This window comes from Jaculus jaculus, chromosome 1 (genome assembly GCF_020740685.1).
Source record: "Jaculus jaculus isolate mJacJac1 chromosome 1, mJacJac1.mat.Y.cur, whole genome shotgun sequence".
Lineage (NCBI taxonomy): Eukaryota > Metazoa > Chordata > Mammalia > Rodentia > Dipodidae > Jaculus > Jaculus jaculus.
The window spans coordinates 173,090,391-173,226,830 of NC_059102.1; the positions used below are offsets into that span (position 1 = coordinate 173,090,391).

The window sequence follows — 136,440 nt, forward strand, 5'->3', positions numbered from 1 at the left end:
ATTTTAAATATTATTATCATTGCTCACAAATCAAGGATATCTGGTTATTTCATAGGACTCAATATCCTAAACCCAAAATATTATTACAGTAAACTCTAAAATAATAGAAGAGATGATGCTTCTGGTGTTGTATCTCACATTTGTCATAACAATATTTCTTATCACAAGTCAGAAATACCAGAAAACTACCAATCCTCAGTTGATTACCAAAATACAAGACAGTGTTCATTGGCTTACCTTTAATCAGACCAGATTTTATTTTCTCATATCATTCACACTTCTTTTGGAGTAGGGAGAATTTATAGCCTTATTCCCTTTTCCCTAAGGAAATAACATCTATCTATTTTATGGAGATCATTATGCTCAAATCTTCTGAGAGACATAGAGTAAAGTCTCCATATTCCCCAGGCCTGCAGGTTTAGCAAGCAAGAGTCTATGTACCATCTCCCCAGCCCTGTGTGGATTTGGGTTATGGAGTGAGAAACATGATGAGTGATGTCTGCTTATTGAATATTAATGGTCAGGTAGTAGCCAATAGTGACTGCTGAGTCCTTAGTGCTGTATGCATCTCCTATTTTAGTGATGGGTGGATGGATGATATTCTTTCCTCAGTGAAACACTCCTCCTTGTCCTTGTCCCCAAAATCCTCAAGTGAAGGCTCTCCTGAGAAGCAATCTCCACACTTGAAAGAACCCAGACTTTGTCCTGATGTTACAGAAATGAAGTAGTTGCCACTCTTATCCTTAAGGATTCTTTCATTTGCTTCTCTTGGTATCCTGTCTGGCACTTAGGATGTCTCCCAGACAGATGGGCAGAAGAGGTGTGGAGCCCTAGAGCCTCAACTGGGCCGTGCTCAATACAGCAAAGCCTGGGATGTAGAAGGCATGCATGGGACATGGAATCCAGTGGTCTGCTTTTGAATCCCAAGTCAAATTCTCCAGTTCAGCTAAGTCAAAGTCACTTCACCCTCCCAAATGACTTTTTAAAAAATTAAATCATTATATTTATTACAATACAGAACCAGGAGAAAGAAAATGAGTATACCCACATGGCTTGAGAGCCCATGTGGTGGACCTGGAAAAACTGTTGAAAGGACAGAAAAACTAAAAAGAGCTCCTGCAGTGTGAATAGCAGGAGGGAGTAAAGAGCCCATGTGGAAAGCAGGGGTTAGGGGTCTCTCCCCTCTGCTTGGTCCAGCTAAGAGGAACTCAAAAAAAGCTTGAGGCTTGGGCTGGAGAGGTGGTTTAGTGGTTAAGCACTTGCCTGTGAAGCCTAACGACCCTGGTTCGAGGCTTGATTCCCCAGGACCCACATTAGCCAGATGCACAAGGGGGCGCACACCTCTGGAGTTCGTTTGCAGTGGCTGGAGGCCTTGGCGCCCCATTCGTTCTCTCTCTCCCCCTCTTTCTCTCTCTGTCACTCTCAAATAAAAATAAACAAAAAATAAAAAATAATTTAAAAAATGCTTGAGGCTCACAAGTGCTCAGGCTGCCCAGAGAGTATGATGCTTTCTTTGAGATAGAAACATTTCAGGAAGAGAAACAAAAGACTAGTTTGTCAGTTGGAGACTAAGGACAGCAGCATCCATTTTTATTAGAGCAGGGAAAATGGCTGAGCAAGATTGAGTAGGTACATTATTTTGTTTTTTTTTTTTAAATCCTGCTACTTTACTGAAAGTATATATCAGGCATAAAGGTCATCTGATGGAGTTTCTATAAGGATATATCATCTGTTGGGCTGGAGAGATGGCTTAGCGGTTTAAGCGCTTGCCTGTGAAGCCTGAGGACCCACGTTAGCCAGATGCACATGGGGGCGCACGCGATTGGAGTTCGGTTTGCAGTGGCTGGAGGCCCTCGTGCGCCCATTCTCTCTCTCTATCTGCCTCTTTCTCTCTCTTTCTGTCTATTTCAAATATGTAAAAATAAACAAAAAAATTTTAAAGAATATATCATCTGAAAATATGATAAATTATTTTTTTTTCTTTCCTACTTGAATCCCTTTTATTTGCTTCTCTTGTGTCATTACACTGGCTAACATTTTATTCATTGTATTTGACCCATTATTTTTTGACCAAGTATTTTTTAAAATATATATTTGTTTATTTATTTTTTTGACAGTAACAGAAAGAGAGAGAGAGAGAGAGAGGGAGAGAGAGAGAGAGGGAGAGAGAGAGAGAGAATGGGTGCATCAGGGCCTCCAGCTACTACAAATGAACTCCAGATGCATGTACCACCTTGTGCATCTGGCTTATGTGGGTTCTGGGGGATCGAGTCTCAAACTGGGGTCTTTAAGCTTCACAGGCAAGCACTTAGCTGCTAAGCCATCTCTCCAGCCCCTAATTATTTTGATAGCTCCTTTATTTTTAGTATGCATTCTAATGCCTGATGTTTCATTATTAAATATTACTTAGATGGACAATACAATGATAGATGAAGCAGGAGGTGGATAACATAGAAACTGGTGTGCAGGAGATGGCAAGCATGCCACTTCAGCATCAGGAGGAATGGAGCTCTGAAGAGCTGCTTGACACAGTTCCAGCCCAGCTGTCTCTTCCTTGAAGTACAATGTGGCCCCTCTATAGAAAAATCTTTGGCTCTCTATGCCACAGAAATCTGTGGTTTTCTGTATGTTTGTCTTTCTCTGTCTTTCACTTGGTGTCCCAATCTCTAAGTTTACTTTTCCAGTAAAAATTGGTGTTGGTGAAGTATTGGTCAATGTATCTGAAAGAGGTTCTGGCATAGAATTGGAAAAATAAGAAAATGGGTCAGTGATAATTGTTTTCCTTAAAGGCCTTAGAGAAAGTCAGGCATGGAGTACAGTACACTTAGGAGGAAACAATGAACCTCCTGGAACAATGTAAAAATTATTCTATGACTAATTTTTCTAAATGGTGGCAATTGCAACAAACTACGACTCTTTACCAAGAATCCTTAAGAAAAACAAAAAAGAGTCAAAAAGAGTTCAATCAGGGGGACCAAAGTCTAAGTATTGGAGGGATGTGAAAAGGAAAATTCAAAATAGATGATTAAAGGATAAGTGGATCTACTGGATCAGTGATTAATGATGGGAAGCCCCATTTGTGGTTGTTTTGCCTCTCACCTTTAATATAGTAATTGAAAGTAGAAGTTCAGGAAATCACAAGTGCTTGACCACACATACATGGGGAAAATGTGAAAACAATCATTATAGGGGCCTATTTTACTTGAGGTGAATAATTATGGGATTGTTTGATAAAAATGAATAACACAATGTTTCTATGAATTCTGTGAAATTGTACCTTTCTTGAAGTTTGTTCTTGCATGACGTGATCATAAAATAAAAGACTGAGGCTCAGAGCTGCGGCAGCAGAGAAATATAGAAGTATGGAAGCATAGAAACAGGGAAAAACAGAGAACAGAGAAAAAAGCAGAAAAAAATAGAAAAAGAAAAAAAAACAAGAATAAAAAACAGAAAAATAGAAAAAGAAGAAGAAAAAAAAAGAAGCAGAGAAGGAGGCAGAGAGAGAAAGATTAAAAAAAAAAAAAAAAAAACCAAAAAAAACCCAAAACTCAGCAGTCTTCAGCATTAGCCTGTCCTCTTGCACCAGAACTTGACTTCGAGTCGTTATTTCACTGCTCCCTTTCACACCTCTGTTCCGTGACCCTCCTTCAAGCCAGGGCTGGACCCCGGCACTGGAGATTCATTTATGTTCTCAGTGACACTCTATACCTGTTGTACATACGGCTTTTAAAGAAATTTTAATGCTAATGACAATTTTTCACATATTTATCTTCTGCATGGACATAAAATTTAACTCTTACATATTCTAGTAACATCCAACCACTTTACATTTAAGCGATGGATATTTAGGATTTAATTGATTTCAATTATTGTTTCAATAACATTTTATTGAATTCAAAAATGCCCCATATTTTGTTTGATATTATTTCAAGCCTTCATGTACTTTATCTAATTATGCTCTTTGGGGGTATATGAGTCATGGAAAATTACAATGTCCCTTAGGAAAGAGTGTTTACTAAGGTACCATTTGAGAATCATGCTATTCACTGGCACTTCAAAGAAATATATATATGTTTTTCCCTTCTTGAGGAAAAAACTCAAACTTTATTTATTTGTTTCTGTATTTTCTGTATATCCATGATCATTATTTTTCTGTAACTATTTTACCTGTGCTTATCTTCAGCTACATGCACACTGAACTATGTGAGAGTGCTCCATACTGTATCATCATTAACTTAGTTTCTATTAAAGAGTAAGAAACAATGAAGAATTGCTTGGTGTTTTAAAATTTTCACTTTTAAAATATTTTCATTTGGTAAGTTATATATATATATTAAAAATACATTTTTCTCTTAATTAAATTTATTTTATATTTGGTAGAATATATATATATATATAATGTTATCTGATACAATTATGTGATGACTGACAATATTAGAAGTCATTTAAATGACTTTTGAATGCTTTAATTCAATTCTATCTACAAGGACACCGTAAATTTTACAAGATTACTGTATCCCAAATATAAGCAATAAAATGAAATTTCTAAATTTTACTTGGAAAATGTTTTCTTAAATCTGAATTCTGAATTTGGAAATCAAAACTGATTATAGCGGATAAGCTTTTGTCTTCAGAAAATATTTAAGTGGCACTGTAAAAAATGAGGCAGATGACTAGAGACATCTCCAACTATATGACATTCCATTCCTCTGTTGTTGAAGAGAGTGTTCACTTGTTGCCTTTGTCTATTGATGTTGTTGACTACTACTTCCTCAATCAATGAACAATTAGTGTTGGTTCATCTCTACTTCTATTTAAGTATGTACATACAGCTATTAGGCATTATCTTAGATTGTTTAGATTTGATTTTCATGGTTGAATATTATTTGTTGATGGTCATTTGTATTTGAATAAATAATCTGGTAGTTTCTAAGAATATGGAAAATCATGAAATGAATATAATTTGTTGAATGAATATTTTTCCAGGATTTTCATTTATTTGCAACAGTATCCTTCTCACAAAAATGTAAACCAAACTCAAATATACTCATAGAGCTTTTGTCTATGAAATATTGCTCACTTCCCTATCTGTGTAACTTACCATCCTCATGTAATTTAGCTACATATTACACACATAAAATAACATCTATCATTTTTAAACATATTGCCTAGTTTCTATTATATCTCTTGCATTGAGGGTATAATGATATCAAATCTGAGGAAGGGTAAACAAAATCCCCAAAGTCACATAATTAATGAGAGACAGCAACATGTTGTAATCCAAGATTTAGGATAATGTCAACCACTTTCATATTGTTGCACTTGAAAATTTCATCTAAGTTGAATTAGTAAATATGATTTAATCAATTTTTTATACAGATTGCAGCATTTTTTCTAAATATATGTCTTGTGGTAACTAAATATATGATATTATTGGGTAGAGGTAGAAAGAAATAAGGGAAGAAAGGCACATTATAAGTACAATGATACAAATATACACATTGGAATTGAGTGTTAAGTAATTAAATTTTCTGATGGAAACAAAATTCAGATAATCAAAATGGCCATAAATATTTGTCATTTTATGAATACAGGAAATATTGGTAGCCCATAGCTGAGGCTGTTTGCCACATTTAAACTTTTTATTTTTCATGCATATGGAGATAATGTATAACATACACATTTGGAATATAATGACATATTTTGGGTGCTGTTGGTGTGTGCATATTAATGTGTGTGATTGTGGGAGCACACAGACTGACTTGCATGTGCGAATCAGAGTAGAACTTTGGCTGCCAGTTCTTACCTTCCACCTTACTTGAGGAAGGGCATTTTGTTCACCGTTGTGTTCATCAAGTTAGCTGGACCATGAACTTCTGGGCAATACTGTCTCTACCTCCCTTATCCCCCTAAGCATGCTACAGATGGTATCACCAAAGTATAAAGCTTTTAGTGAGTTCTGAGCATCTGATCTCAGATACTCAGGCTTGTGTGGCAAATACTTTATCCATTGAGCCATGTTCCCAGCCAGACCTTATGTATTATATATGCTAGCATTTAAATAATGAAAATGAACACCGAATAAAGGCATAATGTATATTTATTTCAAATGTCATGTAACCTCTGAAGTCTCCTAAAGGTGTTCCTCTGAAACAAGACATTATTTGTTCTTATACCTGGGTGATATTCCTAAGTATCTGTTTCTAGTAGAAGAAGATACTAGACAAGGATTAGGTTAGATATACTTCAGAAAGGGTCATGCCATTATCTTTACCAGCCAATCCACTTACTGATCCTCTGCCTGGATTATCATACATCTACAGCTTGATTATATAGTCACTAATAAGCTAATCTTAGATTTTTGTCCCTATTCTACATTCAACATCAAGTTTAAAAAGAAGGCTTGAAATAATTATGCAACTTCCTTTCAATCCATGTCTTTACTGAGTATATCAACTTCATTAAGGGGCTGTAACTTTATAAACACTTTGAAAGATTTGTTAGGCAATAAACTTTTCATATATTATCTTATGAAACTGAATCACAATTACATTATTGAAAAAGAAACACATGCTATATTCAAGTTATGATATATTAAAATGAGGAGATTTCAGTCCATCAAAAGAATGTTCAGAAAGGCATGGTGGCACACACCTTTAATCCCAGCCATTGGGAGGTAGGGGTAGAAGGATCAACATGAGTTTGAGGTCACCCTGAGACTACATAGTGAATTCCAGGTCAGCCTGAGCTAGAGAGAGAGACCTCTACCTTGAAAAACCAATAATATCATAAAATCAAGTAAAGTAAAATAAAGCAAAATGGGATACAAGTTTGTTTCTCTAAGCCCACAAGAATATGGATGCTTCTATTTGAATTAATAACCACTGAATCTCCATGTATTCACTCTGATCCTGACCTTTGCTTCCTTGGGTTTACAGAAGCAGAATGGCTGAAGAAAACTGCACAGTGATTACGGAGTTTATTCTTCTGGGACTCACAGATCGTGCAGGTCTGAAGATGATACTGTTCGCTTTGTTTTTGCTTATATATGCTGTCACCATAGTGGGGAACCTTGGCATGGTCATCTTAATCCATATCACCCCAAAGCTACACACACCCATGTATTTTTTCCTCAGCTGCCTTTCATTTGTGGATGCCTGTTACTCATCAGTCATTGCCCCGAAAATGCTGAGTGGTTTCTTGGTGGTGAAAGAAACCATTTCTTTCACTGCTTGCATTGTGCAGCATTTGTTTTTTGGGATCTTTATTACCACAGAAGGCTTCTTGTTGTCTGTGATGGCTTATGACCGATATGTGGCAATTGTCAACCCTTTGCTGTACACTGTGGCTATGTCTAACAAAAAGTGTGCAGTGCTTGTCATTGGGTCATGCATTGGTGGAACAGTTAACTCATTGACACATACTATTAGCTTGGGCAAGCTATCCTTTTGTGGGCCTAAAGTGGTGGGCCACTTCTTCTGTGATGTCCCACCACTGCTGAGGCTCTCTTGTTCTGATACCTCCATGAATGAATTTTTGCTCTTACTGTTCTCTGGAGTGATTGCCATGAGCACTTTCTTGATTGTGATCGTATCTTACATATTCATTGCTGTGGCTATTTTGAAAATCCACTCAAGTTCTGGTCGTCAGAAAGCTTTCTCTACCTGTGCCTCTCACCTGACTGCCGTGACCATATTCTATGGCACCTTAAGTTTTAATTACATCCAGCCAAGCTCCCAGTATTCCTCAGAACAAGAGAAAGTTGTCTCTGTGTTCTACACACTTGTGATTCCCATGTTAAACCCAGTGATTTACAGTCTCAGGAACAAAGAAGTAAAAGAAGCTGTGAAAAGAGCCCTAGAAATGAAATATTTCACATGTTAATTTTAAATCCTTATGAATTTTTCCTCCTTTTATCAGCCCATCTTCCCTTACTAATGAGGCTAATGAATACTAGTTTTTGTTTACATCAATCATTCATTATGCACATGAAGAAACAGTCCAGATTATTGAGTGACTTAGTGCTTAATTGAACATAATATGAAGTAACATATCTGATTTATGAGACATTAAGTCATTTCTATTTTTTGCAACAGATAACCAATCTAAAAATTCAATATATGCTTTAATATCTAAGAACTGAATGAATATATGAGTTCATATTGCCATTTATACATTAGAACTAGAACTATTCTAAAGAATGATAATTTTTTCTATGAAGTTTTAAAAATCATTAATTTAGAATATTAAGAACTTCATATACCTGAAAGTTGATTTGATGTTTAAAATGGATATTAGATTTTTAATGTTGGTGGCTTATCTATGTAATTAAATAGGAGATTTGTTATCAATTAAAGTTTTCCCCTTGTGGTTACCTTCTTACTTTTCCTTTTATTTGACATTCATGAACTAGCTGCAGAAATTAAGTTCTATAAAACCATACATATTATTTTCAGAAAAGAATGTATTCTTCCTAATAGTCTGTTAAAAGTAGATTTATGGGGCTGGAGAGATGGCTTACTGGTTAAGGCATATGCCTGCAAAGCCTAAGGATCCAGGTTAGATTCTTCAGGTCCCATGTAAACCAGATACATATGATGGTGCATGCATCTGGAGTTTGTTTGCAGTGGCTGAACACCCTGGCGCGCCCATTTTCACTCTCTCTATCTCTCTTTCCCTCTATTTGTCTCATATAAATAAATAAATAAAATAGATAAAAAAAATTTTAAGTTGATTTATGTAAGGAAAGACAAAAGCTTTGTGTTGACAAAATGTTTCATATTTCTCTTCTACTTTTACTTGCAATAATACCCTTCACATTTTCCCTATGCTATGCACATACATATTAGAATGATACCTTTATGGATATATATTCAAGGGTGTTCAAATGATTTGATAGATTTAAAATATGAGTACAGGCTCAAGTCTGTTATCATGGATTACTTGATTGTATCACTACATAAATTTTCCTCATTGAAGAACACTTTTCTATTACTAACAAGTGCAATGAATAATATCACAATGTAATTTACAAATTAAAACAAATTAATTTATCTCTTGTTTCCTGTATTTCAGGGCCCTTATCAACTAATAGTATAAACAAGAAATTCAGGTGTTTAAAACTAATGCACAATTTTGTGCACTTCAAAAGTTGCATTTGTTACCCTATCCACACAGCACAGTGTGGGTGTGAGAAAGAGCCACAGACTTTCAAAAATGTATAGCAGCCTGTCATCTCCCGTTTCTGCAATAGCACTGAAATGTATTATAAAAGCAGTTGCTGTTTCATATACATGTTTTAGCATAGGGTACCATGATAGTAGGTGGCTTTAACATAATTGTGATGTTAATTTACAAGCAAAAGCCAAATTTTAGCACAGTAATCCTAACAGTAGTTAGAGCATAATGTGGTCAATATGAATAAAAATATTTGACTAACAAAGATTGATTCTTATTAATACACATAAGTGACTATAGAGAAGTTTTACAGTAAGTTTTAAGGATAATTAGTGGAAGAAATCAAACTTGCTCTAGCACTTTTCAGATAATCTTGATTAAAATTTCTGGTTTTGCCATGATCTGTCTTCAGTTATTTTTTTCAACTACACACCAATAAATGTAGTTAACATACACAAAATACCCCAAAATCTTATGAACTCAAATTCCTGTAATCAAATACAGTTTTAAAAATATTTCTATTTACTTGCAAGGAGAGAGAGGAAGAGAAAGAAAGAGAAAGAAAGACATAGAGAAAGAGTACACACTATGGCCTTAAGCCACTGCAGACGAAGTCCAGATACATGATACATCTGAACCAGGGACTCGAACTTGAGTTGTTAGGCATTGCAAGCAAGTCGCTGAAGCCCTGAGCCATCTCTCCAGACCTCAAATACATATTTTTGGTGAGTAACTTTTACAATTTTTCCATAGAAATGATTTCCTGAGAAAACTCATGAAGTTTGTTATGCTTAAATAGCATGATAGAACATTTCATAAATATGCACATACATACACAAACACACATATGCACAATAATGTGCAAATGATTGTGTTTAGTAAACTCTGACTTAGTAAGACTAGGAAATACAAACTTTATATTTTAAATCGAAATTGAAAGCCTTGGAAAAATAAGTTTAGAAAATGAATTTCATTCTGGCTTGGGGCTACCTTGACCCTGAAAGCTTCCTGCAGAAGCAGACTTCTTGCTCCACCTTCCTGATTGAAGGGCCCTTGTGTTCCCAATTCTCAGATCCCCTGCTCCAGAGGGTACTTGCCCAGAGTGAGTAGGCCAGTACTCCCTGTTCCTCCTCAGATCCCTGGTCACAGTTGGTTCCCCTGCTGCTGATTTGGGGTTGCCTGGATCCTGCAAACTTGCTGCAAAAGCAGGTCCCATGCTCTACGTTCCTGATTGAATGGCCCCAGGGACACCACTTCTCAGGTTCACTACTCAGGAGGGTGCATGGGCAGATTGAGTTGGACAGAGCTTCCTGGTCCCCCCCTCCCAGTTCCCTGGTCCCAGTAGGTATGGGTACTGGGATCCTCAGGGCCACAGTTCCTTGAAAGGCATCCAGGCAACCTATGAGAGCAGGGTCATGAGTGCAATGAAAGAACCACTTTCAGGATGCAATCTGAGAGAATGGTTCAGTTTATTTGTTAGGAAAATGGGTTTATAAGCAGTTGAGAGTGGGAAGGGGGTCATAAGGGGATTGATGGGTTCAAAGTTTGCTTTCCTATGCCTAGGGACTTGCATTCTAGCATGTTGGGAGAGAGTCAGGTGACCTAATAGAGGGTCACAGGGGGATGGGCTGTGTGAAGGCTGATGGCTGATAAGAAGTTTCCTAGGCAACTTTCCAAAAGTCACAGGGATATGGGGAAAGCCTAAGTCTTTTTGGAATGTATAGGTATCCCATCCTAGGATAGGGAGTGGCCTTACTTCCTGCCAATCTCAGGGTCCTAGATTTTGTCATCACAGGTTCCAGGCTCACTGCAACTCCCTTGAATGCGGAGGAGGAGCGTGGCTCACTGAAAGCCCTGAGAATGGGGAAAGGAGCTTCCCTGCAGGTCTGGTCCCAGAGATATGATTGGCTTTTCAGGCTGCTGTGACCTCTCCACAGCTGGGGCCTTTGTGTCAGACAGGTTAGGTTTGCTTTAAACCAAGGCCCTGATGATGTAAGACAAGTAAGTTCCCCTGCTTTGGGCTTGGGGTTGCCTGGTCACTGAAAGATTACTGCAGAAGAAGGCCCCTTTCACTGCCTTTTTTTTTTTTTTTAATTTTAATTTAATTTTATTTTAAAATTTAATTTATTAGTTTTCTTTTCAGCAAATACAGGCAGTTTGGTACCATTGTTTAGGCTTATCCATGATCTACTCCCTCCCAATGAACCCTCCTTGATGATGTAAATGGGTCGTGCATTGTGGAGTTAGCCCACAGTTATTGGCATGATAAATGTCTCTGCATATCATGACCCAACATGTGACTCTGACATTCTTTCCACTCCCTCTTCCATAAAATTTCCCTGAGCCATGTTGGGTTCATTTTTGGTCTGCTTCAGTGAGGTGTTGGTGGCCTCTGGGGCTCTGGTTCTCTGATTTGGTAGGAGTTGATTTTTCTCTGTGTTGGTCTCCTTCCCCTTTGTGCTGGTATCTGTTTCATCAGGAAAACAGCACCCTTGCTTGTTTCGCCAATTATCCTTAGTTTCATTTGGGCCCCTTTTGAGGTATGTTGGGGCAGCTCTCTCCTTAGGATCTGCATCTATCTGAAAAGGAGAAGCAGATTCTCCAACGGAGTGTAAGTTAGCACCTGGAAAATTGAGATAACACTTACTTTTTTGATAGAGAGTTTAATAGGTGTAGGCCCTCTTGTACCCCATGATTGATGGTAGTTTGATATTGGAGAGTGGGCTTATGTTTGGGTATGGTTCTGACTTGTTTCCCAGCTCCAGCTATGGGTCTCATACCACTGAGGGGATCAGTTAGCCAAATCAAGAGCAGTTGGTTCCCCACCATGGCTTTGTACCACTATTGCACTTGTGTGGGCATCACATCAGGTTATTTGTTGCTAATTAGGTTAGACAATGAGTTGCTTGGACAGATCTTGGTCATTTCCCCCAGTCTCCCATGTAGCACATTCTGGCACTAGACACGCTGACTGTCTGGGGACTGACTCTCTCCTAGCTTCCAGCCATGCCATTCCATTTTATGTGTCAGCTGCGTATGGAGTCTTCAGCAATAGGGTCTTACCACTGACCTTTGGTGGGTCATCAAGTACTCTGACTAAAGTCTGTCGTTGTTTTGGGAAACCTTTTAGGTTTCTCTGATCAAAAGCTCATTGTGGATGATAGCCCTAAGCTGGTAGTTGGGGTTACAGGTCAGTGCCCACTAAGAAATTAAGGAAAAACATAACTAATATACAAGAGTTAGAAAGGAGAGAGAGACAGAGGGGAGAGGAGGAGAGGAAGGGAGTGAAGATGTAGAAGATTTAGGTTAGTGTTGATCCTACCCTCTCCAGTGTCTTGTGGCTCAGGTGTTTCCTGTAAGGGTCTAGTGAAGGTTCAGCCATTTGTTCTGCCTCTTAGGAAGTATAATTTTATGGTACCATTGCCGTTTGGGTCCAGATTAGTGTTTCCCACCCCTTCAATGCCCTCCCCTCCCTCCCCATATATCCTATGGTCTAATCCATGAGGTGTTTGCTGGGTTTGTAAGGTATCTTGGGTAGATTCAGGTTAGGTGTTGTAGATGAGTGAGACTATGTGCCAATTTTTTTTTTTTTTTCTGTGATTGGGTAAATTCATTGAGAATGACATACAAATGGCAAACACACACTTAAGAAAATGTTCATCATCCCTAATCATCAGAGAAATGCAAATTAAAACAACTATGAGATTCCACCTTACCCCAGTAAGGATACCCAACATCAAAAAATCAAATGAAAATAGCTGCTGGCGAGGATGTGGAGAAGCAGGAACACTCATTCACTGTTGGTGGGAATGTAGGATGGTACAACCACTTTGGAAAGCAATATGGAGACTCCTGAAAAAGCTGACTATAGAAATACCAACAGACCCAGTTATACCCTTACTGGGCATCTACCCTAAAACCTTCAAACCACAGGCCAGAGAGATTTGCTCAACCATGTTTGTAGCAACTCAATTCATAATAGCTAAAAGCTGGAATCAGCCCAGATGTCCATTATTAGAAGAATGGATAACTAAGATGTGGTATATCTACACAATGAAATTCTATACAGCAGTAAGAAAAAACGACACAAAGAAACTTGAGGAAAAAATGGTTGAACCTGGAACAGATCATTCTCTGCCCTTCTTATTGACTGACCCTTGGGTTCCCAACTCCCAGATCTCTTGGTCCTGAGGGTGTACACTCAGTGTGTGTAGGTCAGAGCTTCTAGTTGGTTCCCCACCTACCTGGTGCCTGCATGTGAGTGGTAAAAGCAGGCCTTTTTCTCTGGTTTCCTCATTGATTGGCCCCTGGGTACCTAAATCCCTATTCCCCTGAGACAGAGGTTACACAGACCATTGTATAAACTGCCCTCTGTCTCCTGACTTTCCAGATTCCTGGCTACTTGTTTCCCAATCCCATATCCCCATGTGCTGAAGAGTACATGCCAGTGGATTGAGTATACCAGAACTCCCAGTTCCCCACATCCCAGTTCCCTAGCACCTTTGATGTACTTGATTCTCCACAATCTGTGCATCTGTGATTATAACTCCATTGTACACCAATCTAGTTTGCATTTAAAACAAAACTCAGGGAGGATCCTACAAGGACAAATACTTGTTTCCCTATTAATAGAATAAAATATTACCCCAAGATGGGTAGCCTACTACACATGCACACACACACACACACACACACAAAGAAAACTGAAATATCTCAACCAAGGATGCTTAGTCCCACAATGGAAGCCTCCAATGAAATTATAGAAAAATCAAAATAAATTTTACCCCAAAATGAAAGCACAGAAACCATTGTCATCCTGTTCAAAAGAATTGTTTAACTGGAAGCAAATATTCAAAAGACCAATGATCACATCAGTGAAATTGAGCAGAATTGTCTCTTAAAGCACTCAGCTTCTGACAGTAGGCTTAATTTAATTGAAGAAAATATTCTAAGTCTCAAAAGAAATAAAAATGATTTGAAGGTGAGTCAATAAATGGAAGATCTCAATAACAAGTTGATTAAGCTTAATAGAGACTTGATCAAATTCAAGAATGAATTGAAGGAAGCATCAAGAAAATCAGACCTAAAACTGAAATTGTACCTCCAAAAAGAGATGGGCAGGTGCTGTAGATGAGTGAGACTATGTGGCAATCATATATATATATGTGTGTGTGTGTGTGTGTGTGTGTGTGTGTGTGTGTGTGTACGTAGTCATACATAGAACAATGGTCTATAAACTATGCATATGAATATGTGTTGAGTGACTATCCATGACCATTAAGTGATAAAATGAAATTCCAGAAGAATATGTGTTATGATGGCATTGTATGACATTCTGAACCCAGACAATCCAATAAATACAAGCACTTATGGCAAACAGAGAGAAAGAGAGAAAGAGAGAGGGGCGGGGCATGCTGTAAAATAGTACAAAAGAAAACAAAAATCTATAAACATGGTAGCTCAATTTATAATAACTAAGAGCTGGAACCAACTCAGAAGTCTATCATTACACAAATGGATAACTAAGATGCGGCATATCTACATGATGAAATTCTACACAGTAGTAAGGAAAAAAGATGCAATGAAATTGGAAGAAAAATGGTCAAACCTGAAACAGATCATTCTCAGTGAACTCACCCAATCACAGAATCTCACTCATTTACAGCTCCTAACCTGAACCTACCCAAGATACCAACATATCTAGCAAGCATCTTGAGGACCAGAAAATAAGGGGTGTGGGAAGGGAACGGAGAGCAAGGGAGGGAGTGGGCAACACAAAACTGGACTTAAATAGCAATGGTAACATAAAACTCTCCATCCTAAAAGACAGGCCAAATGGTTGGACCTTCACCAGGCCCTTAGAGGGAACACCTGAATCATAAGGCCCTGGAGAGGGTATGATGCATACTGACCTTATTCTCCTGTTTCTCTCTCTCTTCTCTCTCTCTCATATCTCTATCTCTTTTATATTACTTATCTTTTTCTCCTTTACTTCTTGGGTGTTGACCTGGAACTCCCAGTACCAGCAGGTGGCTATCATCCATAATGAGTTTTTGATCAGAGAGACCTACAAGGTTTTCCAAAAGAAGACAGATTTCTGTCAGAGTACTCAATGACCCACCAAAGGTTAGTGGTAGGACCCAATTGCTAAAGACACCATATGATGTTGGCACATAACACAGAGTGACATGGCTGGAAGCTTGAAGAGAGTCAGCCCCCAGACAGTTAGAGCATCTAGTGCCAGAAGGTGACTGTGACATGAGTGACTGTGGGAAAATGACCAATATCTGTCCAAGTAACTCATGGTCTAACCTACTTAGCAGCAAACAAACTGAAGTGAAGCTCACACAAGTGCAATAGTGGCACACAGCTATGGCGGGAAACCAACTGCTTTTGATTTGGCTAACTGATCTGCTCCGTGGAATGGAACCCATAGCTGGAGCTGGGAAACAAATTGGAACCATGTCCAAAAATGAGCCTGCTCTCCACCATCAAGCTCTCACCAATTGTGGGCAACAAGTAGGGCTACGTCTATTAAATTCTCTGTAAAAAATTATGGTTATCCCATTTATCTGGTGCTACCTTTATTCTCCATCAGTGAATCTGCTTCTCTTTTCAGGTAGATGCAGAAACTAGGAGAGAACCACCCCATCATACCTCAAAAGGGTCTCAGATGAAATTAAGAATAATTGGAGAAACAAGCAAGAGTGTTGTTTTCTTTGTGAACCCGGTACCAGCACAAGAGTGAAGGAGATAGACACAGAGAACAATCAACTCCTATCAAACCAGATATCTAGAGACACAGAGGTTCCCAAGACCTCATCACTGAAGCAGAAAATGAACCCAACATGGCTCAGGGAAATTTGTGGAAGAGGGAGTGGAAAGAATGTCAGAGCCACACATGGGTCATGATACAGAAAGACAATTCCTCCTACCCATAACTCATGGCTAGCTCCACAATGCAATACCCATATACTCCAACAAGGAGGGTCCCATAGAGTGGGGGAGGACAGGGAAGAGGCTGACAATGGTACTAACTTGACTTCATTCACTACATAACTAATTTTAAAAATAGAAAAAAATGATTAATCTATCATACTGAATCATCTTTTATTCCAAAATTCCAAATTTTATTTTTTATCAGAACTGTAAGCTAAATATTTCTAACTGAAACTATTTGAGTTCTGTTATGCTATTCCATGTGGTGGATAATAGAAACAACTTTTTATTTGCCACTTCAAATGCTCTTAGCATTAATGAGTGGTGAGTAAAAATGAAACTTAAGTAGCCACATGTGATTAGGAGTGTCCATAACTGACAGTTCAGTTTTAGACATTAAAAATAATTGGAAAATATTCTGCTCTTGGATGTCTTTCCTCTAAGAATCTCAAATGTAATATTCATTCGAGTCAAGGAACTTGATCTTCAAGTCCATTTGCTAAAAGCATTTCAATCTCTGTTCTCTATAAAATTTGTCATGGCTAAAGTTTAAGTGCTTACTGCATGTTGTATTACTCTGCATTTTATTTGATTGTAATTTTTCTTGTATGAGTAAATGAATAAATGCATATTTAAAGGAAAAAATAAAATAAAAATCAGTTAGCACTTTCAAAAAAACCTCTCTAGAACCCCTCACTAACAGAGCTACTCATGTGGAAGACAGAACCTCTCAGCTGGAAAGCACAACTGAAGAAATTGATCAGGAGACCAGAAAGTTTGCTAAATTAAAAAAAAAATGTGAATAGAATACAAGAGAACTGTGGGATACCCTAAAATGAACAACCATCTGGATCATGGGTATGCCAGAAGGAAAGGAAATCCAGAGCAGAGGCATAGAGACCATATTCAACAAAATTGTTGAAAATTTTCCTAATTTCTCCAAAGAGAGGTCCATCCACATACAAGAAGCCCACTGAAAACCAAACAGACAAGACCAAAGAAGAAACTATCCAAGACATATTATAGTTAACTCTCTTAAAAATGAAAACAAAGAGAAAGTGCTAAAATCAGCAAGAGAGAAATAATTCACTACATACAAAGGTAGTCCATCACAATTGCCTCAGATTTCTCACTGGAAACCCTGAAATGGAACACTTCAAAATCTAAAAAAACTATGGCTTTCAACCCAAGATACTGTATTCTGGGAAAGTATCCCTCATAACAGATGGTGAAAGGAAAACTTTCCATGCAAAAATCAACTCTATGATTGTATGAACACAAAGGTAAACCTATAGAGAATACTTCACACAGAAGAGTCAAACAATCTCAAGAGCCTACAAGTAGATCACAATAACTGAAAGTTGACCAGGCTGAAAAACATACAAAGCAGATGGTATCCGCCTAACTGTGCTGCACCTTCGGGGTAAGGAAAGGGAAGATGTTTAGGGTTCATTGGGTCTTCTAGGGGTGATCAGACTCAAATACACCACCAGTGGAAGGGCACAGAGTACCAGAGCAGGGAATTTGCTGATTCCCATGCTCTCAGGTAGCCCACCAGTCCCCCAATCCCTTCAGGCAGTGGTCCTAGCCACAGTCCCAGCATCAGGTTCCTCCTGCACTAACTGAAGGCAAGGGGACCCAGGCCATCAGGCTAGAGGAGATCCACGTGTGACTTCATACTCTCATATGCTGTCCTACTAGCCGCCACCCCTATCCCTGTGTGTGGACCCAGGCCCACAGGCTAGTGTTTCCCCAGGGAGTTTCCACGTGCAAAAGCTGTCCCACTTGCCACCACCCTCAACCCATGGGCCTTAACCCATGCCAGCAGACTAATATTACCCCAGGAATCTCCATGCACAAAAGCCATTAAACTTGCAGCTGACCCTACCCCTGGCATGGACCCAGGCCAACTGGCTAGAATCCCCTCCTGTGGAGAGCTGCGATGTGCCATGCCATAAAGATGGCGTCGGCTTCCGCCTTCTGCTAGCCCGATAGTGAGTGCTCTCTGGGATAATCAAGTCCTTATTTGGCTGAGGCTGCTTAACTAATTCTGCTTCCTTAATCATGGACCTATCTGCATGGGCCACATGGCTCACTAGGGTTGGCTAGCGCAGGACTACTTAATGTGTGGGTCAGCTCTCCCCGGGGTCAGAAGATTGTTCAAGGTTCCTGAATAAACGGCTTAAAGAAGAGCTCTCGGGTCTCGTCATTCTTGCTGGTCGAGGTGGTTGCGACAAGTGGTGGCCCGTACGGGGAACCTCTCTCTCGAAGGAGGCTCAGAACATTTTGCAGTCAGGGCAGCACTGGTAAGTTCCCTAAGGTAAGGTGGGACAATAAAGATCGTGGGGAAGTGACAACTTGTGCTCTACTCTGTAGATAAAGAGAGAGCGAAGAAGAGTTCGCAGTGATAGCGAACCAAAAGTAAAGTCACTGCAGACCAGTGAGCAGAGCTAAAGGTAAAAGTAACTATGGGCACTTCTCATTCGCACCCAATTTTTTTGGCTCTTCAGGAGCTGCTTTTGTCAAAGAATTTAAAAGTTAAGAAAAGTACCCTAGAGAGATTTTTGAATGAGTGCGATACTGTTGCTCCCTGGTTTGCAATGTCGGGTAACCTAACGGTCGCATGCTGAGATAAGTTAGGAAGGGATCTGGACTTTGCTTGGGATCAGGGAACTTTAAAGGCAGGAGTTAGACCAATCTGGAAGCTGATTAGACGCTGTCTCGAGGATCAGAGGTACTGCAGAGCAGTGGAGGAAGGACAAACATCTTTAGAAATGTTAAAGGAAGAAAGATCAGAGAAGTCAGGAGAAAGGGAAACAACAGACACGGACTGCTCTGATACAGATGAGGAGCTGCAAGCTTTGGTAGAGAGGATGGAAAAACATTCTTTGAAGGATAAGAAGAAGGAAAAAGAAAAGTCAGGGCCTGATAGTACGGCGGGACAGCTGAACAGGATCCCCTCTGCTCTGCCATTGTATGATGAGTCTGGCAACCCAGCTCCCTCGGGAGGTTCAGGACGTTCCTTTTGCCTGGAAGTGTGGCGAGCTGTAAGATCAGAGCTACAACTTGCTTGTCCAGTTTTTTAAGAGGAGTGATAGATAATCATTATCCAAAACATCCTTTATTATCATTTTTCAAGGAACATCCTGTAATCTTTCCTAAAATCACCTCCATATCTCCCCTTAAGGGAGCACCAAATGTATTTACTGATGGTTCAAAGACAGGTTGTGGGGCTTATATGGTAGAGAAGCAGGAACCTGTGTTATGCCAGTTTCAACCAGGCTCTCCTCAAATTGTGGAATTGAAAATCGTGTTAGAAGTGTTTAAAAATTGTCAATTTGCATTTAATTTGATTTCAGATTCAGCATATGTAGTTAATGCAGTAAAAAATTTTAGAAATAGCAGGCCCTATAGAGAATAACAGTACTGTATATGCCTTATTACAAGAGTTACAAAATTTGATTTGGCATACAAAACATTGCTTTTATATCCAACATATTAGAGTGCATACAGGATTGCCTGGACCATTAAGTAAAGGAAATGATGTTGTTGACCAATGGACCAGGAATGTATTTTTTTGAGTTCGTCTTTAGATCAAGCCAAATAATTTCATCAGACTTTCCATGTCAACGCTAAGACCTTACAAATTAAATTTATCTGTCTTGAGCGGATGCCAGACAGGTAGTTCTAGATTGCCCTCAATGTGTGATTCACCATCATCCTCCCAGTGTAGGGGTAAATCATAGAGGGTTGATGCCGCTTAAGATCTGGCAGATGGATGTAACACATATTTCAGAATTTGGAACTTTAAGATATGTTCATGTTTCTGTGGACACCCGTTCAGGTGTCATTTATGCTACCCCCTTGAGTGGAGAAAAAGCTCACAATGTCATAGAACATTGCTTGGGAGCTTGGGTGGCATGGGGGAAGCCACAACAACTAAAAACAGATAATGGACCAGCCTACACGGCTCAGACTTTTACCTCCTTCTGCAAACAGATGGAGGTACAGCTTAATCATGGATTACCCTATAATCCTCAAGGACAAGGAATTGTGGAATGTGCTCATCGCACCCTAATAGAATGCTTACAAATACAAAAAGGGGGAATAGGCCAAGGCTGCACCCCCAAGGAAAGAATATCTCTAGCTCTTTTTACTCTTAATTTTTTAAATTTGGATGTGGATGGCCTTTCCGCGGCAGATCATCATCAACGTCAAGGTGGATCCCTGAAAGGATATGTTAAATGGAAAGATGTGCTCATGGGAATGTGGCATGGCCCTGATCCTGTATTGACGTGGACAAGAGGGTCTGTTTGTGTTTTTCCGCAAGATCGTCAGGATCCAGTGTGGGTGCCCGAGAGACTGACCAGAAAAGTTCAACATGAAGATCCTTCCGCTATGGATGCTGATGGGCCTGGGGTAGAGTCTGACTCAGGCGGAACCTCGATGGGGGAGCGTGTCAGTGTTTCCAAAGCCTCTTCTGGTTCAATATAATGCCCAAGTTTTCCCTCGCTTTTTTGCTAGCAATAAAAGTTTAGGTCTCTCCTATTTGCCCTTGGATGGGGAAATTAGTCCCATTGAAGGTAATGTTAGTGTACCACTAGTGGGAAGTTTGTGCTTTTTGCTGGTAAGCAATATTAGTCAAATAAGTCCATGTGTGATGCTTTATAATCAGTCCGCTGCCTGGATGGAAGCCCCTTGGAGCCCAGGCCAATTTTCAATTGTTGCCTCCTAGATTAGTGGTTGATGGCCTCGGAGTTATGGAGATGGCATGGATGTTCCCCCTCAGCCTAGGTGGGCTCCCTTTTGTCATGGTGCTATTGGGAGCGATGACTGGTCTCCTGGTGCTGGCCTTCTTGGTGGGCCTGTGGTGTCTATGCAAGATGAGGTCACACAGCAAAGGAATGCAGCTATGATTATTCAGGCCTTTACAGCCATTGAGGCAGGACAGTCCCCTTATGCATGGCTTGCTGTCATGAAGAGCTAGAATACTCAGCACGTTCAGGTTGCGAGGCAAAGCACTGCACTCTAGGTATGCCGCCTGCAGTTAGCAGCCTAGAGGAGAGCATGTCTGAGAGAAAGCAGGTTAGTACCGTCCTTTCCCCATAATATCCATCCTTACTCCCGCCTCTGGAAAAATCGGTACTGGATTTCACTACAGAGCTCAGACCTCTACTCTCACCTGTTTCGTTTAAAACAAAAAGGGGGAACTGTGGAGAGCTGTGATGTGCCGCACCCTAAAGATGGCGTCGGCTTCCGCCTTCTGCTAGCCCAATAGCGAGCACTCTCTGGGATAAATAAGTCCTTATTTGGCTGAGGCTGCTTAAGTAATTCTGCTTCCTTAATCGTGGACCTGTCTGCATGGGCCACGTGGCTCACAAGGTTGGCTAGCGCAGGACTACTTCGTGTGTGGGTCGGCTCTCCCCGGGGTCAGAAGATTGTTTAAGATTCCTGAATAAACGGCTTAAAGAAGAGCTCTCCGGTCACGTCATTCTTGCCGGTCGAGGTGGTTGTGACACCCTCCCTCAGGCATTACTGCCACAGAGCTTCACACAAGAACTCTACCACCTCCCCCCCCCACCTCCATGTGCAGACCTTGGCCTAGCATGCTAGCATTCCCCCAGCGGACCTCCACATGGGAACACCATCCTATTCAAAACTGCCCCTCTCCCCAGGGTGCCAACCCAGGCCAGCAAGCTAGTGTCCCCCCAGGGTACCTCCATGCACAAATGCCTTCCCACTAACCCCCACCCTAAAACCCAGGTCAGCAGGTTAGCACTCTCACTGCAGCCACTAGGGACCTCTACATCCCCGCCACCCCCCCCTCCCTGTGTGCAGACTCAGGCTAGCAGGCTAGAGTTCTGCCCTTCTCTAGGAGGTCCCACCACAGGGGACCTGCATGTGCCCTCAATATGTCACCTGACCCACAGCAGTCTCATATCCCAACCCTGCCCTGTCACAGGACACAGCAGTTCCATCCACCCCTGCTACAGGGTAAGGGACCTGCTGTCCCATCCTTTTACCCTTCAGCATTGTGGAACCACCATATATTCCCATCCTCCCGTCCAATGCAGCCCAGGCACACCACCAGTCTTCATTGCCCCATTCTCCCCTAACCCCCGCCCTCTATGGCTACAAGACCACAGAGTATCATAACCCTAATCATGGAACAATAAGCCTCTTCATCAGGTACCCAGGCCCCTACCAGAGTTTCATGGCTCCTTCCCTCTGAGCAGGCAGGCCCCATTGCCATCAAAAGCCTAGTGAAAGCAAACATAAAAGGAAATCACTGAAGACACTTCAAGATTACACTACAGCTTCCTCCTAAATTAAATAAGATTCCTACACTGTGATGGGCAGATGATAGTGCAAAAGGAATAACATGAAAAATCAAATGCAAGTAAATCCCATAAGCTTGTCCAGTCCCACATTGATGTCACTAATGAAAACACAGAAGAGATATTAGGATCAGAACCCCAAGATGAAGATACATGCTATGCAACCCTGACCAAGGAAATTGCAGAACTAACAGAAAAGCAACAAAGGGCCAATAATCATATGAATGGTGTCCTTGCTACAATAGACCTAATAGATAAGAACCAGGAAGGGTTCCAAAGACAGTTAAAAGATCTGAAGGAGAGTGAAAAAATTTAAAAAAGAGGACATCATAATCAGCTGGCTAAGCTCAATTAAGTCATAAATAAATACAAGGATGAATTCCAAGAAGCATTAAGAAAATCACAAAATGATGTGAAAAGGGAACTCAATAGAAGATTGGAAACTACACATAAAAAGTTAGTAGAAAATACAAACCAAATTGAACAAGCCCAAAACTCTGGAAGCTAAAAAGAATAGAGTCAGCCAGGTGGAGGATAGAAACTCTGAACTGGAAAACAAAACAGAACAAACAGTTTATGCATCCAAAATTTTCAACAAGTTCAAAAATTTTGTGAACAGAACAAGAGGGAACTGGGGGATACCCTTAAATGTCTCAATATTCAGATCATGGGAATACCAGAAGGGGGGAAAATTCAGGCCAAAACCTATTCAACAAAAGTATCGAGGAAAATGTTCCCACTTTCTCAAATGAAAGTCCCATCAAGTTACAAGAAGCTAACAGAACTCCAAACAGACTAGACCAATGGAGAAATTCTCCAAAACATATTAACAATAAGACTCTAAACATTGATACCAAAGAGAAAGTCCTAAAAGCAGCTAGAGAGAAACAACACATTACATACAAAGGTAAACCCATCAGAATTACTTCAGACTTCTTGGTGGAAACCCTGAAAGCCAGAAGGGTCTGATATAGAACACTGAAAAGTCTAAGAACATATGGTTTCCAACCCAAACTACTCTACCTACAAAAGGTATCCCTCAAAATAGATGGTGAAAGAAAAACTTTCCACAATAAAACTGAGATTTACAAGCCAAACCTGCAGAGAGTACTTCGGGAAATTCTCCACACAGAAGAATCAAATAACCAACCTCAAATGCCTATAACAAGCAGATCACAACAACCAACCTCACAGAAGGCACAAAAAACTATAAAGTCCAAGAGAACACCAAACTACATAAACCACCACATTATGTTAGGGATTAAATCAAACCGCATAGTAGTTACCATAAATATAAATGGCTTTAATTAAGAGACAAGAGACATAAGCTAACAGGGTGGATCAGAAAATTAGACCCCTCTATCTACTATCTTCAAGAAACCCACCTGACTACTAAAGACAGACACCTCCTCAGGGTAAAAAGGTGGACAATGATATTTCAAGCAAATGGAAATAAGAAGAAATCAGGTGTAGCTATTCTAATACCAGATAAAATAGACTTCAAACCAAAAGTAATCAAAAAAGGCAAAGAAGGTTACTTATCAAGGGAATGATCCAACAAGAGAACATAACAAAACAAAATCTACTTGACAACAATGCAGAAATAAACACCAATAATATCATAGTCGGGGACTTCAACTCTCCACTATCATCAATAGACAGGAAAATAATAAAGCTCAACAACACCATAGGTTAAATTGACCTAACTTATATCTATACAACTTTCCACCACATTTCTAAAGAATACACAGTCTTCTCAACAGACCATGGAACCGTCTCCAAAATTGATCATATATTACACCACAAAGCACGCCTTCATAAATTTAAGAAAAATTTAAGTAACTTCCTGCATCATATCACACCACAGTGTTTTAAGGCTAGAAATTAACAATAAGAGACATATCAGGAATTCCACCAGCTTTTGGAAACATAACAACACACTTTTAAACAATGAATGAGTTGTGGAAGAAATCAAAAAGAAATTACAAAAACCCTAGAATTGAATGATAATGAAAGCACAACTGACCAAAACTTATGGGACACAATGAAGGCAGTCCTTCAGGGAATGGGGAAAATTCATAGTGCTAAATGCCTTCATAGAAAAGACAGAGAGATCCCAAATTAATAACCTAACCATCCACCTAAAAGCATTGGTAGAACAATAAGAATACAATCCTAAGAGCTCCAGATGGAAAGAAATGATCAATATTGGAGCAGAAATTAATAAATTGGAAACTGAGAAAACAATTTGAAAAATCAATGAAATGAAGAGCTGGTCCTTTGAAAAAATAAACAACATTGATCAACCCCTGGCCAGTTTGATTAAAAAAAGAAACAGAAATAAGCAAATACAAAATAAAACAAACAAACAAACAAAAAACCCAGAAGTCTCAAATTAACAAAATTAGAAATGCAAAAGGACAGGTCACAACAGACCTCAATGAAATTGGAAGATTTATCAAAGCATACTTCCAAAACCTCTACTCCAAAAAAACTGGATAGTCTGGAAAAAAATGGATGAATTCCTAGCTGCATTCTGCCTATCAAATCTAAACTCAGAGCAGATTAATCTCCTAAATACACATATGACATCCATGGAGATTATCAAGGTTATCAAAACCTTGTAATACAGTACCCAAATAAATTTAATCATAAGAACAACATCATCATCTCAATTGATGCAGAGGAGCCCTTTGGCAAAATACAACACGACTTCATGATTCAAACACTGGAGAGAACAGGCGTAGGCAGTTTATATCTCAACACAATTAATGTTATATATAAAACACCTAAAGCCCAAATCGTACTTAACATTGAAAGACTCAAGTAATTCCCACTGAGATCAGGGACAAGACAGGGGTTCCCACTATCACCAATGCTCTTCAACATAGTACTAGATGTCTTGGCCCAAGTAATAACTTAGGAAAAAGAAATAAAATGTTAAAAATTGGAAAGGAAGAAGTAAAGTTGCCTTATTTGAAGATGAAATGATCCTATACATAAGTGATTCGAGAGTCTCCATCTAAAAACTTGTAAAGGTGATGAATGCCTGTCTTCAGGAAAGTGGCAGGATACAAAATCAACAAAGAAATATCAGTAGCCTATCTATATTCAAAGGACAATATACACAGAAAGAAATCAGTGTGTTCCATTTTCATTAGCAAAACAATGAGAAAAAATACACCAGAATAACAATAATCAAAGATGTGAAAGACCTATATAATGAAAACATAAAAAAACAAAACCCTCAAGAAAGAAATCAGGAAGGACTTGAGAATATGGAAAGACCTCCCATGCCACTGGTTAGGTAGAATTAATATTGTGAAAATGGCAATTCTACTAAAAGCAATATACAGATTTAATGCAATACCAATAAAACCTCCAGCATCAACCATTTTTATGGCTGATCAGATTATAGCTATTAACTGGAATCAATCCAGGTGCCCATCATTGAATGAACGGATAATAAAGTTATGGTACATTTACATAATAAAATTCTACTTAGCCATAAGAAAAACATGGTATAATGCAATTTGTAGAAAAATGGACGAACTTGAAACAGATCATACTCAGCAAGTTTACACAATCACAGAATGACAAACACCACATGGTCTCACTTATCTGCAGTTTCTAACCTGTGCCAGCTCCAGTTGCTCACATACCTGATAAGCAACTCAAGGCCCAGACAATAGGGATAGAAGGTTTTTGGGGGAAAAGAAGGGAGGGTGTTGAAAAACAAAAACCAAACTAAATGCATAATGAACTTGTACCATAGAAGCCTTTATCCTTGGAGAAATACTAAAAAAATACAGCCCTCAAAAGAAGTAAGGGAGTGTACCTGGAAAGAAGGGCCCTGGAGAGGGTGGGATGAAGCCTAAGCTTAATTAACTAATTAAATTCTTTTTTTGGTCTCTGGTCTGTAACTCCCAGTACCAGAAATTGGTTGATACCCACAGTGAGCTGTTGATCAGAGAGAACTACAAGGTCCCCAAATAAACACAGTTTTCTGTCAAAGCATTTTACTACCCACCTAAGGCAAAACATAAGACCTTACTGAAGACCATATTTTGCCAACAAGAGATCCAATGCCCAGACAGCCCATCTAGTGCTGTAAAATGCTACATAACCTACTGGGGGAAAGTGGCCAATAATGGTCTGAGCAACCAGCAGTCTAAGAAACTCAGAATTAAACACCCTTACAGGATGTACATGGCAGTGCAATACTGGCACACAGCCTTGATGGGCAACAATAGCTTTCTGATTGGCTAAGAGATCTGCTCATTGTAGAATCCTATGGAGACAAAGATTATATTCTCCAGTGTCAAGCTCTCACAAGTCTTTGGCTAAAAGAGAGGTTATATACATCAAATTGTCCCTAAATTGATAATGCTTATCTCATTTAAGCTATGCTGATTTTAATAAATATAAATTAATAAATATTTAATAAACAAATATTTTTAAAAGAAAATTAAAATCTGATATTTTTGAAAGAAGGTAAATCAACTGGGAAACCATTAACTAGGATTCAAAAGTAAAAGATATGTGGCTGTAGAGATGACTCAGTGGGTAAAGTGCTTGCTGAGTGGATTCTGATCTTGAGCACCAAGCAAAATGTCAGGTGTAGTGATGTATACCTGCAATTCTGGCACTGGGAGGGACACAGAAGGAATTCCTGGGGCTCACCCATTAGTCTAGCCTAACTGATGATTTCCAGGTGTAGTGAAATTCTCCATCTCAAAGCATAAGGTGAAGAGGGACTGAGGAATACACTCAGTGTTGACCTCTATCCTCCACATATGTGCATATGCACACACATGCACATCAGTAAGCATGCACACACATACAAACCCGCACATACAAATATGCATAAGCACATGCATACACACACACACATGCACACATGCACATGTACAAAATAAACCTTAGAAGAGATAATACTCAAATGAGTTAGAAATAAAAATGGAGAAATTGCAATGGAAGGTTTAAGTAAAAGCGAGTGTAAGGGAACATTATAGACAACACTAAGTCAGATGATTATATAACAAATAAGATATGAATAAGCTCCAGGAAATATATTATCTATATAAATTTAAGCAATAAATTTAAAAGCGTGGGGTTAGAGAATTAGTAAAGTGTTTGTATTGCAGCATGAAGACATGAATTGGATTTCCAGAATCCACATATAATTGCTGGGTACAGTGGTATGTGTTTGTGATATTCATACCAAGCTAGAGGTGGAAACAGGCAGATCAAGGGATCACTGACCAGCCAATGTAGCCTACTTTGTGAGCTCCAGACCAATGAGGTAACTTGCATCAAAAAAGGAGATTGACACCTGAAAAAAATGATACCTGAAGTTCTCCTTAGTACATCAGATACACAAGTACAATCATACACAAATATGTAAAACCCCCACACAAAGAGTTAGTACAAAGCCTCAACAGCTCCATAAAAATAGAATAAAATTAAACATGGACAAAAACAAAATTAAATATCAGTACAAATTTAAAACTAACTCTAATCATAACTAAAATTCCCCAATACAGAAAATGACAGAAATAGCTACTCAGCTGAATTCTACAAAAAGGTCAAAAATTGAGTAAATCAAATCCTTTAAAAGCAGAAAAGATAAATTATCTCTAAATACATATTATGAGGTCATAATCCCCCTGCTGCCAAAATGAGACAAAGACATTGCCAGAAAATGTAAATACAGGGCAATATTTCTGATGAATATAGAAAGAAAAGTCATCAATAAAACATTTAGCAAATTAAATTCAACAACTCACCCAAAATTTTATAGATATAGGTATCTTTGCCCTCAAGATAAATACTAAGAAGGGTGAGTACAAAGAGACTGTTTCTATGCTCTGTTTTAGGGAAATCAGATAGGGGCGACTATTGTTGAAAACAAAGCAGAAGTACCTTAAGATATTAGACACGAGGATAAATGACCTAGCATCCCCCACTCTGAATATGCTTGCCAAAAATGAAGTAAAAATCTCAAAAGATAGTTTCACTTTTATGTTAATTTCAGCTTTAGAGTAGCCAAGATTCAATATAAAATATTTAGTAATGTATTAGTAAACTGTATGTGCTATGTGTATATATACACACAAATAATTACTATTACTGCATAACAAAGAAATGTACTCAGGGCTGGGAAGATAGCTCAGTGGTTAAATGTGCTTGTTTGTAAACCCTGTTGAGTAGGTTTCAATTCCCCAATACTCCTATAAAGCCAGATGCACAAAGTGGCACATATATCTGATATTTGTTATGGTAGCAAAAATATCAGGTACACCCATTCTTTCTTTCTCTCTCTCTCTCTCTCTCTCTCTCTCTCTCTCTCTCTCTCTCTCTCTCTGTGTGTGTGTGTGTGTGTGTGTGTGTGTGTGTGTGTGCCTGTCTCTCTCCTTGTAGATAAGTAAAATATAAAAAAAAAATAACAGAAGTATACCCAAATTCCTATGCAACATGGATAAGCCTAGGGGATGATACTAATCAAATAAGATGCAGAATGAAAAATATTGCATATCCAAAAGAACAATAAATATGTAATGTATTGAGACAGAAAAGAATGATGGCTACCAGAAATGTAAAGGGATAAATAGAAAGGCAATCATCAAAAGGCATATAGTGTCAATTTAGTAGCGATTCTAGAGAAATTAACATGCAGCCTGAGAACTAGAGGTAATAATATATAATAGTACATTAGAAGTTTTCTGAGAAATAGTTCATTTATCATTATCTCAAAGAAAGAAGGGAGCAATAAAATGAAAACTAGAATGATATCAAAGAAAAGTATAGGAGAAAACATCAAGTTGTCTAAGTTATACAATAAAATGGCATGTGCCTTAATTGAAGTTTATTAAGACTGAATTCCATAGTGAGCACTAAGTAATAAACTTGCATAAATTCTTAAATACCCTGAAGAAGGCATTTTTTACCTCTTTGTTCCTTAAGCTGTAGATCAAGGGGTTGAGCATGGGGATCACTAAAGTGTAAAACACAGAAGCTATTTTATCACTCTCAAATGAATGAGTAGACTTGGGCTGAAGGTACATGAAAAGGAGGGAACCATAGAAGACTACCACCACTGTCAAATGGGAAGCACACGTAGAGAAAGCTTTCTTCCTTCCTTCTGCAGAGTGCATTTGGCATATGGCTAACAGAATCAGAATGTAGGTTCCCAGGACTACCAGGAGGGAGGAGATCAAATTAAGTGCTGAAAATAGTATGATCCGTAGTTGTATTTCCTGGGCATTAGAGCACAGCAAAGGTAACAAAGGGACATCATCACAGTAGAAATGGCTGATGACTTTAGAGCCACAGAAGGTCAAGGTGAAAATCTTACTCGTGAACAGCAGAGCCTGGAATGTACTGTAGAGGTATGGAATGCCCACTAACAAGTGACATTTTCTCTGAGACATGAGCACGTTGTAGATGAGAGGCTTGCAGATGGCCACATAGCGATCATAGGCCATGGCTGACAAGATAAAAAATTCACTGATGATGAACATAAGGAAGAAAGCCAGTTGTGTGGCACATGCATAAAATGAAATGGTGTTTCGATCCACAACAAAATTAACCAGCATCTTGGGACAAATAACAGTGGAGTTGCCCAAATCAATGAAAGCCAGATGTCTGATAAAAAAAATACATTGGTGTGAATAGACGGGAGTCCAGCTTGGTCAAAATGATCATGCCCAGGTTGCCCACTACAGTGACCATGTAGATGATGAGAAAGACCCCAAAAAGTGGGAGCTGTAGCTCAGGCCTCTGTGTGACTCCCAACAGAATGAATTCAGGCAGCACTGTTCTGTTCTGTTTGTCCATTTCACCCAGTTATCTTTTCAGGAAAGAAACAGAGATACTGTTTAAGATTTTCATCTAGTTTCACATAAATTCATATTTGTAGAGTGAATGGCTACTTCGTTTATAATAGATTGTTCAAGAAAAGCAAATGCCTCATCTGATTTTGAAACTAAATTAATGTATAGACTATTAAACTTTATGGAGGAGCAATTCTTCCAGATGTCATGCATTTATAAATTATAGATAAAGGTTACATAATGTCATCAATATTTAAATCATACCCATCTATAAAATGTAGAAATATCAATAATAAAACTTTAGAATTCATTTTATCTATACAAAGACTTCAAAATTTGTTGAAATACATGTTTACTTTTGTCTGGGTATTCTACTGGATTATTTTTGTATTATTGCAAAGACAAAGAAAGAGAGGAAGTGAAAGAAAGAAAAGAGGATAGAGATACAGAGAGAAAGGGCTGTATATTTGTGTGCATATATATGTATATGTGTATATATATATATATATATATATATGAGAGAGGGAGGGAGGGAGGGAGGGAGAGAGAACATGAAATTAAATAATCTTATGTTTAGATTGCCTTATATGTATCCTTCCAAGTACTGAGTGACATCTTAAAATTGACTTACAGATGCATAGGGAAGTTTGACACTTAACACAGAATACTGAAATGTGTCTGAAATATTACAAATATAAGTTTTATGCTTATAAATTTTATGATTGTATAATTTCATGATAATTGAATATTACTTATGTCTCTGCATACATATTTGTTTCCATTTTATAAAGTATTCACTTATCATGAGCATCTCAACATAACATCTGAATATATTTTTCTAAACATGAGTATTCAGAGAATTTCATATTTTAAGTTTATATACTCACCCTGTAACACAAAATATAAAGATGATAGTGTCTGCAAAGCTATATTCATTTGAGCATGTTTGCATCCTATATTACTAACAATTTACTAGTGAAATCAGACAATGGAGTATTTATAAATATAGCACTAAGGTTTCAAACACATAAATTTCCTTTTCATTTAATCAATAAATACAAGAATTTGAAAAACAAACTGCAAATTTCTCTGACTGGAGAGAAGCTGCTTTAGCCTTATCCACGTTTTTATGACCCTGCAGTGCTAGTCAGGGGAAACCTGCCTCTGTCAGCATGGTTTTCAACTGAAGTTAGGAGTTCTTTGCTTGTTCAGGTAAAATTCACTTAGGCTTACCATCAAGCAATGAAATGCTAATGCTAGCTAGTGTAACAGCCAAGCATGTTATATCAATAAATATACATTATATGCTATTGACAGAATATTTCATTGGCTATTCTTATATTAAAACTTTTTTGGGGGCTGGAGAGATGGCTTAGCAGTTAAGCGCTTGCCTGTGAAGCCTAAGGACCCCGGTTTGAGGCTCGGTTCCCCAGGTCCCAGTTAGCCAGATGCACAAGGGGGTGCACGCGTCTGGAGTTCGTTTGCAGAGGCTGGAAGCTCTGGCACGCCCATTCTCTCTCTTCCTCTATCTGTCTTTCTCTCTGTGTCTGTCGCTCTCAAATAAATAAATTAAAAAAAAAAAAACTTTTTTTTTCAGTTTCAACACTGTTTATTTATCTTCAAATCAAGCCAGTAAAACTGATTTGGTGAAAGAGCAGTAGCAACCACCATAGAACTGCTGCAGGACACCATGAACAGGCTATTTTTGTTGTTGTTTTTTTACCTTTGAAATATTGTTTAGATATATTAAAAGAAAATAATACTTTTATTACAAAACATTTGTGAGACGTGTTCCAAAGCTTAAATATTATCTATATGAAGATCAAATATAATGACACAACCCAGCTTGTTCCTGGAAATATTATGATTCATATATTCTAATTTGTAAGACTGTTGAAAAATTTTTGATATGTGTCTATCTTTTCCTTATTTAACTCAGAAGTTTAATATCTCTTGCAGATTTGTTCAATTCCTAGGATTTAGTTATCTACAAACACTAACTGCAGGACACCTTAGTAAACATATAGACATTTTGTGGTATGTTTTTAGGAATCTACAGACAACTTTAGGGTGCCTGCAGTCAGAAAGAAGCCCTGCATAGTGTGAAATTACCTCTACCCTGGATTTGATCAGCTGGAAATACACTTACCTTTTAGGAGGATCTAAATTTTCTTACAAATGGGTCTGACATTTTCTGGGGGTAAGAAGAATTTATGGTTTTCCTTGTGCATCAGGATGTTCCCTGAGGAAGAAACACATATTTCATTTAGATTATTATTATGTCTAACTCACCTTAGAGACCCAGAGATTTGCCTTGAATTCCCTGCTAATTGGCCAAGAAACTATGGATACCCCACTGGGTAATATAGAGGCAAATCAAGGAAAGGAAAAAAAAAAAGGAAATGAGTATATCCTATGTAGACAAAATAACTTAAAGATACTTCTTCATTCACTTATACAACATACATAAATTGTTAGTTAAAGTTACAAAGGAAATATTTTTGTCTTTGCTTTATTACAGTAAAATGAGAATGCATCCAAAGCCATCAGATTTATAGACAGTACTGAAGTTACTACATTTTTTTCTCTTAGATTATTACTCTGGTAAAGTATGTGTCTCACAATTTATGCTTTGACTTTCAATTATGAGATAAATTACTATTCCCACTTTTGTAAGACATCACGTTTGTATATTTACTAACGTCGCATAACTCATACCTACAGCACATGGAGTAAGCACACTGTCTCTGTGAGTTGCATCAGGTGCCTGTTCTTTCCCAGAAATCCCCTTAAACACTACTGCAGCATAGTTTGTGACTATAGTGCCTACCCAAGTATAGGACATTTCCTGAGAAAAGGTTTGACCTATTTGATGTAATGTCCAGTACTAACTCTTAATAAAATCTACAATGATTTCCATGGTTATAATAATCAAGGGAAATCTACATATAAAGGGGTATAGATCTAAATTGTAAAAATAGGCATTGTTTTAAAACTTCTATTTGTAAATATTTTATTTTAATAATATTTCACTTATTAACACAAATTAGTATGAAAAGTGATTTGTTCAACCTCAGTGAGAATTTTCTGCAAGCACTTATGCCTCAAGCAAATGTCTAGGTCTAAGTTCTAAGGGACAGAGAAAGAGGACAGGGAAGCAGCCTCCATGTTTCACCAAGCTCTAATTTTTCTGCATACCACTGTAGCAAGAAATGCTAAGTCCTACCTTGTATACTAGGATATCATGCTCTGAAGATGACTGTATTTTGTGCCATATTTGTCTTACAAACCATGTTAGAAAGAAATTAACATGTGTTGACTTAGTATGCCAACTATCTTCTGGGTACTAAGATGAATAGCTTTTGATATTTTTTAGCAATTTAGGTGAGAACAGTCTGCCTCATATTAGCTTCATGGCTCATAGCCACTGAATTGGACAAAGTTGTACAAAGAATATGTTTTTCTTTTTGCTTTTAAGCATTGATTCTTAATTTTTCTAGGATTCAATTTGTCATAAGATCTGGTTTCTTGGTCATTTTATTTGAAAGTCTAAGGACTTTATCTGAGATTTGAAATACCCTCACACTAAAAAGCTGTAAAAATGGGAAATAGTGACATTTTTCATAGTAAAAATGTTATATTAAACACACTGAGTTGTACTTTGGCTGAAAGATTATTTATTTGAAAGTCAGCTTATGTTTTTGAGTATCATTGTTGAGCTGTTAGACTATGGTACTGTGCTTTATATCCTTCTGCATGGGATCATTTCACTTTATCTCTTTGTTTGTGGTAGTTTTTAGATCCACTAATATGAACCTCGTATGAAACCTGTGTGAACTGTTTCCCCTCCCCCCCCCCAGCACACAGATTCCTGGAAATTGCTCCTTCATTGATAGCTATTCCATGTATTTGCGGATTGGGTATTAACTATAGAATGAGCAGTTAGGAACCATCCACAGCCTCATACTTCATTCTGATTCCTTTTTAAAAATTATATTTATTTATTTATTTATTTACTTATTTGACAGATAAAGAGGGAGACAGAGAGAGAGAATGGGGTGACACAGCCTCCAGCCACTGCAGAAGAACTCCAGATGCATGTGCCCCTTTGCACATCTGGATAATGCGGATCCTGGGGAATCAAACCTGGGTCCTTTGGCTTTGCAGGCAAATGCCTTAACTACTAAGCCATCCCTCCAGCCCTCATTCTGATTCTTAATACTATCTCTGCATCCCCTACAAGAACAACTCCATATATTCCAGTCTCCTCAGCCCAGATTGTATGTCCTCAACTAAACATAAGTTTTGATTTCTATTTGAGACCTGTGTCTATCAGTGTGAGACTAGTTAAAGCACCCCTTCTCCCATATACCATATCCTATACCACAAATGAGTTAATATCTGAAACTGTATATTATGTAGCAATACTCCAGTTTTCCTTGTGTTTTCAGTAATACTTATAAAATCCAAGATTCCAGGCAAAGACACTTACAAAACCTTTAAGGAATACAAAATGCCTATATTGACTTTTCTGCATAATTTTACCATTTCCTTATACTGCTAATCTATTTTGGCTGTGGGTTATAATGATAGCAAATATGTATGTGTGTATATATGTAGATAGATAGATAGATAGATAGATAGATAGATAGATAGATAGATAGATAGATAACAGATGACAGAATGACAGATGCCTATGTACTCTGATATATGTGTTTGGGAAATCAATTCATAGTATACTACTTCTAAAATGAGTTTTTAGTATTTTTGGTAGTTCTTTTTTATTTATTTTTAAGTTTTTCATACAAGTACATATTACTATGTTGAGTATTTCTCCTATACTCCTGTAGTCTTTCTTTTCTCACCCCTCTTCTCATCAGTTTCATTTGTTCCCCCATGAAGATTAATTTCTCCATTCATGTCACACATACACATAACATTATGTATCCATATAGAATCTGCAACATTTCTTTTTCTTTCTAGCGTAACAGAATCCCTAGAGTCTATCATCCAATTGTTAATGCTAGTATGGTTAATATTAAAAATTCATCTAAACTGTATTTCCAAAATGGTTCTTCAAACTATATTATTCACGTTAAACTAAAAATGAAGAATTTGTGGAGCTTATGTTACAGTAAGCATCTAGGAATGAATAAATGTAGAATTTATTTAATCAAAGAATCAGATAACTTGAAGCCTTTTAAAATATTTATGTATAGCTAGAGAGATGGCTCAGTTGTTAAGGCATTTGTCTTCAAAGCCTAATGACCCAGATTTGGTTCCCCAGTACCCGCATAAAGCCACATGCACAAAGCAATGTACATGCATTTGGAGTTCATTTGCCATGGCTAGAGGCCCTGGCCAGCTCTTTCTCTCTCTCTCTCTCTCTCTCTCTCTCTCTCTCTCTCTCTCTCTCTCTACTTGCAAATACATAAATAATTTAAAGAAAGAAAAAAAATATGTATTTATGAGAGAGAGAGAAAAAAATGGGTACATAAGGGCTTTTTGCTTCAGTATAAATAAACACCAGGTACTTATGCATCTTTTTGCATCTGGGTTACCTGGGCAGTTTGGAAATTGAATCTGAGTCTGTCAGGCTTTGCAAAAAAGTGCTTTTAACTGGTAAACCATCCTCTCAGCCCTTATTATTAACTTTTAAATGTTTTCAATAGTCATTACTTCATTCTTAAGAATGAATGTTTTGATATAGTAGAAAAAGTTGGCATTTGAAATAAGATACTTAAGTTTTGTTCTCTAAAAGGAAGGCAATTTAAATCAATATGCTTTACCATGCCCATGTGTAATATACACAACTTATGAAAAATGCAAAAGCTTGCTAAAATATGGGCTCTATTTTTATTTTTTATAATAGTAGAACCGGATTTTGTTTCTTGGCATGGATACATTTTTATTATTTTTGTTTATTTTTATTTATTTATTTGAAAGCAACAGACAGAGAGAGACAGAGGCAGATAGAGAGAGAGAGAAGGGGTGAGAGAGAGAGAGAGAGAGAGAGAGAGAGAGAGAGAATGGGCGTGCCAGGGCCTCCAGCCACTGCAAATGAACTCCAGACACTTGCACCCCCTTGTGTATCTGGCTAACATGGGTCCTAGGGAATTGAGCCTTGAACCATGGTCCTTAGGCTTCACAGCCAAGCACTTAACCACTAAGCCATCTCTCCAGCTCTGGCATGGATATTTTGATTTATGTCTACATGCAATGTGTTCTTTAGTAGACTTAATTATTCAAGGGATTGCTAGAATTTACAAGGAAAATTATTCCTACAATGTTTGAACATCATGCTTCTGTCAATAAGCTATTTATACAGAAGAAATCTCAATCTTTTAGTTTTTTAAACTAAACTGTCTTAAAACTTTCCAATTAACATCAAAATAAATTGCAGCAAACAATGATATCTCTCATAATGTTCTTAGTCATCAGAAAATTAAAAATTAATCAGAAGAGTAGGAAATTTTCTTTTTATTCCTGGATGGTGGCTGCCACTGTGATTATCCTTGCAAAGCACAACAGGGGATCATTGCAAAACTCTTTTTGACAATACACTCCTGAAGTGTAAATATCTGCAGCAAGTTTTAACTACAACTACACCACAATTTCCTCAGAACTTTGTCATTTACTATAATAAAAAAGTTGAGGACTGGACAAATATCTTTGCAGTCAAGTTCTGCAAAACCTACCAATCTGTTTGATTCCCATTTGCCCATATAAAGCCAGATACACAAAGTGGCACATACATTTGGAGTTCATTTGCAGTGGCAGAAAACTCTGGCGTGCCCATTCTCTACCTCTTTGTGTGTCTTCTCTCTATCTCTCTCTGCTCACAAATAAATTAAAAAAAATAAATAAAGAAGAAAAGTTGAGGGCTGTAGAGATTGCTCAAGGTTAAGCATGCTGTCTGTACAAGTGCCTAAAGAGCTATAAAGGTGCCTGGGTGAAAATCTTCAGAACCCAAGTAAACAGTTCATCATGGCAACAGAAGCCTGTATGCCTGGTCTCATGGGGAGCAAGCAGATCTGGAAAATAACTGGTGTTCAGGAACACCAAGCTCTGGAATCAGTAAGAAGAATCTATTGCAAATAAAAGCAAGAGCATACATATACCACACACCATAGCACAGAAAAAAACACAATAACAAGAATGGAAGATGAAACTGGTCAAAATAAATTACTTTGAAGTGGAAACTCAAATTATTCTGATATCTCATATATGCATAAATAATGCCCAATATGTATGAACTCAGACATTTTGGCATTGCTTTAGTGTGAAAACTGTTTATCTCTGTGTAATTAACTTTCTTGCATCAAAAGATCTTACCAGAAACTAATGACTTTAAGGTAATTTTTTTTTTTCAAATTAGAATCTGTGACAAATGTGGATACAGGGCTGAAATATTTTAGTGTCATTATCTATAATCACATACATAAATAGTTACTTTAATCCATGTACACATTCACATAGGCAAAACCATCTAAGATACTCAAAAATAAATAAATAAATAAACTCCACAAGCTGGCAGTAAAGCAGAAAATGGCAATGCAAGAAAATATAGGGAAGCAGTTAGGGGCATCCAATATGGAGACAGGTCACCTGGTTTTGAAAAGTGGTTCTGACATGTAAATAAACTGATGAACTCTAAGGATTTACTCAACTTCACAAGTCTAGGTTCTATCATTAGAAAATGAAACTTTTAATACAGTATACCTAAGATGTTGTAATTACTAAATTGATACATAAATAAAGCCCATTGTTCCAGACTCAGGTAATATTATTTATTATTATTAATTTTAGCTGTCTAAAATTATATTAGTTTTTATTCTCTGCCGATACAGTATGTACTTTTTAAATGTTAGTCAAATAAAATGTATTTATTCAGCTTTTGTAGGCATACAGAGAAATACATTTTGTTATAGCGAAATGAGACAATATTGCAGATTCCAGTCACTTCACTAGGATAATAGGCACAGTAAACAGGATAAAGTAAGGAAAATGTGTATGAAGATATATCAGGAGAAACATAACAAATATGTCTGGAAGATAAGATAACTATATCCTTTCTTCTGTAGCAGAATATGCTTATATTAGAATTATTGCATGGTTTCCTACTTGAAATTATTTCCTCTGTTTTGCTGTAAGTAGAATGATTACCTGACAAAATAATGAAAATCAATACAAATATCTTGCATAAATTCTCATAAAATGAAGAAACACTAACCAAATGAAAGGAAAACAATACAATTACTTGATCACACAGTCATTCTTTGACCTTAAATTATAAAGTGACAAGTGTACCCCATTAAAAAAGGTTAATTTGTTTGCTTTTGAGAAACAAGAAAATACAGCAACCCAAAAAAAAACAAATATTCACTAACTAGATGCTATCAGTTAGAAAAGAAGTTAAAAAGACCTGAGTTTCTAAAAATAGTTAGAAGATCTTATTAATTAATAAACGCACTAATGTCAACCAAATGGACTCATTTAGACAATTTTAAATGTTGGTAAGGACCTATGAATCACTGAATAACAACAGTTATTCATTAAATAGATTTATATATAAAGTCAATACATTCATATGAAGTTGGACTCCATAGTTTGGGATAGGATCACTTCAAGTATTCACACATCAAGTGAACAATTCATACCAAATACTATTTGCGAACATACCAGTGAAAGGGCAAAGGCTGAAGCTAAAGAAAACATGCTCACAAAAACACACACTGACAGAAACACTGGGAATTTAATACTATCGGAAAACACCCTCAAGAACATCTGCAACTTCTCTCTACTGCTGCTTGACCTCTAAGCACAGAAAGTAGTGCATACTTTCTTTGGTTTATACTCACATAAAAGTTCTTGTGTACTCTAAAATTTAGCCATCAACCAATATCAAGGGAAACAAAAATTTCTGTTGATTTGATTAAATTACTTTATTTAGAGCAATCAAGTGCCTCAAAAACTTAACACAACAGACAAACACATTTTAAAGGAACTTGCATGTGTCCCTTGCACCACTATATGGACAGAGAAAGACTAAAGCCTGTGTTCTACTTTACACAGACCATGTTACCAGCTATCATTCAGAAAAGACTGATCACTATTTTCCACAACCTGTCAAGGGCATGTTTTACATCCTTGTTCCTCAAGCTATAAATCAATGGATTTAACATTGGGATAACAAGGGTATAAAAGATAGAAGCCACCTTATCAGAGTCAAAAGAGTGACTGGACTTAGGCTGCACATACATGAATATTAAAGTCCCATAGAAGACAATGACTACTGTCAGGTGAGACCCACAGGTAGATAAAGCTTTCTGCCTGCCTTCAGCTGAATTCATCCTGAAAATAGATATAAGGATGAATAGGAAAGAAAACAGGAGGATCACAAGAGATGAAATTAAGTTAAATCCTGCTGAAATCAAAATTATAATTTCAATTTCATTTGTATTTGAGCAGAGCAAAGATATTAAAGGAAGACTGTCACAGAAATGACTAATGATCTTGTAGCCACAAAAGGGCAAAGCAAAAATTTTTAGGGTAATTAGTAGGGAAATTATGATACTATATATATAGGGAATTGCCACTAATATTTGACATACTTTCTGTGACATAATGATAGTATAGAGAAGAGGGTTACAGATGGCCACATAGCGGTCATAGGACATGGCAGACAAAATAAACAGCTCACAAATGATGAACACAAGAAAGAATGCTAGCTGTGTAGCACAGAGACAATAGGAGATTTTATTTTTTTCCACAACAAAATTTACCAACATTTTAGGTCCCACAGCTGTAGAATAGCCCAGATCTGTAATGGCCAGGTGTCTGAGGAAGAAGTACATGGGTGTTTGCAGCCGGGGGTCCATGATAGTGAGGATGATCATGCCTGTGTTGCCCACCAGTGAGATCAGGTAGATGACCAGGAACAGCCCAAACAAAGGGGCCTGCAGCTCAGGGCGGTCTGTGATGCCCATCAGAATGAATTCTGTCAGCAGTGTGTGGTTGTGCTTCTCCATCCAGGTGTATCAAAAAATCTGTTCTGGACAGAGACAGCAGCATACTCAAGAGCTTATCTATATTATCACCCAAGAGAATGTGTAATATGTAAAACAAGCATAAGTTAGGTTGATCTACACCTTGAATCAGTGATCTTTACAAATATACCCACCAAAGACATACGTAACTGGAATTGGAAATGGTGACAGAGCTGCACTAGTGATTTTCAGTTTAGTTTGCTCCTATTCACTGAAGGTGAAGAACGGTTTGCCAACTGAACTAGTGACATGAGGTCAGCACTTCAAGACTTATTCTCCAAGTGACACTTTTCACACTGGATGTGAGGAATTCCATTTACTTTAAATGTGAAAGCAGAATATTTATATAAAACAATCATCGTAGGGAAATTATATAACTAAATATTTGTAAAGACATACATATGAGAGCCTGAATCCTGGCAAAATTCTAATATTTATATTAAAAATGTTTATCCATGCTTCACTCAGTTTAAGTTTTGCCTTTGCTACAGAAAAAAGTCACATAAAACAGTTTTAAGTAATATTATTATGGCATTTCAAAGATTCATAGGGGACTATATCTATCAAAACACATAATAACATTAAAATGTTTATATAATAATGATAGGTAAGTGCCAATTTCTGCCCAGGCATAATTAAGTGACAAAACATAATCCCCCCAAAATCCTGATCATCACTAACATATGACATCCCATAACATTTTTTCTTTAGTACCTCTTATGAAGTCTTTCCCTTGGTTCTGGAATAAAGTGCTTACATGACAATGTGAGAAAAATTTATGCATACATTTTCTTAATCTTCAGAGACTTATTCTATCCTGGAAAATGAAATGCAATTAATTGATATTCCTAAGGCACTTGACAGCACAACAGTGTCTAGAATTTCCCCATTAATTGTCAGTTAGGAATAACTTTATTCACAGGTGTTTCAATCAAAAATATTTGGCAAATAGAATCGGTAGCTCTCCCCCTCCGCAATATGTTTGTGTGAGTCACACAATTAATGTAGCTGAGAAAGTCCTTATGGAGGAATCTGGAGGGGTCTGAGAAACTCTATTCCACCTGTAATCTTGAGAATCAATACTAGAGAATGAGTCTAAAAGGCCTGAGAATCTTAAGTACCAAAGTTTAATAGCAACTTAAGATGAAGGCCCCACCTTATGTAGAGAACAAATGTTTCCTTACTATTAAATGGTAGTATAGTCTAGCAACAGGCCCATGTGGACACACCCAGAAATAACATTTATCCACTATTGAGTCATCCTTTATTCCAGTCAAATTGGCATAAAATTAACCATAGAAATCCCAACTATTAGCAACATGATACTATCAGCATTTACTTAAACCACATTTAAGTTCCAAATAAGGGCAGCAGCAGAGACAAAATTCCATCAAACACAATTTACCCATCCTACATAATATCCTAACATAATATACCTATATTATGTAAGACCTAAACACACTAATTCCTCCCCCTGAGAAGAAAATGTAAAGGCAGTAAGTATTGTTTAGTCAGTATGGAGACTCCTCAAAATGCTAAAAATAGACTCACCATTAGATCCAGCTCTATCTCTTTTCTTTATATACCCAAAAGTTCTTCTATATGCTACAAAGACACATGAGCCACCATTTTTATCACTTCTATATTCAATATAGCCAGAAACTGGAAGCAGCCCAGATGCCCATTTTCAAATGAATGGTTAATGACGATGTAGTACCTATACACAATAGAATTGTTTCTACTCAGGTAGGGAAAAAAATGAAATAATCAAATTTACAGGAAAATAAAAGGATTTGGATTAGCATGTGGATTTAGATGGATGGATTTGCTAAGTGAGGTCACACAGCCTCAGAAAGGCAAACAATTGCATGTTTTCTCTCATATGCAGTACCTAACCTGGATCAGCTTCAGTTGATTATAAGCCCATAATAAGTATCAACAATATTGACTAGAATAAAGCTAGGAAAAAGGGAAAATAGGGAGGAAAGTGAGAAAGGACTACTCGACAACAAGCTGATGGTCAGTAAAAAGAAAGTAAGAAAAGAAAAAAGAAACAAAGAAACAGCAAAATAAAGAGGTATAAAGTTCTCAGAGTTAAGATAAGTGGGAATGGGTAAATTCACAAACTAATGGCAACATGAATCAACTATTTCTTCCTTGACACAATTATGAGTCATTTGGTGAAGGGAGCCATGAACAAGAGTCCAGAGAAGGTAGAGAAATTTTAACTGTAAAACTGGCTTTGGCCAGTTAATCACAGGGCCCCCACAGTGAGTTGTTTGTTAGAGAGAGAAATAAGGTCCCCAAAATAACACAGGTCATTGCAAAAGCACATGACTACCTGGAAGAGCTAAAAGTTAAGACCCTATTGCTGAAGACACTACAGGCTGAGGCAAAAGGATATCAAGTGATCATGCTGGAATTGAGAGGGAATTCAGTCTCTCTTCCTCCGTACCTGGCTAGCCCACATAGTGCTGGAAATGCTGCAAGAGCTACTGGAGAATAATGGTTGCCAACAGAGTGAATAACCAGAAGATCATTCCTGACATCAAATTAGCCAGTCAGGCAAGAAGGACATTCCTGTGCAATAATAGCATATAGCTGGTTCAGGTAATCAACTGCTCATAGATTGAACATGCAACCCACTCAGTGAAGGAAAACTCACAAATATCTTTGTACTGAAGCATAGAAAATTTAGGATAAATGACTAGTAAGTGAAGACCTGGGTCTGTTGGTAACTCTATATTCATCATTTTTAGGAATCTCCTTATTGATTTCCATAGTAGTTGGACAAGTTTACATTCCCACCAACAGTGGATAAGGGTTCCTTTTGCCAAAAATTCTTACCAACATTTGTTTTTGTTTGATTTTTTTTTTTAATTTACTGGAGTAAGGTGGAATGTCATAGTTGTTTTAACTCATATTTCCCTAATGGTTAGGTATGTTGAACATTTTCTTAAGTGTGTGTTATCCATTTGCATTTTTTTCCTCTGAGAACTGCCTATTCAGTTCTCTGCTCTAAGGTATTTATTTATTTTTGTATCTATAGAAAATGGAACAGTCTCACTGATTTCTTTCTCTTTATATTTGTCCTTTGCATATAGAAAGCTATTGATTTGTGTGTGTTGGTTTTGTGTACTTACATTTTACAGAGGGAATTAATCACCTTTAGAAGTTTTGAGATGGAGAATTTTGAGTCATTTATGTATAGCATCATGTCATCTACAAATGTGGAAACTTGACTTCTTTCTTTCCAATTTGAATCCCTTTTATTTATTTCTCCTGACTTATTGCTTGGGTAGGACTTGTAGTACTATGTTAATGAGTACAGGTGAGAGTGGAGACCCCTGTCATGCTCCAGATCTCAACGGGCTCTTCTTGAGTCTTTCCCTATTGAGTATTATTTGGGCAGAGAACTGAATAGGGAATTGTCAAAGGAAGAAATATGCTTCTTTTTTTTTTAACATTTTTTAATTTTTTTTTATAAGTTATGGACATACTTAGTATGGAAACAGCACACATTGGTACCATCTGTTTCCTCATCCCTGCCCATTTTCTGAAGGGGTCCTCCTCATTGGGGTCACAGGTTATATCCTTGGAGATTGTGGGTTGTGCATTGTGGGGATAACAGCCAATTATTGGGGAGAGGTAATTCCTCTGGGTATAATGATGCAACTTGTGGCTATAACAATCTTTCTACTCCTCCTTTGCAAAACCCCTGAGCCACACTAGGAGTGTTTTAAATCTACTTCAGTGATAGGCTCCTAGAGGCCTCTGTATCTCTGCTTTGGTAGGTGTTGAGTATCCTCAGTGTGTATCTCTCTCACCCTCCACTGATTATCAGGTTTCAGCTGGGGTCAGGCTGAAGTTTATCTCCTCAGGTCCTGCTCTTGTCTGAAAAAGAGAAGTAGATTCTCCAAAAGACAGTGCAGTCAGCACAGGTTAAATGGACTAAGCATCATTAATTTAGAGAGAATTTAATGGGCATAGTCCCTCTTTTAACCCAAGATTAGTGGGATCATGATATTGGAGACCAAAATCATTGTCTGAAGATGATTCTGACTTGGTTCATACTTCCAGATACAGGTTGCTTTCCACTGAGTGGATCTCTTAGCCAGCCAGAAAAAGCCACTAAGTGGTTAACCACTAAGGATGTGTGCCATTATTGCAGTTGAGTGGGAATCATGTCAGATTCTACGTCTCTGAGTAGCTTAGACCCCAGATTATTCAGACAGATGATGGCCATTTTCCCCCAATAGCTCATGTAGCACCATATAGCACCAGACAGGCTAACTATATGGCTCCTGGCTCTCTTCTGAATTCCAGTCAGGTTTTCCAGTGTTCTGTGCCAACATGGTGTCTTCATCAGCAGGGTCTTACCATTAACCTCAGGCTTGCAATCAAGGACTTTAACAGAAGTCTGTCTTGTTTTGGCAAACATTGCAGTCCTCTCTGATCAACAGCTCATTGTGGGTATTAACCATATTCTGGTACTGGGAAAGAAGATTAAAAACAAGAAGTAGAAAAAAAGAAACAAAAATTTAAGGTTAGGCTTCATCACACCCTCTCCAGGGCTCTTCTTTTTAGGTGCTCCTCTCATGCTCCTGTTAAGGGTTCAACCTTTTAGTCTATCTTCAAACAAAAGGTTTCTCTGGTACCAGTTTATTTTGGGTTCAGTTATGTGTTTCCCCACCTCCAGGCCCTACACTACCTATTGCCCAAGCCTAGTGTTGCTTATCAGGTATGTCAGCAGCTTGGGCTGATCCAGGATAGAAACCACAGATAAGTGAGAAAATGTGATGATTGTCTTTCTGTGATTGTGTGAGATCACTGGGTATGATCTTTCCAAATTCAACCATTTTTTAAACAAATTTCATTGTGTCATTTTTTAAATTTCTGTTGAGCAGAATTCCATCATGTAGATGTACCACATCTTGGCTATCCATTCATCCAATGAATGGCAACTGGGTGGATCCCAGTTCTTAGCTAGTGTGAATTGAGCAGCTATAAATATGGTTGAGTAAACATCTCTGTAAGGAAGCATGAGACATTTATGGTAAGTTCCTACTAAGGGAATAACTTGGTCTTTTGGTAGCTCTTTATTCAGCCTTTTCAGGAGGCTACATATTGATTTCCATAGTGGTTGACCAGTTTACGGTCCTATCAACAGTGAATGAGGGTTCCCATTCCTCCACGTCACCAACATTTGTTGTCATTTTTTTTTTTTTTATGTTTGCTATCCTTACTGGAGTAAGGTGGAATATCATAGATGTTTTAATTTGCATTTCCCTGGTGGTTAGGGATATTGAACATCTTCCTCTGAGAAAAACTATTCAGTTCTTTGCCCCATTTTTGGAGTAGGTTGTTTGATTTTGTTGTTGTTGTTTGAGGTTGGGTCTTGCTCTAGCCCAGGCTGACCTGAGATTCATTATGTAGTCTCAGGGTAGCCTTGAACTCATGTGATCCTCCTACCTCTGCCTCCCAAGTGCTGGGATTTAAGGAGTGTGCCACCATGCCAGGCTTAGTTGTTTGATTTTTTTGTTGTTTAGTTTTTTGAGTTCTTTGTAGAGTCTAGGTATTAGGCTTCTTCTTTATTTGTCTGTGCAAAAGCTTGAGTGAATGATTGTTTAATTTCCTGGGTTACTGTTTTTTTTTTTTTTTTTGTTTGTTTGTTTTCAGGAAGTCTTTCCCCACTCTTATGTTGTGGAGAGTGCCTCCTACTTTTTTCCAGTAGTAGAAGAGGTTCAGGGATTATATTGAGGTCTTGAAACCACTTCTAGTAGACAGCTTCAGGTTCGCTGAAATGAACTTCCAGACCAGACACAGTTATGGAGGAAGGGATAATTATTGAAGCTTACAGATCCAGAGGAAGTTCCATAAATGGCAGAAGAATCTGGCCTGCCTTCACAGGTCCAAGCAGAGGGCGAGATGTACAAGCCTACAGGTCAAAAGCCATAGCACACTTTAGGACCTCCAGCTAGGCACACTTTGCATAGCTTTAGATTGAAATCTGAAACCCACGACCACACCTTAAGATCCACCCAGTGATGTTGCCTCCAGCCAAGTGGCTGCAGATGCAAACTACAAACAAAAAACTGAATATATTGGGGTCCATCTATTCTGTTCAAACCACCACATGACTTGTACTTGATTTTTGTGTATGGTGAGATGAGTTAGTCTCAATTTATTTTTCTGCATATGGTTATGAAGTTTGTCTAGAACCCTTTCTTGAAGCTACTGTCTTTTCTCCATTCTATTTTTGGGGGGCATTTGTCAACAATTCAAGTACCTATAGTTAGTTGACCTGAAGTCTGGGTCTTCAATTATGTTCCATTGGTCTATATTTCTGTTTCTGTGCCAGTACCATGTGTTTTGTTACTATGACTTTGTAATATATCTTTAGATCGGGTATGGTGATACCTCCAGAAGTGTTTCTATTGCTGAGGATATTCTTGGATATCTGAGGCCTGCTGCCATTACATATGAATTTTGAGATCAATTTACCTACCTCTGTGAAGAATGATGCTGAATTCTTTTGTTAGCATTACATAAAATCTGTATATTGATTTTGGTAAAATTATCCTACCTATCTAGAAGCATGGGTTGACTTTCCTTATTAAGTCCTCCTCAATTTCTTTCTTAAGTTTTTTTTTATGAAAAAAGATATAGTTGTACTATTGATGTTGTTCATATTAGGAAAGTTTCTTGTCATGACTTTTTCATACTGGTTATTGTATAAATACATCACTTCTTGTATGATTTTTTCTTTATTAATTATGAACATTCTCTGTGTATAAACAGCACATATTGGTACCATCCTTAACTTCATCCCTGTCCTCCCAACTCTGAAGGGACCCTCCTCACTGGGGATGACAGTAATCCTCATAGGGATTGTGGGTCATGTATTATGGGGGTAGCCATTAGTTATGGGGAAGAGGCAATATCTCTGTGCATAATGTCCCAACTTGTACTTCTAACAATCTTTCTGCCCCCTCTTCCACAAATTTACCTGAGCCCTGTTGGGCTCATTTTAGGTTTACTTCTGTGATGAGGCCTTGGGAGCCTCTGTGTTTCTGGATCTCTGGTTTGGTAGGAGTAGAGTGTTCTCTGTGTCTATCTCCTTCACCCATGTGTTCATATAAGGTTCACCAAGAAAGCAGCACTCTTTCTCATTTCCCTAATTACTCTATGGTTTCAACTGGAGCCCTGGTGAGGTACAATGAGCTGATTGTCTCCTCAGTTTCTGTATCCATCTGAAACAAGAGAAGCAAATTCACCAGTGGAGAGTGAAGTCAGCACTGGATAAATGAGATAACCGTTATTATTTTAGAGGGAATTTAATAGGTATAGACCAAGATTGGTGAGAGCTTGATATTGGAGAGCAAACCTGTTTTCTGGATATTATTTGACTTGTTTCCCAGACCATATATGGGTTCCTCTCACTGAGCAGATCTGTTAGCCAATACAAGGGCAGTTGGTTACCCATCATTGCTGTGTGCCACTATTGCACTTGAGTGAGCATCACATCAGCTTGTTTGCTGCTGAGTAGCATAGACCATGAATTGCTAGGATAGATGTTGGCGATTTTCCCCCAGTTGCTCATGTAGCACATTCTGGCACTACACAAGCTAACTGGCTGGGGACTGACTCTCTTCCAGATTCCAGCCAGGTCTGTCCATGTTCTGTACTGACAGCATATGATGGCTTCATCAGTAAGGTATTACAATTAACCTTTGGTGGGTAATAAAGTACTCTGACAGAATCTGTCTTCTTTGGGTAAACTTGTAGGTCTCTCTGATAAACAGCTCATTGTGGATGTTAACTGCATCCTTGTACTGGGAATTACATGTCAGTGCCAAGGGAGAAGGAGGAAGAAAAAAGATAGTTAATAAAAAAAGAAAGAGAAAAGAGATAGAGATAGAGAGATGAGATGAGCAAATTAAGGTTATTATTCATCGTACCCTCTGCAAGCCCCTTTAATTCAGGTAATCCTTCTAAGGACCCAATGAAAGTTTAACCTTTTAGGTTGCCTTTCAGGATATAGGATTTTATGGTACCAGTTCCATTTGGGTCCAGTTTTGTGCCCGCCCCCCAAGCTTCACCCTCACTTTCAGCCCCACCCTCTTTATTGTCTGGTCTTCAAGATACCTATTTGGTATGTCAGTATCTCAGGCAGATACAGGTTAGGAGCCACAGATGAGTGAAACATGAAGGTTTGATAGAATTCGGCTGAAAAGCCATCTGGTCCTGGACTCTCCTTTTTGGGGAGGTTTTTGATTACCTTTTCAATCTCAATTGGTGTGATAGGTTTGTTTAGGAGATTAATCTGCTCTTAGTTTAGCTTTGGTAGGTTGTATGTGTCCAGGATTAATCCATTTCCTCCATATGATCCAGTTTTTGGAGTAGACATCTTGAAATAAGTCCTGATGATTCCTCCAATTTCAATTATGTCTGTTGTGGTCTCTCCTTTTTCATTTCTCATTTTGTTAATTTGAAGCATCTCTTTTTCTTTTTTGCTTGATCAAATTGGCCAGGGACTTACCAATCTTGTTTATTTTTTTCCAAAGAACCAGCTCTTTGTTTCATCAATTTTCTTAATTGTTTTCTTACTTTCCAGTTCATTAATTTTTGCGCTGATGTTGATTATTTCTTTCCATCTGGAGCTTTTTGAGTGGATTCTTCTTATTTTTCCAATGCCTTTAGGTGGATGGTTAGTTTAATGATTTGAAATCTATCTGTCTTTGTTATGAAGGCATTTAGTGTTCTGAATTTCCCATAAGGACTACCGTCATTGTGTCCCATAAGTTTTGGTTTGATGTGTTCTCATTGTCATTTAATTCTAGAAATTTTGCAATTTCATTTTTTTTTTAATTTTTTATTTATTTATTTGAGAGCAACAGACACAGAGAGAAAGACAGATAGAGGGAGAGAGAGAGAATGGGCACGCCAGGGCTTCCAGCCTCTGCAAACGAACTCCAGACACGTGCGCCCCCTTGTGCATCTGGCTAACGTGGGACCTGGGGAACCGAGCCTCGAACCGGGGTCCTTAGGCTTCACAGGCAAGCGCTTAACCGCTAAGCCATCTCTCCAGCCCTGCAATTTCATTTTTAATTGCATCTCCTATCCATTTATTGTTTAAAAGTATTTTGTTCAATTTCCAGAAGCTGGTGGGATTCCTGGTGCATCTTTTGTTGTTAATTTCTAGTAATACAGCACTGTGATCTGATATCATGCAGGAAATTATGTCAGGCTTTATGGCCCAGTATATGATCTATTTTAGAAAAGTTTCCATGCGCTGCTGAGAAGAATGCATATTTTGTAGATTTGGGGTAGAATGTTCTGTAGATGTATGTTAGGTCTAATTGATACATGGCACTGTTGAGTTCTCTTACTTCCCTGTTAATTTTCTCTTTGCATGATCTATCTATTGCTGATATTGCAGTATTTAAGTCCTTGACTATGATGGTGTTGTTGTTTATTTTTGTTTTGTTGTCAAGTAGTTTTTGTTTTATGAATTGTGGTACACCTGTGTTCAATGCATAAAGATTATTGATTGTGGTATCTTCTTTTTGAATCAGTTCCTTGATGAGTAAGGAGTGGGGCAGCAACTGGACCTCTTTCTTGAGTTGTTTTTTTTTTTTTAATGTTTTCATTATATAGGTTTTCAGCATCTTTGAATAGTGTTATTCAAAGTTATTTTTTGTTGTTGCTGCTATTGAAAATGGGACTGACTCATTGATTTCGTTCTCTGCATATTTTCTTTTGCATATATAAAAGCCACTTATTTTTATGTGTTGATTTTGCATCCTGCCACTTTACTGAGGAATTAGTCGCCTTTAGAACTTTTGAGATGGAGTCTTTCAGTTCACTTATGTATAGGATCATGTCATCTGCAAGTAGGGCAACTTGACTTCTTCTTTTCTAGTTTGTATTGCTTTTATTTTTGTCTCCTCCCTTATTGCTTGTGCTAGAACTTCTAGTACTATGTTGAAGATCAGTGGTGAGTGTGGGCACCCATGTCTTGTCCCAGATCTCAGTGAGAATTCCTTGGGTGTTTTCCCATTAAGTATTATTTGGGCTTCAGGTGCTTTATATATAGCCTTTATTTTGTTGAGATTTAAACTATTCATGCCTATTTTTCCAACATTTTGATCATGAAGTGATGTTGTATTTTGTCGAAGGCTTTTTCTGCATCTATTGAAATGATAATGTGATTTTTGTGGTTAATTTTATTTATGTGGTATATTACACTGACCAGTTTCCATATGTTGAACCATCACAGTGTCCCTTGGATGAAGCCTACTTATCAAGGTTCATAATACTTTTGATTTGTTGTTGAATTTGGTTTGCAAGGATTTTATTTTGGATCTTTGCATCTAAGTTCATCAGGGATGTAGGCCTATTTTTTTCTTTTCTTGTTGCATTTCTGAATGTTTTTGGTGTTAGTGTGATACTAGCTTCATTGAAGGAGTTATGGAGGATTCCCTTTTTTCCAAATTTGTGGAACAGTTCAAGAAAATTGGTTTCAATCCTTCCATGGAGGTTTGATAGAATTCAGATGAGAAGCCCTCTAGTCCTAGACTCTTCGTTTTTGAGCAGGTTTTTGATTACCTTTTCAATATCTATGGGTGTCACCGGTTTGTTTAGGAGATTGATCTACTCTGAGTTTAGTTTTAGTAGGTGTTCTCTGTCCAGGAATTAAACCATTTTTCCCAGATTATCCAATTTCATGGAGTAAGAATTTTGGAAATAGTTCCTGGTGATTCTTCAAATATCATTTATGCCCATTGTTACATCTCCTTTTTCATTTCTTTGTTAATTTGAGACTTCTTTTTTTTTGCTTCTTCAAATTGGCCAGGGGTTTAAGAATCTTGTTTATTTTTTCAAAGAATCAGCTCCTTTTACATCAATTTTCTTAACTGTTTTCTTAGTAACCAATTCATTAATTTCTGCTGTGATCTTGATTATTCCTGTGTGGAGCTCTTTGGGTTGTATTCTTATTTTTCCATTGCCTTTAAGTGTATGGTTAGGTTAATAATTTGGGATCTCTCTGTCTTTGTTATGAAGGTCTTTAGTGCTATGAATTTTCCCCTAAGGACTGCCTTCATTGTGTCCCATAAATTTTGGTATTTTCTGTTCTCATTTTCATTCAATTCTAGAAATGTTACAATTTCTTTTTTATTTCTTCCACTAAATATTTATTATTTAAAAATGCATTGTTTAGTCTCTAGGTGCAGATGGAGTACCTGTCACATCTCTTGTTGTTAATTTCTTGCTTTACATCATTGTGATCTGATATCATGCAGGAAATCATGCCAATTTTCCTGAATATATATAGGCCAGCTTTATAGCCTAATATATGATCTGTTTACATTACCTTGAGCTGCTACAGGGAGGGCCTGTGGCTAGCAGCACTAAATGGTGACCTGCTCGTCATGACTCCAGCTCAGTTCACACAACCTGTTACAGAATTTTAAAAGTAAGCAACAATGTCATTTCAGATGGCTTTATTGGAGTTTTTCCTGTAGTACAAAGGCATTATCCAGCAGGAGCATTCATTTGTTCTCTGTAGTTTTTCCACCTACTTGTCTCTGTATTAACCACTGCCCATTAAAATAGAATATTTCTCTGATTAATGCTTCAGGCCGTACTCATGTATGCAAAGAAACACAGATATTTAGAAGACAGTTTGACATGGTGTCCAGTTCTTAGTAGGTTCCCAATAGTACCTATGTGTCTACACATAGGCTTTTGACCATATTTTCAATAGTAGTCATGAAATTGCTCCTACAGAGTAAGCCTAAAATCCATTCAGAAAGCAGTTGCTTACTGCCATAACATTCATGCCATTATTGCACTAGTGGGTATATCTGGCCTTGCAGGACAGTTGTGAAATACACAGGATTCAAAGTAGGTTGGGAATAATTATGGATTTTTCTCCTCAGTGTGTACATATCACCTTCTGGTATAAAGAAAGTCAAGTGACATGGAGGAAGCTTCCAGCTCAATTCCAGTTTAGTTTCTCAAATCTGTAACTAATATGTGTAGTTTCTTCAACAATAGGAACTTACCATGAAGTTTTGATGGGTGACCCAGAGCATAAGCACTAATTTGTATTGTTTCTGTGGCCCCACTAACCAACAACCCGTTTGGAAGCATCTCTTCCCTGGAACTGAAATTTACAATTAATAAACTATGGCTCTGGGAGCATCTTTATAGGTGACATTCATTCAAATACTTTAAAACAATATTTTATTTTACTTACCAAATAGTAGGCTTCCATATGGTTTATTCATTTATATTTACTTTTGATTCAAACTCTTGCCACCCCCTTCTATCACTCATCTTCCCACCCCATCCCTGATTCACAGTTCTCTTCCATAGTTGCTCCATCTACTTCCATTCCCTATGTGTTCTATTTCCACACAAAACCTCCTCCATAAAATTGTAGTACTTTTATATTGTAATGAGCTCTAACCATGCAAGCACTACATTTGGGTACCCCATTTCAGTTTAATAGAAAATGTAGAAGGTATTTTTAAATTGCTCTTTTATTTATTTGGCCTAATATGTAGCAAAATAATTGCTTAGAAAATTATACCTAAACTTTTTATTTTATAATCTCTTTGGCCATTTAAGGATCATTTATACATTGTGAAATAAGCAACTGCCTAGACTTGGATTTTTGGTTCTTCAAAGACATAAACGGAACAACTGTGTGTGTGTGTGTGTGTGTGTGTGTGTGTGTGTGTGTGTGCGCATGTGTGTGCGTGTTGGGCTGGGGACATGACTTAGTAGTGCTTAAGCGCTTGCCTGTGAAGCCTAAGGATCCTGGCTCAAGACTTGATTCTCCAGTAGCCATGTAAGCCGGATACACAAGGGGACACATGTTTCTGGAGTTTGCTTGCTGTGGCTGGAGGCTCTGATGTGCCCATTCTCTCTATATCTCTCTGCCTCTTTCTCCCTCTGTCTGTCTGTCATTCATATATATATGTGTGTGTGTGTGTGTGTGTGTATATATATATATATATATATATATATATATATAATGGTAAATACTCATCTCAAGGGAGGTATTTTATTTTTATTTATCTCTATTAGTGTGTAGTAAGTGTACAAAACAATGTGATGCATTGTGATAGTTTAACACATCTATGAGGTTCTGTGAAGTTATTTTTTGCCAACCCTTATGATTCCCTCTCTCCCACTGTACTTTTCACTAGTTCCCTTCCTATACCGCGATAGTCCTTCACCTTTTATGTATTTTGATTTATTCCATATATAGGAAAATAATATGCAATAGTTGTCTGAATTTGACTTATTTTATTAAGAACAATAATTTCCAGTACTGTTCATATCCTTAAATGTCATTTACTTCTTAATGGCTAAATAATATGCCATTGTGTATACTCACCAAATTTTATTAATCCATTCAGCTTCTGATAGGCACCAAAGCTGATTTCTTGTCTTGGCTGAATATTGAGAATATTCCAGAATAAACATGAATGTGCAAATACCTCCACACTATGCTTCCTTTGATTGCCTCATGCATATCTTCAGGCAAGGCAGAGCTGGCTTGCATGGTAGTTCTACTTTTAATTTTTGAGGATTGTTTTTGCAGTGTATATGTGCAGGAACAGTATGCTATGTACCCTCTGAATTAACTGATATATACGAAACACATAAAATATGTACATTTAAAAAATCAAGGTCATCTTCATCATTCAACAGGAGATTTATACATGAGGAGTTCCTTCACTTTTAGCATAAGAATCTGGTAATGTTAGAATAGTGGCACAGATCTTGGGCTTTCACACACAGCTTGGTGATAAACAAAGGTGCATACCACAGGACAATCAATATTTTGATATTGGCAGGTTGGATATGAGGAAAACCATTCCAGTTCCCTAATACTTTAAGCACAATGATTTTGTTTTAGTTGTATGCATTGGTGTCATGTGTATGCATGCATGTAGACATGTCTGCATGTGTATGTGCATATGGAGGTAAGAGGTTGATATCTGGTGTCTTCCTCAATTGCATTTCATCTGATTTTTATTTTATTTATTTATTTATTTGGTTTTTCAAGGTAGGGTCTCACTCTAGCCCAGGCTGACCTGGAATTTACTATGTAGTCTCAGGGTGTCCTTGAACTCATAGTGATCCTCCTACCTCTGCCTCATGAGTGCTGGGATTAAAGGCGTGTGCCACCATTCCCTGCTAAAAGGACACATTTTGTTGTTGTTTCAAGGTAGGGTCTCACTATAGCCCTGGATGACCTGGAATTCACTACAATGTCTCAGGGTGGCCTTGACCTCACGGCCATCCTCCCAACTCTGCCTCCCGCGTGCTGGGATTAAAAGCATGTGTGGCCATGCCTGGCTCTTCATCTTATTTTTTTGAGAGAGGGTCTTCCACTAAAGCTAGACAGAAAGTTCCAGGGATCTCTCTGTATCTATCTACCCAGCACTGGATTATAGGAACATGACACCATGCCTGGAAATTTATGAAAGTACTGGAGACATGAACACAATCCCTCATGTTTAGGTAGCAATCACTTTACCCATTGAATTACACTCACAGACACCTACATACAAAATGCTTTGTAATAGCATAGTATATATAACAAATGCCCATTTATAACCTGATCTATTATATTCATGTGATATGTTAAAATTTATATACTTATTTCTTGTTATACTATGGAATAAACCTAGCATCTTGCACATACTGGAAAGGTTTCTGCCACCAAGGTATTTCTCCTGTGTATTTACATTTAAATGTGAAGTTTATATTGTTTTCCATAATTTGTGAACCACATCCTTTACTTCTTTGTTTCTAAAGCTATAGATCATAGGATTGAGCATGGGTATTATAAGAGTATAGAATAGAGAGGCCATTTTATCAGTCTCAAAGGAATGACTGGACTTGGGTTGAACATACATAAAAATCAGAGTCCCATATAATACAACTACCACTGTCAGGTGAGGAGCACAGGTGGAGAAAGCCTTTTGCCTGCCCTCTGCAGAATTAATCCTGAGGATGGACATCAAGATCATTAGGTAGGACACAAGAATTATGAAAAGAGATGAAAGTAAGTTAAAGGCTGAAAAGATCAATATTATCAACTCAACATCACGTGTGCCTGAGCAAATAATTGTTAACAAGGGCAGACTGTCACAGTAGAAATGGCTGATGATGTTATTGCTACAGAAGGATGAAAGGAAGATTTTGATGGTTGTGATCAGAGAGAGAAAGGCACTGTAGAGATAAGGGAGTGCCACAAGCACCCAGCACACTCTCTTTGACATGATGACAGTGTAGAGCAGAGGGTTGCAGATGGCTACATAGCGATCGTAGGCCATGGCTGCCAGAACAAAAAGCTCACTAATGATGAAGAAGATGAAGAGAGCCTGCTGGGTTGCACACCAATTGTAGGGAATGGTATTTTGCTCTGCTAAAAGGTTTACCAGCATTTTTGGTGCCACAGCAGTTGAGTAACCAAAATCAATGAAAGACAGATGCTGGAGGAAAAAGTACATAGGGGTTTGTAGCCTGCTGTCCATCTTAGTGAGGAGGATCATGCTCAGATTTCCCACCACTGCTGTTACATAGATGATGAAGAACAGCCCAAAGAAGAGAGCCTGAAGTTCCAGGTGGTCTGTGATGCCCATGAGAATGAATTCACTTATGACAGTAAAGTTTTGTTTCTCCATTTAGCCCTTTATGGAGACCTACTCTGGAAGGAAACATTTAAATTCCATAGATTTCAGGAATCATGACCTATTCAGATTTAGTGTCCAAGCCTTATCTTTAAGGAAAACCCATGTATTTTTTTTTTTCTTTTTCAAAGTAGGGTCTCACTCTGGCTCAGGCTGACCTGGAATTCACTATGTAGTCTCAGGGTGGCCTCGAACTCATGGTGATCCTCCTACCTCTGCCTCCCGAGTGCTGGGATTAAAGGCGTGCGCCACCACGCCCGGCTCCATGTATTTTTTTTGACATGAAGTAATTTACAGCTCGTCTCATCACTGGGCCTAGAACCAAGTTTAGAAGTCATTACTACATGTATACTGCATACTGTAGCCCTTGCACATTTGCCTCATTTACGTAGTGCAAATACAAAGTGTTCTTTTGTGATTTTGTCTATAGTATATCATTACAAGAAAAATGTGACTCAGAAAAGGAATAGCTACCATTTTAACTTAAAATACATATAATTTTTGAAACATATAATTTTACAAGAAAATATAATAAAGTAAATTGTGCATCTATTTATCATCCTTAAAACTTTAATATTAATCCATAAAACATTATGTAATCTGTTGGGAGCTATGAATCAGACCTAGGCCATGTTAACACAGACTGCCATATAGCAAGTTAAAGTTTCTACTTCCTCACCTAATATTCAACTACCAGAAACAATGGGATTGTACACCTGGCCAAACACTCCCGCATCCTGCCGGTAGCTAATGAAGAAACAAAGGCACTGTGGTTTAACCAGTAACTCTGTGATCTTTGCCCTAACTGTGTCCCCTTCCCCCTACAACTCCTTACCCTGACCATGTCTCTTCCCCCTACAACTCCTTGCCCTGACCATGTCCCCTTCCCCCTACAACTCCTTGCCCTGACCACGTCCCCTTCCCCCTACAACTCTATGTAAACCTACATGCAAGAATAAACTCTCGAGGCTGTGACAAACACCTAGCATGGTCTCCTTCTTGAGTCTGTTTGTCTTTCACCAGGTTAGCTTCTCCTTGAGTCCTTGTTCAACTCCCCACTGGCCAGGGCAGTAATCACTTAACAGATTCTTTTTCCTTAATATATTGAGAAACTTAAGTTTAGAAATCATAACTTATCAATCAGCTGCATTGAATTAAGAAAATGATTGACATTTGAGTACATGAGTGAATGACATCAGAAAATCCAAGAAAAATACAAATTTAGAATAGATACAAAGAAATGATTGATAAAATATATTATAAAAACTAGATTATAGGCTTATTTAGATATTATTTGTAGCTTTATAAAAATTTGATTTATAATTATGGGGAAATTGTATAATATAACTTTTATACTTCCTTAAACTTCTAATGCACAGTTAAATAATGTTAAGAATATTGCTAAGGGCTAGGGAAATGGCTTAGCAGTTAAGGCATTTGACTAGAAAGCCTAAGGACCCTGGTTCAATTTCCCAGGACCCCTGTAAGCCAGATGGACAAGGGAGTGCATGCATTTGGAGTTCGTTTGCAGTGGCTGGAGGCCCTGGAGTGCCCATTCTCTTTTTCACTCTATCTGCCTCTTTCTCTTGCTCTCTCTCTCTCTCTCAATAAATAAATAAAATCTTTAAAAAGAATGATTTTTTTAAAAAGAATATTACTATGTAAACATATTTTAATAAATTAATTTTCCTAATGTATTTGTCATTTTGCCATAAACATTATTTAAATTTAAGTTTTTCTTAACAAGATAATTATTTTAAATCTATATTTATTTGTTATAATATTTATCAATTTTGAAGATTTTCAAATCCAAGGGTAAATTTTTACAAGGTGAGAGGTTTGTTCCAGGCATAAGGCTGGGACTCTAATTCTCTTCTGTGCCTTCAATTATATATTTCCAAATTCACTTGTGGTGTGTACATCAGTTTATAACATATCAGGAAGAAAACTCTCATGCATGCAGGCATGTCATATGAGAGAAATGATGCCTGGGCATAGAACCAGGAAGTGGCTGAGACACCAGGTATGTGAGAGCACTCATGTGGTTTCTGCTTCTGGTTCCTGACATAGATTAGTGAAACCCCTGATTTCTTGCCTGCTGGTGGTTGAACACAATGCAGGGATCCTAAATCCCCTAGTAAGAAACAGCTCAGGATGGATTCTCCTAATGCAGTTAGTTGCATCATAGGAAGAAAGGGCACACCTTACGTCGAGAATTATGCATATCTGAAGTTTGGCAAGATTATCAAAACTGAAAAATAGGAAACTCATATTGGATTTATAATTCTCTGATGTGTAACCCTCTCTTATCCGTCAGTTGTTTTTATTAGTAAATTCTGTTTTATCTCCATTACAAATAATTTAGGAGATCCACAAGCAAATGCAAATTTAATACAAATATAGCAGAGGAAGAAACATTGCATTATTCTAGCGTGGATTTCCCTGAAGGAAAACGTGCAGTTACGTCTGAGTTTCAGTGTCATTTGCTACCTGTGTTCCCCTCTCTCATCACTTCGGGGTACGCTGCAACTAGTGTACAGGCAAGATAGACATTTGAGTATTTTTTTAAAGCAAAGATGTACAAAGCACTCAGAGAGAGTCTATTATTTCAAGTGTTAAGGAATCGCATGCAAGCAAGGATGGACAGGGACTGGTGGGCCAATCATTTTGCTTCGATACTTTTACTGGAATTACTTGTACAAGTCATCTTCAGAACATCTCAAAGCAATTTATGAGTGAATCCCAGTTGTTTATAGCAATATCCTCTTTTGGGGTATTCTTTTCTAGTCTTTTTGCTCTTTTAAAAAAATCTCATATTTTCCATTATCTTATCTGTGCTTTCTGGGATCACATATCAAAAGAATTATAGGCAATTGTTTTCTCCAGGGTCTGTTCTTATGGAAAGTCCACTGCGATAGTATTGTAACATATTCGTAACAGAAAACTATAAGTAGTCAGAGCAAAAACATTCAATTAGGGATGTGTAAAACTGAAGTATGCCTTTGTATTGGGAGTGTTTATGCTCATTTCACATTCTCCATCCCTAACTGAACAGCTACATCATTGTGTACATGGTACATTCCTCTGACTTGTCCATGTTTATAATCCCAGTATGAAGCCCATTACTTGCTAACTTAAAAATAGTTTATACAAATAAAATGGAGCAAGGCCCCTTATTGCCCTCAAAGAATACATTAATAGTGTGAAAACACTATTATTCTATTAGCTGTGGTATATTAGACCAACTCTGTATCTGGTGACTAGCTGTGTCTTAAGTTTAGTTGAAGAAATGATTCAGGTACATATGGTGGAACTACTGTGAAAACAGAGTTTTCCAGTAGTCACCTGGATTCCAGTTACTCACCTGGAGTGAGAACAGGGTCCTGTGCTGTGAAGAGCACCTCACTGCAGTCAGAAGATGATGCCTCTTTTTTATGAAGCATGCATCCGGGAGCTTGTGTACAGTTTCCTGCTCATTCCCAAAGCATCTGAGAGCAACCAACATTGTCACTGGGTATTTGATAATTATCCAGGGATCCTTTGATTTCCCTGTGGCAAACTTTTTTATACACAATTCAATTTATCCCCTTGGTTGTTAATATTAATAAGACACTCAAACACTCAAGTAGATTGAAACATGTGGATTAAAGCACATTTTTAAATATTGACAAATATCTTATTAACCAGTTAATTAATGAGGTAATTCAATAAATTAAAAGTTCTTCAAAAGAGAATTTCAAATAAACAACACACATTTGTAACAAATATTACTAAAGTGAATTTTTAGGATAAATAATGGACAATGATTTAATTTTTAATTTTAAGTTATACTCTCCTTTTTTAGTTTTAAAATTTATTTTGTTATTTGAATATTTTGACAATTTCTTGAATGGATACAATGCATTATTGCCACTCTCTCTACTTACTCTTTCTCCCTCCTCCTTCCACTAAGAAACCTTCTTTGTCTCATTTGATTTCCCTCCTATTTCTATGCCTACTTTATTTTATTTCTTTGATCCATTCATTTTAATGAGGATCACTTGCATAATCATGGATGGTAGGTTAGTTATTAGAGAATGGACAGTCCTCTAGTGGCTACCCTATAATAGACATGGCTTCCTTTCTGAAAAAGTTATGAGTTTCCACATTTATTATGGGAAATGTGGAGTCTCATGGACTCCTTCTGATCAACGATAAGAAGTCGCCATGCTTAATCCAATTTAAGATAACTGATCTACTGTGAGCCCATGTATGTAGCAGATTTGCAGTCTCCAAAAGAAGTCTTCCATCTACCTCTTCCCATCCTCCTGCTCTTACATTCTTTGGCAGAATAAGTTGGCCTGCTTTCACAGGTCTAGCAGAGAGAGAAAAAGCCACAAGCCAAAAGAACCCAGAAGCTACACCACATAGCACACTTCAGGAACTCCAGGAGGAACTGAGGCATTTTTCATATTTTTAGATTAAAATTTCAAATTCACCTCCACACCTTAGAGCTAGACCCTAAGATCTGCCCAGTGACACCTTCTCCAGCCAGGTGGCTGGAAATCAAAGTTGTAACAAACTCCTGAATCTATTGGGGACATTTATTCAAACTACTACAGGCAGGCAGTAAGCTTCCAGCTCAGTTCTAATTTGTTTCTTTACTTCCTGCAACTAAAGAGTGCTGTCTTCAGCAATAAGGAGTTAGTGTCTAGTTTAGGTGGGAATCCAAGAGCAATGACATTTGACAATATTATTTCAGGGCCCCTGTAGCCTCACTGACCAACAACTTTTTTAAAAAACAGATTTATATGCATATTTTTTTAATCCAAAGTGATATTGAATTATTATGCAAATTATTCTCTGATGTGACTTTCCAGTTACTTCCTCAAATTAAAACATGGTGCAGTGGATGACATTTGGACAGATCACGTTATCATCCACAAATAAGCATTAAAAATTGTAGACATTAAAGATAAACTTTTCTTAAAGTTGGAACTAATAATTCCACATAAGGTTATAGCTTTGAAAATCAAACTGACAAGAAGGAACACTGAAAATAGAGAAAAATAAATTATTTCAAATAATTCAAATGTTAAATAAAATATATCATAGAGTACAAATAACTACTGGTACAAGGAAAATATATTACCAATCTTCTTGCCAGTATGGCTTTTGGATGGTTAAAATGTCTTTTTATTCATCTGCTGCCTTTACTTTGTTAAGTCATTACTAGGTGTCAATTATTTTAACTTTTTAACACATCTATTACATAGTAGAATTAAGCAAATTATGTATTTTTATTAATTAGTTTTGTACTCAGTGAATACAGTCAAGTGGGTACCATTGTTATCCTCTTCCCTGTCCTCTCCACTCCCCCTGGCTCCTCCTTGTTGAGGTATATGAGTCATGCATTGTGGAGTTGGCCCTCAGTTATGGGTAGGAGGAAACGTCTCTGTGTATCATGAACCAACATGTGGCTCTGATATTCTTTCTGCCTCCTCTTCCACATATTCTCCTGAGCCCTGTTGGGTTCATTTTAGGTCTGCTTTAGTGATGAGGTCTTGGGAGCCTTTGTGTCTCTGGGTATCTTGTTTGGTAGGAGTTGATTGTTCTCTGTGTAGAGCTCCTTCACCCTCATGCTGGTACCAGGTTCACCAAGAAAACAGCACCCTTGCCTGTTTTGCCAATTATTCTTAGTTTTATCTGGGGCCCTTTTGAGATATGATGGGGTGGTTCTCTCCTGAGGATCTGCATCAATCTGAAAAAAGAGAAGCAGATTCTCTGATGGAGAGTAAAGTTAGCACCAGATACATGGGATAATCCTTATGTTTGTTTGTTTTTTTAATTTAATAGGTGTAGGCCTTCTTGTAGCCCATGATTGGTGGCAACTTGATGATGGAGAGTGGGCTCATGTCTGGAGAGAGTCAGTCCCCAGACAGTCAGCGTGTCTAGTGCCAGAAGGTGCTACATGGGCGACTGGGGGAAATGACCAACATCTGTCCAAGCAACTCATGGTATAACTTACTTAGCAACAAATAACATGCTGTGATGCCCACACAAGTGCAATAGTGGCACACAGCCATGGTGTGGAACCAGCTGCTCTTAATTTGGCTAACTGATCCCCTCAGTTTTATGGGACCCATAGCTGGAGCTGGGAAACAAGTCAGAACCATATCCAAACATAAGCCCACTCTCCAATATCAAGCTACCATCAATCATGGGGTACAGAGGGCCTACACCTATTAAACCCCTTATTTAAAAAGTAAGGGTTATCTCATTTGTCCTGGTGTTAACTTACTCTCCATTGGAGATTCTGCTTCTCTTTTTCAGATAGATGCAGATCCTAAGGAGAGAGCTGCCCCAACATACCTCAAAAGGGGCCCAAATGAAACTAAGGACAATTGGCGAAACAAGCAAGGGTGCTGTTTTCCTAATTAACCAGATACCAGCACAAGGGGGAAGGAGACCAACTCAGAGAAAAGCAACTCCTATCAAATCAGAGAGCCAGAGCCTCAGAGGCCCCCAACACCTCAACACTGAAGCAGACCAAATATGAACCCAACATAGCTCAGGGAAATTTTGTGGAAGAGGGGGCAGAAAGAACATGTTGGGTCATGATATGCAGAGACATTTATCATACCTATAACTGTGGGCTAACTCCACAATACACGAGCCATATACATCAAGAAGGAGGGGCCATTGGGTATGGGGTAGGTCACAGATGAACCTAATAATGGTACCAAACTGCCTGTATTTGATGAATAGAAAACCAATAAAAAATTTTTTTTTAAAGAGCAGTTGGTTTCCCACCATGGCTGTGTACCATTATTGCACTTGTGTGAACATCATGACAGGTTATTTGTTGCTACTTAAGTTAGACCATAAGTTTCTTGGACAGATATTGGTCATTTTCCCCCAGTTGACCATGTAGCACCTTCTGGCTTGAGAGGTGCTGACTGTCTGGGGACTGACTCTCTTCCAGTTTCAAGCCATGTCGCCCACGTTATGTGTCAACTGCAAATGGTAACTTCAGCAGTATGGTCTTAACACTAACCTATGGAGGGTCATCAAGTGCTCTGACACAAATCTGTCTTTTTTGGGGGGAAAACTTGTAGGTCTCTCTGATAGAAATCTCATTGTGGATGATAGCCACCTGCTGGTACTGGGAGTTCCAGGTTAGTGCCCAAGAAGAGAAGGAAGAAAAAGATAAGTGATATAAAAGAGATAGAATGATGAGAGAGAAGAGAGAGAGAGAGAGAGGGGGGAGGCTGTAGAAGTTTAAGGTCAGTCTTCATCATAACCTCTCCAGTGCCTTGTGATTCAGGTGTTCCATCTAAGGGCCTGGTGAAGGTTCAACCATTTGGTCTGTCTTTTTGATGTAGAATTTTATGGTACTATTGCTGTTTGGGTCCAGATTTGTGTCCCCCACCCCCTCCCTTGCCCTCCCATACCTCCCCACCCACCCTATTGTCCAGTCCTCAAGGTGCTTGCTGGGTATGTCAGCATCTTGGGTAGATTTAGGTTAGGTGCTGGAGATGAGTGAGACTATGCGACGATTATCTTTCTGTGGTTGGTTAAGTTCACTGAGAATGAAATGTTCTAGGTTCAACCATTTTTTCTTCAAATTTCATTGTGTTGTGTTTTATTTACTGCTGTGTAGTATTCCATCGTGTAGATATACCCCATCTTAGTTATTCATTCTAGTGATGGACATCTGGGTGGATTACAGCTCTTAGATATTATGAATTGAGCCACTATAAACATGGTTGAGTAAATATCTCTTGACTGAGGTTAGAAAGTTTTGGGATTTCTGGTCAAGGTAGTGACTGTCTAACTGCACTTAACCTCCCTGGGAAAGAAAGGCAAGTAATTAAGGGTTCACTGGGTGTGGTGGTTTGATTCAGGTGTCCCCCATAAACTTAGGTGTTCTGAATGCTAGGTTCCCAGCTAATGGAGATTGGGGAATTAATGCCTCCTGGAGGGGGGGTATTTTGAGGGGCGGATTTATGGGCTTTATAGCCAGTTTCCCCATGCCAGTGTTTGGCACACTCTCCTGTTACTGTGGTCCACCTTATGTTGTCCACCTTCTTCTCATGCCATCATTTTCCCCTGCCATCGTGGAGCTTCCCCTCGAGCCTGTAAGCCAAAATAAATCTCTTTTTCCCAGAAGCTGCTCTTGGTTGGGTGATTTCTACCACCAATGTCAATTGGACTGCAACACTGGGCCTTTTATGGGAGAGAATTCTCTAATATATCACCAGTGGGAGGGAGCAGAGGGACAAAAAAGGAAATAAGCTGATTCCCTGGCTCTCAGGTATCCCATCAGTCCCCCAACTACCCCCGGCTGCTACCCTAGCTATATTCCTGGCTACAGGTTACTCCCACAGTCATGATAGGAAAGGGAACCCAGGCAAACATAGTTACACTTGCCTCACTGTACAGGGGCAATCACCCTGCTACCCCTACCCATGCGTGACCTCAGGCATGCTCTGCCCACTGGTCCATGTGAGCTCAGGCTTGATCCATCCATTTGCCCACCACACCCCTTCTGCCTGTGAAGCTCAGCCTGCCCTGCTCAGTTGCCCACTTGCTGAGTGAAAGCATCTTATTTTTGATCCATTGATAAATGGATATTCCACAAATGTAGACACCAAGTAGTCAGCATTTCACAATATGGCTTACACCACATTTTACGTTTAAGGACAAATAACTTTTAAATATGACTCAGTGATTTTTAAAATATAGAATGGCAGAAATTGTAAATATGTGTATACACATTAAGTAAAATGTAATGATATATTAATTCCCTATTATAGCTGTCACCAGTCCTCATTTCCCATAAATTCCATATGAATTCCCAAAATTCCATATCTATAATTATCACCATTTCCCATTTCACATACATTCTTTTCTACATAGATGTCTTTACCATTACAGTTGAAATTCTTAAACAAAAAGTGTGACCTATAACAAAAGCTAAGTGCATACTAATAAATAATGTTGCACATATACAAATCTGATACCCAAGGATTTTAATCAGGTATAGTTTATAAACTACCTTCATTTTAATACATAAGCATGACACCACTATTTATCTGAATTTCATTGAATAAACTTCCTATGGTCTGCATCAACTCTCATTTCAGTATGTTAATTCTATTATATCAAGTATTTATTTAGGCATTCATCTGTTGCACACATCGCTCAAAATTAGCAAGACTGTTTATGTCTCCACATTTGCTCAGAAGTAAATATTTCTGTGACTTCTCTCCAAGAATAATTTCTCAATTTGGGGAAAAATAATCAAATTCAGTTTATGTGAACAAGGTGGATTTATTTTAAGTTTATCATTGTCAATATGTATTCCACCATTGGTAAATCTGAAATTCTACTCCTAATATCCAACTTATGAATACATACTGATATTGCAAGTTATTAGGGATTTTAACAAGTAACTCTCAGCACAAACTTTACTAAGAGAAGAGTATTTTATTTGTTTTGATATATTATTTTTAAAAATTACTTAATATTGGCTTCATAGGATACAGAATACTATATTAATCAAAATATTTGTCCACCACAAATTCAGGATTGAAAGCACAGAGAGGTAAGCAAATATTTAAAATTTAGTATTATTTTAGTATTTGAATGTGTATCAAATAATGAGATAGGCAATTTTTTTGATAATCTGAAAAGTAGTTGTTGACATAAAACAAAATAATGTAATGTATCTTATGACAGAAACGAACTAAGTAATTATAAATTTAGCCCCCTTTTCTCCAGGGACACATAGCTAGATCTAGCTGTACAGTTAATACTAGCAAAATTGTTGTGTTCCAGCCTAAGTCATATATGGTTACACACCTTCAGATTCCCACTCTATAAATAATGGCTCTCCTCTGTGACTTTCTGTATTAGAGCTTGGCATTTCCAGTTGTTGATAAAATGTTGGAAAATCCCAGGACAAAAGAGAATCCATCAGAAAAGTAACTTCAACAGAATAAGTGTGATTACTGGAGTTAATAAACTATTCTGACCACCATATTGATTACCTGAGACCCAGGAAGAACAATCTTAAACCTTAACCTCCCATCTGTCTAGCCCTCTGTGGTGGTTTGATTCAGATGTCTCCCATAAACTTAGGTGGTCTGAATTTTAGGTTCCCAGCTGATGGAGATTTGGGAATTAATGACTCCTGTAGGGAGTGTATTGTTGGGGACAGGGTTATAGGTATTATGGCCAGTGTCCCCTTGCCAATGTTTGGCACACTCTCCTGTTGCTGTTGTCTACCTGATGTTGGCCAGGGGTGATGTCCACCCTCTGCTCATGCCATTATTTTCCTTGCTATCATGGATATTCCCCTTTGAGCCTGTATGACAACATAAACCTCTTTTTTTTTCCACAAGCTGTTCTTGGTTGGGTGTTTTCTACCAGCAATGTCAACCTGACTGCAACACCCTCATAGTTCTGGGAAGCCCTGTTGGAGCTGTCTGAGGACAACAATCACCAACAGCAGGGATAAGCTGGAGACCCTGCAGAATATGAAAGCAACTATCCAGACAAGAAGTAGATCCTTGTACAATAGTGGCATGCATACTCTTCACATAACCACCTGTTCTCTGATTGAACATGAGGCTCACCCAGTGGGAAGGAACTTATATCTGGCACTGAAAACCAAGGTAGACTTTCAGAGTCAGAAAAGAGTGGGCTACCACACCAAAAATCTTCCAAACAACTATGTATACCCCCTTGAACCCAAATTACTCTCACACTTGGATTGAGAATCTGTCATTTTATAGATAGTCCATAAAAAGGAGAAGAGCCCAGATCTATTGATAAGCAGGAATATAGCCAATTGCCCACCATTAGACTTTCCAACTCCACCATATCTGCCAGGGCCCAGGAGACATTGCAGAGGAAGTGATTTCCTGAATACTGCTCTTATTTCTAGCCTGAAAACCAAGTGCTCCCCCACCACAGGATGATGGTGACAGACACTTAGAATAATTATAACCTGGGACCGGAGACTTCTGGTTAAGATGGCAGCATAGGTACCACGTCAGAGCAACCTAGGTGAGGGGCTTTCCAAAGGGAAAAAAAAAAAAAAAAAAAAAAACAGCAAAATACACACTTTTACTAAAAAGTGAGGTATATAGGAAATTGAAATGGCAGCAGAGAAGTAGGAGAGATCCAGAGCATCCAGAGCCCACACAGGCAGGCAGAAGTGGCTCTGGCAGGTCTGAGGGACCCCAGCAGTGGTGGGCCAGCCAGCCATCAGGCTCGGCCTGAGCAGAAAGGAAAAGCCAGGTGAGGGGATTTTCCACTCACACCAGAGCTCTTGGCTAACTCAAGAAACATGAAGGGAAAATGGCAGTGAACAACAGAGGAGCAGATCACAAGGTAGAGGAACACGTGGAACATCAAGAGAACTTGAGCAGCATTGACAGCCTCCCCTCCCCCACTGGCAGTGCCTAGCTCCAGCGAAAAGAGCAGCAGTCCAGGGACCTGGACAAACCTACTTGAACTGACAGTGGGACTCAAGCAGGAACACAGTATAACTGAGATCAAAATCATCCCAAAAGGTAACTGGGATTACACAAGGTCAGAATCTGCCTACAAAACCTGGTATGTAGGCCTGAACTAGAAATGCTAATTGTACCTTCCATATCAGGATAAATATGTTAAATCTGATGGGTGGTCAGATTCACCATTGTTAAATAAGCTGTATTTTGGGCTTGTTATTTGTTGTTTCTTGATTTATAGTGGCTTTGTTTCCTCTTCTTTTATACATTAGGGAAGGGTCTCACCTGGCCACAAGCTGACTTGGAACCCTCAGCAGACCAGAAATCTTAACCTCTGTATTTTCAGGATTAAGGGAGTGGGTGAGGCACCACACATCCTAAGGGACAGACACAGGATCTTGTTATCATAATACCTACTGTGGGATAAATAACCTGTGATGTTTTTCATTGAAAATGTACACTGTTTAGTTAGATTTTAGAAACTTTCTGTATTTGGTTCCACTCAGCCTACTTGAATACTCTCAAAGCAGGCAAACCCAACACCTAGGGTCACTTTTGTAGATACTCTGAGAGTCTTGAGAGCCACACCTAGCGCCTTAAGCTCTTACCTTGAAGATATATAACATCAAATTTAATGGTACATCTAATAATACCCAGCTAACTAGAAAATCCACTCATTAAATAATCCAAGACATGAAACATATATACATTATAACACAAGAATCACCAAAAATCAAGACAATATAAATCCATCAAAAAGTATTAATGCAACAGAAGTGACCTCCAGTGAGAACGAGTTAGAGGAAATGCCTGAGAAAGATTTCAAAAGAATGATTATATGTTCAAAGAACTCAAAGAAGAAATCAAAGAAAGCAAAGAAGACATAGGATGCCAATTTAATGAAATAAAGAGGTCAATACTAGACATAAATAAGGAAATAGAAATAATAAAGGAAAACAAGTTAGAATTACTAGCAATAAAGAACACAGTTAATGAAATAAAAAATCTCTGTAGAAAATCTCACCAGTAGAATGGATGAAGGAGAGGACAGAATATCTAAGCTAGAAGACGAGGTGGCAGATATAACACAGTCCAACAAAGAGAAAGACAAACTTATAGAAAAGTATGAGTGGGAATTTCAAGATATTCAGAACACTATAAAAAGATCAAACATAAGAATTCAGGGCATAGTAAAAGGAGAAAAATTTTACTCCAAAGGCATAGTAGGATTCTTCAACAAAATCATAGAAGTAAACTTCCCCCAAATAGGGAAAGAGGTATCAATGCAGATACAAGAATGCTTTAGAACCCCAGCCAGACAAAACCAGGAAAGAACCTCTCCTCACCATATTATAATCAAACTACCAAACACACAAACCAAAGAAAAAATATGGAAAGCAGTCAGTGAGGAAAAATCAAGTTACCTACAAAGGCAAGCCTATCAGGGTTACAGCAGATTACTCAACACAAACATTAAAAGCCAGAAGGGTGTGGGGTGATGTATTCCAAGTTCTGAAAGATAACAACTGTCAACCAAAGTTACTTTATCCTGCAAAGCTATACATTCAAATAGACAGAGAAATAAGGACATTCCATGTCAAAAGCAAGCTAAAGGAGTATTTGAAGACAAAAGCAGCTCTACAGAAAATACTTGAAAGAATCCTCCATGCTGAAGAAAAAGAAAAGCACACATATAAGGAACCTGGAAAAGAGAAACAATACTCAAATACTAGTTAACACATGAGAGCAAAGGTAAAACCGGAAGAACTACAAAAAAGGCCAAAAATGAATGAAAACTGGGTATGTATCTGTAGAAAGATGAAAATAGATTCTTGTCTTGCTCCATGCACAATAATTAAGTCCAGATGGATTAAAGACCTTAACATCACACCAGAAACTCTGAAACTGCTACAGGAAAAAGTAGGGGACACCCTTCAACATATTGGTCTTGGCAAAGACTTTCTGAATATAACCCGATTGCTCAGGCAATAAAACCACAGATTAACCAATGGGAACTCATGAAATTTCAAAGATTTTGTACTGCAAAGGACACTGTGAATAAAGCAAAGAGGCAAGCTACAGTATGGAAAAAGTCTTTGGCAGCTATATATCTGATAGAGGATTAATATCTATGAGATACAAAGAACTCAAAAAGTTAAATAATAAGAAATCAAACATGCCAATTAAAAAATGGGCTATGGAGCTAAATAGAGAGTTCTCAAAAGAAGAAATATGGATGGTGTATCAGCATCTAAAAAATGTTCTACATCCCTAGTCATCAGGGAAATAAAGATTAAAATTACTTTGAGATTTCATCTCACTCCTGTCAGATTGGCTACCATCATGAAAACAAATGATCATAAATACTGGCTGGGATGTGGAAAAACAGGAATACTTCTACAGTGTTGGTGGGAATGCAATCTGGTCCAGCCATTGTGGAAATAAGTGTGGAGGTTCCTAAAACAGCTAAATATTGATCTACCATATGACCCAGCTATAGCACTCCTAGGCACATATCCTAAGGACTCATCTCATTTCCTTAGAAGTACATGCTCAACCATGTTTATTGCCACTCAATTTATAATAGCAGGGAAATGGAACCAGCCTAGATATCCCTCAATTGATGAGTGGATAATGAAGATATGGCACATTTATACAAGGAGTTCTACTCAGTGGTAAAGAAAAATGAGGTAATGACATTTGCAGGAAAATGGATGGATCTGGAAAGGATTATATTATGTGAGGTAACCCAGGCCCAGAAAGCCAAGCACTGCATGTTCTCCTCTAAAATGTGGATCCTAGCTACAGATGATTGGGCTTCTGTGTGAGAAGGAAAAAAGCTCAGTAGCAGAGGCCAGTAAGCTAAAAAAGAGATATAAGGGAAGAGAAAGGAAGGGAGGAGGGCACTTAATAGGTTGGTATTATATATATGTAAATAGAAAAATAGATTAACGGGGGAGAAAAGGCCCAAAGCAAGGTCAGGGCAAGAGACTGAGTAAAGGAAATGTGGAGGGAGGGCTAATCAAAATCTAAGAGGATATAAATAAATCATATGGAATCCTCTGGTTTTGGACAATGGAATGCTCAGGAGCCGTAGATTGTTGCCAGAAAATTGTCAATGCCCAGTAAGGGTATAACTGGGTCTGTTGGTATTTCTATAGCCAGCTTTTTCAGGAGTCTCCATATTGCTTTCCAAAGTGGTTGTACCATCCTGCATTCCCACCAACTGTGAATGAGTGTCTCTGCTTCTCCACATCCTCACCAGCATTTATTTTCATTTGACGTTTTGATGTTGGCTATCCTTATGGGGGTAAGGTGGAATCTCATAGTTGTTTTAATTTGCATTTCTCTGATGATTAGGGATGATGAACATTTTCTTAAGTGTGTGTTTGCCATTTGTATATCTTCCTCTGTTAATTGCCTGTTCAACTCTGTGCCCCATTTTGTGAGTGAGGTATTTGTCTTCTTATTGTTTAGACTTTTAAGTTCTTTGTAAATTCTAGAGATAAGGCCTCTATCAGTTGGATAACCTGCAAATATTTTCTCCCATTCTGTGTTACTAGACCCATAGCTGGAGCTGGGCAACAAGTCAGAACCATACCCAAACACAAGCCCACTCTACAATATCAAGATACCATCAATTATGGGGTACAAGAGGGACTACACCTATCAAACTGTCTATCAAAAAAGTAAGTGTCATCTCAATTTTCTGGGTGCTAACTTACTCTCCGTTGTAGAATCTGCTTCTCTTTTTCAGATAGATGCAGATCCTAAGGAGAGAGCTGCCCCAACATACCTCAAAAGGGGCCCAACTGAAACTAAGGACAATTGGCGAAACAAGCAAGGGTGATGTTTTCCTGTGAAGTGGATACCAACACAAAGGGGAAGGAGACCAACGCAGAGAAAAATCAACTCCTACCAAATCAGAGAGCCAGAGCCTCAGAGGCCCCCAACACCTCAGCACTGAAGCAGACCAAAAATGAACCCAACATGGCTCAGAGAAATTTTGTGGAAGAGTGGGCAGAGAGAATGTCAGAGTCACATGTTGGGTCATGATTTGCAGAGACATTTATCATACCAATAACTGGGGGCTAATTCCACAATAAATGACCCATTTACATCAACAAGGAGGGTCCAATGGGAGGGGGTAGATCATAGATGAGCCTAAACAATGGTACCAAACTGCCTGTATTTGCTGAAAAGAAAGCTAATAAATTAAATTTAAAAAAAAAAAAAAAGAAAGAAAGAAAATTTTCAATGCTAGGGATGGGATACCTTCCAGTGAGTTGTTGGTCAGGGAGGTCCCTGATGCCCCCAAAACATTACAGGCCATTGACAAGGCCCTTGGTTTCCCACTAGGAATAAATGGTAAGACCCTATTGCTGAAGAGTGCGCATACTTGGGCTGCAAGGCTACTGAGAAATCCTGCTGGAACTGAGGTAATAACCTCTTCCATGTAGACAAGCTGACAGAAAGCTGGAAGAAGCCATTCTACATGCAGTTCATTGGGAGAAAGAGATACTACCAGTGAAGATACTCAACAGTGGATACTGCAAGCCTTATATTTGGCCAGCCAGTCCAAATGAGTAACAAGTGCAATAATGGTACATCTGTCATGATGGAAACCAACTGCCCTCCAATTGGACTGGAGGCCCACTCCATGGGAGGGAATACATCCCTGATACTGAAAACAGGGGTAGTCATGAGCCCTATGGGTGTAACATCTGCTCAAGTCTGGTTAAATGTATATACTATGCTTATCAAACTGCCTAGTAAGCACTTCTCTTAATATTCATACCCTTATATTAATGCTACTCTCATGTTGGGTAGAGAATCTTCCTTTTTCAGATGGCAGTGACCTTGGAATGACTGAGAAGGTATCATACTGTTGGAAAGAAGTGTCAGGAATACTGAGTAACATCTCAATCACACCTTCCAAGGCTCAGAGTCTTATGCAGAAGAGGTGGCAGAAAGAATGTTAGAGCCAAAGGAAGGGTAGGACTCCTTACAACGTGCTCCCTCCAGACATAAAATGACCTGGATATCCATGACCTCATAGTGCCTGACACTACCTACACAAGACCATCATAAGAGGAGGAAAAGATCATGACATCAAAATAAAAGAGAGACTGATTGAGATGGGGAGGGGATATGATGGAGAATGGAATTTCAAAGAGGAAAGTGTGGGGGGAAGGGAGAGTATTACCATGGGAATTTTTTTTATAATTATGGAAAATGCAAATAAAAATTGAGAAAAATAAACCTGGATCTGGAGAGATGGCTTAGCAGTTAAGACATTGCCTATAAGGCCAAAGTTCCCAGGTTTGATTCCCCAGTATCCATGTAAGCCAGATGCACAGAGTGTCACATGTGTCTGGAGTTCATTTGCAGTGGAAGAAGGCTCTGGCTCACCTGTTCCCTCTCTCTCTTTCTCGTCCTCCTATATCTATTGCTGTGTATGAAATGAAAGAAAATGAAATAACATAAAATAAAATATTTTTAATAGTCTCTTAGAAAAGAATAATCAGAATCTATGAAAGAAGAAATTTAGAATCTACAATGAGCTCAACACTGAATCACACTGACAGGAGGCCTACCACAGTTTGCAGAACTTTGTGGAAGAGGGCACAGAAAGATTGTAAGCTCCACACAGTGGGTAGGAGTACTCTGAAGCACAGTTCCCCGCTACCTATAGAGACAGAGTGAGGCTTTCGTGACTCCACAAAAACTACCATAACCCCACTGAGGATGGCCCCAGGGTAATAGGAGTTGAGGTAAGAGGACAATTATAGCCTGTTATAATAACACACACACACACACACACACACACACACACATTTTTAAAATGTTTCTTTTCTTCTGTAAGTCAAATCATTTTCACTACAATATTATATAGCTCCCTGAGTCCCTATCTTTCATCTTCTTGTTCATGTGAACAACCCCATTACTTTGCCGTTTTGAAATATAAGCTATTACATTAATGATATACATGAAAATATCATTAGAAGTATTGGAAAATCATATCAATGAAAGAAAAGTCTAGGACTTAATGATGAGAACTGGGAAATACTTTTTGAAAGAATCTTGACCTCCTTGAAATAATAGCCCCATTTAATGGAACTTCTCATATTGTTCAGTTAATTAGATCAATAAATAATACTGTTATGTATTTATTAGGTAAATGTGATCTTTTCACTCATGCATACTTTGGGAAGCAACCAACTCAGAGAAATTAGGCTGTCAGTCATCTTATACTTCCCTAAGTTCTTGTTTTAAATGTTTTATTTATTTATTTTAATGCAGAGGGAGAGAGAGAGAGACGGAGAGAGTATGTACATGCCAGGGCATCTATCCAGTGAAACAAACTCCAATAGCATGTGCCACTCTGTGCATATGGCTTTACATGGGCACTGGGGAATTGAACCCTAGTCATTAGGCTTTGCAGGTAAGTGACTTAACCACTGCTACATCTCTACAGCCCTACTTCCCTAATTTATTTCTGGTAATAATTTGCAAATTCTGTTCATATACCTGGAGAATTATAAAATGGAATGTGGTATAATATTTTATTGATTATATTCTTGTGTCATAGAATACCAGAATGTTTTTTCTGTCAAACAGTAGCACTGTCTATTGAATGACCTCTTCCCTACCCCCATCACATGCTGTTCTCTGCAGTTTTTAAAACCAACAATTAATTCTCAATGTCTATGAAATTAATGCAAGATTGTGAGTCCAGGAAGTGATTAAATTTTATAAAGATACTTCAGATCTCAGGCTCTTGGAGCCCAACTTTGGGGGCCTTATCTATGTTAGGAAAAAATTGAAAACACAGTCTCCAAGAAGGGTAAACTATGAATTATGAGGTTTATGTTAGGGGAAGTTAGAATCCAGAGGGAAGGTGGCCCTCCTGAAAGACTCAAGCCAGAAATAAAGTCTCCCCATGGCCCATCTGGAAAGACATAGGGAAGAGGGAGAAAACTTCCTTCATATAAATATAACTTCAGGGAAGAAGACTCTGGAGACGGTCCTCTCTCTCGCTTTATTTCTGTCTTGTGGCTGCTACAGCAGCACCACACATATGCACTCTCTCTCTCTTTCAAACACACACGGAAGGCAGAGCATAGAGCCTAAGCCTAAAGATCTTCCTCACACAGGGGGTCAGAGACGACTAAGATATAGGAAATGAGTCAGAGCTCAAAGATAGATCACACGTGTAATAAAACAGGAATGCATCCAAAAACAAAATATATGAATAAGTCCAGCAGGAAAGTACTCAGCCATACTTGGAAGGGAAAGAAAGACTTATACACTTGTGTTCAGAGGAGTCCAGAGGAGCAAGGGCGAGGGGCAAAAAAAGGTTTACATGCATGGTTAGGCTTCTTTCTATGGATGAAGCATGCAACAGGAGGCACCTCTTCATCAGACTCAGGTGTGTAAGGGAGAGAAGTGATTGCTTGAAGGATTCAAGCAGCTGACTCAAGAGTAGCTTACCCACCAAAGTGGGCTAGATAATAAGAAGCAGGAAGCTGCTGCTGGAGAGTGTTGCTTGAAGCTACTTTGGATGAGATTGGATCAAACATAGGTTCCAGTCTTGCCAAAGAAGCAAGGTGGCATCTTCTTGAGGCTCTGTCTCTGGCTGACTACCTATTAATTTTTTTTAAAGCCCCAGATGTGGAGGTACAAACCTTTAATCTCAGCAGTAGGGAGGCTGAGTTAGCAGTGTAATTATGTCTTTAAGACCAGCCTGGACTACATAGTGAATGACTGGTCAGCCTAGGCTAGGGCAAGATGCTATCTCATGGAAAAAAAAAAATCTTGCTCTCATCTTCCTTCAAAGTCAGCTTTTGTGGGCTGGAGTGGAGAGATGGTTTGATTCTCTAGGACCCATGTAAGCCATATGCACAAGGGGGCACATACATCTGGAGTTTGTCTGCAGTGGCTGGAGTCCCTGTCACACATTCTCCCCCCCCCCAATAAATAAATAAAAATATTTTTTTTTAAAAAATCAGCTTTGTATGTTATTCTTATGAATAAGCTCATGAAACATTTGTCTATGTATAACTAATTTATTCCACTTTACATCTTCTATACCCATTTGTACATCTGCAAATGACAGGATTTCCTGCTTTTTAATGACCAAATTCATTTTATATAAATATATACTTCCTTCTTTTATTTATGTCCAAATGAACATTGAGGTTGGTTCCGTAGCCTATCATAACTAGTGTTGAGATCTGCCTGGGAGCACAGGTTACTCTTTAATGTGTTGATTTCCTTCCTGTTGTCTATATATCTAACAGCAGGAACTGGGTAGTCCTTACCACTTTGAGAACCTTTGTATTTGTATCCATAAAGCACATACTAACTTTCATTCCCCCCAACAGGTTCTGGGTTCCTCTTTCTCCATATTCTCACCAAAAATTACTATGTTAGGCTCTTTGATAATAACATTATTCACTATAATGAGATTGTAGCTCATTGTACTTTTGATTTGCAGTTTCCTAATATTTAGTGATATTTAGTATTTTTCACTTGTCCATTCACCATTTATAAGTCTTCTTTTGAGAAAAGGCTACTCAGGTATTTAACTCAGTTTTTAGAATTTTGAGCTTTTGCTTTGCTGTTGAGTTATTTGAATTCCTTACACATTCTGTACATTAATACCTTATTTTATGTGTTATTTTCAAAAATTGTATCCAATCTCATGGACTGTTTCCTTGCTATTTCTCATGCACTTTGGTATACTGTGCTTTGATGTCATTCCATTTATAGCCTTCTACTTTGTGTCTTTGCATTTGGTCTCATAGCCAAATAATTTTGCCCATTGTCTTAATCATTGGTTCCTGAATATTTTTCCTAGTGGTTCCCTAATGGTGAGGTATTGAGGCTCATGACAATATCCACAACTAGAAGGAATATTTATGTTATTCCATGGAGATTGTGTTACCTTCACAAATCATCCATTTCTAGATCTTAAAGTATAAGCATATATATGAAAGTTCTTAGATTTCCTAATTTTTGAACTATACTTTTTTGTTTAAATAATCATGTATATAATGTGGAAAAACAATCCCATTAAACCTGAATATGTTGGAATTTAAGTGACATATTGGGGTACATAATCACAGCCTTTTGAGATAGAACACTCTTTTTCCAAAATACAGTATGATTATCTAATCAATGTTTTTATGTCAACGTATAAAACTGAATTTACTGCTCCTATGAATTAGGAAAAAGTTGATGGCTTGCTTTAATATTCAGTTCCTGAAATGTTTTGATGTGTGCCACATGTGACATCTGTACACTCACAGAATCTCTATGCAGAGCATTCTGAAGGAGGCTTATAGTCTTTCTGTACAGGATATCCTAATGTTTTGGTGATGTGTCAGACCTATTCCTTCTGCTGCAGTTACTGAATGCAACTGTGTAATTTTTTATGTCTTTCCTAATAGAGGTATTCCCTTAAAGTTATTTTGTGACTGTTATTCATTTCTCCTTCAGTCCCCAATAATCTCTTCCTGTTATAGCTACAATATGCAGCACTCTGGGACCTCATAAATACCAGTTATAATCTGTATATTAATTTTCTGTGAAGTAATTGTTCTCATGATCAACAAAAGACCACATTTACCAGTATATTTTGCTATTTTACTTCATTGAAAATTTGTTCTTGGTCGGTTTGGTTTCCTGGTTAAAGAAGTTTGATTCAACACATCTACATAAAATTGTGTCAAGGATTATATGAGTGTGAGTTGATATCACTGTAGCCTTTCAGGACATTTTTAAAAATAATACTTCATTTACTTACTTGAAGGAGAGTGAGAGGCAGAATCAAAGACAGCAAGAGTGAGGGGCACCAGGTCCTCCAGCCCTTGCAAACGAACTCCAGACCCATGTGTCCTGTGCATCTGGCTTATGTGTGTCCTGGGGAGCTGAACTCGAGTCAGGCTTCACAGGCAAGCATCCTAACTGCTACGCCATCTCTCCAGGCCTCCTCTCAGAACATTTGAATGAAAAAAATTTATAGTTTATTCAATTAATGGTCTTTATGTAATTTCAGCAAGTTTTTTTTTATAGCAAGGTAACATAGAAAGGGCAGACACTATGTTAGCCTTTGTAAGATGCTAATGAATGTGTATAGAGATTTCAGACTTTCTCCATTTTCAGAAAAGTTCCGAAAGGCATGCAGTGATAAAACAATTATTCCTCTAAATTTTTAATTACCTGATTCCCAGAGACTATAGACATGCTTGTGTTAGCTTGTTTCCCATTAGTGTCATAAATAACCCAGGAGAAACAGCATGAAAATATTATCTGGGCTTACAATTCAGAAGTTTTCCTCCAGTCATTTATTCTTATTACTTTTGGCCTAAATCCAGAGAGTAAGAGTAAGTAAAGGTAGTAGAAATGCATCATGGAAAAAAGCAGTTCACATCATGGTGAACAGGAAGTGCATGAAGAGACACTAGGGAGGTGAATCCTCCCCCAGGCTCCAGAGACCTATCCACTACATCTAGGAGTCATTTCAATTTCCCCACATCTTGTCCAAAGTGCCACTAGCTGAAGACAAGGTATTCAAAATATGAGCCTGTGTGGAAAACTTTGTAGTCAAACTATATCCTCCTTAACAAGGCTAATTTCCATTTTATAAAGTAAAATGTATTCATTGCATTTCCAAGACTCTCTACTCTTAACAGTTCTAACATTTCTCACAAGTTCAGGCCCAAAGTCTCTTCTCAAACTCATCTGAGAGAACCCACAACATTAATAAACAAGTTACCTATGTCGTATATATGGTGACATAAGGTAAACAATTCCATTCAAAAAGGCAGCAAGGAGAAACAGGATGAAAGAAAGACTTGAACACATCAGGATAAACATTAAATGCTACAATCCCTAGTGCAGACTCTGGGGCTCACAGTTGTATGATGTGGGCACATGGCAGTTTGGGTAGCTCTAGCCCTGTAGTCTTGCTCATTACAGCCTATCCAACCTGTTCACTGAGCTGTTTTGACTCACTGTGCTGATTTCTTTAGATACCCTACACTCCTGGAATAAACAAATTCCTTGGGGCTCCCTTACATCTTTGTTTTCATTCTCACATCTCCTTGCATTTCTCTTTGAGGCATTTCTTCACCAAACACTGGTCCTCCTTTATCCTCCTGTTCTTCCATCTCTGCCACTGAATGGTGGATGCAGAGCCCCTATGGACTTGTAATTACATTTTGTATGCCTGTTAAAACAGCAGCCAAAATATGTCACCAGCTCAAGCAATAAATGGGTCTTTTGGACTACAGATATCATGACCTTTGAGATTTTAGGTAGCTGAGGTAGGGTAAATATGAATTGCTTATCTAAAGCTAAAGGCTTAGGAGATCCCCACAGTGTAGATGCTTTGAGGCTGCATGAAAGGCTGGAGAAGCTGCCACCTGCTATGCAAAGGTGGTGGCAGTAGCATTAGACACATCCACTACAGAGGTAGGAGGCACGAACTGGCTGCTCTCCTCTGTTTTGTCACTTTCATTCCATCCAAGCCTTCAGTCTATCAGATGGTGCTACTCAGAACTAGGAAGATACATCCTTCTGTTATGTCTCACTTGTCAATCATACCTGGAAAAGCCCTCATAGAAGACACAGCAAGAAGTTTGCTTACTAACCTCCTAAGTACCTCCCAGCCTGTCAAGTTGGAAATGAAGATTATGAATCACCACGTGACTTTTCATAAAAAAATAACCACCATAATGTCACTCATCATGGAAAATAGCGTTATAACATAACTTTATGGTAGCAGATTGATAAAACAACAGAAATAAGTAAAATAAAATGTTCAACATTTAAAATGATCAGACTGTTGCCATAGATCCACATCAGTGTAGGACTTACTTCACTTTCACCTTTTTCTGCTTATTGAAGGTTAACTGAATGAGGTTCATATTCCCTAGGTTTGGTTTGCTTCTGCTACCTGGGAAAACATAGTTTATTTCAGACACTGCTTTTTACCTTGCATGTATTTCCCCCCCTTCAACCTTACTCACTCTTATCTTATTCCAATATCCATGAACATATTTGGCACAAAATCACTATGAATTTTTAAAAATATTTTTGGTCTCTCCAAATAAGTGGCATTTTCATAATAATAGGATAACAATATTTTTGTTAAAGAACATTTTACATCAAGTTACAACATATAATACTAAGTGAGGTTTAATGTTACACATCCATTAAAAAGTAAGCCCAAGACAATAGTTTGATATGAAGTGAAAAAAAATTAGCCATATATTTTTGGAAAAATATCAAAACTTCGCTTTGTAAGTATTCACCAAGATGAAGGATAATGTTCTTTTGTTTGCCCAACCTGATTTCCTGATTTTCTATTTCCATGTGTGTTGGATGCTTTTTATTCAGTATTTACCTTCTCTTAAAACATTGAGCTTTTCTGTGACACATCTTTGTCACAAGAATTATATCTCTAATAGAGATATCTGTTACTAGGAGAAGGATATGAGTCTTAAACACTTTCCAAGAAAAGATCCTTATAGATCTATACCATCTATAACCAGAATTTTTAGATTTGTTTATGAATCATGGCTTTCTGTATTACATGGGAGTTTAATCTATGGGCTTGGATATGCTCTGCTCAGTCTACTACTGGATGTACTTCAAATCTCTATTTATAGATCATAAACCCCATTTAATGTATTGCATTTTTCCAAAATGTACTTCTAAGTATCATTTATTATGTATGCTGTTTCTTATTTATGTAAGTAATGTTGTGATTAAATCTATTAATATTTTTACTTCCAAAACTAGTGAAATTCTCACCATCTATTGTTGCTTCTTTGATGAGCTATGTTTTCAGAAGGGAATGCAAGCCATAAATGAGAACATTTGCTGTTTTAAATTAATTAGGTTTAACAACTACCACGGATGATTCAGAAATCTTTTCAAAGCTTCCTTTACATCCTTGTTCCGCAAGCTGTAGATGACAGGGTTCAGCATTGGTATCACCAGGGTGTAGAAGACAGAAGCCATCTTGTCGGTGTCCAGGGAGTGGTTGGTCCTGGGTTGTAAGTACATGAAGAGAAGTGTGCTATAGAACACGGTGACAGTCATCATGTGGGAAGCACAGGTGGAAAAGGCTTTTTTTCTTCCTTCTGATGAACGTATCCTCAAAATGGCAAGGACAATGTTGAAGTAGGATATAATAACAATAATCATGGAGAAAAACAAGTTTGACCCAGAGAAGATAAAGACTACTGTTTCTGGAAGGTGGGTATCAGAACATGACAATGCTAACAATGGGACATTATCACAGTAAAAATGGTTAATGATATTATTAGAGCAGTAAGACACAGAAAATACACAAGGTGTAACAACAATTGCTGTAAAAAAGCCATGTAGATATGTGAGGGACACCAGCAGAAGGCAGACCCGTCGAGGCACCACAACCATGTAGAGCAGAGGGTTGCAGATGGCCACGTAGCGGTCATAGGCCATCACAGCCAACATGAAGATCTCCGCTACAATGAAAACCAAGAATCCCCCCAGCTGAGTGGCACATTCATAATAAGAGGTGGTTTTCCTACTTACTAAGAAGTTGACGAGCATCTTAGGGGCAATGACAGTGGAGTTGCCAAGGTTGATGACAGCCAGATGTCGGAGGAAGAAGTACATGGGAGTGTGGAGTCGAGAGTCCACAGTGGTGAGGGTGATGATGCCCAGGTTCCCTGTGGCCGTCAGCACATAGATGACCAGGAAAACCATGAACAGGGGGACCTGCAGCTCTGGATGGTCTGAAAATCCCATGAGAATGAACTCGGTGACCTGTGTGAGGTTCCCAGCAGCCATGTATTTTGTTATAGTCATCTTCTAAAGGGGGGAAGAAAATGTTAACACATAGTAAAAGTATTTTCTTCTTTAGAAACTTGGTCATAAACTGTTTCACTTAATTTATGACCCTCTAAATATGTCATGTCATAATATCTACTCTCTTCACATCCTCACTTACTATCAATTTGTTCCTATCTTGAAGTATAACTAATGAGTATTCTTATCACAATCTTGTTTAAGTTAGCATTTTCCCCTGGATAAGAGCTATTTTAATTTTCTACATTTTTGTCTTCAAATCAGTTCTATTAAGTAGAAATATTTTACAAGCCCAACAATATGATAAAATATATGTAGCTAAAAGTTTTAAATTGTTAATTACTGTTAATCATTATATTGTCCCTTTTTCTTTTAAAATATCAATTTTTCAATAAGAAATATTAGTGCTAAATCATTGTTAACTGCTGAGATAATTTCACCATCTTATTTTCTTTATCTATAATGTAAAATTTGTCTTCTCTTGCAACATTGAGAATCAAAATCTAGGGTCTTGTTTATAGCAGGCTAGCATCTTACAAATTAGATATCTCCCAAACCCTTAGAATTTGTTTAGTCTTGTTCAGATGCTGTGTTTGAGAGAGAAACTAAGTCTCCCCATATGTTTCTCAGAGTCCACTGGGAACACAAAAACTTACTCTTGGCACCATGGAATCTTGTGCTTTAAATTCTGGGATATACTCAAACCAAAAAAGGGGGAAAGGAAGGTGGCCACAAATTCTGCTAAGCCTGCCTTCTTTTCTCAATTCTAACATTAAATGCATAACTTTTCTCTTTTTTTCCCATTTCTTTCTCCTTTTTGGGTGTCAGTTAAAATTCTAAGCATTTTGGGGCTTCTCAACATTTACTTTTTTTAAAATTCAAATACATTGCATTTTTCCTTCTGAGGAAAGGGAGAGAGCCAGAGCAGTTTATGACTGATAACTGTGCAAGTATTCATTCAAAAAATAGAATATGCACAAGCATCCTTACTGCATAAGATACTTTCTTCAGAAGGGGTTCTTTCAGTTGAACCTAATTCAAAACAATTTTTTTAAAACATACCATGAACACTGAGACTGGCAAATAGCTTAAGTCCTTGTTTTAACCGACCTGTGCAGAGGGACACCAGGCCCACCACCTATGCCACTATCTGAAGCAAGCTGAAGAGATTTATGTGTGCCATGTCCCAGGAGGCCTACACACTGAAATATGCTGGCAGGCATGTTAAAGTCCCTGAACACGAGAACCAATTTTCCACATGTAGGTGTTATTCCAGTGGGAAAGAAAGACAAATTGAAGGCTTATTAGTCATGCATCCACTCAAAAGTTCACAAACTGAGATGTGAAGAGAGCCCAGGGCTTCACTTGGATGATGATAGAATTGGATGTAAAGTCACTACTGTGTCAAAAAAATTCTTAGTGTATATATCTCAAAACTCATATGCTACAGAAATTTTATAGCATAAATTCAAGATGTGAGTGACTGCAAATAAACCCAAAGCCAGTTCTTAAATTCCCAACATATATCTGATTTTATTCTGTACTTTAATTAAAACAATTAGGATAGACATATTTTTCACAGAATGAATGATCTTCCCATAAAACATATGTATACATTGTGACTGAATACTTATATCATTTTAATCTACTTGTATGAAAGAATTTTTCTAAGTACCACAAATATTAGATGCATCAGAATAGTTCATGTTTCTTTTGAAAAGCTTTCTAAATATTATTTTGTTTTTGTTATTCTAATGTATGTATGTGTGTATGTATTTATACATGTTCTTATGTATGTGTGTAAATGCAATGTGTGTGGGGGGGGTGGTTGTGTGTATGCCATACTCAGGAATACTATTCACTTCCTTTGAGAAAGACTTTCTTTCTTATTGTCTTGTAATTAACTTGCTCAGCTAGACAGGCATGAAGAGCCCTCCTGTCGATGTCTCATCAATGCTGTGATTATTGATTATGAGCCACCATGCCTACCTTGCATAGTTTCTTGGGATTAACCTAGGATCCTCATGTTAAGTGACTGAGCTGTATCCTAGCCCAGCTATTTTTCAGTTAGAATACAAAGAAAAGCATATTTCCATATGTATATTAGTTTACATTCTTTATGTTTACACACCCTTCTCTTCCTCATCACTTCCTGGATGGTTTCCTGCATTGCCCCAAACAGTTCCCCTTCTGAATTTTTTTTAATAATTTAGTAACTTTGATTATTAGGTATTACAAACATGTTCCATAATCCTCAAGCCATCTCTCCAGCCCTATTACTTTTTAATATAAATCTTCATACATCTTTTATATTTATAGAACTATTCCTCCCAAAGGAGGAAATTTAGATTTCATCAGCCGATCAACCTGACCTGAACGAGGAGTTTCAAGATTTATTTTTAACATAAATCTTCATTTTGAGATCCACTTTATCCATGAATTTTTAAATTATAATTCTTATTTTTCTCATTTATTTTATATCTCTTATTCTAAACAATATTTCAAATACTTACTCATCACTGTACCTAATGTTAAGTTCTATAAGTCTTAAGTTATTTTAGTAATTGATGTATATTTCCTGAAAATGAATAAATAGTAGGTAGAAATGTATAAATTAACAACTTAAAAGTAATTGCACCATTAAGTTTGTTTCTATTATTTTATCTACGCAATAGAGGTATAAATATTATATTATCTTTATTTGTTATGTATCGCTATATCTGTACACATATTCATATTTTTGTTTCTAAATTTTATGTATTGTAGAAAAAAGTAAGACTTTTCAAAATACTTAAATTACTCAATACTGAAATGTAGAATAACTTTAAAATTAATAAATATTGTATTTTAAACTGCCTTTCATAAGAAAACTCTGACATCAAATTAGAAGATAAATTCAAGAGGAGGGAAGAAGGGATATTTGGGAAGGAGAAAATGGAAGATAGGAGGACAGGATTATGATCATGATATATGTTCTATGTGTGTGGAGGTTTTCAATAAAACTTTAAATAATATCCACAATTTTATTCTGATTTTGGATTATCATTGTGGCAGTATCAAAAGTGATATTTGAATTTACAATAGAAATGGGATATTGAGTTATATTAAATCCTGGGATGATTTTCCCAATGTATATATTAGAAACATTCTTCTTTTTCTGGTATATAATTTATATGTATTTACCATATTCACTTACAACAGAATAATTAAATAACTGATAATCATAATCTAATGACCAGCAAATGATAGTAGCATTTCATTTTGTTCCTGTTGAACATACTTATTAAATTATAATAATTTTAAATATGTGTATAACCTTTACATTTATCTAACAAATATAATTAGATTGTAATGAAAATCAATTGTATATCTTCTTTAGTAAATTATATCTTCATGTAACTTTACTCAGAAACTTTAATTATTCCAATCACTAGGAATTTGGTTGGGAAGAGAAATAATTTTGCTATGTGAATAAATAAAATGGCAGGGATATTAATTAAGAGAATACTTTTGTTAAACCTGAAGAATTTGATAGGATTATTTGTTAAGTAGATACTGAATTCATGAAAACTATATATGTGTGTTGGGTCTGGAGAGGCCCAGACACGAGGCCTAGTGGAACTTCCTGAGCCTAGCTAAAGTTTGGCAATCTGTCTCTGGCCAGCTATGACTCAGCAGGGCCCCAAATTGCCTCTGGCCTGCTATTTCTATAAAAAAGTTAGAGTTCCTGCACACGCTTAAAACCAATCATTTCAAAAGTCGTGATATGCTATTGGCCCTTACACCTCATACCCTCCTGAGACCCCACCTTCATTCTCAAGCTACATAAACACCTGCCTATTACAATAAAGTGAGATTCTGACTCTACAAGTCTCCCGACTCAGTGTGTTTTTCTCCAGTGCCTAGGAGAGGGACTGGGTCATCGACACTCACCATCCCACTCAGCCCCAAGGAGAGACTGGAGGGACCAGCTCTCCTACAGCCCTACCTGCCAGTAAGCCTGGCAGACTGACGCCCAACCGTGGGGCATCTCTCCAGTGGAAGAATTCTGACCCAACAATCAGTCTGTGGGTGAATGTACCTTCATAAATTATGGGGCAGTCCTCGTCCAAACCAAATCCCTCGAGCTCGCCTGAACCTTTGTATCCATCCCTAGACCCCTTTGGAAGTGCTCCTTAGCACTCTAAGGGTCCTACATCCCCAAATCCCCCTACAAATCCTTTGCAGACAAATGCTTTTCAGACCCCCTCTGCACCTCTGTCCTACTAAGGGGATGGCACTCCCAGGGGAGAAACAACCAATCTCTTCCCTGTCAATGTTAACCCCGGCAGTAATCGCCCCGCTGCTTGGTACCCCTGGGAGGGTCATGATCTAAAGGACCTTAAAAAGGATGTGTTGGAGGATGGATCTAATTCCCCCTGGGCAGAGACCATCTTTCAGGGTTTGGCTCATCATCAGTGTACTACCCAAGATTGGAAAAACCTTGCTAAAGCCGTTCTTTCTGGCTCCCATATGTAAAGTGGTGTGCCTTTTTTCACGATGAGTGCTGTACTCAGGCTAAGCAGAATCAGGCTGCTCAGCCCCCAGTCCCAATCACCTTCGGCATGCTGTCGGCATGCTCTCGGGCACTGCTGATGCATTTTCCATGGGCATCCAGCAACCTGCCATCCCTGATCCATACCGGAATCAGGTGTGGGCTTTGTGAATGGCCGCATGGAGGAAACTGGAGGAAGGCCCATCTGAGCACCCCCATCACAGGAATCACACAAAAAGCTAGTGAAGATGGCTACCTTCACAGAGAGGGTTGAAAAAAGCCTAAAAAGAAAATTTCCCCCTGGCCCCTTGCAAGACCAGTTCATTAAAATGCTGGTCTGGGAAGGCATGACGAGTGATCATAAGTTGGCCTGTGCTGGGCTAAAAGACCACTGTAGCCACCAAAGACATGGGACCCAGCTCCCATCAGGTGAGGGCCATGGCGTCGGCCTTACAGAGCACCCACCATGAGGATATGGCTGCCCTGGTCTGTGCCCTCCAACAGACCTCAGGGGGAAAGGGAAGATCTTGTTTTGGGTGTGGCAAAGAGGGTCACTTTAAAAGGGAGTGCCCCAATAGGGCAAAAAATACCCCAACAGTCCCTGTGGCCACTACGTGCTGTGTACTCCTTGCCCCAGGTGCAAGAAAGGTTTCTATTGGGCCAAGGATTGCAAATCCATGTTCAGCCTTCAGGGTGAGCCTTTAAACTCCCCCAGGGGCTATCCACATCCCTGTTATACACTGGACCGTGCCCCTGATTCCAGGACTAAGGCCAAATATGACACTGGAGCCACTGCACTGTCTCTCTTGAGGAAACAATTTGGATGATAAAATGGCTTCTATGCCTCAGTGTAATACTAATTAGAAAGGAGGAAGTCCCTCTTTCATGGCAGTTAGTCCCTGGTCTGCCTTTACTTGGTGTGGGCAGACAGTCAACATCCTGGGAAATGGCCAACTGGCAGCCCTGGACTGATCCTGACAATAACCGTGGGGAGGTGCGCCCTCCGGTGGTGTCCAGCCTAACAGCCAACCTCCTAGGTCATGATATACTTGGAGAAGCTGAGGCTGATATCACCACTGAAACTATAGGAAGCAATCCTCTAGGGCTCTTCCCTAATCATCTTTGGCAAAATGATGTCACAAACTATTCTTCATTTGGAAAGCTTAAATATATTTTTCTTTCAGTCAATACCTTTTCTCATGCCTGTTGGGCATTGGGACATGCCAGGGGAAATATCTAAACATGCTATTAGCCATATGCTTCAATGCTTTGCCACCCTTGGACTACCTGACCAAGTTAAGAAAGATAATGGCCCCTGCTTTGTAAGCAAGGCTTTTGTAAATTTTCTCCAGACCTGGAGAATCTCACACTCCATAGGCATCCCATATAACCCCCAGGGTCAAGCAATCATTAAAAGATGTAATCAGACTCTCAAGTCTCAATTACAAAAATAAAAGGGGGACTCCTTACCCCCACATGACCAACTAAAAAAGGCATTGTTTACCCTAAATATTTTAATTTTTTCTAAAGAAGATAAACAATTATCCCCTTTTCAAAAACATCTTCTACCTACAGTTTTATCTGGGTAAGATGGAGGGACCCACTGACTGGGGCCTGGAGAGGGCCTGATCCGCTCCTCACAGCAGGGAGAGGGTGTTAGATGTGTCTTCCCTCAAGATGAAAATAGACCCATTTGGGTACCAGTGAGAGACCTAAAATATTTGTCCCAACAAGGGGACACTGACAATCACTTCTCCAGGGAGTGTCCCACCCCTGAGGACTGTTCCTAAAATGGTCTTCACTCTGCTAAACCAAACAACTTCCTCCCTTGCAGAGGATTGTTGGCTTTGCCTCCAATCTGGGTCTTTTTAGCTGCTTACAGTAATCACCAATGATACAACTACAATTGCACATACAACCCTACTCATTGGGTTGGGAATAACTAACCACAGGCATGGCCACCGGGACAGCTGGGATGGGTATGGCAGTCCATCTCCACAGAAAGCTCTCTCTCCAGTTGATCAGGGACATAAAAACCATGTCCAACACTATCCTTGATCTTCAACAACAGCTAGATTCCCTGGATGAGGGAGTTCTACAAAACAGGAGGGGCAGGAGGGGACTAGACCTATTAACAGCCAAAAAGGGAGGCATATGCTTGTTTTTACACAAAAAAATACTGTTTCTATGTCAATAGATTGGGAATTGTTCAGGAAAAGATCAAAAAGCTTCCAGAGGACCTGGAGAGGAGACAGTGGGACCTTCAAGACAACCCACTGTGGACGGGCTTACATGACTTCTTACCCTACCTTCTCTCCCTACTCGGGCCCCTCCTTATCCTTCTCCTCACTGTTGGGTCTTGTGTAATTAACAAAATTACACAATTCATTCAGCAACAGCTAGAGGCAATAAAACTCCATCAGGTTGAGATATCTTACCACAGGCTGACAGCTCAGGAGTTAAATTCTTCATATGACCCACTACTACCTCCTCTGCCCTCCATGTGACTGATGATGGGTAAGATCTCAAACTGACTGAGACAACCTAAGACAGGCCATGGAGTAGGTTCTCAGTGAGCTAAACACATGGTACCCAGTGACGGGTAAGATTCCCAGAGAGGGACAACCTAAGATAGGGACCATGGTGACTAGTGCTCTTACCAAAACAAAGGGGGAAGATTGAAAAACAAAAGGGGGGACCTTGAGAGGCCCAGACATGAGGCCTAGTGGAACTTCCTGAGCCTAGCTAACGTTTGGCAACCTGTCTCTGGCTACCTGTGACTCAGCAGGGCGCCAAATTGCTTTTGGCCTGCTACTTCTGGTAGGAAGTTAGAGTTCCTGCGTGTGCTAAGAACTAATCATTTCAAAAGTTGTGATATGCTATTGACCTTTACACCTCATCCCCTCCTGAGTCCCCACCTTCATTCTGAACATTGTATAAACACCTGCCTGTTACAATAAAGTGAGATCCTGCTTCGACAAGTCTCCCGACTTAGTGTGTTTTTCTCCAGTGCCTGGGAGAGGTACTGGGTCATTGACACTCACCATCCTGCTCAGCCCCAAGAAGAGACTGACGGGACCGGCTCTCCAACAGCCCTACCTGCCAGTGAGCCTGGCATATGTGCATACATACAATTCGCTCAGTCAAAACATGGCATATTTCAAATTGTGTGATTATCTGTTTATCAAATAAATCCAGTCAAAGAATTGATCATAAATAGGACATAATGTGTGTATTGTCAAAAGGACCAAACACAAACAGTATTCCATAATAAAGAGGAAATCTACTTTATCTTGTAGTAGGCATTTTATGAATGAATAAAAGATTATGACAATTATACCATTTTATGATTTACATTTAAGAAGGATAGAGACAATCACATTTAAGAAAATGTGAAAAGAACCACATTTAAGAAAAGCTTGCTATAAACAATCAAGATCAAGCCAGTCAGAAAACACAAATCAAAAGAAAATTATTTCTATGGTGTTTATATAAATAGATGTGTTAACTCATACATACATAGGCACTGACTTAGAAAAAAATAGATGCTACACAGAAATTTGGATTATTTAATATCAAAATATATGTAGTTAACAGGCACTCATAGACTTATCTATGTAAGTAAGCTTGGATAGGGAAAGAGACCTCCATTTGGAATTTGGACATTTGAGAAAAATCACATGACTGACATACCACCAAAACCAATCATAACTTCCCCAAACACAAAAATTTTGATTCTTAACACAACTCTTACAAAAAAAAAAAAATGTATGAATGCTGGAGCTGGAGAGATGACTTAGTCATTAAGCACTTGCCTATGAAGCCTAAAGACTATGGTTTGAGGCTCGATTCCCCAGTACTGAGGTAAGCCAAATGCACAAGGTAGCACATGCATCTGGTGGTCGTTTGCCATGGCTGGAGGCTGTGGCATGTCCATTCTATCTTTCTCTCTCTGCCTCTTTCTCTCTCTGTCTGTCTGTTTCTCTCAAATAAAAAAAATAAAATAAAAAAACTATGAATCCTTAATTGTAAGGTATATGTTTACACAAATACACTTGAACACTAGTAAATTTACTGTATAAATAAAAAAATCCAACTATTAGCTGTGTGTGGTGGTGCACACCTTTAATCCCAGCAGAAGTAAAAAGATCACGGTGACTTTGAGGACAGACTGGAACTACAGAGTGAATTGCAGGTCTGCCTAGGCTAGCGTGACACTCTACTTTTGAAAAAAAAAAGTGTTTAAATATAATTTTATATTTTCTATACCTTCTTATTCCACACAGCATGGACTTTTGCTACTTGCCATTGTAATCTTCAGGTTACAAATGTATCCTTCATGCTATTTCATATCTCTTATTATCATGGTTATAATACAACTCTCCTTAAAATGTGCAATTTTGTACTGTTTACCCCAATAACATTTAGCCAACTGACTTCTACAAAGTAGACTAATCTTTAAATAAAATTGGCTGTGCTTGCTTCACCTTCACTAGAAAACAGAGCTGGCTCAAAAGCAAACTGCATGTAAAGGACTGGAAATCTATGGAAACTTTAAGAAAGAATACTGTGAATTCTTTTCCCTGTCCTTTGAAATGCAGATTTTACATCTTTGTTCCTCAAACTATAAATCAAGGGATTCATCATGGGGATGACCAGGGTATAGAAGATGGAGGCTACTTTGTCTGTGTCAAAGGAGTGGCTGGATTTGGGCTGCACATACATGAATATCAAAGTCCCATAGAAGACAACAACCACGGTCAAATGGGACCCACAGGTGGAGAAAGCCTTGCGCCTGCTTTCAGCTGAGTTCATCCTGAGAATGGCTGTGAGTATGAGCAAGTAGGACACCAGGACCACCAGGAGAGAGGAAATCAAATTAAAAGCTGATAATATCAAATTCATCTCTTCAATGTCATGAGTTTTAGAGCAGAGCAAGGACAACAAGGGGATACTGTCACAATAGAAATGGCTGATGACGTTATAGCCACAGAAGGAGAGCCTGAAAATTTTTATGGTCACAAGAAGAGCCACAAAAGTGCAGTAGAGATATGGAATTGCTACTAGTATCCAACATATTCTTTGTGACATGATAACGGAGTACAGGAGAGGGTTACAGATGGCCACATAGCGGTCATAGGACATGGCAGACAAAATAAACAGCTCACATGCAATGAAAAGAAGGAAGAAAGCTAGCTGTGCAGCACAAAGAAAAAAGGGTATCCTATTTTCATCTGCAATAAAATTCACTAACATTTTGGGTCCCACGGCTGTAGAATAACCCAGATCTGTAATGGCCAGGTGTCTGAGGAAGAAGTACATGGGTGTTTGCAGCTGGGAGTCCACTATGGTGAGGATGATCATGCCCGTGTTGCCCAGTAGTGAGATCAGGTAGATGACCAGGAACAGTCCAAATAAAGGGGCCTGCAGTTCAGGGCGGTCTGTGATGCCCACCAGGATGAATTCCGTCACTACTGTGAGGTTGTATTTCTCCATCCAAGTGTATCATCAAATCTGTTCAGGTTAGACATAGCCGCATAGTCAATAGAGTTAACATATTATCATTTGAGAAATGTTATCATGAAAAGTAATATAAATAAGATAGTTCCCAACTTCCCATTCAATTCAGAATATTTGAAATGAATTCATCTTTTCTGAAAAGATTGTATATATATATATTTCTTCAAAACAGATAAAGAAATGCTAATCACTGGTTCTCCATTAGAGTTGTTTTGCTCACAAGATAAGATTATTGAGTGTATACAGATAATTTGTTTTCTTGACTAGGATAAAAGTTGCCATTGGTCTCTCATGATTAGAAGCCTGTTAGTCCTTTAAAGCCTTGTTTTTTTAAATATGTGGTTCTAATTAATATTTATCCCAAAATATTAATAGTTGCTGGTATCACAAAACCAGGTACATAATAGAAAAATAGGCAGTGATGGAGAGATATGTATTGTCAATATATAGCAATAGCATTTTAAAATTGTGGAAACATTCAATTACATATATGCCATTATTAATTGTATTTCTTTATGTTTTCTGTCATGTCTATAATTATAACCATAGTGGCATATACTAGTTTTGTTTAGCTACATGGCAAAAAATAATAACTTTTATTGCAACAATACCTAAGGATAAAACTTGAAACTACATGTAAATCTACTTTCAACAGTAGACATATAGATCTTTACACCAACAGAAAGAGCAATCCAACAACCAAAAACATTTGTAGAGAATGGACAAAACTATGAATAAAAATGTAATGGATCAAACTAGCAATTATCTTTACACGAAAAAAGCAAAATAGAATATAATCACATTAATATATTCATAATATATTTGATCATAGTACACAGAAAGGTTATTTTAGGCAAATGATCCATGAAAACTCTTTTTGGCCCATATAGAACCAATATGACTTTGCATTTGTGAGAAGAATGAAAGAGGGTTGTGTGAAGCAGTGAGTCCATGCTACCTAAACATCATCCTCAAAAATCATACAGCCAGGCCTGGTGGCACGCCTTTATTCACAGCAGTAAAGAGGTAGAGGTAGGAGGATCTCCATGAGTTCAAGGCCACCTTGAGACTACATAGTGAATTCCAGGTCAGTTGGGATTATATTGACACTCTACCCCCCCCCCAAAAAAAGTAAAATCATACACAAGTGTGCTATTTTAATTTTTAATGGGGGGCATATCCTCACAGGAAAAGGCTTTTGTTTACGTAGGCAGGCATACATACCACTAGATAGGAAGTTAACTTCGTTTTCTGATCTGAAGTCAAGTAGAATGTTATACAAGCACCTTATCTAAGTCTGCCACCAACTCACCTAGAAAAACAGTAGATAACATATTGCCATTTTGTTACGTTTTGAGAATTTTTATATCCATTAAAGCATAAGTATCCTTCATATAAATTACTTATACTTATTTTCTCTTGGAGAATTTTCACTACAACTGAAATAAAGTTAATTTTATGTTAAAAATAAGGTGTACATTACATACTTGAACCTTGAACAACAAAAAGCACTTAAACAAATTGTGCTAAGAGTTAATAAGCATTGGTTTTGTAATTATGCCTCAAAATTCCCTTTGGATATTATATTTTAAAGAGAAAATATGATTGAAAAAATTTATACTAAATCTTATTTGTTCATTCTGCATGAAACTTTTACTATGTTGTACACACACTACCCATACAAAATAAAATATGGTAAAGACTGCATTTACATAGATTCTTAAGTCTACAAGAACATTAATTTACACAATACAATTACTAATTTTATAAAATACTGTAATAAAATGCTAATTACACAGTTTAATTACTAATTTTGTAAAATACTGTGAGGATCAACATTTGCTCATTTTTCTGTGAGGATTGCAAAGAAATAAGTCTATCAGTAAATTATAAGCAATACAGTAACCAAATTTACTGCATTCAGTATAAAGGTGATTGTATTTAAATTGTGCTTTTCTTATTTAAAATGTTTCTTATAATGTGTGACTAACAGGTACCCTCTAATACGCCATGCAATTCCCATATCTAATTTGAATATGTGTACCAAATTATAACATTAGAGAAGTTCCCTCAGTAAATGCAGTAAGAAATTGTTATCTGTGTTTCCTTACACATGGGTTTGGTTTGAAATGTGGAAAAATTTAAAAGTAAAGTACATAGGGTAAGGATTTTTTTTCTTCTAAAAGTAATAAGTGGAGAAATATTTTGTCTTAATAGTAGTGAGATTCAATGAAAAGAAACAAATTGTTTTACATAGTTTGCTATCCTTGCTAAACATCTAAACTTTATTCTTTTAATTGCAAAAGTGGCACACAGCCATTGTGGGTAACCAACTGCTGTTGATTTGGATAATGGATCTGTTCAGTGGAATGGAACCCATAGCTAGAGCTGAGAAATAAATCAGAACAGTATCCAAAAAGTGAGCCCACTCACCATTATCAAGCTCTCATCAATTGTGGGCTACAAGAGGGTCTATAAGCTATTAAATTTTCTCTAAAATGATAAAAGTTATCCCATATATCTGGTGCTGACTTCACTTGCTGTTGAAGAATTTGCTTCTCTTTTTCAGATGGATGCAGATCCTGAGGAGAGAATCAGCCCATTGCACCTCTCCAGTGCCCCAGCTGAAACCTAGAGTAATTGGGGAAATGAGCAAGAATGCTACTTTCTTGGTGAATCTGATATCAGCATAAGGGTGAAGGAAATAAACATAGAGAACATCAACTCCTACCAAACCAGATATCCAGAGACATAGAGGCTCCCAACATCTCATCACTGAAGTCGACCTCAAACAAACCCAACATGGCTGAGAGAAATTTGCAGAAGTGGGGGCAGAAAGATTGTTACAGCCAGATGTTGGGACATTATGCACAGAAACATTGCCTCTTCCCCATAACTGATGGCTAACCCCACAATATACTACCCACATTCCCCAGTGAGGAGGGTCCCTTCAGAGGGTATAGGACAGGGATGAAGCTAACTATGGTGCCAACATGGCTGTGTAAACACTGTGTACATAACTAATAATAATAATAATAATACTAAAACTATAAGCTGAAATAAACTCTTTCCTTCCATAAAAAAATAGTCAAATCTTACTATAAAATAAAGAACATTGTTGTCACCTTACTGGATAAAGTTTTCCCAATAAAAAGAAAGCTTTACATATTTAGTGTGAGGTGAAAATTTACTTCCTATCATCATCTGTTCATAAATTAACCAGATCTATACATTTATTCATGTAAGAATGGAATGGCATTTTTCCTAGAAGGTCACAAATAAGATTGAAGCAAAAATAATGAGAATTGGGAAGATATCAGAAAGAGAAATTGAAACACCACATTTTAAAAAAATTCTACCACTAATAAAAATATTTCTGTTAATTCCCATTGTACTCCATTAGACATAAAGTATGTATTCTGTAATATTTTAACATAGTATATGCAAAAGTTTCATTTGACAAAGAATCCTTGAAAACTCCTATTGGCATGTACAAAACCAAAATGTCTTTGCATGTGCTTTGGAAAGGAAAAGGGGATTAAATGATGCAGTGAGTCAATTTAGTTTTAACTGGGCACACACAAGCACACATACACACACAACACATTCCACATTAAAATATTTGCTATGAAAACATTTCAGTATGTATTTTAAAATTTGTATCAGTATTTGTACTCTTGACCCTAACTTCTAAGCCTACATGTTGACAAGTTAACATGAAAAATAAAGAAAGATTTGCTGCTAAGTAATTATGAAGTACTTCACCTAACTAGACATACCCCCAGTATTAGAATGCAAAGCCAGAGCACAATGTGACTATTTCTGAACAAACTGATAACACATGGTACTGCTCTATGGCCATCTATCTTTTATACCTGTAATGAAAGCCCTGAATTGATTTTCTGGTGTTATTCTTAACATCAGACATATGAGATTAATTTATAAATATTTTAGAACTGAAAAGAATCTCCCTGAGGACATTACCAGCAAATTGATGATTGCCCTTCTTATATTAGTTGAGAGTCTAATGAGATGCTTGGAGGTTATGAACTAATTTTCAGAGATAATTATTATTCCACTATCACTTAATGCATTTATTTACTTAACAAGCTTGAAATCCTACTTCCATATATTTATGTAAAGGCATTGGAATTATTGGCCCAAAGCTTGTTAAGTAAATAAATATACAAATAAATGCTATTGTATATAACAATTTTAAGGCTAAATGAAAGGAAAATGGGTGATAGCACTGCATAGCCTTGGGAAGCATAATGAAATAAGTGAAATAAATCACACACAGAAAGGCAGATGTTGTGTGAAGCACTTTAAACAGTTATGCAAAATATTTTGTTACTTCAAAACAAAATAGAATGGTGGATGCAAAGAGCTGAAAGTTGTATTGTAAGACAATAAATGGTAAGTAGGTTGAATTCTCAACTCTGGCCCATGGCTGTAGTGAGCTGCAGTGAGAGCACTGGGATGGAGATAGCCCACAGAACTGCACCAAACACTGAAAAGTACTCATAGCGTAGCTCTCATGGTAACAGAGGAAAATGAATTTTCAAAAGGTATAACAGGTATGGGCCTTAAAAATATTATATTAATTGCAAGCAGTCATCAAACAAAAATAAACTTTGCTAATTATCCTTTACATGAAATATCAGAATAGAAAAATATACAGTGCTGGAAAACAGGTTACCAACCATTGAAGATAATGAGACATTCATAGAACTTACTTGGTGGGTATCTGTTAAGATGGAAGAGTTTTAGAATCAGCTAGAAACAATAAGTAGATGCAAGATATATCAAGACAATAAAGGCTAAATATAACAAACCTATAGAAACAGATATTTTCCACTCAGGCTTTCATGTTACATTCATAGCATATCACTCCTGAGCCTAGTGGCTAATATAATTTAGGATTAGAAGATTATCAGAAGGAGAATCTATACCAGGCTTTCAGATTTTCTTCCTTAACTGCCGTGCCCCTTTATTTATCATTTGTCTCTAATTTAGGGCCTTAATTAGATACAAAACTATGTATATGTGTATACAGTGAAAAGTCTTCTAAACAATAAAACATTTCTATCTGTGTTTCGAAAATATTTTTGAACATATATCAGCTTAGCATACATTAAAATATTCAGAACTTAACATAAGGGAAAAATAAGAATTCATTGATGTGCTCAAGGAACATGGAGCTCAGACAGCATAGAGACTAAGTCAAAAAGGAGCACTTATGCTGGATGAGTTGTCCAGCACAGTATGACCATTTCCCAATGCACTGGTGATACAGGGTAGTAGATGGCACCTGTTATGAAACAACTGTCTTCACTTCCCAACATGGGTTTTGGGATCAATTTTTGCATCCTTTTAAAACTGCATAGGCTCTCCCTAAGGATAGGCCAACTGATTTGTTGATTATCCACAAAGCTTTTGAGGTCCTAATGAGATATTTGGATAATGTAAGAAATGATTTGTTTTTCGACTGTGATTTGTATACTTATCTGGTTACTTATTTTATAATCAAGCAATCCCACATTTGTGTATTTAACAAAACTATTTTTAGCAACTGCAATATGTGTTAGTACTGCCATATTTATTGCAACATAATGGGCAATATCCAACAAGAACCAAGAACAAATAAATTATCCACCCCCAAAATAAAATGTTTTGTATAAAACCATGGGACAATAGTAAACCTTACTAAAGGCAAAGTGTGATAACAGGTATGGTTTTGAGAACATTGTGCTGAATAAAATCATCCAGTTATAGAAAGATTAATATTGCTCAATTCCAATTACATTCAATCTTATGAAATCAGAAAGTGGACTGGTGGTTGCAAAAAGCTTAAGATCAGTATAAATGGGGAGTTGCTAATTAACAGAAGAGGTCATAGTCATAAAGAAAAAATAAGATAAATAACATAATTGTTTATAGTCAACATCCATCACACATATTTAATTATGTATAGCAGAGTTCTCATGTTGGGCTCAACATAATAATTTATAAAAAGAAGTAAGTTAAATCTATAGTATAGCATTTATGAGACTAGAAAACACTGCACTAACTCAAAGCAGCCAGGACAAAAAGTGGTGCACACAAATTATGTTGGTAAATATAAAACTAGGCAATTCTGTAAAACCTATACAAATCACAAAATTTAATTTGTTTTTTTTATTTTTGTAGTCAGTGAATACAGTCAAGTTGGTACCATTGTTAGGCTCCTACCTGTCCTCCCTCCTCCACAAGGACCCTCCTTGTTGGAGTGTATGGGTTATACATTGTGGGGTTAGCCTTTAGTTTCAGGTAGGAGGAAATGTCTCTGAGTGTCAGGGCCTACCATGTAGCTCAGACATTCTTTGCGTCCCCCATTCCACAAATTTCCCTGAGCCAATCTGGGTTCATATTAGGTCATCTTCCATGTCCAGGGACACAGTGGCACACAAAATTTAAAATTTTATGTGATTTAATTTAATAGTAATTCACTAAAATAAACTCACTTATCATAAAATAAACTATCTTAAAAGGAAAGGTAGTGATAATTACATTGGCTGTTTTGTGGAATGCCTGCCTCAACCAAGTTGTCAAACCCTTCTACACTGCAAGGTACATGTCATGCCACCTCTACCTTTTCTTCCACTGTTTCTGTAACTGCCAATCTGTTTTCAATGCCCATGTATCTTTCATTCCTGGACTTTTAAAATTAGTGTGCTCAAAATACTTTTCATTGTCTAGCACCATTTGTGGAAGATGCTGTCTTTTTTCCAGCCTATATTGTTAGGGTCTTTGTCAAATGTCAAGTAGCTGTACTTGCTTGACCTGAAGTCCAGGTCCTCAATCCTATTCCATTGGTCTATACTCCTGGTTTTATGCCAGTACCATGCAGTTTTTATTACTAAGGCTTTGTAATATAGCTTTAGATCAGGTATGGTGATGCCTCCAGAGGTATTTCTTTTGCTGAGGATATGTTTGGATATCCAAGACCCTCTGTCTTTCCATATGAACTTTGAGATCATTTTTTCTATCTCTGTGAAGAACAATGTTGGGATTTTAATTGGAATTGTATTAAATCTGTATATTGCCTTTGGTAGGGTTGCCATCTTCACAATGTTCATTAGTCCTATCCAGGAGCATGGGAGGACTTTCCATTTCCTCAAGTTCTCCTTAATTAAATTTTTGAGTGTTTTTATGTTTTCATTGTATAGATCTTTCACTTCCTTGGTTAATGTTATTCCAAGGTATTTTATTTATTTATTCTCATTGCTATTGCTATTGAAAATGGAACCATGTCCTTTATTTCTTTCTTTGTATTTTGTCATTTGCATATAGAAAGGCTATTTTTTTTGTGCATTGATTTTGTATCCTGGTACTTTGCTATAGGAGTTAATCATCTTCAGGAGTTTTGGGATGGAGTCTCTCAGGTCTCTTAAGAATGAAAGCACAGCAGGTCAGAACAACCAGGATAGTGATAATCTCAATAGATCCGTTCTGGCAGGAGAGGTGTAATATCACAGAAGCTGTTCCTTCTATTTATTGCATAGTATCGTTTGGCATTTGTTTAAAATAACTTAGATTGGCCTTGGGAGATGGCATATGATGTGATCCATCTTACCATATACTTTTAAAATATTTGGGAGAAAATCATATCCATTACATATTTATAAATTGGATGTTTTGTTATATATTTATTTATTTGAGATATAGTGAGAGAGAGAGAGAGAGAGAGAGAGAGAGAGAGAGAGAGAGAGAGCACAAATGGGCACACCAAGCCTCTAGCTTCTGCTGCAAAAAACCACCAGATGCATGTGCCACCCTGTGAATCTGGCTTATGTGGGTCCTGTGGAATTGAACCATGGTCCTTTGGCTTTGCAAGCAAGCTCCTTAAGCATTAAGCCATTTCTCCAGCCCTGGATGATTTTTTACTAAGGCTAGAAGTTCCATATTTGTTTTCCATATCAATCCTGCCAGGGATATGCGGCTTTCAAAAACTTTAGAGTTTGGATTTTATGTTCTCATTTTGGAAATTATTTTCTTGTTATGCTAGTGTTACATGCTAGAATTCTTGGCCTGGTTCATGGAACTATGTTTAAATCTTTAATCCTTTTTGTATTGACTTTGTATTGTATAAAATGGAGGATCTCATTCTATTCATTTTCAAATACACTTTCTGTTTTGCATCAGCATTTATTTCTAGAAGGGTCATCTCTTAATCATTTTCTGTAGACTTTGCTTTGGACAGGATCTTCCTAAGTAGCATATGTTGGACTTGAACTCATATCAATCCCCCTACATGAGCCCCCAGAGTACAGGGCTTACAAGATAAATCCCCATGCTCTGCTTTCTGTATGTTATTAGCATCTTTGATGTACACTAGTCAGCCATAGGTATAGGGGTTGATTCTGAGTTCCAATGCATAAAGTACCATCCAGATTTTTTTTTTTTTTTACTTCAGGGAAGTAGTCCCATCCATGATAACAACAAAACTAGACTATCACAAAATATCTCTAAACAAGGAAGTCAAAGTCATCTCCATCGATAACTTTAAAACAAAAAGAAAGAAACTAAGGAATACACAAGAAGGTGCAAAGTTCTCCCAGGCTCATAGATTGGAAGAATCAATATCAGGAAAATGACCATGTAACCAAAATCAATATACAGATTCAATATAATCCCAACAAGAATTCTAATATCACCCTTCAAAGAAAAAGTACATATAGAGGAAAAAAAAAATCCTTGGATAGCCTAAACTATCTTCAGCAAAAGGAATCACAATACCTGATTTCAAGTTATAGTACAGACATAGTAATAAAAATTTGTATGGCACTGAAATAAAAGACATATAGATGAATGGAATAAGATAAAATGTCTATTTAACTGCATCCATTTGATGTTTGACTATGAGAATTAGTTCAGTTATCTTCTTATTGCAGGCACAAAATACCTGACCAAAAGCAGCTTGCGGGAGGAAAGGGTTCATTTTGGCTTGACTAAAGGAGAAACTCCATGATAGCAGGGAAAAAATATGGCATGAGTAGAGGATGGATATCACCTCCTAGCCAACATGAGGTGGACAACAGCAGTATGCTAAACACTCACAGGGGAAATGTGGCCATAACACACATAAGCCTGCCCCTAGAAACACACATCCTCTAGCAAGGCTCCAATTCCAAAATTGCTATCAGCTGGGAACCAAGCACTCAAGACATGTGAGTTTATGATGGACACCTAATTCAAGACACAGCAGTCTGTCTCTGGCCCACATTAACTCACAACCATACATGATGTAATAGGAAATGCATTCAGTCCAACATTAAACATCCCTGTGGCAGTTTGAATGCATGTCCCTCATAGATTCATGTGTTTCATTAAATTCAATTCCAGTACTATTCAAACATCCCCATAGTCCAAGGTCCCATAGCTGTTAGCTGTAAAACCAAAAAAAAAAAAAAAAAAATCATGACACAGAATAAGCATTGACAGTGCAAAAGATGGCATCAAGCTTAACAAAGGAAGATTGAAATGCTACAGGATTTAAAACTACAGGACAAACATGAAATTCCATAGATCCAAGTGTCACAACTCTAACAAGTGACAAATCTCTGGAGGTTCCAATTCTACCCCTCTAGCTAGGCTGTTTGTAGCCCAGAGAAAATATCATCTTATGTCAGCAGATCTCCTTGGAATCCTTACCATAGTCCTGGCATCACCACTGAGTCTCCAGTGCAACCCACAAGGTTCAACCTCATGGTTCCATCAGGTCTTCATGCAAGGACTTCCAACAACCTCAAATCCAGTGGCCTTGTCTTTCCTGCATTTGTTAGACTCAATAATACCAGGTGTGCTACCAAAATTTATTAATGCAGTGGAGAATTAAGCTGACTTGAAAAGCAAAATACTCTTTCAACTTTCAGGACTGCACTATCAGAAGGGTCAACATACTTCCTAGTGTCCTAAATACAGAACAGCTATTACAGTCTCTCAATGACAGTTATATTTATCTATTGTCTTAAATAAGAAGCTTTCATTTCTTTCTGTGCCAAATCTATCTGCTCACACTATTCCATTTCTATGGAATGCAACCCTGCACAAGTTCTCAGGACACAAACAGGCAAAATGCAGCAAACCTCTTATACAAACTGATTCTAGACCAGTACCAACAAAGTTTCTTCTTCCCCTTCTTAGCAAAACCTCAAAGTCCATAGTTCTTACTCTATTCAGTTTCTTCAACTCTCACCAGAAGAGTCAATGAAACTCTTACTCCAGAACTGCAAGACATGTTTTAAACCAAGTTTTAAAATACTTCTACATTCCTCCCCCAAGTCATCTCACAAAGGCCAAAAGCTACAGTTAGGTTTTAGCAGAAGCCACACTACTCCTTGACATAAATTTTACTGTTGCATTATACTTTCATTGCTGGCACAAAGAAATCAAACAAGAAACAGCTTGTGAGAGGAAAGGGTTTATTTTGGCTTATAGACTCAATGACAATCTCCATGGTGGCAAGGGGAAAACATACCATGAAAAGAGGCTGCTGATTATCTCCCAGACAATATGAGGTGGACAGCAGCAGCAGAAGAGTGTGTTGAACATTCACAGGGAGAAGTGTGCTATAACACTCAAAAACCTGCCTCCAGGAACAAAAACCTCCTCCAGCAAGGCTCCAATTCATAAATTGTCATCAGTTAAGAATCAAGCATTTGAGACCTCCGGCCAAGATGGCGACCGCCTAGGTGCACTCCAGATACCAAGGGGAAAAAAAAGGCAAGTATTAGAGGGCAATTAGGAAGTTTTTGCAAGAGGGAGGGCACAGATTAGGGTAAAACAGGGAAGCACACACCCTCCCCCGCCCCGCGCACCGCGCAACCTGCAGAATCCAGGTGCGGCCCAGTGCCCCGGTGGTCCTGCGCCCCCCCCCAAAAGGCCTGCGCGCACATGTCCCGCCCTGTGGCGTCCCACGGCGTCCCGCACCCCGTCATGCCTCAGTGAGCCCTGTGCCACCCCACATGTCCCGCGACCACCCCCGTGTGCCCCGCACCCCCCCACACCCCCCGCATGACCCGGCGTGCCCATTGCGCCCCGCGCCCACCCCCCACACTTCCTGAGCGGCCTGCGGCGTCTGGCAGTGTCCCACAGCGTTCCGCGACCTGCACTCCCCCCCCCCCCCGCACGACCCGCACCCCCTCCCCGGGGCATCCCATGTGCCCCAAGCCTCGTGCGCCCCGTGACCACCCCACGTGCCCCCCGCCCCCCCCACGTGCCCTGCACACCCCACCGCATGCCTCGCGCCCCCTGCCCGCCCCCCGCGCCCGTGCACCCTCCACACGCCCCCGCGCCCCGCTAGGCTGTGCTCTGATAGGGCACCCACCAGCCAAGCCTGACAGCCTGCTGCACTGAAGCTGAGACCTACTACCTCACCCTTTTTCTCTGATCTTGCGAGTAGACCAGCCATGTGGTGCTCGGTTTGCAGGCCCGTGGGGGACACCCTTGCTGTGAATAGGTGGCTGCCAGATCCCCTGCTGCTGTGCTCACATCACTTGCCGCTGGTCAGCCTCTGCTGTGTCCTGATCCTGTACCCACATCAGCTGCCTCTGCACTACAATTGCACATGCAGCGGGCCCAGTCCCACAGCAAGAGCCACACAAGTCCACACTGAGTCACTAGCGCCAGCGCAGGTGCTATCCCCTACCTGTCCATCGCCACCCATCCCCCACTCCCCTGAGGTGAGAGAGCAAAGACTGTTTACAGGCCCAGTGTACCCAGCCAGAGTTTGGGCAGCTTCAGGGCTTGCTACCTTAGTCCCCTTTCAAGCTCAAAGGCAGGCAGCTTAGGTGCATTATGGGGTGAGAATTTAGGCAACTTTGGCGCCCCTGTCAGGCTATAGATAGGTGGCTTTGGCAAGAGTGAGCAAAAACCCAGGCTACTTGCAACTGCCCCAGGCTGCCTTGGATTCTCATTAAGCTAGCTCCCAGGCTGCTCCACCCACCTACCTGCCCATACACTGACATCGGTAGACCACAGTGCAAAAGAAATAACGTGAAAAATAAAATGCAAGAAAATCCAGACAGATCACCTAGTCCAACAAGGATTACATCTAACCAAAACATAGAAGAGTGTTTAGGATCAGAATATCAAGTGGAAGCAATGAACAATGCAACCCTGACCAACCTACTGCTAGAACTTTCAGGAAAGCTACAAAGATAGATTAATTCTGTGGATGCTGCAATCACTAAGCTAGAGCAATATGACAAGACACTGGAAGGAATTCAAAGAGAGCTAAGAGAGTTGAGGGAGAGTGAAAAAAAAGAGGACCTTAAAAATCAGCAGGCCATACTAAATGAAAACATAAAGAAATGCAAGGATGATTTCCAAGAATCATCAAGAAAATCAGAAAATGAGACAAAAAGGGAGCTGGACAAAGCAATGGAAGTGATACATAGGAAAGTAGTAGAAAATGCAAACTTAATTGAACAAGTCCAAAACTCGCTAGAGGCTCTCAAGAATAGAGTCAGCAAAGTGGAAGATAGAAATTCTGATCTGGAAGACAGGATGGAAGAAACCAATCTTCCTAAAACTGTGCCACACAATTGAAGAACAGGGAAAGCTACCCAACTCCTTCTATGAAGCTAGTATCACCCTAATCCCAAAACCAGGCAGAGATGCCACAAGAAAAGAAAACTATCGGCCTATTTACCTAATGAACATAGATGCAAAGATCCTCAATAAAATACTTGCAAACCAAATCCAACAACACATCAAAAGCATTATCCACCTTGACCAAGTGGGATTTATCCCAAGAACGCAAGGGTGGTTCAACATATGAAAATCTGTCAATGCAATATACCACATAAACAAGCTTAAACATAAAAACCACATGATCATTTCGATAGATGCAGAAAAGGCCTTTGACAAGATACAACATCACTTCATGACCAAAACATTGGAGAGAATCAGCATGGCCAGTTCACATCTGAACATAATAAAGGCAATATACAAAGCTCCAAAGGCCCAAATAATACTTAATGGAGAGAGACTGCAGGAATTCCCATTGAGATCAGGAAAAAGACAGGGATGACCGCTCTCACCTCTGCTTTTCGACATAGTTCTGGAAGTCCTAGCCCAAGCAATAAGGCAGGAGAAGGAAATAAAAGGGATACAATTTGGAAAGGAAGAAGTTAAGTTAGCTCTATTCGCTGATGACATGATTGTATATGTAAGAGACCGAGAGACTCCATCCCAAAACTCCTGAAGGTGATTAACTCCTATAGCAAAGTAGCAGGATACAAAATCAATGTACAAAAATCGGTAGCATTTCTGTATGCAAATGACAAAGTCACAGAAAAGGAAAAAAGGACATAATCCCATTTTTAATAGCAACAAAAAATTAAAATAAAATACTTTGGAATAACGTTAACCAAGGAAGTAAAAGATCTATACAGCAAAAATATAAAAACTCTCAAAAAAGAAATTGAGGAGGACTTGAAAAGATGTAAAGACCTCCCATGCTCCTGGATAGGCAGAATTAACATTGTGAAGATGACAATCCTACCAAAGGCAATATATAGATTTAACGCAATTCCAATTAAAATCCCTAAAGTGTTCTTCACAGAGATAGAAAAAAGGATCTCAAATTTCATATGGAAAGGCAGAAGGTCTTGGATATCCAAACATATCCTCAGCAAAAAAAATACCTCTGGTGGCATCACCATACCTGATATAAAGCTATATTACAGAGCCATGGTAATAAAAACAGAATGGTACTGGCATAAAAACAGGAGTATAGACCAATGGAATAGACTTGAGGACCTGGATTTTGGGTCAAGCAACTATAGCTACTTGATATTTGACAAAGGCCCAAACAATATAGACTGGAAAAAAGATAGCATCTTCAACAAATGGTGCTGGACAAACTGGATAACCACATGCAGGAAACTAAAACTTGATCCACACATTTCACCATGCACTACACTCAAATCCAAATGGATCAAAGACCTCAACATAAGACCAGAAACTCAAAAACTACTGGAAGAAAATTTAGGAAGTACTTTCCATGATATAGGAATGGAAAAAGACTTCCTGAACAAAACCCCAGTGGCTCCAGTTCTTAAACAGTCACTCAACCATTGGGATCATATGAAGCTGAAGAGTTTCTTTACAGACAAGCATATAATAAGCAAAGCCAATAGAATACCCACAGAATGGGAGAAAATATTTGCAGGTTATCCAACTGATAGAGGCCTTATCTCTAGAATTTACAAAGAACTCAAAAGTCTAAACAATAAGAAGACAAATACCCCACTCACAAAATGGGGTTAAACAGGCAATTCACAGAGGAAGATATACAAATGGAAAACACACACTTAAGAAAATGTTCATCATCCCTAATCATCACAGAAATACAAATTAAAACAACTATGAGATTCCACCTTACCCAAATAAGGCTAGCCAACATCAAAAGATCAAATGAAAATAAATGCTGGTGAGGATGTGGAGAAGCAGGGACACTCATTCACTGTTGGTGGGAATGCAGGATGGTACAACCACTTTGGAAAGCAATATGGAGAATCCTGAAAAAGCTGACTATAGAAATACCAACAGACCCAGTTATACCATTACTGGGCATTTACCAGAAAAGGCCTTTGACAAGATTCAACATAACTTCATGATCAAAACATTGGAGAGAATCGGAATGGCCGGTTCACATCTTAACATAATAAAGGCAATATACAAAGCTCCAAAGGCCCAAATAATACGTAATGGAGAGAGACTGCAGGAATTCCTATTGAGATCAGGAGCAAGACAGGGATGACCGCTCTCACCTAGGCTTTTCCACATAGTTCTGGAAGTCCTAGCCCAAGCAATAAGGCAGGAGAAGGAAATAAAAGGGATACAATTTGGAAAGGAAGAAGTTAAGTTAGCTCTATTCGCCAGAGAGATTTGCTCAACCATGTTTGTAGCAGCTCAATTCGTAATAGCTAAAAGCTGGAATCAACCCAGATGTCCATCATTAGAAGAATGGATAACAAAGATGTGGTATATCTACACAATGGAATTCTATACAGCAGTAAGAAAAAATGACATAAAGTAATTTTAGGAAAAATGGTTGTACCTGGAACAGATCATTCTCAGCTAACTTACCCAATCACAGAAAAAAGAATTGACACATAGTCTCACTCATCTACAACACCTAACCTGAATCTACCCAAGATACCTTACATACCCAGCAAGCACCTCATGGACTAGACAATAAGATGGATGGGAGGGCGGGGAGGGCATCGAAGGGTGGAAAACAGTAATCTGGACCCAAATGGCAATGGTACCATAAAATTCTACTTCCTAAAAGACAGACCATATGGCTGAACCTTCACTAGACCCTTACAGGAAACACCTGAACCACGAGACACTGGAGAGGGTAGGATCAAGACTGACCTAAATCTTCTACATCTTCCCTCCCTCCCTCTCCCCCTCTCCCCTCTATCTCTCTCCTCTCTAACTCTTGTATATTAGTTATGTTTTTCCTCAATTTCTTAGTGGACACTGACCTGTAACCCCCACTTCCAGCTTGGGCCTACCATCCACAATGAGCTTTTGATCAGAGAAACATACAAGGTTTCCCAAAACAATGATAGACTTCTGTCAGAATACTTGATGACCCACCAAAGGCCAGTGGTAAGACCCTATTGCTGAGGACTCCATATGCAGCTGACGCGTAATATGGAATGACATGGCTGGAAACCGGGAGAGAGTCAGTCCCCAGACAGTCAGCGTGTCTAGTGCCAGAAGGTGCTACATAGGCGCCTGGGGGAAATGACAAAGATCTGTCCAAGCAACACATTGTGTAACCTAATTAGCAATAAATAACCTGATGTGATACCCACACAAGTGCAATAGTGGTACACAGCCATGGTGAGGAACCAATTGCTCTTGATTTGGCTAACTGATCCACTCAGTGGTACTAGACTGATAGCTGGCGCTGGGAAACAAGTCAGAACCATACCCAAACACAAGCCCACTCTACAATATCAAGCTACCATCAATCACGGGGTATAAGAGGGCCTATAGCTATCATACTGTCTATCAAAAAAGTAAGTCATCTCAATTCTCTGGGTGCTATCTTATTCTCCGTTGGAGAATCTGCTTCTCTTTTCCAGATAGATGCATATCCTAAGAAGGGAGCTGCCCCAACATACCTCAAAAGGGGCCCAACTGAAACTAGGGACAACTAGCGAAACAAGCAAGTGTGATGTTTTCCTGTGAATTGGATACCAGCACAAAGGGGAAGGAGACCAAAGCAGAGAAAAATCAACTCCTACCAAATCAGAGAGTCAGAGCCTCAGAGGCCCCCAACACCTCAGCACTGAAGCAGACCAAAAATGAACCCAACATGGATCAGGAAATTTTGCGGAAGAGGGGGCGGAGAGAATGTCAGAGTCACATGTTGGGTCATGATTTGCAGAGACATTTATCATACCAATAACTGGGGGCTAACTCCACAATGTACGACCCATTTTCATCAACAAGGAGGGTCCATTGGGAGGGGGTAGATCACAGATGAGCCTAAACAATGGTACCAAACTGCCTGTATTTACTGAAAAGAAAACTAATAAATTAAATTAAAAAAAAAAAAAGAATCAAGCATTCTAGACTTGAGTTTATGGGGGACCCCTAATGCAATCCACCATAATGCCAAAACCACACACTGGAGAAAAGACATCTTTTTGAACAAACAGTGCTAGGAAACTGGATATTCATGAGTAGAAGAATGAATCTAGCCCCTTATCTATTTTTTCACAAAAATCCATTCAAATGAATCAAGGATCTTACTAAAAAAGACCTAAAACCCTGCAATAACTAGAGGAAAAAGTAAGGAGAACACTTCAGGTTATAGATGTATGAAAGGATTTTCTGAATAATACCATGGTAGCCCAGGAAAGAAGTCAAACAACATATGGGATCTCATGAAAATAAAAACATATTGTACAGCTAAAGAACTGAGAAGTGAGTGAAGAGAAAATATACAGATTGGGAGAAAATATTCCCCAGATATACATCTCACAGAGATTAATATTAGAATATATAAAGACTTAAAAAAAGCCTAAGCAGTAACATATCCCAATAACCCAATCAAAACTCTACACTTTATTATGGAATTATCTGTTCATCCATGTTTGTTGTTGCTCTATTCACAGTAACTATGAAATGGATTCAGCCTAGACATCCATCAACTAATGAAAGGATAATGAAGATTTGGTCCAAATAAACATTGGAGTTTTATTTAGTTGTAAAGAAAATAAAAATTATGAAATTTTTAGGAACACAAGTGGACCTGGCAAGTATTATAGTAAGTTAAATATTCAGAATATTGTAAGTGAAATATCTCAGAGAAATGTAGCATGTTCCCTTTCATATATGGATCCTAGGTTCCAATGTTTAGATTTGTATATAAGGTGGAGTAAGATTCAGGAAGAAAAAAAAAAAGTAGTAGGGGCCATGAAGTTAGAAAGTGGCCACAAGGTGGTAAGAATTGGGAGTGCTAAGAGCAGGTGATGCTGGATTAGGAGGACAGAATAGGACTGGAATTATCTAAGGGTGTTCAGCATACTTTCCCCTTCACAACTCCACTTTCTAGCCTATCCCTTCCATTTCTACATTCTACATTCGTTTCTCCTTTTTTTTTTTTTTTTTGATGTCATCATCTTTTTCTCCTTTTATGATTTTATGATGGTCTTGTGAAGGTACTATGTGGTCAGGAATATCAAGGCCAATTTCTGTCTGGACATTTGCATTGTAAGGAGTAGTTCCTTTGGAACTTACATTCTTTCTGACACCTCTTCTGCAATGGACTCTGAGCCTTGGGGGCTGTGATAGAGATGTTTCAGTGCTGGACACTCGTCTGTCACTTCTTAGCAGTATGTTGCCTTTTTCGTCATCCCAGTGGTCACCACCATCTGAAAAGAGAAACCTTTCTAGCCAAAAGCAAAATTAGCAATAATATATGAATATAAATATTAAGTGTAGTGCTATCAGGGCAGCTTAGTGGGAATAATATATGTCTTTAGCCAGAGAAGACCAGGCTTTATACACCTAAGGCTCATGACTTCCCATGCCATAGTCTTTTGATAAGGTTTTCAGTACCAGGAACGTATTTCCTATAATAGAGTGGGCCTCCAGTCCAATTAGAGAACATTTGGTTTACCCCAGAGCAGACACACCATTATTGCAACCTTTCAGTCATTTTGCCTGTCTAGAAATACTTGAGAATTCTGCTGTCCACTGTTTTCATAGCTGATGACTTCTGTCTCCTGTAGGGCTGTATGCAGAGCTACTTTTTCTAGCTTTCAATTGGTTTGTCTACAGGAAGAAGGTTTTCACCTCAGCACCAGCTTCATTTCTCAGTGACCTTACCACCCAGGCATGGGAAGTCTTCAGCAATAGTATCTTGCAATCTGTTACTCATGGGAAACCAAGGACCTTGGCAATAGCCTGTAATGTTTTGGAGACAATAGGGACCTCCCTGGACAACAACTCATTGGAAGGTATTCTATCCCTGGCACTAAAAATTTTCTAGTAGCAATCTATGGCTGCTGGATGTGTCAGTAATCAAAAAGAATAGGTTTTCATAGGTCTTATTCAGAATATCTTAAATTTTGATTGACCATCCCCCACCCTTTTCTTACTCAATCTGGCTTCAGGTAGACCGTCCACTCCCTGTAATCTGTTCTTCTACTTAGACCTATATAATACCATACCCTAAAGTCCAGTACTCCCTTCCCTTCCTTATAGCCTTTTTCTAGCTTACTGGCCTCTGCTACAAACTTTTGTTCCAACTCACACACAAGCCTAGACTTTTTTGTAGTGAGGATCCACATTTGAGAGAGAACATGCAATGCTTGTCTTGCTGGGCCTATCTAACCCAACTTACAATAATCCTTTCCATATCCATCCATTTTCATGTAAATTTCATTATTTTTTACTTTTATTTAGTACTAAATAGGCCTCCATTGTGCAAATGTACCACATCTTTATAATCCATTCATCTACTGAGGAAAATCAAGGTTGGTTCCATTTCCTAGATATTGTTAATAGAGCAGCAATAAATAAACATCATGATTATTAAAAAAATGAAAATAAATATCATGGTTGTGCATGTATCTCTAAGGTAGTGAGAAGAGTCATTAGAGTATATGCCTAGGAGTGCCCTATAGCTGGATCATATGGTAAATCTATTTTTACCTGTATCAAGAGCCTCCACAGTGATTTCCATAATCACTGTACCAGATTACATTCCCACCAACAGTCTAGAAGGGTTACTCTTTTTCTGCATCCTTGTCAGCACTTATGGTTATTTGCTTTCATGATGCTATCCATTCTAACAAGAGTGGAAACTGAGCAGCACACTTTTAAACAACAAATGAGTAGTGGATAAAATAAAAAAAAAATGAAATTGTGAAATTTCTAGAAATGAATGACAATGAGAACACATCATACCAAAACTTATGGGATACAATGAAGGTGGTCCTCAGGGGACAATTCATAGCACTAAATGCCTTCATGACAATGATAGAGAGATCTCAAATCAATAACCTAACCATTCACTTAAAGTAACTGGAAAAGCAATAAGAATCTATCCCAAAGAGCTCCACAAGGAAAGAAATCATTAATATCAGAGCAGAAATTAATGAATTGGAAACCAAGAAAACAATTAAGAAAATCAATGAAACAAATAGTTGGTTCTTTGAAAAAATAAATAAGACTGACAAACTCCTGGCCAATTTGATCAAGTGAAAAAAAAAAAGATACTTCAAATTAACAATATTAGAAATGAAAACGGAGAGATCACAACAGGCATTAGCAAAATCAGGAGAATTATCAGATCTTACTTCAAAAACCTCTACTCCACAAAACTGGAAAATATGGAGGAGATTGATAACTTCCTAAACACATAACATCTAACAAAGCCAAACTCAGAGCAGATTAATCTCCTAAACAAACCTATCACACCCATTGAAATTGAAGGTAATAAAAAAAACCCTCTCCCAAAAGAAGAGTCCAGAGCCAGAAGCCTTCTCAACTGAATTCTATCAAACCTTCCTAGAAGTGGAACCAGTGTTTCTCAAACTGTGCCACACAATTGGAGAAAAGGTAAATCTCCCCAACTCCTTCTGTGAAGATATTATCACCCTATTACCAAAACTAGGCAGAGATGCCACAAGAAAACTACAGGCTTATTTCTCTAACAAACTTAGGTGCAAAGATCTTAAACAAAATCCTCCCCAATGGAAGCCAATAACATATCAAATCCATTATCCACCTTGATGAAGTGGGATTCATCCCAGGAATGCAGGGGTGGTTCAACATACGGAAATCTGTTAATGTAATACACCACATAAAAAAGGTAAAACACAGAAACCACATTATCATCGCAATAAATGCAGAAAAGGTCTTTGACAAAATACAACATCACTTCATGATCAAAACATTGTTGAGAATTGGCATGGTTGGTTTATGTCTTAACATGATAAAGGCAATTTACAAAGCCTCCTAAAGCCCAAATAATACTTAATGGACGGAGACTAAAGGAATTCCCATTGAGATCAGGAACAAGACAGGGGTGTTTATTCTCACCTTTGCTCTTCAATATAATCCTGGAAGTCCTAGCTCAAGCAATCATACAGGAGAAAGAAATAAAAGGGATACAATTTGGAAAGGAAGAAGTTAAGTTAGGGCTATTTGCATATGACATGATTTTATACTTAAGAGACCTGAGAACCTCCATCCCAAAGTTCCTTTTTTAAAATTAATTAGTTTTGTATTCAGCGAATACAGTCAATTTGGTACCATTATTAGGCTCATCCATGATCTACCCCCCTCCTTGGCCCCTCCTTGTTGAGGTATATGGGTCATGCATTGTGGAGTTAGCCCACAGTTATGGGTAGGATAAATGTCTCTGCATATCATGACCCAACATGTGGCTCTGACATTCTTTCTGCCCCCCCTCATCCGCAAAATTTCCCTAAGCCATGTTGGGTTCATCTTTGGTCTGCTTCACTGATGAGGTATTGGGGGCCTCTGGGTGTCTGACTTTCTGATTTGGTAGTAGTTGATTTTTCTTAGTGTTGATCTCCTTTACCCTTGTGCTGGTACCCAGTTCACCAAGAAAACAGCATCCTTGCTTGTTTTGCCAATTGTTCTTAGTTTCAGCCAGGGCCCTTTTGAGGTATGATCAGGTGGCTCTCTCCTTAGGACCTACATCTATCTGAAAAAGAAGCAGTTTCTCCAACGGAGAGTAAGTTAGCACCAGACAAATGAGATAGCCTTTACTTTTTTTTATAGAGAATTTAATAGGTGTAGGCCCTCTTGTAGCCCACTATTGGTGGTAGCTTGATAGTGGAGAGCGGGCTTATGTTTGGATATGGTTCTGACTTGTTTCCCAGATCCAATTATGGGTCCCTTACCACTAAGGAGATCGGTTAGCCAAATCAAGAGCAGTTGGTTACCCACCATGGCTGTGTGCCACTATTGCACTTGTGTGCATATCACAACTGGTTATTTGCTACTAACTAGGTTAGACCATGAGTTGCTTGGACAGATATTGGTCATTTTCCCCTATTCTCCCATGTAACACCTTCTGGCACTAGACATGCTGTCTGGGGACCAACTCTCTTCCAGTTTACAGCCATGCCATTCCATTTTACGTGTCAACCACATAAGGTGTCTTCAGCATTAGGGTCTTATCACTAACCTTTGGTGGGCCATCAAGTACTCTGACAGAAATCTGTCTTTCTTTTAGGAAACCTTGTAGGTCTCTCTGATCAAAAGCTCATTATGGATGGTAGCCACATGCTGGTACTGGGAGTTACAGGTCAGTGTCCACTAAAAAAATGAATAAAAAGATAACTAATATAAAAGAGTTAGAGAGAAGAGTGTGTGTGTGAGAGAGAGGGGGTGGGGAGAGAGAAGCTGTAGAAGATTAAGGTCAGTCTTCATCATACTCTCTCCAGTGTCTTGTGGCTCAGGTGTTCCCTCTCAGGGCCTGGAATTCTTTTTTTTTTTATTTAATTTTTAAATTTTTTTAAACATTTTTTAAAAAATATTTTATTTATTTATTTGAGAGCGACAGACACAGAGAAAGACAGATAGAGGGAGAGAGAGAATGGGCACACCAGGCTTCCAGCCTCAGCAAATGAACTCCAGATGCATGCACCCACTTGTGCATCTGGCTAACGTGGGTCCTGGGGAACCGAGCCTTGAACCAGGGTCCTTAGGCTTCACAGGCAAGTGCTTAACCGCTAAGCCATCTCTCCAGCCCAGGGCCTGAAATTCTTAAAGGTGATAAACTCCATCAACAAAGTAGCAGGATAAAAAAAAAAAATAAATGCACAAAAATCAGTAGTCTTTCTATATGCAAATGTCAAAAAGTCAAAGAAAGAAATAAGGGACATTGTCCCATTTTCAATAGAAACAAAAAGATAAAATAAAATATAAAATACCTTGGAATAACATTAATCAAGGAAGTCAAAGATCTATACAAAGAAACATAAAAATACTCAAAAAAGAATTGAGGAGGACTTGCAAAAATGGAAAGACCTACCATGCTCCTGGATAGGCAGAATTAACATTGTAAAAATGGCAATCCTACCAAAGGCAATATACAGATTTAATGCAATTCCAATCAAATCCCAACATCATTCTTCACAGAGATAGTAAAAGATGGTCTCACAATTCATATGGAAAAGCAGAAGGCCTTGGATATCCAAGCATATCCTCAAAAAAAGAAACACCTCTGGAGATATCACCATACCTGATCTGAAACTATGTTACAAAGCCATAATAATAAAGAGAGCATAGTACTGGCACTAAAAAAAGGAGTATAGACCAATGGAATAGAATACAGGACCCAGACTTTGGGTTCAAGAAACTACAGCTGCTTGATATTTGACAAAGGCACTAACAATATAGGCTGGACAAAAGACAGCACCTTCAACAAATGGTGCTGGACAAACTGAACAACCATATACAAGAAATTGAAACCTGATCCATCTCATCATTCACAACAATCAAGTCCAAATGGATCAAATACCTCAATATAACACCGGAAAGTCAGATAGTATTGGAAGAAAATTTAGGAGGAACATTTCATGATATAGGAATGGGAAAAGATTTCCTGAACAAAACACCAGTAGCACAGGATCTTTAAAAAAAAAAAAAATCAGTCAACCAATGGGATCTTTTGAAGCTGTAATGTTTCTTCACAGGGAAACATACAATAAGTACAGCCAATAGATTACCCACAGAATGGGAGAATATATTTGCTGAATATCCAACTGATAGAGGCCAAATTTCTAAAATCTTTAATTTTTTCAAAAACATAAAAAATAAAAAGTAAAACAATCCACTCACAAAATGGGGCAAAGAACTGGACAGGTAGTTCACAGAGGATGAAATTCAATTGACAAACACACACTTAAGAAAATGTTCATCTTCTCTAATCATCAGGAAAGTGCAAATTAAAAGAACTAGGAGATTCCACCTTATCCCAGTAAGGACAGAAAACAACAAAATATTAAAATCAAATAAATTTTGACAAGGATGTGGAGAAACAGGTACCCTCATCCACTGTTGGTGGGAATGTAAGATAGTACAACCATTTTGGAAAGCAATATGGAGACTCCTAAAAAAATACTGACTATAGAGTTACCAACAGACCCAATTATTACCTTACTGGGCATGTACCCTAAAATCTCCATGCCTTATCTCATGTTTATAGCTGCTCAATTCATAATAACCAAGAGCTGTAATCAATCCAGATGTCTATCATTAGACAAATGGAAAACTAAGATGTGGTATATCCACCTGATGGAATTCTACACAGCAGTAAGGAAAATGGCACAGTAAAATTTGAAGAAAAAATGGTTTAACCTGGAACAGATCATTCTTAGTTAACTCTCCCAATCACAGAAAGATAATCACCACATAGTCTCACTCATCTACATCTCCTAATATGAATCTACCCAAGTTGTCTACATACCTAGCAAGCATCTCAAGGACTGGACAACAGGGAGGGTGGGCAGGGAAACAAGCGTAAGGGAGGGGGTGGGGGATACAAAACTTGCCCCAAATGGCAATGGTACCAAAAAACTCTACATCCTAAAAGACAGACCAAATTGTTGAACCTTCACCAGGCCCTTAGAGGGAACACCTGATTCACAAGGCCCTGGAGAGGGTATGATGAAATCTGACTTTTATCTCCTCCTGTTTCTGTTTCTCTCTCTCCCTCTCTCTCCCCCTCCTTCTTCTCTCTCACCTCTGTATCTCTTTTATATCACTTATCTTTTTCTTCCTTTTCTTCTTGGGTACTGACCTGTAACTCCTGGTACCAGCAGGTGGCTATCATACACAATGAGCTTTTGATCAGAGAGACCTACAAGATTTATCTAAAGAATAAAAATAAAAAATAAAAAGATTTATGTCAGAACACTTGATGACCCACCATACGTTAGTGGTAAGGCCCTACTGCTGAAGACACCATATGCTGTTGGCATGTAATATGGAGTGATATGGCTGGAGACTGGAAGAAAGTCAGTCCCCAGACAGTTAGTGCATCTATTGCTGGAAGGTGCTACATGAGCCATGTGGAGGTTGGGGGGGGGGGATGACCAATATCTGTCCAAGAAACTCATGGTCTAAACTACTTAGCATCAAGCAATCTGACATGATGCTCACACAAGTGCAATAGTGGTTCACAGCCATGGTGGGAAACCAAATGCTCTCAATTTGGCTAACTAATCTGCTCAGTAGAACAGAACCCATAGCTGGAGCTGGGAAACAAATCAGAACCATATCCAAAAGGAGTCTACTCTCCATTATCAAGCTCCTACCAATTTTGGGCTACAAGTGGGAATACACCTACTAAACTGTCTCTAAAAAATAATGGTCATCACATAGTTTTGGTGCTAACTTTAATCTCTCTCAGAAAATCTGCCTCTCTTTTTCAGATAGACACAGATCCTCAGGAAAGAACCACCCCATCATATGAAAGGGGAGCCAGCTGAAACTGGGGAAACATGCCTGAATGCTGTTTTCTTAGCGAAGTGGGAACCAGCACAATGGCGAAGGAGGTAAGCACAGACAACAGTCAACCTCTACCAAACCAAATATCCAGAGACACAGATGCTCCCAAGATCTCAACACTGAAGCAGACCTAAAATGAACCCAACATGGCTCATGGTAATTTGTGGAAGAGGGGGCTGGAAGAATGTCAGAGCCACTCCTTGGGTCATGATACACAGAGACATTTCCTCCTACCCCAAACTGAAGACTAACCCCACCATGCAAAACCCATATGCCCCAACAAGGAGGGTCCCTATGGAGGGGGAAGGACAGGGAGACTTAACAATGGTAGCAACTACACTGTATTCACTGAGTATAAAAAAATGAGATTGCATTTCCCTGATGGGTAAGGATATAGGACAGGTTTTTTGATGTTTATATGTCATCTGTATTTCTTCCTTTGAAAAATCTCTTTTTAGTTCCATTACCCATGTTTTAGTTGTGTTGTTTGATTTATTATTGTTTTGTTTTTTGAGTTCTTTGTATATTCTAGATATTAATTCTCTGTCAGATGTATAGCTGGAAAAGATTTTCTCCAATTCTGTAGCTGTCTCTTTGCTCTATTCACAGTGTCCTTTGGAGTACAAAAGCTTTGTAATTTCATGAGATTCCAGTGGTTGATTAGTGGTTTAATTTTCTGAGCAATTGGTATTATATTCAGAAAGTCACTGCCTATGCCAATATGGTGAAAGGTTTCTGCTACCTTTTTTTCTAGCACTTTCACAGTTTCAGGTCTGATATTAAGGTCCCTGATTCACTTGCATTGGATTATGGTGCATGGAGAAAGACAGGGATTTATTTTCATCCTCCTACATATAGATATCCAATTTTCCAGCAACACTTATTGAAGAGGTGGACTTTTCTCTAATGAATATTTTTGACTTTTTTTTTTGTTGTTGTTGTTGTTGAAAATCAGATTGCAATAGCTGTCTGGATTAAAATCTTGATCCTCAATTCTGTTCTATTGATCTATGGGTCTGTCTTTGTTCCAGTACCATGCTGTTTTTGTCACTATGGCTTTGTAAAATAGCTTAAAATTCGGTGTGGTGATACCACCTGCCTTATTTTTGTTGCTCAAGTTCATTTTGGCTATTAAGCCTCTGGATTGAAATACTTCTCCTTCTACTATATCCTGAATTCTTATGTTTGATCTTTGCATACTGTCCTGGATATCCTGAAATTCCCATTCATATCTTCTATTAGCTTTTCTTACTCTTTGTTGGATTGTATTAGATCTGCCACCTGGTCTTTTAGTTTAGATATTCTGTTCTCTCCTTCATCCATTCTACTGGTGAGACTTTCCACAGAGATTTTTATTTCACTGACTGTGTTTTTCAGTGCCAGTATTTCTTCCAGTTTTTCTTTCAGGATTTCTATTTCATTACTCATGGCTTGTAATGACCTTATTTCCTTAAGCTGGTTTCCTGTGTTCTCTTGGAATTCTTTCAGGAGTATGCTTTCTTCTTTAATTCCATTGTTTTCTGCCTTGATTCCCTTGATTTTTTTCTTTCATTTATTTGAGTATAGCTAAAATAATTTCTTTGAAATATTTGTCAGGCATTTTATCTAAAAGAATCTCATTGGGGGCCATTTCTGATGGATTTATAATTTTTGGTGAGATTGTATTGTCATGATTTTCTGTTTCTTGTATTATAATGTAGAGATTTTTGCATCCTGAGTTGATTTGACTCTTGGGTATTCTAGTTACCTGCTGTGCTTTTAGATTTGGAAATCCAACTTTACCTTTAGAGTAGGAGTTTTAGGTGCCAAGTGTCACTCTTATACTCCAACCCAACTGTAGAAGTAATCCTAGGTGTTGAATTTTCTTGATATTCAAGTATTCTAGTGGGTTAGGAGGGGCAATTTACTGGCAAATTCTAAAATTCAATTGAGCAATATGTACATTTAATAAAGAACAGCACAGAGGATGGAAGTGGTGATTGAAACAAACATATAATATTATAAAGTCAAAATCCCTAAGGGTGTGTATTTCTCTATATCCTTAATTCTGCCAGCTGGAAGGTTATGATTTCTCTTCTGAAATGGGTTCTAGGTTTTTCTGGGTCTAAATAAAACATTGTATCCAATAATGACAGAATAAAAAGTCAAAAGCCCTATGAATCTGAAAGCATCCAAAGAAACAATAGTCATACCCCAAATATAGCTTAATTGAGTATGGTAAAACTAACCAAGAATATGAAATCCATAATCTGCCCTGACATGGAAAATGGGATTAGCACTTCTAGTGCAGATCTATATAACTTCTTTTTTGTCAGCTAACATGGTTACAATTTGGAGAGGCTTCAAATCTCACCAATATTGAGTGCCCACCTCAATCCCTCCATGTTGTGCTGTGAATCTGGTATTCTGAACAGCAGTGTTAGGTGCCTTGCTGCTGGGAGCTGAATGAGTTCTGCAGAGGGTCATGTTGCTGTTGCTTAGGGGATGGGAAAGTGCTGGAACCCTGGCATTGTACAGGAACTGCTCAGTTGGTCTTGCCCTTGTTCCCTTAAGTAGCTCCTCAAATAATCTCTGCTGTCTCCCCTCTGGTTTCTTGACTTTTCAAGGAGACTGATGAATTTGAAAAATCCCCTTGTTTGATCTCTGTAGGACATAGGGAGGGCCCTGGGTTAAAGGAAATCTAAACAGTCTGACATGAAGGCCCTAGGCTATTGAGGGGTTGCAGCAGCCACTGGTCATATCTTGGGGGCTGGACTGGCAGGGGAACTCCTTACCCAGTTCTTGGCGGTTGCTGTGAGCCAGGTTCCTTTCCTCATTCTTGGGGGTCATAGTGAGCCTGGACCCCCAGACAAAAGCTCAGACCTCAAGATTGGCTGGAAGTAAGGCCAATCCCTCTCCAAGCATGGATACCTGTACATTCAGGTAATAGTTAGGCTTTGCCCATAACCCTGTGGCCTTTGGCCAGTTGCCTAGGAAACTCCTTATATGGTATCAACCAGCACCCGTCCATACCTTCCCTTTGCCATTGCCTATAGGCTGGAATGAATGTCCCCATATTAGGCACAGGCTAGCAACCTTTACACCCACCAAAACCATTAGGATCCTCTTTCCACCTTCAACTGCTTATAAATCCATTTCCCTGACAATAAATCAAGAACTGTTCAGCCAAACTGATTCCCCGGAGTGATTGTTTCTCTCATCACACACACAACCTTGGCCTCCATGGTCATCTGGGATGCCTTTGGGGGAAATGTGGCTCGGCCTTGGAGGACACAGTAATGCACAGGTCTCTGTTCCTGCAGCTGTGTGCTGGGTGGGCATGCAAATCTATGCAGACTCATGCAGATTGGGTCCATGCCTGCAAGCACCTCAGTGGGATTCTGCCAGTTTCCTCCTTTCTGATAGATGGTAGTCTCTCCTTCTTCTCCACTGTGGCCAATAAAAACCTGTACATCTTCACTTTTTGCATGAAGAATGTATTTTGCTTTGGTTTTGCTTAAATCCCTCCCTAGGCTGGATTGGTGTGGCTCCTATCCAGCCATCTTATCTGGAAATCCTCACTTTTTATATTAATTTCAAATTCTGAGTATAGAACACACGATATTTTTTATGCTAAACTAGCACTCTATCACTGAACTATACCTCCAGCCCCTGAAGCCTTATTTGAACCATAAGATGAGGTCATAGTTTTCTTGAAGATTTTCTTGGTTATTGGCAAAAAAGAAAAAATACCATGTGCACATTGAAGAGTAATTCTGTGTAATTCTTTATTGGACTTATTGATCTGCTAAGTTTCATAAGCTGTAACCACTTGCAATAAAAAACTGGCACTAGATGGCAACCTAACCTCAAGTTTTCACTGGTCTCTCTTACCATTTTTATTTTTTTGTAATCTTCATCGCATTTTAATGTTAGCTAGTTGTCACTGAAATGAGTTACAAGAGAGAATAAGAATCTAGAAAATAAATGACAATAATAATGTATGGGAAATTAGAGACACTGTACAAAATGTGTGATATTGAAATAAACATGTTTATAAAAGAAAAACACAAAACTCCAATGAGAGAAAATAAAAAAGAAGACTATATTTCAATGCATAATTTCTGCATAGTGCTGAATTGAAACATCCAATGTAATAGAAAATACAAAGTATTTCATTTCATTACATGGCAAACTATTTACAGACTCATTCTCATATGGATTTAGGACTAAATAACAGAGATTGCATAGAAAATGAAAGTGAAACAGATATGGCTACGAGAAAATGATTTGAACAATATTAGCTAAGATAAATACTATAGTTGTAATATTACATTATATCTTACTAAAGATATATCTTATGTTTTATATACTTTTATTAAATGGGGAACCCTGAGTCAAACTCTGGAAGAAATCACTTCTATTAGAAAATTTACTGAGATGTAATTTAACATATAACTTGCAATGACATTTCCACAGAAATTATTATGTACTGTCTGTAAAATTCAAATTACATGTAAAATATTTACAAAATAGAAAATTCATTGCTAATATATAACCTCTGAATAAATACATTTGCAACAAACTGTGTGTGAAGAAAATTTCCTAAGAGTTATTAGAACATACCCCATAAATAGAAAGAAGAAAATATTTCTAAAATAAGATTCAAGTGCAGGCACATTCCAAATTAGAGTTTTCATAAAATTATATTTTTTTTAAAAATGTGTACCACTTCCACAATATATACCAGAACTGTAGGACTCTGCTTATATCTGAGCTGAATCTCCATGGAAGGAATGGTTGACTCTCAGCTCCCATGTCCTGTCTGAGGTACTAAGAACATGAAATTACATTTCACCTGTGTCCACATATCAACAAAAATTAGCACAGCACTGGGGACATATAAAGAATTATCACTATCTTATACCCCCAATACTGCTATGGAATATCTATCATTGAAGTACACTTTACGCTTCAAGTTCACTGCAACAAGTCATTGGTGATTATAACCTGAATAGGAGCCCTGTATGCAACAAATGAGTTCCTTTCTTGTCAAAACAGATATTGATAAGGTAATTAAATACTTTATAATCTATCCAGTGTTCAATTTCACTGATTAGAGATGATATTCTTTTATTAATTAGTTTTGTACTCAGTGACTACAGTCAATTTGGTACCATTATTAGGCTCATCCATTACCAATACCCTCCCCTTGGCTCCTCCTTGTTGAGGTATATGGGCCATGCATTGTGGAGGTTGCCCACATTTATGGATAGGATAAATATCTGCATATCACGACCCAACATGTGGCTCTGACATTATTTCTACCCCCTATTCTGCAAAATTTCACTGATCCATGTTGGGTTCATTTTTGGTCCGCTTCAATGATGAGGTGTTGGAGGCCTCTGGGTCTCTGGATTAGAGATGAATTTTAATGTAATATACTGTGATAACTATCCTATCCTAATATCCAAAAATGGAGTGTGGGTAAATCAAGTCCTTATGTAACCAGAGTTCTGGCGGTCAGGTTGTGTGTCAGCACAAATGTCAATTGGAAGTGAATAGAACTGAAATTTTTACAGTGGGTTTAAGGGTGTGCCCAGGTTAAAGCATTCTAAACAACAACCACCACAAAATACACAAAAACCTCCCACTCATGAATATGTATCCTGTGGTGGTTTTCTTTGTTGCAGTGTATTTCTCAGTTTGATTTTTTTTTCTGCTGCATTTTTAAAATTTATTTTTTATTTATTTTTTAATTTTTATTAACATGGTCCATGATTATAAAAAATAATCCCTTAGTAATACCCTCCCTCCATCCCCCCCCCCACTTTCTGCTTTGAAATTCCATTCTCCATCATATTACCTCCCCATCTCAATCACTATACTTACATATACACAATACCAACCTATTAAGTATCCTCCTCCCTTCTTTTCTCTTCCCTTTATATCTCCTTGTTAACTTACTGGCCTCTGCTACTAAGTATTTTCATTCTCATGCAGAAGCCCAATCATCTGTAGCTAAGATGCACATATGAGGGAGAACATGTGGCTCTTGGCTTTCTGGGCCTGGGTTACCTCAATTAGAATAAGCCTTTCCAGAGCCACCCATTTTTCTGCAAATTTCATAACTTCATTTTTCTTTACCGCTGAGTAGAACTCCCTTGTATAAATGTGCCACATCTTCATTATCCACTCATCAGTTAAGGGACATATAGGCTGGTACTGTTTCCCAGCTATTATAAATTGAGCAGCAATAAATATTGTTGAGCATGTACTTCTAAGGAACTGAGATAATTCCTTCAGATATATGCCTAGGAGTGCTATAGCTGGGTCATATGGTAGATCAATCTTTAGCTGTTTTAGGAACCTCCACACTGTTTTCCACAATGGCTGGACCAGATTGCATTCCCACCAGCAGTGTAGAAGGGCTCCTCTTTTTCCACATCCCCGCCAACATTTATGATCATTTGTTTTCATGATGGTGGCCAATCTGACAGGAGTGAGATGGAATCTCAATGTAGTTTTAATCTGCATTTCCCTGAACTAGTGACGTATAACATTTTTATAGATGTTTATATGCCATTCGTCTTTCTTCCTTTGAGAACTCTCTATTTAGCTCCATAGCCCATTTTTTGATTGGCTTGTTTGATTCCTTATTATTTAACTTTTTGAGTTCTTTGTATATTCTGGATGTTAATCCTCTATTAGATATATAGCTGACAAAGATTTTTTCCCATTCTGTAGGTTGCCTCTTTGCTTTTTTTACTGTGTCCTTTGCAGTGCAAAATCTTTGTAATTTCATGAGGTCACATTGATTAATCTGTGGTTTTATTGCCTGAACAATTGGGGTTGTATTCAGAAAGTCTTTGCCAAGACCAAGATGTTGAAGGGTTTTCCCTACTTTTTCCTCTAGCAGTTTCAGATTTTCAGGTCTGATGTTAAGGTCTTTAATCCATTTGGACTTAATTCTTGTGCATGGCGAGAGAGAAGAATCTATTTTCATCCTTCTGCAGATATATATTCAGTTTTCAAAACACCATTTGCTGAAGAGGCTGTCTTTTCTCCAATGAGTATTTTTGGCATTTTTTCAAATATCAGGTGGCTATAGCTACCTGGGCTTACATCTGGGTCCTCTATTCTGTTCCACTGATGTACATGTCTGATTTTGTGCCAGTACCATGCTGTTTTTGTTACTATGGCTCTGTAGTATAGGTTAAAATCAGGTATGGTGATACCACCAGCCTTATTTTTGTTGCTCAGTATTGTTTTAGATAATGGAGGGTTTTTGTGATTCCAAATGAATTTTTGGATTCTTTTTTCTATTTCCATAAAGAATGCCTTTGTAATTTTGAAAGGGATTGCATTAAATGAGATTGCTTTTGGTAAGATTGCCATTTTCACAATATTGATCTTCCAATCCAGGAATAAGGGATGTTTCTCTACTTTCTAGTGCCTTCTGTAATTTCTCACTTGAGAGTTTTAAAGTTTTCATTGTAGAAATTCTTTACTTCCTTCATTAGGTTTATTCCAAAGTACTTTATTATTTCTTTTTTTGATGCAATTGTGAATGGGAGTGATTTTCTGGTTTCATACTCTGTGTGTTTGTTGTTAGCATATATGAAGGCTACTGATTTCTGTGTATTTATTTTGTATCCTTCTACATGGCTGTAGGTTTTGATCAGCTCTAACAGTTTGCTAGTAGAGTCTTCAGGGTCCTTTATGTATAGAATCATATCAACTCAAATAATGATAACTTGATCTCTTCCTTTCCAATTTGTATCCCTTTTATGTGTGTCTCTTGCCTTATTGCTATGGCTAAGACTTCCAAAAGTATATTAAATAGAAGTGGGGACAGTGGACACCCTTGTCTTGTTCCTGATTTTAGTGGAAAAGCTTCCAGTTTTTCCTCATTTAGTAATATGCTGGCTTTAAGCTTGTCATAAATTGCTTTAATTATACTGAGATATTTTCCTTCTATTCCCAGTCTCTGTAGGACTTTTATCATGAAGGGATGTTGGGTTTTGTCAAATGCTTTCTCTGCGTCTAATGAGAAGGTCATGTGATTTTTGTCCTTCAACCAGTTTATGTAATGTATTACATATATAGATTTGCGTATGTTGAACCATCCCTGCATCTCTGGGATAAAGCCTACTTGGTCAGGGTGAATGATCTTTTTGATATATTCTTGTATTCTGTTTGCCAATATTTTGTTGAGAATTTTTGCATCAATGTTCATGAGGGAGATTGGTCAGTAATTTTCTTTTTTTGTTCTATCTGTGCCTGGTTTTGGTATCAGGGTGATGCTGGTCTCATAGAAGGAGTTTGGTAGAATTCCTTCTTTTTCTATTTCCTGAAAAAATTTAAGAAGCAATGCTGTTAGCTCTTCCTTGAAGGTTTGGTAAAATTCAGCAGTGAATCCATTTGGGCCTGGGCTTTTTGTAGTTGGGAGATTATTGATAACAGTTCGGATCTCTATGCTTGCTATAGGTCTATTTAAGTGATTTATCTCATCTTGATTTAATTTAGGTAGGTCATATGAATCAAGGAAATCATCCATTTCTTTCAGATTTTCATACTTTGTGGAGTATATGCTTTTACAGTATGTCCCTATAAGTTTTTGAATTTCTCTGGAATCTGTTGTGATGTTACCATTTTCATCTCTGATTTTATTAATTTGTTTCTCTTCTCTCTTTGGGTCAGATTTGCTAAGGGTTTATCAATCTTGTTTATCCTTTCAAAGAACCAACTCTTTGTTTCATTAATTCTTTGGATTATTATTTTTTTGGTTTCTATTTCATCCCTAGTCTTTATTATTTCTTCCCATCTACTGAGTTTTGGTTTGCCTTGTTCTTCTTTTTCCAAGGCTTTAAGGCAAAGCATTAGGTCGTTTACTTGCAACCTTTCTAATTTCTTAATATAGGCACTTAAGGCTATAAATTTACCTCTTAGAACTGCCTTCATTGTGTACCAGAGAATTTGGTATGCTGTGTTCTCATTATCGTTTGACACTATACATTTTTTTAAAGTATTTTTATTTATTTATTAGAGAGCAACAGACACAGAGAGAAAGACAGACAGAGGGAGAGAGAGAGAGTGGGTGTGCCAGAGCTTCCAACCTCTGCAAATGAACTCCAGACGCGTGCGCCCCCTTGTGCATCTGGCTAACGTGGGACCTGGGAAACTGAGCCTCGAACCAGGGTCCTTATGCTTCACAGGCAAGCGCTTAACCGCTAAGCCATCTCTCCAGCCCAACACTATACATTTTTTGACTTCCTGCCTTATTTCTTCATTGACCCATTCATCATTTAATAGTGTATTGTTTAGTTTCCATGATTTTGTGTATTCTCTATAGCCTTTCTTGCTACTGATTTGTAGTTTAATTCCACTGTGGTCAGATATAATGCAAGTAATTATTTAAATTTTCCTGAATTTGTTAGGATTTGCTTTGTGTCCTAATATATGGTTTATTTTAGAGAATGTTCCATGTGCTACTGAAAAGAATGTATATTCTGCAGCATTTAGATGAAATGTCCTGTATATATCTGTTAGGTACGTTCCTTCTATGACCTTAGTTAGTCCAGATGCCTCTCTGTTTATTTTTTCCCAGGATGACCTGTCAATTGATGAGAATGGGGTGTTAACCACCACTGTGTTTGGTGTTATCTGTGACCTTAGTTCTAATAGTGTTTGTTTGATGAATTTGGGAGCCCCCATGTTAGGTGCATATATGCTTAGGATTGTAATGTCCTCCTGTTGGAGTGTACCCTCAATCAATATAAAGTGACCTTCCTTATCTTTCTTGACCAACGTTGGACTGAAGTCTACCTTTTCAGATATTAGGATAGCAACCCCTGCTTGTTTTGTAGGCCCATTTGCTTCAAACACGATTTTCCAAAGTAGCACCCTAAGATAATGTCTAATATTTGTAGAAAGGTAAGTTTCTTGGAGACAACAAATTGTAGGATTCTGCTTTTAACCCAGTCTGTATGTCTTTTGGTTGGATATTGAGGCCATTGATATTAAAAGATATTATTGAAAGGTGTGTAGTTATGTTTGCCTTTTTTGTGTGTGTTGTTCCAGTTGTACCTTTGCTTTCTTGTGTTAACTAGTATTTGAGTATTGCTTGTTTTTTCCAGGTTACTTATATGTGTGTTTTTTTCCTTTTCTTCAGCATGGAGAATCCTATCTAGTATTTTCTGTGGAGCTGGTTTGTCTTCAAATATTCCTTTAACATGCTTTTGTCCTGGAATGTCCTTATCTTTCAGAACTTGGAATACATTACTCCAAGCCCTTCTGGCTTTTAAAGTTTGTGTTGAATAATCTGCTGTAATCCTGATTGTCTTGCCTTTGTAGGTAACTTGATATTTCTCCCTAACTGCTTTCAATGTTTTTTTTCCTTGGTTTGTGTGTTTGGTAGTTTGATTATAATAAGGCGCGTAGAGGTTTTTTCTAGGTTTTGTCTGGCTGGGGTTCTAAAGGCTTCCTGTATCTGCATTGGCACCTCTTTCCCAATTTGGTGGAAGGTTTCATCTGTGATTTTGTTGAAGATGCCTACTATGCCTTTGGAGTGGAATTTTTCTTCTTCTACGATGCCCTGAATTCTTATATTTGATCTTTTCATAGTATTCTGAATATCTTGAAATTCCCACTCATACTTTTGTATAAGTTTGTCTTTGTCTTTGTTGGACTGTATTAGATCTGCCACCTGGTCTTCTGGTTTAGATATTCTGTCCTCTCCTTCATCCATTCTACTGGTGAAATTTTCTACAGAGTTTTTTTATTTCCTTAACTGTGTTCTCCATTGCTAGTAATTTTGACTGGTTTTTCTTTATTATTTCTATTTCCTTATTTATGTCTTGTATTGCCTTCTTTATTTCATTAAATTGATGTCCTGCATCTTCTTTGATTTCCTCTATGATTCCTTTGATTTCCTCTTTGATTTCTTCTTTGATTCCTCTGATTTGTTCTTTGACTTCTTTGAACTTGTTTACAATCATTCTTTTGAAATCTTTCTTAGGCATTTCCTCTAACTCGTTCTCACTGGAGGTCATTTCTGATGCATTAATACTTTTAGGTGGATTTATATCGTCTTGATTTTAGTGTCTCTTGTGTTGTAATGTATATATTTTTGCATCTTGGATTACGTTAATTCTTGGATTTTCTAGCTAGCTGCATATTCTTAGCTGTATCAATTGATTTGATGTTATATATCTTCAGGGTAGGAGCTTAAGGTGTTAGGTGTGGCTGTTAAGACTCTCAGAATATCTACAAAGGTGTTCCTAGAGGTTGAGTTTTCCTGCTATGGGAGTATTCAAGTAGGCTGAGTGGAATAAAATATAGGCAGATTCTTAAATTTAACTAAACACTGTACACATTCAATCAAAAACAGCACTGAGTATTTATGCAAGAGTAGTTATTATAACAACCAGATCCTCTATCAACAAAGAGGTTAAGATTTCTGGTCTGTTGAGGGATCCAAGTCAGCTTGTAACCAAGTAAGAATCTTCCCTGGTGCAATCCTAGTTACCTTTTTGGATGGTTTTGGTCTCAGTAAAGTTGCTGGCTGGGTTGTTGGGCTGCTGTTCTGATTTCTGGAGCTGGGCACTGGCTTTTACTGTGGGGCAAGCTGAGCCTTTACACTGTGGCCCTGAAGATCGGCACCCCTGCTGCTGGAACCGCCATTGCTGCTCCTGAAGCTGCCACTGCTGGATCTGTCACTGCTGATCCTAAAGCTGCCGCTGCTGGGTCTGTCTCCTCCCCTGGGTCTACCACTGCTGCTGCCACCGCTGCTGCTGCTGCTTTAGCTGCCACTGCTGGATCCTCTGCTGCTGCTAGATCTGCAACTGCTGCCTCTGAAGCTGCTGCTGCTGCTGGATCTGCTGCCGCTGACTGTACTGGATCTGCCACTGCTGGGCCTGCTGCTGCTGGTGCTGGAGCCACTGATGTTGCTGCCAGACTCTGCTCCTGCTTGGGTCCCACCATCAGCTAAAGTTGGTGTGGCTGGTTCCAGGTACCGCTGCTCTGTTCGCTGGAGCTGGGCACAGGTGGTGGGAAGCTCCCCTCTCCTGGCTTTTCCTGTGGCTGGAGCCAAGCCTGGTGGCTTTCTGGTGTGCTGCCACCACCATGTTTGGTGGAGCTGCTGGGGCCACTTTTGCTGGCCTGTGCAGGCTCTGGATCTCTTCTACTTCTCCACTGCCATTTTGATCTCTTATACACCTCACTTTTTAGTAAAAGTGTGTATGTTGCTGAGTTTTTTGGTCTCCCCCCCCCCCCAGATGCTTTGGCATGGTACCTAAGCCACCATCTTTATCAGAAGGCCCTCAGTTTGATTTTAATTGGTTCTATATTTTTCTCCACTCCTCCTACTACTGAGAATATCTCTACTACTCTTTCCTGTCTTTCCCAGCTCTTTTCTGTGTTCTTTCCTCTTTATTCTCAGAAACTACAACCTTTAATACTTTCTACAACTTCTAAATCTAAAATCTGTGAAAACTTTGTAGTTTCACTATTGTATCCCAATTTCCCTTGTGCCACATCTATCTGTTCCAATGTTAATACTAGTCCTAACCTTACTATACTTTATACACCTCCAATTTCTAAATAAACCAAGCCCTAAAATATTCCACACCAACTGAGGGAGAATTAGGAACAAGGCAGTTTTCTTTTGGGTTAAGAAGTCACCTACAGAAATCCTAAGGTGAAGGAACAAAAAGATGCACCAGGTCTGAGTTTGCAAAATTGGAAATCAGCCTTGTGGGACAGCTTCTTGAATTTAAAAATATCAGCTCTCTCCCACACTCACCTGAGTCTGATGTAAAGCCCACTCCAATAAGCTAAAGAGAGGCTTGCTAGGTAGGTATGGGTCTTGACTGTTCATTCCTCCTCCTGATGTCTAAACTCTCAGGTCCCTGCTCTGCTAAGGAATTCCCCAAAGGTAGGGGACATTTTCTTTCATTTTGTTATTCTCATCTAAGCTAGGGATCTTTATTAATTGATCTCAGATGTTTATTTCCTAACATGAAGCAGAACACCTTACACCCTCTTGTTCCACTCCCCACATGGTTTTTATTTACATGCTTATTCTCCCATGTGGGGTTGTGCACATGTTCCTTTAAGCTCTGGCCTTTTTTGAATTTCCCCGGAGATCCCTTTTTCAAGTTTTCCCTCCACTCCCATGCCGAATGGACTAATGGGCTCTCAGATCTTGCCTTCCACATGTGAGTGCTTAACCATTCATGTTTCCTTGGCTCTCAATTTTTCACAAATAAACCTCATAATTAATACCTTAAATTATTAATTGAGGGTTTTGTTTCCTTAACTCTTTTTTTTTGTTGTTGTTGTTGTTTTGGTTTTTCGAGGTGGGGTCTTGCTCCGTCCCAGGCTGACCTGGAATTCTCTATGTAGTATCAGGGTGGCCTCAAATTCACAGTGATCCTCCTACCTCTGCCTCCCAAGTGCTGAAATTAAAGGCACAGGCCGATGCACCCTGCCTGTTCCCTTAATTCTTTGAACAAAATGGACAAGGATCTAGAAGTTGGGGTTCACAAGTATCCCAAAATTCCATAATACAACCTTGATCATTTATCCACCAGCAATTACAATTACAATTATAATTATATATGTTACCCATTTAGCAGCAGAAATTAAACCCCTAGAGCTCATGACTATCCCTGTTGTAGGTTTTCAGTATCAGGAATGTGTTCTCTAGTCAAATTAGAGGCCAAATTAGAGGGCAGTTAGTTTCCCCCATAAAAGACATTCCACTATTGCCCCTCTTGGCTCATTTGGACTGGCTGGCCAAATATAAGGCTTGCAGTGTCCACTGTTGGGTATCTTCACTGGTTATTTCTCTTTCTCACATTGAGCTGCATACATTGTGGCTTTTTCCAGGTTTCTGTCAGCTGGTCTACATGGAGGATGCTTTCAGCTCAGCTCCAGCAGGATTTCTTACTGACCTTGAAGCCCAAGTTTATGGAGTCTTCAGTAATAGGGTCTTACCATCTATTCTTAGTGGGAAACCAAGGGCCTCGGCAATGGCATCAGGAACATCCCTGTCCAATAACTCTTTGGAAAGTATCCCATCCCTGGCACCGAAAATTTTCTAGTAACAATCAATGGCTCCTGTGTGTTCCATTACTCAGAAAAGTAGGTTTCCATATGACTTATTTATATGCTCTTAGATTTTTTTCTTTTCACAATTTTTATTAACATTTTCCATGATTATAAAAAATGTCCCATGGTAATACCCCCCCCAGCACTTTCCCCTTTGAAGTTCTATTCTTCATCATATTACCTCCCAATCTCAATCATTGTCCTCTTACATTTTGATTAGCCCTACTTCCATCTTTCCTTTACTCAATCTCTTCCCCTGACCTCACTTAGGTTTTTTCACTCCCATTAATGTGTTCTTTTATTTGCATGTATACAATACCATCCTATTAATCGCCTCCCTCCCTTTCTATTCCTTTTATATCTCCTTTCTAGCTTACTGGCCTCTGCTACTAAATTTTCTCTCTACTCACAGAGAAGTCCAGTCATTTGTAGCTAGGATCCATATGTGAGAGAGAACATGTGGCCCTTGGATTTCTGGGCCTGGGTTACCTCACTTAGTATACTTCTTTACAGATCCACCCATTTTTCTACAGAATTCTTAAGTTCATTTTTCTTTACCTCTGAGTAGAACTCCATTGTGTAAATATGCCACATATTCATTATCCACACATTAGTTGAGGGACATCTAAGCTGTTTCCATTCCCTAGCTATTGTGAATAGAGTGACAATGAACATGGTTGAGCAAGTATCTCTAAGGTAGTGAGGTCAGTCATTAGGACATATGCCTAGGAGTGTTATAGCTGGGTCATATGGTAAATCTATTTTTAGCTGTCTCAGGAACCTCCATACTGATACCCAAGATATCCATAATGGCTGGACCAGACTGTATTCCCACTGACAGAAGGGCTCCTCTTTTGTTGCATCCTCACCAGCATTTATTGTCATTTGTTTTCATGATGGTAGCCAATCTGACAGGAGTGAGATGGAATCTCAATGTAGTTTTAATCTGTCTTTTCCTGATGACTAAGGATGTAGAACATTTTTTAGATATTTATATGCCACCTGTGCTTTTTCTTTTGAGAACTCTCTATTTAGTTCCATAGCCCATTTTTTTAAATTGGGTTGTTTGATTTCTTATTATTCAATATTGTGAAAATGGCAATTTTACCCAAAGAAATCTACATATTTAATGCAACTGCCATCAAAATTCCAATGACATTATTCACAGAAAGAAAAAAAAATCCAAAAATTCAGTTGGAAGCACAAAAAATCTTGAATATCTAAAACAATTTTGAACAACAAAAATAAGGCTGGTAGTATCACAATACTTGATTTTAACATATACTACAGAGCCATAAAATTAAAACAGCATGGTACTAGCACAAAAGCAGCTATGTAGATCAATGGAACAGAATAGAGGGCCCAGATATAAGTCTGGGTATCTCCAGCCACTTGGTCTTTGAAAAAAATGCCAAAAATACTCAATGGAGAAAAGACAGCCTCTTCAGTAAATGGTGCTGGGAAAACTGGATATGTATCTATAGAAGGATGAAAATAGATCCTTATCTCTCTCCATGCACAAGAATTAATCAAAGACCTTAATATCAGTCATGAAACTCTGAAACTGCTAGAGGAAAAAGTAGGGGAAGACCTTCAACATATTGGTCTTGGCAAAGACTTTCTGAATATAATCCTAATTGCACAGGCAATAAAACCACAGATTAACCATTGGGACCTCATGAAATTACAAAGCTTTTGTATGGTAAAAGACACGGAGCAAAGAGGCAACCTACAGAATGGGAGAAAAGCTTTGCCAGATATACATCTGACAGAGAATTAATATCTAGGACATACATTGAAAATTTTAAACCACTCAAGGGAGGAATTGAAGAAGATATGGAGAAATCTACAGATATCCCATGTTTAAGAATTAGTAGTATTAATACTATGAAAATTGCTATCTCACCAAAAGCAATCTACAGATTTAATGCACTCTCCATCAAGTTTTCAATGCCATTTTTCATTGAAATAGAAAAATAAAATTTTTCAGGTAGCTAAAGCAACCCTATGAATAAAAATTAGGGCTATAGTCGGGCGTGGTGGTGCATGCCTTTAATCCCAGCACTCGGGAGGCAGAGGTAGGAGGATCACCATGAGTTCAAGGCCACCCTGAGACTACATAGTGAATTCCAGGTCAGACTAAAAACCAAAAAAAAAAAAAAAGAAAAAAAGAAAAAGAAAAAGAAAAAATTAAGGCTAGAGGTTTTACAATACCTGATTTTAAGTTATGTTACAAAGCTATTAAAAATCATGGTTATAACACAAAAATGGTCATGTCAATCAATGGAGCAGAATAGAAGATGCATATATGCACCTAGGTAGCTCTTGTCAGGACTAAAGGACTAAATTAAATCTTGTTCTCTCACCACACATGTGAATCACCTTCAGGGAGATTGAAAGCCTGAACAGAAGACCTTAAACTAAGAAAGTGCTAGAGGAAAACACAGAGGGAATGCATCAAGATATAAACATAGTCAATGCCTTTTTGAATAGGAATGCAGTTGTTCAGGAAATAAGGCCAATAACCAACTGGATCCTCTCATGAAGTTAAGTCTTGTATAAAACAAAGGATACTATCATGCAGAAAGGCACCTTTGAACAGGAGAAATAAAGCAAAGTTAAAGTTGTCATTTAAAAAAAGGCAAGCCAGGTGTGGTGGCACACACCTTTAATCCCAGCACAGAGGTGGAGGCAGAGGTAGGAAGATTGCCATGAGTTCAAGGCCACCCTGAGATGACAGAGTTAATTCCAGGTCAGCCTGGACCAGAGTGAGACCCTACTTCGAAAAACCAAAACCAAAACAAAACAAAAAGGCAATGAAAATCTGCTTCCTTATCTTATACTACTCTAGGTTACACCTGATTCTCTCTGCATAAAATCATTGAGTTTGCCATGCCTACAGCTCTCTCAGGCTGCATTGTGTGTGGTTCTCTGCCATGGAGATCTCCACTTAATGTTTTCTCTTTTGCCTCTAGCCAGGGTAAAGGCCCTTTTGTGTTTCTTCCTAATAGAGGTGTTTGTTATGTGTCTGGCATTGAACTCCAAGGCAACGTCTTATTGTCGTTTTCCTACACCACTCCTCTGTGTGTACTCACTCTTTCTCTGCTTCTGAGGAGGAAGGAGGAGGTTAAGAGTCTTTGCATCCTGAATAATACTTTTCCAATGGCCCAAACTGTAGGTGTCAGCCTTCAAGTGGACACTATGATGCACCAGGATTCATCATGGCAAGTTTCAGGTCTAAGGCATAGAATAAATCCCCATTTCCTCCCCTAAGCGTCTCTGCACAATATGTGATTTGGGGGAAAAGTAGTTTCAATCAGTTTTTCTGCTATGCCTTCTTCAGCTCCTCTTTCATACATGAACTAAGGGACTGTGTTCTCTCCCAAAGCTTCCTTAGGTCTTCTGAAGGCATTTGAACCCTGAGTAGATCTTCTAGTTGTTACCATTGTCAGAATTATATCCCTGGAGACTTTTTATCATCACCATCTTCCTCTAACTTTCCAAGAGTTAATGTACAATTCAATTAGCCAAGGTAATTCTACTAACCTTAAGTGCTTTGGCAATTGATAGTAAATTGACTGATCAAATTTTTTTGTACTCTTAAAACAGTCTACTTGTCCCACTAGAGTTGTGATGCCTAAAGGAAGAAAGGAAGGCTTTACACACTGGGCAAGACAGTAGACCAGCTCCCAAACTTAAGTGCAGAGGTCCAGGAAAGAAGAGGAACAAGAAGAGGGTGGAGATGGGCTGCAGGTGACCCCCAAAAAGAGAAGAACTCTCTAGACTCAGGTGACAGTACAGATGAAGATGCAAAAGGGCATGTGGAAGGCCTCACTGACATTGAAAACCTGGACTGGACAGCACAGACAACCAAGAAAGTCTTGTCAGTGGATCTGGATGGGCCAAAGGAGAGAAAGAAACTGAGTAGCAGAAAGCAAAAGAGTGCTACATGGAAATATTTTAGCTGGGATTGCAGAACAGGCAAAGGCTGACCTGGCACAGGGGGCAGCCATCTGAGAATGGCAGGAGGAAGCAGCAAGAAAGAAGGAAGAGGACAGGACAGAAAAAGATGATGAAACTTTGTAGGGAAAACAAATGCCATTTGTCTCCCTCAATAAGTAAGCCTGCTGTGGAAGAGATGCCAGGGAACCATGCCATGCCATCAGAATCTAGGCCATGTCTCACCCACCCTTTGCCCTGGCACCGCTACAGCAGCCCCTCATAATGAGGCCAGGAGTCCCCATGGCCTGGAGCCTCTACATCTTGGCACAGAAATTGTTTGGGGGCGATGCTGGAGGGGTTTATGGGGAGGGGCATCTGCTATCTTTGAGACAGAAAGGTAACCATTTGCATGTTTTGGGGATTTTTTACCATTTTTAGAATTTGGAACCCTGGTTAAGGGGTGTCTGGGAAACAGGGTAAGGAGCTTGCATTTTTTTTTTTTTTTTTTTTGTCCAGTACATTGCACATTAGCATGGTGGTCATACCTGGCAGGCTGCTGCTGTGGAGCTTGTAACAACCAGACCAGCCTGCTGCATGGGTGCTTACTGGGAGGGGAGCCTGTGTCCCTGAGGGTTATGGTTTGTCCCAGGCAAGCTCCATACTACTGAGGCCTTTCCGCTCTATCCTGCTCTGCCCGTGGGCCAAGGCTTTTAACCTAACCCATTGACGATTTTAAGAAACCTCTGTTTACTGTGTAGCACCCAGGCAAAACATGCCCCACATTCAAAATGTCTTAGTTTTTATACTCAGCAAAGTAAAGAACCTACTTATATATAAATGAATTAACACACCTATCTCCAAATATATTTGTAAATTAAACTTTTTTTATCATGTCAAGTATTACCTGCCAACTATACAAGATTAATTGATCCTTAACATTTTGAATGTAGAATCTAATCTATTTCAGTTAGACAACTTTCCTTTACTTCTTCTCTTCAACCAACATTTAAAGCCCCATATTTGTAGACTTTTTAATATTTCACAAAAGTTAAGTAGGGCATAGTGATGCACACCTTTAATTCCAACACTCAGAAGGCAGAGGTAGGAGGATTGCTGTGAGTTTGAGGCCAGCCTCAGACTACATAGTGAATTCCAGGTCAGCCTGGACCGGGAGTGAGACCCTACCTCAAGAAAAAAAAAAAAAGTTAGGTTTTCAAATTTACAGTTACTTATTTCAGTTTATTATTAAAGTATACAAATAGGGATTAAGCCATTGCTTATTTTCAACATTTCTGTGTGTGTATACTTCATTTATATTTGTAATAAATGACTTATAGATACACAATTATGTCTGCCATAGTCTGTGGCTTTTTAAATTCAGTTTTACTTTATTGTTTGGAATTCAAAAACTTTAATGCATACATTTATCAATATATGTGATTTCCAGTTTCATCTTGGAATATTATACTGAATTATACATATTGGAATTTAACACACACACATGCACGCACACCTAGATACACAAACACATGATGAAATTCCTTGTTTATAAATTAAGGATATGCTCTAGATCTATCTAGCTAGCTACCATTTATCTATGTGGTATATGTTTGTGTTTGTATATATGTGTTTATATGCATGTATGTGCATGCATATATACATATACATACACACACACACATTTATATATAATGTGTGCATGGTGAAATTTTGACAATTGAAGAAGGAATCATTTGAATAGTAGTGAAGAAAATTTCCCAAATATTAGAGATATGGTGGTAGGATTATATTATGAGAAGTGTTTCTCTGTGTATAGTATTTTAACATATTTAATAACCTCAATTTA

At 38.3% G+C, this 136,440-nt stretch overlaps 6 protein-coding genes across 6 annotated transcripts; 1 reads left to right on the forward strand and 5 right to left on the reverse strand.

Moving 5' to 3' along the window:
• Positions 1-6,945: 6,945 nt before the first annotated feature.
• LOC101607003 (olfactory receptor 1052) lies at positions 6,946-7,884 on the forward strand. The gene has a single exon (XM_004667748.2). It carries the CDS (start codon positions 6,946-6,948, stop codon positions 7,882-7,884), a length of 939 nt encoding a protein of 312 aa, XP_004667805.2.
• A 21,466-nt stretch (positions 7,885-29,350) lies between these two features.
• LOC101610754 (olfactory receptor 8K5-like) lies at positions 29,351-30,296 on the reverse strand. Its single transcript, XM_012950958.2, is given in 2 exon segments — positions 29,351-30,112; positions 30,114-30,296. Coding segments are annotated over 2 exon segments (942 nt in total). The 5' UTR covers positions 30,294-30,296.
• Positions 30,297-39,384: 9,088 nt separating this feature from the next.
• LOC101611046 (olfactory receptor 8K3-like) lies at positions 39,385-40,320 on the reverse strand. Its single transcript, XM_004667624.2, has one exon. It carries the CDS (start codon positions 40,318-40,320, stop codon positions 39,385-39,387), a length of 936 nt encoding a protein of 311 aa, XP_004667681.2.
• Positions 40,321-55,127: 14,807 nt separating this feature from the next.
• LOC101611335 (olfactory receptor 8K3-like) lies at positions 55,128-56,054 on the reverse strand. The gene has a single exon (XM_045135537.1). It carries the CDS (start codon positions 56,052-56,054, stop codon positions 55,128-55,130), a length of 927 nt encoding a protein of 308 aa, XP_044991472.1.
• Positions 56,055-80,485: 24,431 nt separating this feature from the next.
• Positions 80,486-81,415, reverse strand: LOC101611620 (olfactory receptor 8J3-like). Its single transcript, XM_012950968.2, has one exon. It carries the CDS (start codon positions 81,413-81,415, stop codon positions 80,486-80,488), a length of 930 nt encoding a protein of 309 aa, XP_012806422.2.
• A 5,634-nt stretch (positions 81,416-87,049) lies between these two features.
• On the reverse strand, positions 87,050-91,463 carry LOC101607289 (olfactory receptor 8K3-like). The gene is made up of 2 exons (XM_004667749.3): positions 90,560-91,463; positions 87,050-87,078 (listed from the first exon to the last, which is right to left on the reverse strand). The coding sequence occupies exons 1-2, from the start codon at positions 91,461-91,463 to the stop codon at positions 87,050-87,052; spliced, it is 933 nt and encodes a 310-aa protein (XP_004667806.3).
• Between the last annotated feature and the right edge of the window lie 44,977 nt (positions 91,464-136,440).

Excerpts from the sequence above, each read along its gene's own strand:
- LOC101611620 (XM_012950968.2), bottom strand. The coding sequence starts at position 81,415 with ATGGCTGCTGGGAACCTCACACAGGTCACCGAGTTCATTCTCATGGGA.
- LOC101611046 (XM_004667624.2), bottom strand. The coding sequence starts at position 40,320 with ATGGAGAAGCACAACCACACACTGCTGACAGAATTCATTCTGATGGGC.
- LOC101611335 (XM_045135537.1), bottom strand. The coding sequence starts at position 56,054 with ATGGAGAAACAAAACTTTACTGTCATAAGTGAATTCATTCTCATGGGC.
- LOC101607289 (XM_004667749.3), bottom strand. The coding sequence starts at position 91,463 with ATGGAGAAATACAACCTCACAGTAGTGACGGAATTCATCCTGGTGGGC. Across the intron at positions 87,079-90,559 it reads AGATGTAAAATCTGCATTTC|GAAGAGCCCTAGAGGATTGC; the intron begins AAAGGACAGGGA and ends AAGATGATTAGG.
- LOC101607003 (XM_004667748.2), top strand. The coding sequence starts at position 6,946 with ATGGCTGAAGAAAACTGCACAGTGATTACGGAGTTTATTCTTCTGGGA.